This window comes from Phoxinus phoxinus, assembly GCF_949152265.1.
Source record: "Phoxinus phoxinus genome assembly, chromosome: 2".
Lineage (NCBI taxonomy): Eukaryota > Metazoa > Chordata > Actinopteri > Cypriniformes > Leuciscidae > Phoxinus > Phoxinus phoxinus.
In genome coordinates, this window is record NC_136877.1 from 12,314,437 (window position 1) to 12,458,615 (window position 144,179).

Genomic DNA, 144,179 nt, shown 5'->3' on the forward strand with positions numbered 1-144,179 from the left:
GAAAAGAGCATCCATGATATTATTCAACAGTTCTCCTTTTGTGTTGCAGAGAGGAACAAAGTCATACTGCTTTGGAACAACACAATTATTACGACTGAGTTAAACTGAATGTGTTGCTTAACCTTTTTCCCAATCCATGATGTTAAAAAGCAGAAAGGGAAAGTGAAACCAAGTGAGCATGTTGCCATGAACAAGAAAGCTTGCGGTGAAATGAAACTATTGCAGAATGTGAAAGTCACGGAACACACACAGGAAAAGGTAGATCCAATAGCAGTAATTTATTAGGATAATCCGTACTCACATCAGTCCAGGCAAAGGTCAAAATCCAATAAGGCAATCCGAAGGTACAAAGCAACAAACAGGAAACCGACAAACAACAAGTGTGGTGACGTATAGCAAGGACTCCGTGACATGAACTGAGACAGATAGGGTACTTATACACAGACACTAACAAGGAACAGCTGGGAACAATGAAGACAGGGAACAGCTGTGTGAAATTAACATCGATGGGTTACATACAAAGGATTATGGGAAATGTAGTATAATGTGGATGACACCGTGGGGAAGAGGACCTCTAGTGGACACCAGGAATACCCAAACCAGACACTGTGACAATCCCCCCTCTACGGAGCGGCTACCAGACGCTCCAAGACTCACAAAAAAAACAAACAAAACAAAGAGTCCAGGCAGGAGGTGGAATGGTGGAGGATCAGGAGGAAGAATGGAGGGCCAGGACCATGAAGGGGAACAGGAACAGGGGATGACGACTTAACCGGCGGCCGGGGCGAAGCAGACAGTCCATCGGGCGGCCAGGGCGGAGACGACAGTCCATCGGGCGGCCAGGGCGGAGACGACAGTCCATCGGGCGGCCAGGGCGGAGACGACAGTCCATCGGACGGCCAGGGCGGAGACGACAGTCCATCGGGCGGCCAGGGCGGAGACGACAGTCCATCGGGCGGCCAGGGCGGAGACGACAGTCCATCGGGCGGCCAGGGCGGAGACGACAGTCCATCGGGCGGCCAGGGCGGAGACGACAGTCCATCGGGCGGCCAGGGCGGAGACGACCCCTCGGGCGGCCAGGGCGGAGACGACCCCTCGGGCGGCCAGGGCGGAGACGACCCCTCGGGCGGCCACGGCGGTGAAGACCCCTCGGGCGGCCACGGCGGTGAAGACCCCTCGGGCGGCCACGGCGGTGAAGACCAGGGTGGAGACGACCCCTCGGGCGGCCACGGCGGTGAAGACCAAGGCGGAACAGCAACAGACACCACCGGCTCAGGAACTGGAACAGCAACAGACACCACCGGCTCAGGAACTGGAACAGCAACAGACACCACCGGCTCAGGAACTGGAACAGCAACAGACACCACCGGCTCAGGAACTGGAACAGCAACAGACACCACCGGCTCAGGAACTGCAACAGACACCACCGGCTCAGGAACTGCAACAGACACCACCGGCTCAGGAACTGGAACAGCAACAGACACCACCAGCTCAGGAACTGGAACAGCAACAGACACCACCGGCTCAGGAACTGGAACAGCAACAGACACCACCGGCTCAGGAACTGGAACAGCAACAGACACCACCGGCTCAGGAACTGGAACAGCAACAGACACCACCGGCTCAGGAACTGGAACTGCAACAGACACCACCGGCTCAGGAACTGCAACAGACACCACCGGCTCAGGAACTGCAACAGACACCACCGGCTCAGGAACAGCAACAGACACCACCGGCTACGGAACTGGAACAGCAACAGGCACCACCGGCTCAGGAACTGGAACTGCAACAGACACCACCGGCTCAGGAACAGGAACTGCAACAGACACCACCGGCTCAGGAACTGCAACAGACACCACCGGCTCAGGAACTGCAACAGACACCACCGGCTCAGGAACTGCAACAGACACCACCGGCTCAGGAACTGCAACAGACACCACCGGCTCAGGAACTGCAACAGACACCACCGGCTCAGGAACTGCAACAGACACCACCGGCTCAGGAACTGCAACAGACACCACCGGCTCAGGAACTGCAACAGACACCACCGGCTCAGGAACTGCAACAGACACCACCGGCTCAGGAACTGCAACAGACACCACCGGCTCAGGAACTGACACACACACCACCGGCTCAGGAACTGCAACAGACACCACCGGCTCAGGAACTGCAACAGACACCACCGGCTCAGGAACTGCAACAGACACCACCGGCTCAGGAACTGCAACAGACACCACCGGCTCAGGAACTGCAACAGACACCACCGGCTCAGGCTCGGCAGACGTGACGTGAGCAGACACTGGGTCAGCAGACGTGTGCTTCCTCCATGTATGCAGAACCGCCAATGTATAAAAAAGGAAGACCACCTTCTTGACCATGGCAGGACTGATGATGGGCAGTTCTGGGATGATAGCGGGCTCGACGGGCACGGCCTCCGGGATGACAGCGGGCTGCTCGTAGGGGACGGCCTCCGGGACGACAGCGGGCTGCTCGTAGGGGGCGGCCTCCGGGACGACAGCGGGCTGCTCGGAGGGGGCGCCCTCTGGGACGACAGCGGGCTGCTCGGAGGGGGCGGCCTCCGGGACGACAGCGGGCTGCTTCCTCCCCCTCCGCCGTCTTTGACGGCAAGGTGCAGGCTCCGGGCTGGAAAAAACCAACGGTGAAAGGAGCTCTGGGTTGGGCATCCCCGGCCCAGGGTCGAAGCGAGACCGGGGAGGAGAGTGGTGCCGGGATTCATCTCTAGCCCCTCCTCTCCTGCGACCTCCACGGGTCCCAGAAAACCTAGCCAGACGGGTTCCCTTAAAGGATTGTCCGTGTCCGATGGAAGGGGGTTCGGGAGATTCTACTGCCATGGTCTCCTCAGTCAGACGGGCCCACAATGCAAAGCATTGAAAGATGTTCATACGAGATGCCTCTCTAGCTTGCGAACTCTCGTAAGTTGCGGAAGAGCCACGGAAATCCATACCGCTGGATCTAAGTGTGACGGAGGCCTTCTGTCACGGAACACACACAGGAAAAGGTAGATCCAATAGCAGTAATTTATTAGGATAATCCGTACTCGTATCAGTCCAGGCAAAGGTCAAAATCCAATAAGGCAATCCGAAGGTACAAAGCAACAAACAGGAAACCGACAAACAACAAGTGTGGTGACATATAGCAAGGACTCCGTGACATGAACTGAGACAGACAGGGTACTTATACACAGACACTAACAAGGAACAGCTGGGAACAATGAAGACAGGGAACAGCTGTGTGAAATTAACATTGATGGGTAACAGACAAAGGATTATGGGAAATGTAGTATAATGTGGATGACACCGTGGGGAAGAGGACCTCTAGTGGACACCAGGAATACCCAAACCAGACACTGTGACAGAAAATGAGTGAGAAATAAAAAAAAGTGCACTGACATTAACAGTAACTAAAAAGGGAAATTGAATCTAAATAAATGTGAAATTTGAATGAAGGAAGGTTATGATGAGTAGTTCTCAATCTGATAATGTATCATGTTAATAGAAAAACGACTCCACGAGCCCTGGTCTTATGTAAAAGGTAATTTAGAAATAAATACAAAGGGTCTAAGACAGCCGAAGATAATTCGCTTTGGTTGGCGCTGAGCCAGAGACGGACGCGCTCAGTGCTTGTCATATATCACGACTATTCAGTGTTTTCAACCACATAAGGTTTATTTCAGGTTTCAGACATTTACATAAGTACTAGCAAAACAATACATTTGTAGTTTGTAAAATACATGTCTATGGAAGCGACAATGATAATACTTGTATTGAAATTTGACGCAGTGTTTTATTCATATCAGATACACATTGTAAAGGTAACGTTGCTCTCTGAGAACAGGGAACTCAAACTGCGTCCTGCGACACTTTAGGGAACGCCTCAGCGTTACAGTTTCTCAGGGAACAAGAGCTGTAACCAAAGAGATTACTTTCCAAAGAGAATTCCAATGAGAATTCTTTCCAAAGAGAATTCACACTGCTTTATGAGACACTTTGGGGAACGAAATACCCACGCTGCATTTTTTCCAGTAGCACCTGTTGTATTACAAATGTATTAAATGTTTAATTTAGGAAACTGCAAAAGTTAAGAGACTAAATGTTTAGATCAGCTGTGAAACAATTTTCCAGCAGGAGAGTCCGGCCAGTCCTGTTTTCTGTATTTGTCAGATTACTGAAACTCATCATGGCTCTTGGAGCTCCTGTTTCAGCAAGAGAATCCTGCCAGTCCTGTTCTCGCGTCTCAGCGTTTGAAGTAGTTATGATGATTGGATTAGGATTGGTAACACTCTCAGTCTAGGACAGGTTCCAAAACCTGTATACTTAATTTACATGCTTTGTTCTCATCACAATGTAAATCTCTGTCCCTAAATGTATATAAATTGCTAAGGGAACGTTCCCTTAGTTAGACTGTTGGACGACCTACAGCAACGCACAGCGAAGTCCTCAATAAAGAATAACTTCTGTTTGAACGCGATCCCAACGTCTCCTGGTCTCTGCTTTGACGAAGGAAAAAGTTTCCTACACACCTCACTGCAGTGCACGAGATCCAGGGAGCGGAGTTGTATCCAGATCTAAGGGGTGGAGATTGATAGGTTTAGGGGTGGGTTTAGGGATCAGGGGGTGGAGATGGGTAGGTTTAGGTATATGTAAGGTGGGAGGAGTTGGATCTGGATCCAACTCCTCCCCCTGGATTTCGTGTTCTGCAGTGAGGATCATCCCCTTTGATCTGGATTTGATCTGGATTTCCCCCTTGGGGTTAACGTGCAATCATGAACAAACAGACAAGATGGCAGGCCCTGCCTTTGTAAACAGTGAAAATGTAACATAAAATAAAGTGGGTGGATTGGGATTGGCTGGATATATATATAAAAAAAACTTGCATCACAATTATAAGTGTATTGTGATTGTCAAAACATTTGGTGACTAAACAGAATTTGATTAAGTGATTTAGTGACTGTATATGCTACTGTTTTTATTATTGCTTGACACAAATTTCACAATTTAAATTCAATTCTTGTGATTTGATTCTGATCTTGATTCAATATTGATTCATTTGGATAAATATTAGGTACAGTATACGTTAATGTGTTATGTAAATTTTTAGGCCAAAAAAACCCCCTCACCTAATGCTGTAAACATACAGAGCCAGTCAGCTGTTATTTTTATTAAAGGTTAAAAATAACATCTCAAATGAAATATAATGCGTTTTTTATTATAACAACGTTATAATATTTTAATGATATAGGTAAAAATATAATAAATATGAAATATAGTTATCATATTTAGCAAAATATTCCTCTCTATAGCAATTTTTTAAGTCCAACTAGCGTGCTATGGTCATTAAAGGTACAATATGCCATCTTTTCTGTCGCTAGAGGGCGCTACATTCCAAACAACAACAACGGCGTAGCTTGATGACGATGTGAAGGAGCGTGGAATGGTGGGAACTGTCGTTTTTAACTCCACCGTGGATGTAAATCAGTCAGACGGGAATCGAAAAATCATGTTCATGGATGAGGTAAAGTTCTATTTTTATAAATGTTGCGTTTAATGACATGCTTTTATTTCATTAAAATGAATTAACCGCAAGAAAAGTAAGGTTTAAAACTAAATTGGTTATCATGTTACTGTATTTGTCGAATTCATTGTTGTGATAACGCTGCGCAGTTTTACGTGTTCTAAACAATTGTTGTAAAAGTACATTCGAACATACCCACATAATTTGCCAAAAGACGGATTAATCTTTATGTATAACACATGCTATATTTTTTGTCAATTACAAATATGCAGTAGGCTATTGTATTGCTATTCAACTCCAATTATTTGCCATAGAGCTGCGCACATGCATCTAATGCTGGGCAGTCCAAATCATTGAGTAGCCTAGTTAATTTTGAGATGGTTCATCTAAATATGAGCAGAGGTGTCAAACTCAGTTCCTGGAGGGCCACAGTCCTGCAGAGTTTAACTTTAACCTTAAACACACCTGATCAGCTAATCCTTCAGGCTTATTTGAAAACTGCAGGTGTGTGTTGAAGGGTTTGAACTAAAATCTGTACAGGGAGTTTGACACCTGTGCTCTAGAGTTTATTTTTATTGTTCATGTTATTTTCTCAGATTGAGCTCCCTGACACTGACAACAATGTCTTGTGTGGCTCAAAAATGGGTTGAATACATGCTGTTCATTTAGGCCTATGTCTTCTTTAGTCTGTTGGCAATTTAGGTTTTTTCCTGGCACACGTCACTTACACATTTTGCACTTACTGTGGAGTCGTGTGTTGACCGTTTACATATTTGTGCCCACATGTACATTTTATGTACTGGTGTTATTGTTGAATACATATTTCTAAAATTTAATGAGTTATTTTTACACAATACTTTTTTCTGACCTTTTTGAATCTTGCCCCTGACAAATAACCCAAAAAAACAAAAAAACAAAAAAAAAACCACTAAAATTAACACTAAATAAAAACTAAACTAAAACTAAGCATTTTCAAAAAATAAAAAATAAACTAAACTAGCAAACCCACTTTAAAAAGTGAATTAAAACTAAACTGATGTCAAAACTAAATAAAAATAAAAATTAATGAAAAATGCAAAACTATAATAACCTTGGTCCACTTACAATCGAAATAAAATATTATTACTTATATGGTTCTCAAGGCTTCAAGTGCCAATGTGAACACGCCCACGGAGAGTGCGCGCTATTCAAACGCAAATGATCTGAGGCAATACATGCTAACATGTCCACGCCCACATGACATCAACTCGATAAAACACACCAAGTTTAAACAGATGAATGTACTATGTCATCTTGCGAGGCTCTGAGGAATAATCCTGGGAAATTTACCTCAGAAGTGCTGGTTTCACTTCGAGGAGCAACGGATCCAGCTGAGGATTAATAGTAGGCCTACTTGTATGCTTTGTTCTAATTGCGTCTGTAAACCGCAAAAAGACTGTTTAAATATGAATCGCGTGTCTGTGTGTGAATGAATGAATGGCACAGATGCGCTGTGTTGTTTACTACAGCTGGCAAAAATACTAAAGGTATACTGTGGGAGGAGACTGGCCAGCAATCAGTTTCAGGTGCAGGTGGCTAGTTCTATCATTAAGACCGCATAAAGGGTTCTTACAGCAACAGGTGGTGGTTTTTCTGCAGTTCTGGTGTGTGTTTGTTGTGCTCAACGTGCAGCCTCTGTACCCTTTCATATAGGTATGTTTTTAGTTGTGTGGTTTGTTTGCGGGGAGTGACTGCACCTTGATGGCACAATTCTATTTTTATGCAATATTTTCTTCTTTTAGGCTGATTATTTAAGAGGGTTTTTATTCTCTGTCGGTGAAGCGAGGCAGACAAACACTGCGGGACCTTCAATGGGCTGACGGCCGTGTTGGAATGCTGAATAATGTACCTTTTATCAATCATGTTTGGGGATTGAGAGCTGAGATTGGGTAACTGTGTTGCAGTTGTACTTTCGCTATAGGGCAGACCAGCCACTGTTTCTTGTATATTTTAAATTTATATTGTGGTTTATTGTTATTTGATACTGACTTTGATCTTAAATGTTGTTTGTCATTTGCTTTGTTTCTTTGGTACTGCTCTCCTCTTTTTGTGTGTTTCAGTGCTCAGACTTTGTACAGGACCGCCGCTGGAAAAACCAGCAATGCAAGTTTGAGAGGTGGCGTTCCATCCTACTGAACAGGTACCGGTATACAGGGGGAGGGGATCAGGCCATGAGTGCAGAGACGGCTCTGCGTGAGTGGTATTTACGACAACAAGTACTCCACAGCGACTCTACGGGTCGCTGTTTGACAAAAACGGAATTCCTACATAGTGGGCCTTTAAATATGAATCGCGTGTCTTGTGTGTGAGTGAATGAACGGCAGATGCGCACTGTTGTTTACTATGTTACAGACGAAATATGAAAGCCAACATTTCGTTGACTAGTTTTGGATGGATTATAAAGTTTTTACTGTAAAATAGACATCAACTAAGCTTTTGTTAGCCAGTTTCTGCTCATATGTTAAATACATATTATGTTTTGTCAAAAATAAACTCATCAACTAAGATGTTGTTATAGTGTTCCTGTTGTGAATCAGAAGTCCGAGGCAGATCCATTTGCAACAATTTAATGAACAGTCTCTTGCAAACATAAAGTTCCAATAATGAGCAAACATAAAGGCAGCAATGCTTGAATAGGTCCAGGGGAGGACGTCGAGCTGTAAGCGGGCAGAGAACAGGCTCGTGTACACAGCAGGCGAAGGATAACTGAGACAGGCTGGGGTCAGGACAGGCGGCGAGAATCAGAATCCAGGTACAGGCAATGGTCACAAGGAAGGCTGCAGACAATCAGATTAGTTAGCAACAGGGTCAGAGAAACGAACAGACATGAAACACGGGGTGAGACAATACTTCGCACAGGACGCCGAGTTAACAAGGCAGATATAGCTTAGGGGCCAAAGCTGATACAGAACAGGTGCGAAGCAATCAGAGCGCAACGATCCATATTAAGCTGAAGTATGAAAAAACCCTTAGTATTCAGGAGAGAGGGCTCGGGACTGAACACAGAGAGGATCACCAGGACTGGACACCGTAACAGAGCCCCCTCCCTGCGAGCGCCTCCTGGCGCGAGGGAACTGACGATGACGGGGTCTACCACGAGACCGAGGAGCAGGTCTGTCAGGGTGATCTCGATGGAACTGCTGGATAAGAGAGGGGTCCAGAATGTCATCCGAGTTTACCCAAGAACGCTCCTCCTGACTGAAACCCTCCCAATCCACCAAATACTGTAACCGTCTCCCCCGGCGTCTTGAATCCAGCACTTGGCGCACTTGATAGATTTCTTCTCCCTCAATGAGGATAGGTTGAGCCGAAGGCTCCCTAGTGGTCTCACTCTCCTCCTCGGGTGGAGACCCGGCTGGTTTAAGAAGAGACACATGAAAAGTGGGAGAGATGCGTAGGTGGCTAGGCAGGGCTAGGCGAAATGACACAGGAGTGATTTGGCGGATTATCTTGAAGGGTCCTAGATATCTTGGGCTGAGTTTCTTACAAGGGAGTCTGAGGCGGAGATCCCGTGTGGAAAGCCATACCCATTGACCCGGTTGGTATTCAGGATTAGGTCTGCGATGACGATCAGCTTGGTTCTTGCTGCGTCTAACGGCACGTTGGAGATGAATATGAGCCTGATTCCATGTCTCCTCACTCCGTCTCATCCAGTCATCCACGGCAGGAACAGAAGAGGGCTCTCCAGCCCAGGGGAACAAAGGCGGTTGGAACCCGAGGATGCACTGGAACGGGGTCATACCAGTAGAATGTTTCTGTATGGAGTTCTGTGCATATTCTGCCCACATAAGATATCTACTCCAGTCCTCCTGATGACTGTGACAGTAGGAGCGGAGGAAACGAGTGATCTCCTGGTTCAAGCGTTCAACTTGTCCGTTGGACTGGGGATGGTAACCTGAGGTTAAGCTCACATTGACTTGAAGTTTCTCAAAGAAAGCAGCCCAGACCCGAGAGGTGAATTGGGGACCTCTATCAGATACTACATCCTCGGGCAATCCGTAAAACCGGAACACAAGGTTGCAGAGATGTTCAGCTGTCTGCAGAGCCGTGGGCAGTTTGGTTAGTGGAATGAGCCGGCAGGCTTTTGAGAAGCGGTCAATGACAGTAAGAATGGTAGTGTAACCTTCTGAGGGCGGCAGGTCTGTGATAAAGTCTATGGCGATATGTGACCATGGGCGTTGAGGTATGGGAAGAGGTTGGAGCAGACCTGCGGGCAACAGCCGAGAGGATTTCTGAGTGTTGCAAATCTGACACAGCTGAACAAATTTGTTAGTGTCCTGGGGCAGTGTTGGCCACCAGTAGCGGTTCTGAAGAAGCTGAATAGTGCTCGTGATCCCGGGATGCCCTGAGCTGGGGAGGGCATGAACATGTTCGAGCACCTTGCCTCGGAGAGCTTCCGGAACATATATCTTCTCGGGGGGAACGTCTGATGGAATCTCTAAATTGGCATTGGCTTGAAGGAGTTCCGTTTCAATATCCCACTGAATGGGTCCAAGTACCAGGTCAGGGCAGATGATGGGCTCAGGAGCATGGGTTTCTGTGTCGGTGTCAAACTGACGTGACAAGGAGTCAGCTTTGGTGTTTCTAGAACCAGGTCGGAAAGTTACCGTGAACTGGAACCGAGAAAAGAACAGTGACCATCTGGCTTGGCGTGCGTTTAGTCTCTTGGCCGTGCGAAGATACTCCAGGTTCTTATGGTCAGTGAACACGTAAAAGGATGAAGAGCCCCTTCGAGCCAGTGCCGCCACTCTTCAAGTGCAGACTTCATGGCCAGTAACTCACGGTCTCCGACATCATAATTCCTCTCTGCAGAATTCAATTTCCTGGAGTAAAAGGCGCATGGATACAATTTAGAGGGAACTCCCTGTCGCTGTGAAAGAACCGCTCCCAAACCTGTGTTTGAGGCATTTGGATGGTGTAGAATAGGGGCAGTAGTGAAGCTATTCTTTAGCTGATTGAAAGCCCGGGTAGCACTCTCGTTCCAGGGAAGGCGTGTTGTGCCCCTTCGGACCAAATCCGTCAAAGGTCCAGCCACGGAACTGAAACCTCGGATGAAACGACGATAGAAATTCGCAAAGCCCAAGAAGCGCTGCAGTTCCTTTAATGTACTGGGCTGAGGCCAATCCACCACCGCTCTCACTTTACTCTCATCCATAGCCACACCCTCAGGACTGATCACATATCCCAGGAATGTCGTGGACGTCTGATGAAAGTCACATTTCTCTATCTTGGCGTAGAGTTGGAATTGTATGAGTCTCTGGAGCACCGCTCGGACATGTTGAATGTGGGCTGCGAGAGTATCGGAGTAGATCAAAATGTCATCTATGTAGACTATAACACTGCGGTGGAGCATATCCCGGAACACATCATTAACAAAGGATTGGAAAACCGCTGGACTGTTGGAAAGCCCGAATGGCATAACCAGATATTCATAGTGTCCTGTACTTGTCGAGAAAGCGGTCTTCCATTCATCTCCCTCGCGGATCCGTACCAGATTATAGGCGGAGCGGAGATCCAGCTTGGTGTAATACCTGGCCGTGCGAAGAAGCTCCAGAGCAGCGGGTACCAAGGGCAGCGGGTAGCGGAACTTGACAGTGCGTTCATTGAGTGCTCTATAATCGATGCAGGGTCGCAGACCTCCATCTTTCTTCTTTACGAAGAAGAAGCCAGCCGACACGGGGGAGGTGGATGGACGAATGAACCCTTTAGTGAGCTCCTCCTCGATGTACTTCAGCATAGCTTCATTCTCAGGCGTAGAGAGAGGGAATATGCGGCCTCTGGATGGTAGAGAACCAGGGATGAGCTCGATGGCACAGTCGTACTCACGATGAGGAGGTAACTTGGTAGCTTTGGTTTTGCTGAAGGCTTCGGCTAGGTCATGGTACTCGGCAGGCAGGCTTGATGGCAAGGAATCCTCCCGGGGTTCTGAGACAGTTCGGACCGGTAGAGGCTTGACTGTAGTAAGACACTTGGAGAAACAGTTCTCGCCCCAGCTGATTATCTGACCTGTGGTCCACTGCAGATGAGGATCGTGAGATCTTAACCAGGGTAAGCCCAGGATGACAGGGGTATGAGGAGCATGGATGACATAGAAGTGTATAGTCTCACAGTGAAGTAATCCAGTACGCATGTGGAGTTCCTGAGTAACGTGAGTAATGCGGCCAGTGCCTAGTGGCCGACCATCGACAGCCTCGACAGAAAGGGGAGAAGTGCAGGGAATTAGAGCAATCTTGTGCAACAACGCAAAGTCTCTTGACATGAAATTTCCAGCTGCCCCAGAATCGACTAAAGCTGATGCAGTGAAAAACGCCCCATTGTTAGTGAATTCTAATGGCACTGATATACAAGATATAGAATTTAAACAGTCAAGGTTCAGACTCACCGAGGTTTTATCCTTGAATGTGGATCGCTGTGGACAGTGCAGACGGAAATGTCCAGTGCCACCGCAATACATGCATAACTTCAAGGTCCTCCTGCGATCCCTCTCCTCCGGAGACAGACGCGAAGCGTTAATCTGCATGGGCTCGCTGTTCTCGGTGGGCGTGGCATATGTGGCGCGAGGCGCGAGGAAGCTGCGTGCTGTGGTCGCGGTGCGGTTGTCACTACGGCGAGAGCGCATCAAGTTGTCGATTTGAATGGAGAGGTGAACGAACTGGTCCAAATCCTTTCCCTCGTCACGACAGGCTAGCTCGGCTTGCAATTCGTGGTTAAGACCCCGTCGATAAACCACTTTGAGTGCGTTCTCCGTCCAATCGGTTTGAGCTGCCAGGGTACGGAACTTCAGTGCGTACTCCGCGGCGGGTGTTCTCCCCTGTGCAAGCTCCAGAAGAAGATCTTCCGCTCCTTTCCCCTCCTTGGCGTGCTCGAAGACGGCTTGGAAACGTTCCAGGAATTCCTCGTATGAAGCGAAGGCGGTTCCATCGTTCCTCCAGACCGCGGTGATCCATTCCAGCGCACGGCCGGTGAGTAGAGAACAAACAAAGGCGATTTTGCTGGAGCTCGTGGCGTGTTGGGAAGTCTGCTGGGCGAGATACAGGGAACATTGTAAAATGAAGCCTTTGCATTTACCGGGGTCTCCGTCGTATTTCTCGGGCATCGCGAGGCGAGGATTAGCGCTCGCGGACGTGAGTGAGTCCGGGAGAAGAACAGGTACAGCGGGTGTAGATGCGGGTGCCGTCTCGGTGTTTGACTTCTGCAAGGTTTGTACCGCTTTTATCAGTTCCTCCGTTAGCGTGGTCAGTCGAGACAACTGGTGGTGATGAGTGGCTAGCTGAGAGGCTTGGGCGGTGTAAGCTGCCGACAGGGCGGTCATTGTCGCTGGATCCTCGTGTGGCGAAGTATTCTGTTGTGAATCAGAAGTCCGAGGCAGATCCATTTGCAACAATTTAATGAACAGTCTCTTGCAAACATAAAGTTCCAATAATGAGCAAACATAAAGGCAGCAATGCTTGAATAGGTCCAGGGGAGGACGTCGAGCTGTAAGCGGGCAGAGAACAGGCTCGTGTACACAGCAGGCGAAGGATAACTGAGACAGGCTGGGGTCAGGACAGGCGGCGAGAATCAGAATCCAGGTACAGGCAATGGTCACAAGGAAGGCTGCAGACAATCAGATTAGTTAGCAACAGGGTCAGAGAAACGAACAGACATGAAACACGGGGTGAGACAATACTTCGCACAGGACGCCGAGTTAACAAGGCAGATATAGCTTAGGGGCCAAAGCTGATACAGAACAGGTGCGAAGCAATCAGAGCGCAACGATCCATATTAAGCTGAAGTATGAAAAAACCCTTAGTATTCAGGAGAGAGGGCTCGGGACTGAACACAGAGAGGATCACCAGGACTGGACACCGTAACAGTTCCAATGTAACGTTAGGCTATATCAAACTAATAAATCCTTAACTTTGAAATAAGTATGATAAAATGTATACTTTAAAAAAAAGTAAGATTACTCTTGAAATATTGTTAAAATTTCAAAACACGTTGGTCACAATTATTGGGACCCCTAGGATTTTTTACGAGTAAAATATCTGAAGTATATTCCTATTAAAGGGATGGTAAAATGCCATTTTCACAAGATGTAAAATAAATCTCTGATGTCCCCAGAGTGTGTGTGTGAAGTTTTAGCACAAAAAACCCCACAGATATTTTTATATAGCATGTTAAAGGGATAGTTCACTTTAAAATTAAAATTAACCGCAGCACCTGAGACTCGCCGTTGTTTCTTCTGTCAACAAAACCAACGGCGCGTCTCAGATGCTGCGGTTATCACTCCGCCCAAGTAGCAGTGCTTCACCTTCAGAGAATATAGTTCCCAGTATTTATACGGTTAAAATATGTCTGTGTCTCATGTGACTTTGTTTTTTGTACACTCTGTGACTATACAAATCACAACATGTAAATAGGAAAATGTTTGCGTTATTTTGTCAATTATTTGGATTAGTATGCTAGCTGCAACCATTTACATCCAGTCTTTGTGCTAAGCTAGGCTAGCGGTGGGTGCGTCAAACAGACTTATAGCACGCACGGAGATGAAAAAGGTATGTATGGACTTATCTAACTCTGGGGGATAAGGTGAATAGGCTAAAGTCCCAAAAAGTCGGAGTGTTCCTTTAACCCTTTAAGACCGACGGGAGCGTCGGCGCTCCCGTTTGCGTGTCTCTGTTTAAAAGCCGATAGAAACTGAAACCAAATGGCTAGCTCAATAATTATTTTTGCACACAAAACCAGAGACGTTACACGTTCCGATCGAGCCTCCAACATGCTCCTGTTGCGTTGTTTTCACCCTCTAATGAGTCTGCACAAATAGCATAATATGCGTTTTCAAATAAAAACACTAAAACGCATTGCATGTCCTTTGCACACGTTATATAGATCTGCGATCTACAGTCACGTCTTCCCATACGCTCATACACGTTCATGCACTATGACCCCAGAGTGTGTCGCATTTTGTGACGTCGCAAGATGCGACATTTGACTCCCATTGCTACCTGATAGCTACTCTGATGCGATTTACTTTCGTTATTGTCTTTTTTATCATTGCTTCGTCATTTTATCATTTATTACTCTTTTACACATACATACAAACGCACATTTACAAATGCAAGCACATTCTCACACACACGCACGCGCAACGTCATGCCTGCACGACTAGAGAAGTACACGGACGCGGAGGTTTTGGCACACTAGCTGCTACTTGCGCCCGATGAATGAGTGTAACTTACAAACTAATTTATGTAAACAGTTCAAATCAATTGTGTGTAGTTTTAAAGTGTTTTATGCTCATTTTTTACATTGACAAGTTTGAGGTTGACATTTGCGATATTTCTGTATTTAATAAAATATGTAGAAAAAAATAAACAATTTTAATAAATTTTTTTGGTTTATTGCACTTTTCAGCTTTTTATCTAGTTACTATTGATTTATTACAAAGATAGCCTTCAAATTGGGGGTGTAAGGATTGTTTTGATGTATGGCATATGAAAATGCTCTAAAGAATGACAGCACAGCATGTAAAAATACTAAGATATAATCTGGCGGAATTGTTCTATGTTAAAACGGAGTCAGACAAAGATGGAGAGACTCAAGAAGAAGTGACAACATGTAGAATGCAACAGGACGTCTCTGAATGGTTAGTTGATTAATTTATGTTGCTGATGTGGAGTTAACTATCTTCAATTAGGTTATTCTGTCAAGGTAATCTATAAATCGCTCGTATAGGAACTGTTGTGAGATGCACAGAGTGACTTTCTATTGCATGTGAAAAGATGGATGCTAAAGTTTGAGCGGACTCACAAATGTACAACAACTTTTCCTCTTCTCAACATGGACTGCGTGTTCCCGGGGGCGGGGTTTATGTACATTTTAGGCTTGCTGATGTCACTAACCCCGGAATAATGTCGTGTAGTCCCTACCAGCCGTTTGTTGTAGTCCTTTTCTTTAAAAGCAAATATCTTCCTTTGCTTTGATCTTTGAGTGTTGTAACTTTTCAGATGTTGTTTATGCTCAAACAGAAACATTTCACACTAACCAAAGTTAGAAAAGTGAAATCATACTTTACCACCCCTTTGATATTTACCTTTTTTTTAGTACTCCTGGGTGCCTAGGAACATGAAATTGTCTAGCTATGACTTCTTGTTCACAGTAGTTTAAACTAGGACCAGTAAAACCAGTCGGTTGTCATTTCATTTCACTATATTGTAGTGAGGGCATTCTTAATCAGTGACAAATTCTTCCCGTCTCTTCTTGTTGCATATATGTTGGACAAAAACAAATAAATTTGTTTTTTAATTTTTAATTTTATTTGAGCCATTCCAGATTATGGAAGGTTAGGATTTTCCAGTGAACATCCTTTTTTCTTCTCTAAAAAGTCAATAAAAATATCAAATTAGTTTTTACAAGGCTTTTCTATTGTTTAACAAACATATACTTCTTTAGCCAACACACATTATCATTAGATGTTACATGGGCAGAAAAACCGGTGCAATGATCCCCAAATACGTTTGTTTAGTTTTTTTTCCCTGAAGAATGAGTATATTGGTGCAGAGTAGTTGAACAAGACAAGACGAAATGTGTCTCAAGTCCACCAGACTGCAAGACAGAACAGCTCAGTTTGCGATGGCATGAATATGGAGAGATTGATGAGTTCTTAATGTCACAAACAGAAGTGATGCCTCAGATAGAGGTAAGAATTTATTAATCATCCTCATCTTCATCATCATCATCCTTGTCATCATCATCATCATCATTATCCTCATCTTCACCATCATCGTCATCATCATCATCATCATCGTCATTTTCATCACCAGGGTTGATTTTGCCAGTCATCACGTCTTCGATCCAGGCGTCGAGCTCTTCAGCGGTGGGCATGTCCTCTTCATCATCCATCTCCAGCCACACACTGTCAGCCTAAGAACCAGACAGACAAGATGAATCCGAGACAGTTACTGAGAAAGAGACAGACAGACCTTTTCCTTTCAAATCAGAGTGCTTTAATGTCAAGTACGTCCCTCTTTGTAATGATGGGAAACAATACATAATTATTAATTATATCACAGTGTTCTGTCGATTAGTGATATTTCTCTTGTAGCAAGGCAAAAATGGCACCAAAATTAATAAAATGCCCTCAAAATTGATTAGGGTGGGGAATGCCCTTTTCAAAATTGAAAAAGTGGGGGAACTTTTTTTATAGTTAAATAAATATAACATAGTTAAGTAATTCCAAATGTGTTTTATACAACAGTTCAATAAAGTTAATATTAAGTGACATTTTAGACTAGCCTAGAAATCTAGACGCACCCTAGCGGCAGCAAAATGTATTTTGCAGCCAGGGCAGTCTAGCAACTCTCCATAGACCTTCTTGCAGCAAAAACCTAAATTGGATCAGGCCAATCACGTTGTGTGTAGAGTAGGCGGGGGCGGGCTTAACATATGACGACAGAGTTGCGACGGCTGCCACTTGAAAACAAAGAATGACGGCTGCGGATGGAGAACAGCGGTCTTTCGAAACGGCTTTGGCCGCGACTCTGGAGGACTTGGAGTTAAGTTTTTCTTTAAGAAAAGAGCAAAGAACGACACTTAAGTCATTCTTAAAAAAGGAAGAAGTGTTCAGAGTTTTGCCGGACTGGATCTTTGCCGCTCTGACTACGTCACCTTCTTCGTTGCTCTGGTTGGTTGTAGCACTATCCTAATGCATGCAGAGGGATTTTGAGAGACAACCGTTTATCCCGCCCCTCGGATTAAGCCGCGTATATGGAGAGTTGCCAGACTAAACATCTTGATGTAAGTCTGGCTTGCCAGGCTAATTTTAGACATCATTTTGTCAGAATTGTCTGTTTTTGCTCTATTTCTCCAACTAAAATATTTCCAAACACAGCAAAAACGTTTGAGCAGAAAACAGTGGTGTTTCATACAGAAAAAAATCGGTTCAGTGATTCAATGACCCATTCGTGAACACAGTATTCCTTGATCTACAGTATTTTTCGTGAAGAGGTCAAATAAATAACTAGAATTCAAAAGTTCACCCTGTGTGAAAACATCCAGAATTTAAAAAAATAAAAGGATCTTTATTGGTTGGTTGGATGGTTCCCTGAAGAAACTTTAACATCCAAGGAACCTTTTCGTTGCACAAAAGATTCAAACGTTCTTTAGATTATAATTTTTTTTTTTTATTATTATTTTTTTTTAAGAACTATTCACTGAAAGGTTCTTTGGGGAAACAAAAATGGTTCTTCTATGACACTGCTGCAAAAACCCTCTTTTATAACCTTTATTTCCAAAACGTATAATCTAAATTGCACTTGCATGTTCACCGGTATTAGAGACATTAAAGAAAATTATGTTCTCACATCCTCAACGTCCACCACACCGATTTGAGGGGACGAGAGGTCAATGCCAAAGGTCTTCTCCCAGTACGGCACCATCTGCAGGGATAAAGAGGAGTCAAAGGTCAAACCTCGGTTCATAAGGTACAGTTCTGGTACAATAGTCCATTGTGAAATGTCATATTTTTAAACGAGAGTTCACTCTTGCTAAACTTTAACACCTTTTAAATTGTTATTGTGAGTGCCTTTTTTTCACAAGGGGGAATGGATTTTTTTTTTTTTTTTTTTGAAAATACACTGCTCCATAAAAATTCCACAAAGATAAATCTGACTTATTTGATTGGCATATCTTTTTGAAAAAAAAAAAAAAAAAACGGTAACACTTTACAATAAGGTTCATTTATTAAACATTATTTAATGTATTAACTAACATGAACAATACATTTGTTACAGTATTTATGAATCTTTGTTAATGTTAGTTAATATGAATAAAGCTGTTCATTGTTTGTTCATGTTAGTTCACAGTGCATTAACTCATGTTAACAAGATTTTAATAAAGTATTAGTAAATGTCGAAATTAACATTAACAAAGATGAATAAATGATGTATAAGTGCAGTTCATTATTAGTTAATGTTAACTAATGTAGTTAACTAATGTTAACTAATGAACCTTATTGTAAAGTGTTACCAAAAAAACTTTACTTGGAGGTTTTTAGAGCTGATGCATGCTACATACAGTAGCTTCCTCATTAAACTTATTCAGTGGTCACTTTTATCCTATAGAGGGCAGCAGAGTCAAACAAAGATCGGCAGAGTCCCGAAGTACCTGCTCTCAATGTCATTTATAAGAATTAATTACATTAGCATGAAATTAACAGGTGAACATATGTATATTTGATATAATGTATTGTGCATGCCAATACATTTATTTGAGGAATTATGAAAGTATGTATCCACTAAATCAACAATAGGACAGATGACAAATGTAAAAATGACATAAAAAATACAGCTCAGTTCAGACAGAAAAAAAGTGTCTGCATGTTATCCAAGGCATCTTATGGATGTATTGTAAAAGCTAAATCATTCAATAACATGTTCTTGGAGTTATCAAATGTATATTTAATGTTTCTGGATACAGCATTATAGTGGTTTGTAATACCAGTGGAAAGTCGTCAGGATCAATCCAGATGATGCTTAAATCTGGGTTCTCTGTGTTTTCTTGAGCCACTTCCTTCAGGATCTCCAGGAACTCATAACCATCTGGGTAAAGTCAACATTCAATCATTTGGAGTCATGAAAAGTCAGTCTATGAAATCCTTCAAAAGACTCTTAAAAATAGTGGCTTATTATACTCAAATCTGTGTTTACCAGGGTCAGACTCCTCAGCAAAAGCAACAATGTGCTGTCCATTAATATCATCTTCCTAAGGCCAACAGAAAACGGTAACGTTCATGATAATGATAATTACAGGTGTTAAAATAAATAAATTATAAGGCATCAACATTTTCTGAGCAATCACTGGATGATGCCATTATGACTCTCTACCCTTTTCTAATTAAAAACCATTATAAAAACCAGAAACATTTAGATGTAAGATTGTGCAAATAAGTGAAAATAATTGTTTTCAAACTAGTGTGCATTTTGAGAGACAAAATAAAAAAGAAGAAGAAAAAAAAAAAAAGGATTTTAGGACAGTCAAAGATAACATGACTTAATATATTAAATAACAAAAATAATGTAACATAACAGGTGTTACATTCACATTCATCAAATTTAACATATTATAATTTAATAATATTACAGTTTTGGTCTTTTTCCTAAAGACTGATCAGACACCATGAGCCTAACTGATATTATTTTACTATATTGTCATAACTAGTTTATAATGGTGAGAACAAATGCATATAGTTTCACGCACACGCACACGTACACGCACACGCACACACACACACACACACACTAATTAATTTATAAAACAAATATTCTTCATAGTATCACACTTATTTTTTTCTCTCACATTAAATGTGTTTTTACTGATGCATGATTGTTGTTAGGACCATGTGGTCAAAACCTTTTACAATGTCACTCCCTAAATATGATGTCAGTAAGATCAAAACATAATTTATGAGAAGGACTCATATTGCACATAAAGGCAAATAAGATCAAATAAACTATTTTGAATTCCCATATAGACTTATTTGAAGTTAGTTTTGGATAACAGATTGACTTTGTCTTACCCAGATCTCATACATGCTGTGGGGCTCCAATTTTCTCAGAGTTGGTCTAAAACAAATACAAAAATTGTTTTATTCAAGCATATTTCTGAGAGGACTTTTGAGGAAAAGTGTGATTTTATTTAGTTTTTCTCAGTTCACCTGTCGTGTTCCTCAATGTAGCTAATTATGTCCTCCTCCATGTAGGGTTTTCCAGGGATGGTGACAGGTTTGCTCATGAAGGGCTCATAGAAATCCACTTCATTCATCTGCAGTTTTAATTTCTTAGCAATCTGGAAACATTCAGAGATTACGCACACCAGACACAATGAATGAATAGGCTCATCAAAGTAGCCCTATGCTTTTAGGGATGTTTTGATAAAGCTATTTGTGAATGTAAAAGGTTTCAAAGATCAAAGTGCAGATAAATGGAGTTATTGTCTCGTGCAACAGACTCAAGTGACCTCAAGTGTCTAGGGTGCCATTTCGGACAGCACACTGTAAACCCAGATTTTGTTTCTAATTAAACTTACGAGTGATCATTACTTATTCTTTTATGTTTAGTAAAAACCTGCTATCATTACTAAACAACATTAGTTGATTGTACTATTTAGCTGAAAGATTCATTGCACTAATCAGGTTTAGCAGAGATAACTTAGTATGTTTAGTTTCATAAGGAAGGGGAGGGGGCTAAAACCTTCCTGGTCACGTGAAAAGACCCGCGTCTAACGTGCATCCAAGGCGGTACGAGCACAGGCCTTGGCAGCAGACGGTATTGAGAATTAACAGAGGTTTAGATGTTGATGAATTATTGTTTAATTTGTAGTCACCATAATGGTGACAAGTGTTGGCTTTAGTTGGGCCCTTGACATTTGAACATTAGTTTTTCTCTGGCTGCTTTACCTGTGTGTTTAAAAGGCACAATTGGTATAGCAAAAAAGCCAAGAGTAAGTGATCCAGTGACTATGACTGCGTATTGATGTTGTCATCAATAAAGATTATAAGTCAGAAGCACCTCATTTCATCTAGAGTTTAATCTATTATTGTCTGGATCTTTCCATATGATTGATATGAAAGACCTGTGATTTTTTTCACCAGGAAATCCAACAGAATTGTTATAATTTGAACAGTTGAAAAAAATTTTTTTTTAAATGCCATGTTATTTTGTCACACATAGACATCAACAATCAGCATATGAATCTCAACAATGGTGATACTCAAATGAAAAGTTTAGTTTCAGCTTGTGTAAAAAGTTAGGGTTCCATGTTAATACAACTCAACATGTTTAGTTTCAGTGGTATAAGGCAACGGGTTTCCACGCGATTTGCGAGTAAAGTCATCTAATTTGGGTTAAGAGTGGAAATTAACACTAAGTTAAGTGAACTTTATTGTCTAAGTACATTAAATAATCGTCAAGTTTGGTGAACTAAACAATTTAAGTCAAGTCTACATAAGCACCAAGTTAAGTGAACTTAAATATGCACGTTTTGGGAGACCCCATTACTCAATTAAATTGAGGGAACGAGTTTACTCCAATCAATTGAGTTCAATCAACTTATTAGGGTTTTCAGTGTACTTCCTGCTTAAACCTTTATACTTTGCATAAAGCCAGCCAATGGTCTCTACTAGCTGCCTGTGAACAGAGTCTACTTTGACTGCCGACCTACTTTGATCGATTTTGGTTCATGTTGTCGACATGTCGAGAAGATGCTTTCTGCGCTTCCAAAGCAAATCTACTTTGATGCACTTCCAAAGGATGAGAACTTGAGCTGGACTTGAGCTGCATGATTAGTAGTTAAAAGATCACATTCTCGTTTCAAACACCCAAACAATCTTATCCCTAAATGACAACAATTCGGCTATGACTATTTATGACTATGACTATTTAATCTTTGACCAGTATGATTACAGAGAACATACAAATCTGTGTTGGCGCTGCCGCTGACCTAATGAGAGCAGTTGTTATGTAGACTTCCCAGTCTTTTCAACCACACGTTATATTTCTGTTACAATAAATCAAACAATCACAGAACTACTGGAATAAAAGCTTATAGTTTGGATAGTTCGGATATAAACACTGATGTCTATGGCAGCAATCTAAAAAGATTAAATCACCTTTTGAAACTAACTTGACGCTTCACCGTGCAGCTCTACTCTGCATAAAAGTGCTGAGGAAGATCCGGAGCTGAAATTCAGATATGGGCATTTGGTTTCTGACTCACACTGTAAGCTGTAGGAACTTTTAAAATTGCAAAACTGGGACACTTTAAAGGTTTATAGTCTGCCTTCAAGGGTTTAGTTTCAAGGGTTTAGTTTCAAATGTTATGTTTTCCTACTTAATCCTAATAATAATTTGAATGTGTGTTGTGTTGAAGCAGACAGTCTTGTGGGAAGCTCTGACACAGCAGCATTTATTTACATTTTTTTTATATTTTGTAACATTATAAATATATTTACTGTCACTTTTGATCAATTTAAATTAAAATTGTAATAATTTAAATTTTAATTAATGGGATTTTTACTTGCTCTTTAATTACTTGTCCTTTAATAAATGGGGTGTACAGATACAGGTGTAGTAGTCAGTTTCCCTTTGTAAATGAATGAATGAATAAATTAAATGAATGAGTGTGTGAAAGCACCTACTTTTGGCTCAAAGGTGGCAAAGAACTTGATGAAGGGATGAAATTCCTCAGCTGCATCATCATACTCAATGTAGTCTGAGAAATAACAAATTTGGCATTAAGGAAATTGCTTGTTAAAAATAAATTTAGAATTAATTGATAAAATTGAACTTTTATCAGTGTTTGAACATGGCTAACACTCAGTGGCATACTAACGTGAAGACTTCTCGCTCTTGAAGTAGCCCATGAGTTTAATGTCCTCCTCGATGTTATGAAAGCCTTTGAGCTCTCTGTCATTACTGATGATCTCCACTGGTTCCTCAATCACCTGATAGAAGAACTACTGAATTACCAGTGGCATTTAGGTGTGTGATGTATAATCATGATGTATAAAGCACTCACATCATAGAGGAATTCAAGCAGCGTGTCGGCTGCCAACTCTCCATCATACTCTATGATCTCGTCATCAGCGAAGATGTAGATACTTTCCACCTCCAGCATGCCTGCAGAAAACAAGTGTCTGATAAATGTTTAAGAGGCGATAGATGGATAGGCTCATTCAACAGATAATAGGTGGTCTGGATACTATATACATATTTGTGCAAAATTATTTGCCCAAGATGGTCCTTTTTTATCAACCAATGATAGCCCTAATTTTACTTTTAAAATCAGAAGACAATGTTTTAATGCTTTAATGTTTAGGATAAGAGTGTTTTTCTATTGACAAAAATGAATATTGATCAAGGAACATGTTCTACTTGTGCAAATTGCATTTAAAAATAGATCCTTGAACTACGCGTGACCGGGAGGGGACGTGTTCGGCTCAATTCCTTTGTCGTTGCCACTATTAACTTATGCGGAACATGAGTGGCCATACGATATCAATTTGTGGGAACGTCATATTAACTTGTGGGAACAAGATATGTCGTTGCCACGAGATAATTTTGTCGAGGTAACGACATCCTTACACTCTAAAAAATGCTGGGTTGTTTTAACCCAATTTTGGGTCAAATATGGACAAACCCAGCCGTTGTGTTACATTTTTATAATGGATTTTTAATCCAAAGTTTGGGTTTGTCCATATTTGACCCAAAATTGGGTTAATACAACCCAGCATTTTTTAGAGTGTATGTCGAGGCCACGCGATGTAAAGTCGTGACCTCCATATTATGTTAAGGGAATGATATCATTTTTCTTGTGGCCACGACTTCTTTATGCTGAGGAAACGACATCTATTTCTCATGGCCACTAGTTAAATGCATAAACAACCTGTGTGATTAATGGCTCTGGATAGAGTCCTATATATCAATAAATTATGAAAGTATATGTAAGAACATAAAATAATATTGGCCAACAAGAAATCATTTTGTATCCTTCCGATCTCACAGCCTTTTAAATCCATTAACTGAAAATTTCTGTGCGCCTATAAAAAAGTCATATGCCTATAAAAAAGCTTTACTTGCATGACGTTGGGCATTTATAGTATATACAAAACATTGGTTATATGGTACTTTATTAAATGGTTAGTTCCAGTTCTACGATTTTAGTTCCAATGACACCACGATAAAGACCAGGTGGTGGATTGTGTAGAAAGCTACAAATATTTTGGAACAGTCATAGTTGACTTATGAAAATAATTGTGAGACTCTATGTAAAAAGGGTTTTGCCTCAGAAAGCTGTACTTTCACATTGTTAAATCTATGATGACCCTTTTCTATCAGGTTTATATTCAACCAGTCTTGTCATTCTCCCTTGTGTCGTGGTTTGGTAATTTGTCTTTGAAGGACAACAGTTATTTGAACCAATTTATTAAGTGGGCTAGTAAGATTATAAGTGAACCACAACTTAACCTAGCAGGTTTTTACTCCAACCATCTACAGCGTAAGGCGGGTTTTATTATTAGAGATTCGTTTCCACCATTTACATGCTGAGTTTCAAGTCCTCTGCTGATTTGTGGCCCCTAGGTGGATAACTAAACTATATAGGAATACTTTAGTACAGCCTTTCTCAAACTTTTTTCAGTCAGGGCACCTTTCAAAAGTGCATAAAATCTCAAGGCACCCCAGTGTAAAATATAATTTAAAAACACTGCATAACCCAAATGTAAATGCAAAAGTCCTGTTTCTTTAGACAGGACAGTAATGAACAGAGCATAATACAAACTGTAAATAACAATAATAATAAAAAAACTTTATAGCACCTTTAAAAACACAGGTTTGCAAAGTAATTCACAAAATAATTAATCAGAGACACAAATGCCATAAAACCGTAAGAGGTGGACCGCCCAATACAAGAACCCAACAACAAATCCAGACCAGGAGAACTAAAATAAAGTGCAGGATGCAGTTTAAATAAAATAAAAAGGGGCAGACATGACAAAAATAAATAAAATCAGATTAATATGATAAGAAAAAGATGCATGTTAAAAAATGCACCAGAGATAAGCAGGAATGTTTTTCCATATAGTACTTGTTTTCATCCGTGCCATATGCGCATGCACACACACCCACACACACAAACAATAATCCGCAACGAGAGAGGGAGAAAGATCTACGCATACACGCTCACACAAGCCGGGGTATTATCCCTATTATTAGGGATATTAATAGTATTAATTATTAATTCATTATTAATATAATTATTATTATAGGTATATCTGACTATACCTACATCCAAAAAAAGAAAATAGGGGAATGATATTACATGCGCTTCATGAGGCACACGCGCGCGGTCTCTTGCTCTCTCTCCCTCTCCGTGCACGCGCTATGCGGTTTGGAGCACAGTCTCTGTCTCGCGGGCGCGCTCGCTCGCTCTAGATTCCGGGAGATTTTAACTAATTCGCGGGCATCAGTGAGCCGCTATCAATATACGGGAGACTCCCGGGAGACTTGGGATGTCTGCATTTCTATACTGAAATGGTGGGAGCGGCGGCGCTGTCCTATAACGTTAGTTGTCACCCTGACATAACAGTGCGTAGAATTTGCCTATAATGTAAATTACTTGTTTTTTTATTCGAGGTTTCTACCTATTTGCTAAAAAATAAAGTGAAATAGGCATTCATTAGTAGTAGGCTAAATAGCAGCATGTTGAAATGGTGTGCCAAAATGCGTTTTCTATTAGGCTACAATGAAAATATTGTACAGTAGCAGATAAGGTCAGGTTTGCCGAAGTGCGTTTTTAGGCTATTTGTTTATTTTTGTCGCTGTGCGCCGATCGGAGACGGAGTTCACCGCTGATATTCTGAGGTAAGAGCTTTCTAGTCTCGCGGCTGTCATCAGCAGCGCCGTCCATCGCCCAATCAGCGGATGGCGGGCGGGTGCGGTTTTGAAAATTGGTCAAAAAAGCTGATGCGGACAGATGAGTTTTGTGCATAGACAGTATATAAACGGTTTTGTGATGCAAAACTTTGCTAAAATTTGCGGATGAAATAATAGCCCATTCGCGTATCTCTAGGGCGCGGGCTCCCTCTAGGGGGCTAGAGCGACCCCCAGTGGGGACGTCATGACAGTTACTGATGTGAGACGGATTTTTATGGTTAATTTTATATATATATATTTATCTAAAATGAATTTACAAATGTATTAATCCGTTCATATATGTTTAAAAAGAAGAAGAATGTATTTATATAAATTAAAATATATGAAATGTCAGATTTTTTTTTTTTTTTTTTTTTTTTTTTAGCCTACGTAATTTTTTGGCGGCACCCCTGACACAGTCAGGGGGCACCCCAGTGTGCCGTGGCACCCACTTTGAGAAAGGCTGCTTTAGTACCTGCAGCTATAGAATTAATAAATAAAAGAGCAGGAGATGAGACTATTTGCTATGCATAGCACTTTATTTTAGTTCCCTTTCGAAGGGAACTCAACAATACGTCATCGACGCTATGGGGAACGCCTCAGGCGTGACAGGTGTCTGAAATCACAATCAAATCACGGCAATCACATTGACCGGCGACAGCCCGTGAATCATTACGTGAATGATTAACGTGCGACCAGGAAGTATATAAGGGCGCCTTGCAAACATGACAAACCATCCTTTCGTCTTCAGGGACTGTATGTTTGAACGCAAATTCACGAACGGAGAAATGAAGCGTGCAGCAAAAGCCAGTTGCTTTCAGAAGTGTGCCGACCCGTGTCCTCGATATCTGACGCCGGAGGACACACACCAGCTGTGCGTTTTTTGCCTGGGTGAAGAGCACGCACGGGAGGTTCTCGAGGGAGCTTCCTGTGCAAACTGTGAGTGTTTTTCCTTGAAAACGCTCCGCTCTCGTCTGTCCCTCTTCTCGAGTGAAGGGGGGTCAGCATCTGGGAAGCCCCGTGGTTCAGGTCCCGCTCGTGCCGAGGCAGAGCGGCGACTTGCGTCATGGGGCTCCCAGATGGAGCTTGTCGATCACCTTGAGAGGGCTGTAAACCTCTCAGATGACTCGACAACTGACGAGGGTGAGCTGCAGGTGGATGATGATAGCCTTTCACCGACTATTCCTGCAGCTAGTGCTCTTCAGGACGCGCAGGAGATGGCTGAGGAGGTTGAGAGTCAGGTGGATTCTGAACCCCCTCAGCCATCCTGCCCCGTGTATGCAGAGCTGGTGGATGTGATGGAGCGCGCCGCCAGCAAGCTGCAGCTGCCATGGCAGCGCGCTAGAGGAGAAACCGCTCGTGGCAGGCTCGATGATCGGTTTCTCCCCGGCCATAGACCACCAGCTCAGGTGAGCCTTCCATTTCTCCCCGACCTCCACACTGAGGTCGAGAAGGCATGGAAGAATCCATATTCTGCCCGTATTCACCGGCATCAGCGGGCTAGTTTCGCTGATGTCGAGGGGATCGGAGAGTATGGATATGTGTCGATGCCGCCCATTGACGAGACGTTTGCGAACTATCTCGTCTCTGGACGGGCGTCGACACTGAGAGCTCCAACCCTACCATCCAAACCGCTGAAAACTACGGCCCGTTTGAATGGTAGAGCATACTCGGCAGCAGGTCAGGCTGGTGCTGCCCTGCACACCATGGCGGTCCTGCAGGCGTACCAGGCCGACCTGCTGAGGGATCTCGACCAGGGGGCAGGGTTGTCCCCTGAGGCGGTGGCTGAGCTGCGCCGCACCACAGATCTTGCTCTCCGGGCCACCAAACAAACCGCTGCTTCGATCGGCCGGTCGATGGCAGCAATGGTGGCCACGGAGAGACATCTGTGGTTGAATCTGGCCGACATCGGGGAGAAAGAGAAGTCCTTTCTCCTCGATTCGCCGGTTTCGCCCTCTGAACTCTTCGGCACCTCCGTAGAGGCGGTGGTGGGGAAGTTCAGAGAGGCGAAGGCGCGCTCAGCAGCATTTAAAACATGCATACCGCTGAGATCCGGGTCCGCGCCCAGGCAGGCGGGAGGACCTGGCCCATCCCGGTCTGAGGACCAGAGGCGGGGCCAGCGAGCCAGTGTCACCTCTCGTGCGCCCCCTCCAGGTAGGAGCAGGGCGCAGAAAAGGCGTGACTCCCGCAACAGGAGAGATTTGAGGGATGTTATCCAGCAGAAGCGTCAGCGCCGCTGAAGGATAACTCCTTCCGAGGGTCATCAAATCTGCCCTCTCCTGCTTCCGACTCCCCAGGCGTTCATCACATCAGGCCTGGGGCGGGGCCTATGATGAGAACGATGTTCTGATGGCCCGCCTAGGCTTGGCCTGTGAGAGCGCCTCTTTCAGGCATGTAAAGTGATGGACCCCAGGTTCCTAAGAAACTACCTGGCGAGTCTTCACTCCGCACGCCGCAGGTGAGCTGTCTGGTCTTCTTAAGAGTAATTTCTGAAGAATGTATACTAATATGTATCTCTCTACAGACCTCGTTCCCTGTATAGAGTTATGGGCATGTCAATGCAGAAAGAATAAGGTAAGGAGGAAAAATCTGGATTATTGGGGCCCTGAAGTTCCCCTTTAGGTGGCTGGCTCTTAGCCACCTCAGGGTAGAGAAGTTGGTCTCTCTCAATTAGGAACAGTTTTTTGTTCTGAGTTTGACTGACGCTTGAGCTTCAGATAGATCTATATGTCCGGCCCACGGGACCGTTTGACTTCCTTCCTGAGTACATCGCCCCCTTTGAGCTCTGTCTGACCAATTTTTTCATTGGGCTGAGCGAATCTGCAGCCATTTGTATGAAATTATAATAACTATTTTTCTGTAGGCTGTGGCTACTCCGAGCCCTCAGGTAGATCTATGCTTGCAGGTTGGCCCTCACCAGGGCCGCCTCTTTAGCTGGCCTAGGCTGTGCCAGGGATAGTAGAGGCGCTCTGCTTTAGCATTTCTGCCTCTGAACCTTCACTGTGTGAATTTAGGTTCCTAGCATCCCTGTATGACAGCCTCCTCCAATGGAGTCGTTAGGCCAAGGCCCGCCCCCTTCTCTGCATTCTGGGGCGACAAGAGTAATGCAGCGTGGTGCAGAGGTATGGTTTATAAAGATCCTGGGTTAGGCCTCTAATAGGCCTCCCCGGTACAATGTGTCTTTATTGAGTAGGGTGAGGCCGCCTTTCGCCTCACGAGGAGGCTGGGTCTGTTTGCCCGACCCTGCCGTGCAGAACTAGCATACGGAGTACTCCCCTGTGATACAGGGCAGTTCTGAGTCCTTCACTTTCAGTTCTGTATTATCCTACCTCGCACACTGTGGCTCGGGTTGAGCGGAAAGTTCTAGCCTTCACTTCTTTTTTGGTCGAAGTACGCTCCCCTGAAGCCAGAGCATTGCCATGAGCTGACGCCCATGCTTACAGTTGGTAGGCCCCTGACTTTGGGGCCTCCATTGAGGCAGAGTGGCGTATGTTGTACTCCCCTTGCTCAAAGGGTGCTAGCGCTCTCGCTGAGTACACTGCCATGGGCAATGTGATTAGGTACCAGAATGCTGTAGGCGCTGTCTAAACAGCTTATCTGCCAACGAAGGCTGCGCCATTAGGTAGTAGGCCTCAGCAGGCCTCCTGAATGGGCAGCTCCCATGAGGGCGCTGTAGGCCAGCTCACCTCATGTGGCTGGCCTTGGTGGTTCGGGCAGTTGACTCACTGATGGGTAGTAGGCCCTAAACAGGCCTCCTCGGAAGTGAGTCCCAACATTGTGGGACATACTTGTTGGTGTGGTATGATTCCCAACAGTGTACCTTTGGAGCAGATTGACTTGCTGTCAGCTAGTAGGCCCAACCAGGCCTCCCTGATAGGCGAGTCCCCAGTGGGCTGGCCTTAGCAGGCCACCTTCGAACCGTCACCCAGATTCAGGGCTCATAGCTACCAGTTGAGGCCTCCCTGAAGGTGATTTCAAACTTACGGTGGCTATCAGGTAGTAGGCCTTACCAGGCCTCCCTGTAGGCAAGCCCAAAGGACAGGCAACTGGACAGCTAGCCTGACCTACTATCAGGTAGTAGGCCTCACCGGGCCTCCCTGAAGGCATGTTCTCACATAATGTGATTATCAGGTGGTAGGCCGCTCCGGGCCTCCCTAAATGTGAGCTCCGAAGTATCGTGGCTGCCATGTAGTAGGCCTCACCAGGCCTCCCTGAAGGTAGTTCCCACATACTGTGGTTATCAGGTTACAGGCCTCACCAGGCCTTCCTGGTCATGAGCTCCCACATGCTGGGGTTATCAGGTAATAGGCCTCACCAGGCCTCCCTGAAGGTGAGTTCCCACATACTGTGGTTATCAGGTTACAGGCCTCACCAGGCCTTCCTGGTTATGAGTCTCCACATGTCAGGTTACAGGCCTCACCCAGCCTTCCTGAATGTGGGCTCCCACATATTGTGGTCATCAGGTTACAGGCCTCATCCGGCCTTCCTGGTTTTGAGCTCCCACACACTGTGGTCGCTAGGTTACAGGCCTCACCAGGCCTTCCTGGTCATGAGAGCTCCCACATACTGTGGTTATCCGGTTACAGGCCTCACCAGGCCTTCCTGGTCATAAGAGCTCCCACATACTGGGGTTATCAGGTTACAGGCCTCACCAGGCCTTCCTGGTTATGAGCTCCCACATACTGTGGTTATCAGGTTACAGGCCTCTCCAGGCCTTCCTGGTCATGGGCTCCCACATGCTGGGGTTATCAGGTTACAGGCCTCACCAGGCCTTCCTGGTTATGAGCTCCCACATACTGTGGTTATCAGGTTACAGGCCTCACCAGGCCTTCCTGGTTATGAGCTCCCACATACTGTGGTTATCAGGTTGCAGGCCTCACCAGGCCTTCCTGAATATGAGCTCCCACTTACTGTGGTTATCAGGTAGTAGGCTTTGTCAGGCCTCCCTGTGAGTGGTTCCCCAACGATGCTGGGTTCTGGAAGCTAGTGGCCGCCTGCTATCAGTTCAGCTGGCCTCATTTGGCCGCTGCTAAAAGCGAGCTCGCGCCCTGGCTCAACTAAAGTGTTCGTCCTCTGCTACTGGTTCCCTCCCGGAACTTCTCTGCCTACAGCCTGGTTTCCTACCAGTCAGTCCATTGCTCCCCTCACTGAGGGTCTCTATGAGTGTTTGGACTCCTGAGTCTGGTCAGACGGTCGTAGGCCTCTCGTGAGGCCTCCCAGTTAGATCAGCCCCTAGGCCTTCACAGGCCTCCTCAGTGTTTCAAACACAAACACTGGGTAGATCCGTGGATCGAGTAGAGAAACTCCCCTCTCTAGCAAGGGTTTAAAGCACTATGCTGAGTCATACTCTCCGGGATATCCCGTCTCTGAGATCCGGGCTGAGGTTTCACTGCCAGCTTCGCAGTCCCTCGGGTTGGATGCCTTACCTAAGGCAAATGTCCAGAGGCTCTGTCTCCAGACAGACAGGAATTTGGCCAGACTGAAGTGTCCGACGTAGTGACACCAGGTCAGGCCGTCCTGGTGGCATTTCGGGTGGTATATTCCCCCGTATAGTGACTGGCTGGGGTTCCCTCGGGTTCCCTAGCCACATTCCCTAGAAGGGACCCCTTCTAAATTGAAGTTGTGGTCCTAGGCCTTTGAGCAGGCCCAGGTAGGCCTTCGGATTACATATTTGGAGTTCCTCCTGCTAGGCTTATAGCTTGGGCTATGACCGTAGGGAATGCTGTCACTGACAGCCCAGTGTGACCTGAGGGTGAGTGGTTCTTGCATTTCATTTTGAATTTGCTGGTTCTGACAGTTGTCACTGCCTCCTGGCATGCACTCCCCTCAGCATGGCGGAGTGGGTATATCGTTCCCCATAGCGTCGATGACGTATTGTTGAGTTCCCTTCGAAAGGGAACGTCTCAGGTTACAACTGTAACCTATGTTCCCTGAGAACAGGGAACGAGACAATACGTCTCCCTGCCATGCCTCGGGGCCTGCCTACCAAACAGTCCCTTCAGACGAAGGATGATTTGTCATGTTTGCAAGGCGCCCTTATATACTTCCTGGTCGCACGTTAATCATTCACGTAATGATTCACGGGCTGTCGCCGGTCAATGTGATTGCCGTGATTTGATTGTGATTTCAGACACCTGTCACGCCTGAGGCGTTCCCCATAGCGTCGATGACGTATTGTCTCGTTCCCTGTTCTCAGGGAACATAGGTTACAGTTGTAACCTGAGACGTTTCTATACTTTTGGATATTTTTGTTTATTTTATGTTTAAATTTTGTATGGATTGTTTTAAGTATGGATTACTGAATCTCCTGTCTGCACAACAAATTTACCCTTTGGTACTAATAAAGACATCTTGACCTTGAGTTCTTGATTGTGATTGACTATTTAATTATTCACGATAAAGCACATCTATGACCACTTCACCCAACGGTTCTGTGTATCACTGCAACACCCTTACCAACCATCCTTAGTGACATAAACAATCAACATAGTTTCATGTATTATGTATTTCAGCCAAATTAACTGTTTATTATTTATGTAATGAATTATGAGTGACCCCTGCTGGCCTTATGTTGTGCTAATGTGAATGTAAAGTATTTGGCCATGGGCATGGGTTCCCTGTGTTCCCGAGCTGTGTCGAGACGCCGTGGGAACGCCCCTGCGTGTGAAACACGTGTATAATCAGTGCAATGGAAAGACAAGACGTCATAGGCGGGTGATGTCATCGACCAGGAAACTATAAAGCACACCTGAAAACAGACCACGCTAGCTTCTGTGCCTTCAGCAAGCGCTCTCTGTACACTGTCCCTGTCTATTTATTGTTTTCTGTCATTGTAAGCACAATATATATGCAGTGAGACCCTGCATCCAAGCAGAGGATGAGCAAGTGGGAATGCTTGCTTATGAAGCGGCTGGTCAGCCCTCACCTTTGGCTGTCTGGGCCCATTCTACCAGGACTATGGCTGCCTCTAAGGCTTTATTATCGTGAGTTTCCCTCCATGACATTTGTGATGCGGCAGGCTGATCCTCTCTGCATACATTTGTTCGATTTTATGACTTGGATCTTAGCTCCACTCCAGGGTATAGGGTGCTTGCTTCTTTGTGTGCGCAATGACTTAACACAGAACAGGCATTTTATGCCGTCGTAGGTATAGTGTTCCCACGGGGTCTCGACGCAGCTCGAGTTCCCTTGAAAGGGAACGTCTCAGGTTACGTATGTAACCCTGGTTCCCTGAAGAGGGAACGAGACGCTGTGTCGTCCTGCCATACTCCTTGCATGCCTGTGATCGACTTACTTCGGCTTTTCAGAAGCTAGCACGGTCTGTTTTCAGGTGTGCTTTATAGTTTCCTGCATGACGTCACCTGCTTATGACGTCTCGTCTTTCCATTGGACTGATTATAGGGAATGATATCATTTTTCTTGTGGCCACGACTTCTTTATGCTGAGGAAACTATACACGACTCAATCACGCAGGGGAGTTCCCTCTAGTCAGGGTTACATATGTAGCATGAGACGTTCTAACAAACATCACACTTGGATGTGGGCCGGGTGGGTTGGATGTCCACCGCAGGCTGCAGTGAGACGCTTCTCGTATGTTGATGTGTGCGAGTATCTGTGTGGAAGCCCACCGTTTCCGAAGTGTGGAGGGAATATTACTGTATTTAATAGTTTTCTGTTTCATTCATGATACCCATCAGTTCAGAGTAATATGGACTAAGGTCCCATTAGTTTTCTGTGATACAGAGCATTTATTAGCATTTGTTGTTCACTAACAGCAACAGACTGATACTGGAAACCGAAGGTAAGAATTGGTTTACAGGCTGTAAATGGAAGATTATGTATTTCAGATGCATTCATAGGATGGGATCAGAGATTAGCTTCTTAGCAACAGCTCTGTCTTTCTTTTTGTCTTTCTCTCTCTGTCTCTCTACAATGTAATGACACTTGCAAACTCGCTCTGTGCTGCAAATCGGTTGGCAAAGATGGAAAACAGATGTTTGCTCATGCTGAGAGATAAGCAGATATGTGAAAAAAATATCATAAGGTGTTACAAAACTATGACACATCATATGAGAACAGTTCTTATTCTCTTTTTTTATTTGAGCTCCACAAGATGAGGCATGTTTCACCTAGGACCATTTTCTTGCCATTTACTGTCACTGTCAGGAATTTTTTTTAGCGGAAGGATAGCATTTAATGAATTTACTTTAAAAAAAAGTTTTAACACTTATTTTGTGTGGTAACTGTTTTATAAAAGCAATATGGAACTCGAGGCGTTCAATTTTCTTTTAACATATAGACTATTAATAATAACAAATTATTCGAACTTCATTTGAATGCTGTCATGGGCACGAAGGTCTACAAATAAAGATAGACGCTCATTTATTGTCACAGAGGCTACTGATAGTCTACAGAAATACAGTCATAAAGTAAAAACTTAATTGGCATGATCGGGCAATTTGATATATAAACAAAATATATACTTCTTTAAGTAACATACATGTACTGTAATATAGAAAGTTAACTAGGTAAAGAGATCTGGGAAATGAAGGGGAAAATAAAGCAAATATATATTTTTATATAGAAATATTAAATAAATAAAAAAAGTGATCAGTGAATGGATTTAAAAGACTGTTGGATGGGATAGATAAAAATGTACAAGGAATATTATTTTAACATTTATTGATAAGAATCTTCATTCGAATGCTGTCTATAGGCACCATCACACGCAATACAATATAACAGGCAACATGTCAATATAATAATTTCTTAATTCTGCACTTATTCTTGATTAAAAATCTATATTATTATAATAGACCTATCCATTTCTAATAATTCCAGATTGCTATGGTCATACAGGTTGTTTACGCATTTAACTAGTGGCCATGAGAAATAGAAATAGATAGTTCCCTCAACATAAACACGACATAAGGATGTTGTTACCTCATCAAAATGATCTTGTGGCCACGGCTTATTATCGCGTTACCACAAGTTAATATGACGTTCCCACAAATTAATATCTTGTGGCCACGTCGTTTTATCACGTTCTCACGAGTTAATATGTCATGGCCGCAACAAAACTAAGTGAACTAAACAGGTCTCCTACTGGAAATTGAAGGTAATAATTGTATTACAGGCTGTAAATGGAAGATTATGCATTTCAGATGCATTCATAGGATGGGATCAGAGATTACCTAGCTTCTTAGCAACAGCTCTGTCTTTCTTTGAATCCACCAGGCCGAATCCAATGTCCTCATCCTCAAGATCATCAAGCACCTGGGCGGCAAGCTGCAGGAACAGCAAAGAGTTTATTGTAACGTATACAACTCTAAACCAGAAACATAGACTAAACACAGAGTGTTCAATCCTTTACTAATTGCAAAATCCTTTAACAGTAGGCCATTCAGCACTACAGCCATAAAACACAACCAACAACCTCTCTCACACTCAATATACTCAAAGCCTAAACGAGACACAAGGCCATCAATGCAAATGCCAGGAGTGCTGCCTTTGCACCTTCTAAAAATGTATGAAATAGGACCTAGAGGTGGACAAGAGATCTGACCAATGCAGAGTCTGATCAGGCATGTCAAAGACTGGACACACAGACACAGGTGCAAATGTATGTATGCTGTTGCTCAGGTCAACTGCATACATAAACATCAAGAGACAGACCAATGCATGATTCTCAACACAACATAAGAATGTGACCATTTTATAATTTCAGCTTGTATACACACGTTTGAAATAAGTGCATAAGTAAACATAATAGTAACATTCATTACATTTAAACATATTAATAAAAAAAACATAAATAACTATTTACCTTCAGACGGAGAACTTCAATCTCAGTCGCATTAAAATGTCCTTCACTAAACACTGCACTAATACAAACATCTGTGGTTGAAATCCTGATTATTAAATCTAATTCCTCCTCATGTCAGCTTGATCAAATATTTACATACTTACTCAAACACTTTTTGTACCTATCTGTCACATTTTACGTCCAATAAAAATGAAGATGAAGATGGGCGAGGTAGGCTAGTGCAAAATAACATCATAGTTTACTAAATAAAGTAAAACAGATATCCAAAATGGCGGAAACAAAACAAAACTGCATGGCAAAAACAACTGGACAATGAACTGTATGAACTAAGAAACTTAAATACTGGAGGAAAATGAACTCAAATATGAGCAGGTGTGCTAATCAATCAAAAATCTTAAAGGGGTGGTTGATTATGATTTCACTTTTCTAACTTTAGTTAGTGTGTAATTTTGCTGTTTGAGCATAAACAACATCTGCAAAGTTACAATGCTCAAAGTTCAAAGCAAAGGGAGATATTGCTTTTAAAGAAATTGCTTTTTAAAAGGACTACAACACAACACACTAACCCTAGAATTTACATAAACCCTGCCCCCGGGAACACGATTTATAGATTATCAAGACAGAATATGCTACTCAATGAGACAAGTCAACTACACATAAGCTACATAAATTCATCAACTAACCATTTAGAAATGTCCTGTTGCTTTACATGTTGTCAATTCTTGAGTCTTTCCATCTTTGTCTGACTCCGGTTTGAACATAAAAGGCTAAAAGTTTTTGAAATTTTCAGTGCATGTCTGTGTGAGTGCAAGCTCTTGAAGCTCTGCCCTCTGTGCTGGGAGCAGCTGCTCGTTTGCATTTAAAGGAACAGACACAAAACGGTGCGTTTTTGCTCACCCTCAAAAAATGACAATTTTAACATGCTATATAAAAATATATATGATTTTCTTTTAGCTAAAACTTCACATACACATTCTGGGGACATTCGAGACTTATTTTACATCTTGTGAAAAAAGCATTATACCACCCCTTTAAGCTACGTTTAGATTGTCAGTTCAAATACTATTTTTGTGCATATCCGATTGAAATCTGATCAGATTTAGCATGTGAATAGCAAAAAATCACATGAAAGGCAAAATCGTATTCAAATTGCATTTCTGGAAATCCGTTTCAGTCTGACTTCTCTGATCGGATTTCTCGTGGTTTATGTGACTTTCTCACGAGGGAGCCTGGTGGAGCCGGAAGGACAATGGTCACAGGTGAATTCGAGGGGGCGAGCAGCCAAGAGGACCCAACTTGTCGATGAGCCAAGGTAGAGCTGAGGGCTCGGAGGGATGAGTGAATCGCCACAATACTGAACAGATTATGGGTCAGGAAAGGCTTGGTGTTGGACTGAACCAGTGGCGACGAAGACAACTCTGTGTTGAACGGGACTAGTGGTGACGAAGATAACTCAGAGCAGGATGGGCCCACCAGAGGCAGAAGAGGTTCGTTAGCGGGAATCGATCAGCTACTCCCACTGGCACAGATGTTATTGCCGGCCCATGGAAACTCCCCATTGGGGCAAAGTCAATGGAAGCAATCCATATCTTTTGGGTCTGGTATTTTTTTGTCACGCTGTAGTGGATGTAGAAATCGCATGATGCACGAGGATCTAAATAAACACTACTTTATTAATCAACAAAGGAACATACAGGAGATCGCTGGAGCAAACTAACACAACCACATAACCATGAATGATACCGGACAATGAAACAAAGAAAACTGCGGGCTAAATACACAAGGGAGTAAACAAGGTAAATGTGCAAGGACTAATTAACTATTAGGGAGACTAATAATGATCAGGAACACAGGCAAAATGAGAACAGGGAAAGATGGGCGGGACCAGCGCGGACAAGAGTCTCAAGGGGTGCTTCTTGATACTCAAATGATGCTTCCTCATTTCCTTGTTCCTCCGTCCTCCAGGAAAAAAAAACCCAGAAACCGATCGAACTCAGCCATCTTGAAGGGCATGTCAATTCTACATTTGCACCCCAAGGAGGTGATGAACGAGGAGTGAGAAAGCTTCCTGAGGAGTCATGAGCAAGGATACACTTCCCTCGCATTCTAAGGGGGTGGAGCTAAGATGCAGGTAAAGAAATCGAGGAAAGGAAACAAGCAAGCACAAATTAGAAATGAGAAGTACCCAAAATATCCTCTTCCATTTCCTCAAAAAATTCAGTGGCCAGCTGCAGCTCACTCTCAGCAACGAAAGTGTGGGTGGGGCTTTCCTCCATAAGCAGTCCCACAGCAATGTATCTGTCAATGTATCTCACACTCCGTGTGAGCCATGGGATGCGGCTGGCTGGGCTCTAGGGCTGGTGACCTCTTCCTTGGGGCAGATGTTGAAAGCTGATAAATTGTTCACCCGCACCAACTCCACAAATGCAAATCTTTTCGAGGACTAACACCAGGCAGGTGTTCCTTGGATTGCTCGCTAAAGCTAGTATAATAAAACACACAAAGCGAGGCACACCAGATCGAAATAGTCCTTGTGTGGTTCTCTAATGATTGCTCATTCTGCTCTAGGCTGAGTTGGACGGCGGGTAAGTCCATAGTAAGGGAAGGGGGAAAGGAAAAGAATGCAGCAGTAAATCCTTTCTGTTAAGTCCAGTCACGTTTCTGTCAAGTCCAGTGAATATGAAGATATAGTTCAAAATAGCAGAGTGGTTTATTAAATAAAGCAAAACAGATATCTAACAGGGTGCAAACATAACTAAATAGTTAGAACATGCCACAAAAACATTACTTCAGACCGGGATTGACAGAACTCAAAATTCATTCATTTACATTAATGTTTTATTAACTTATTGTTTAATTTCATTTTCAGATCCTTACTTATTTTGATTATTGAAAATTAAATGATCATCTGACTGCCTTTTGTTGTATCCTCAGTGTACATCTGTATTATTTGTGTTATTTGTCAAAATTATGTAAAGTGTTCTTGGAATGTGTTCAATGAAAACTGTGTTGTTAATTACTCACCCTCATGTCGTTCCGAATACACACCCATATTCATTTTCGGAACACAAATGAAGATATTTTTGATGAAATCCGAGAGCTTTCCGTCCCTCCATTGGGAGCTACGCAACATTAAAAGACATCATTAATGTAATCCATGTGACTCCAGGGGTTTAACCTTAATTTTATGAAGTGACGCGAGTGCTTTGTTTGCACAATTTTTTTTTTTTTTACAAAAATATCAACCTGCAATCCAGTAGGGGGAGCACCATGACACGTGTTGTGTTGACTTAAGACCGGAAGTTGTTCTGTGAACATGCTTTGGATAATATTATTTGGTAAATATAGAGGCAAATTATGTTGTTTGTGCAAGCAAAGCACTTGAGTTGCTTCATAAAATTGAGGTTTAAACCACTGGAGTCACATGGATAACTTTAATGATGTCTTTCCTATCGTTCTGGACCTTGGATTTTTAAGTTGCGTTGCTCCCAATGGAGAGACTGAAAACTCTCGGACTTCATCAGAAATATCTTCATTTGTCTTCTGAAGATGAAAACAATAAGTCGGCACACAAATGTCAAAGTCACAGCACTCACAACAAGACACTTGAGCTTCATTCCGCCAAATTTTTGCTACATCAGAGTTTGTCCCCATCTTCCTGAATGACATCAACAAGGCTGTGTTTAACACAGCTCATGATGCAAAGGTTGGGACGTGGTGACAAGCTAGAGGGTCAGCGGCACATTCACATTGCATTAATGGCAGCAGCAGGTCACCTGTCTCTGCCTCACAGGAAGTGCTATCCTGTAAAAACTCACTGCGACATCTCTCACCGGCCACATCCAACACGTCTGAAGGAGCATCATTTGTTCTTTCCATGGTTCTTACAAACCGCTCATATGTCATAAAACACCTTTAGAGTGGCTCTAGTGAGGGGGGAAGGATGCTATTCAGATATTTTGGATGAAGCTTTAGTGATAAGCCAGACTTGAGAAACACAGAGAAAGAGAGAACAGAACAAAACAAAACACAATCATGTGAGGGCTTGAACATACCTGGTAGGTCAAGGCGGCAGGGCTTGTTAGCAACTGCAGAGAAAGGTCAGGTGACTTTAGATTGGAGCATAAATTAACTAACAGAGCAATAATACTATTAAATAAACTATTCTTGCTATTAGTCAAAGATTTATAAACTAATTTATTTTAGGGAAATTGCTTTGTACAAGCCTCTCTGGACTCCTGCACTTCTGTTCTGTTATTTTGTCTCAGCATGTTGCATCTGTTTGTCAACAGATGTTCAGAAACTAATTCAAACAAACAACCCCTGGCTGCTAAAACGTATAGGCCAACCTATACACACATGTCACTGCAGTTTACAGCTGAAATAAACACAAGTGGCAGTAAAAAAACAACCAATTGTATTTATTTTCTAACACAATTATGATTACAGGTACCGATTATTGATAAATACATTTTTAGCAAGGTTCCTTGCTCAATATGACATCAACATACTAAGTGCATGATTTGTAAACACAGTGAGTACCCACATTTCTCATAAAAGAGTAGGCAAAAAGAACCCAGATGACCTACTACTTCCGGGGAGATTCTGAAGTGTGCATTTGATGGACACTTTACTATCCCATGAGGCCACAGGAGATGATTTGTGAATGGCAGTGAAGCACACAACTAACGCTGGTAGGACACATGACAGTGGCAACATGGTATATGTAGTACATCGGTGTCACCATTGGTGCGCTTCTTTAGGGCACGCAAAGTAAGTACTTGTTCAGAATAAGCGTTTCACTTTTTTTTTTCTTGACACATTCTATTGACTATAAGTGATGTTGCACCTATATCTAACTCACATTAGAGTGTTAGTCGAGTATTAGTAGACTGGTGGGGTTAGGGTTAGAATAAGTTGACATACTGTATACTTGCAAAGTCAGTAGAATGTCTGTTGGAGGACCATCACAATAAAGAGCAAATATTAAGCAGACAGTCTACTAGTACTCTAATGAGAGTGAGTAGACATGTAGTTGCTTATAGTCAACAGAATGTTCAAAAGGGACCATCAAAATAAAGTGTTACCAAAATAAAGTACCTACTCAAGAGAGTGTTTGATTTCAGATGCAGCCAAGGTGGATAAGCCTGCATCTGCAATGGAGAGAAAAATTATATCGCCTATAGCCTTTATTGTGGACGTGTCACATGAAAAGTGCAGTGAAATATGTCAGAAAGCACCAAATTGTTCAATATTCAATAGAGAATGCATTTTTAAAGGAAAGGCATTTTTAATATTTTAATGGTATTAAAAGGAAATAAACAATAGTAAAACCAAATAGTAAAACCAAAAACAATTCTATTCTTGCTTCATAAAATAAATGTTTTGCTGTACTTCTAGCACCAGATTGTTGATGTGAAGTATCCTTTTTTGTGAGAATAATGACAGCTGAAATGACTCAGCTATGATTCATATCTGACAGCATGTTTTCAGACAGAGAAAGAATCTTATAAAACGAGAAAAAAGAAAAAGAAAAAAAAGAAACACATTTCTTTTACCCTTAGGTTGTGTTCAGATCATTTTGACCTGGAGAGGATTTCCCCGTACCCAAAAATACTAGTTAATGTTATTGCATTGGACTATAATTTACTGACTTTACTCACCTAGGGTTTAACAACTTCCCACAATTTTTTTAATACTTTTTTTTAAATTCTTTGTGTGGTTTCTTTCACATTGTAACAAAGATTGCTTTTAAATATCTCATTATGCTACATCATCACCAATTATTGTTACATAATCCACTGGAGGCGAGCTTGAAGAACCCAGTACATTTTTATTTACATCCAATGTAAACAAATAATAAATAAAACTTGACTCGGCAGAAACATAACTCACTGAACAATGAGTTACACGAACATTAGACAAAGTAACAAGGCAAACATAAGGTCTTAAAAACACAAGGACGGATGACTAAACAAGACCTGTAGACAATCAAGACAATAGGCTAGTTCGACTTGAACCGGCGCTGCACAGACCGATCGGTGAATGTCATCAAAGTACCGCGAGAGCTCATAGAAAGTAGACGGCTCCTTATGCTTTTGAATTGCTCTCCTTATGCTTTGAATTGAAATTTGTTTTGAAATACTTTTATTTTGTAGAAAATGGCGCAAAGTCACACTTGTGGTGTTCAGGCTAAAAAATTACCGGCCTACAATTTTTTTTCTTATACATCTCTTTTTATTCTTTTTTTTCACCAAATATTAGATTCAATCTTTTCATCAAGTTGTTTTCTTTAAATTAGCACAGGTTTTGTATCTATTTTTTAAATTGATTGATCGTAGGCCTCATTGTTTTGAGCTTATATTGGAGAAAAAAAAATGATCGGCCATTGAAAATGAACGGTGGAGTCGAAAATCAGAGAAACAATTAGTGTTCAGGAGCGTGTTCATCATGTTCATGTTTGCATATGTACATGGGCTTGCAAAAATACTTGCCTCAGACCTGTACATGTGTAGATACATGTGTACTTGTGCACCCCCGCTCGCGCACACACACACACACGCGCGCGCACAAGCACACATGCACTCTGTGGTGGAAGTTTTATGATATTCATTGATCTTTAGTAAAATATAGATGATTCAAAGAATGTCACATGTGTGTCTCTCACTTGTAGTGAGAGAAGATTCTGTTTATGTACCTGGGGAGGCAGAAGGGAGAGACACTCCAGAGAACAGACGAACAAGGACCTCTGACCATATTGTCAGAAGGCCATTTGGTGCAGGGGGGCTAGTGGGCCAACTAATGTTATGGCTTTCTTGTCTATGGAAAACTACTGGATGGAAAACTACTGGGGAAGAAGGCCTTGAATCTGAGATAAAAGCTAGTTGAGTCTGTCTGGGGGTGTGTCACTCTTCTGCACAGGGTAACAACTGTGTATTAGACTGCTCCTATTCTTGCAAGAATAAATACTTCTATTTTATAATTTGACTTTGAGTGTCTCTTACGCAGTGATGTTTGTTTGATGAATTTTTGCCACAACAACTCACATCCAACAGGTACACATACAAACTATTTTGAGTATTACAGGCTTTCTTTTTCACAGAGATGAACTTTATCTTCAAATCAGTGAGGCTCAGATCAATGACGCCTAAATGAAAGAAAACAAGTTGACAAAAAGATTGAATCCAATATTTGGTGATGAAATAGCATTATGAGTTATTTATAAGCTATATTTTGTAGGCCGGTCATTTTGGACAGTGTGACTTTGAGTCATTTTGTACAAAATAAAACCATTTCAAAACAAGTTTCCTGGTTAAACATTAAAGCACACTGACACTAGTGTGATGAACAGTACATTTTTATGTAAAATTGACAAAAATATCCAAAATGTTTTCTTTTTCTCTCAAAATCTGTACATAAGCTCAGATAAATAAGGCCTACGATTGACCAGTTCCACAATAAATACAAAACCTGGCCTAATGGAAAGAAAACAAGCTGACAAAAAAAATGTAATCCAATATCTGGTGATAAGGTAGCACAACTAGATTTATACGCCTTTTTTTTTGCAGGCCGGTAATTTTTCACTATAAACATTACAAGTGCTATAGGGTTTTCAACACAGCAAAAGGGTTAAGCTGATGTAACACCAAAATATCTTGTGACACAACCATGGATGTGTGAAAGAATTGTAAGGTCGAATTCAAATTACTGTGTTTTTTGATGCTGAAGAGAAACTGAATTGCCCATGCTAATTTTATCACCGTTTTATTCCTCTTGTTTGTAATGTTTAACATGCTTAGAGATGTCTGACCTTCACTTCAGAAGTCAATGAGTTCAGGAAATCAACTATGAGGAAAATAGTTCATTTAAATATCTAAACCTGCACCAGAAAAAGCGAATTACATATTTGACCTTTGGGTTCAGACGCGAGTTGACTTTAACAAATAACAAAAAAGTTGCATGGTGTTTTTTTTAAGTTATTTTTCTCCTTTAGTACATGGCAAAATTGAGCAGTAGTCCTTAATTAACTGGCTTTGCTTAGTGACCATTAAAAACAGTACTACATTTTTGTTCAATCTATTGTTCTTTTTGTCTGTAAGGCATATAAACATTCAAACGTCAAGGCATTTTAAATGTTTTATCAAAACTTTAAAAAAAGACTTTGTCAAGTCACCTATAGCGCTTTATACAATACTGATTGTTTCAAATAAGCTTCAATGATGAAACTATATCATAATATGAGACAAAATAAAATTCTGCTGAAAAGTGGCTATAAAACAAAATAGTGAGCAAGTCAAGTCACCTTTATTTATATAGCGCTTTTTACAATACAGATTGTTTTAAACCAGCTTTACAGTGATAACAGGAAAATAATGTTTGTTTTGGCTGTTCAGTTAAGTGTTGATTCATTTCTGTTGTAAAAAGTTAGTCATTTAGTACATGTATCTTTACAGCCGCTCTGGAGAAAACAGTGATGTCATCGTCCAGCTCAGCTCAGTTCACACACAATGGTGTCAATGCAGGCAGATCAATAATATTGTTGAATATTAAGTGTTCCCAACGAAGCAAGCCGGACAGGCTGCATTAAAGGTCAGATTGAATCGGAACATTCCAAATATTTATATTCCAGTTCATGGTTCAAGATCAAGCTGGTATGGAGACGGGTTTGTTGAGGATCTGTGCCACTGGCTGTTGTGTCGATGAGACCTTTACAGGGGAGAATCTAGTTGACACAATCTCTGCTGGCACTTCAGGGCTGTCATTATTCAGTTGAATGTTGGTTTAATATTACTGAATATTAACATTAACTTCATCAATCCAACATTCAAAATGTATATTGGCTAACATTACTTTTCTAGTATGAATTACATACATCTACATCTACATTTATGTGAATTTCTTTGAATTCAAAATAAATAATTTTTAAATGGCTAATGAGAGCTAAAATGTGCAGCTACTGTTAGTCATTTCTTCTGTTGCGATGCACAATACATTATCTTGGTTTGGGCTGGTGGCTCAGCGAGTGGCACATTCACCACTGACTCATCACCACTGAGCTCGCAGACGCTTTCATCACACTAAACGACAGCGCCTGTTTCTGTCCCCTCTACACATCAAATAATCCAGCGTCTTCCACCATCCAAAACCTGCACAAACCACAATGGGACGTTCTGACTGCAGCTTGCTGTTTATGTGGACAGCAAAAGGCCATAGAAAAGAATGATGCTTTTCATTTGATGAACCCAAAATTTAGTATCAACATTTTAGTGAAGCCTATCTATCTTGCCATTTAAAATCACAAGGGAAATATGAAACCGCTATGCTTACAGAGCAAGATTATTAAAATCATAACTAATCCTTAAGGGACTAAGACAATATCTGAAACATGACCATAAATAATTTTCTCTTTCTTATTCTCCAACCACTAATGTCTTTGTTTTACATGGTAATTACATTATCATACCAGATGGTCCTATTCAAACATTCCCTAATAGTGATCATTGCTGAAATTCAATATATATTCAGCACTAGTAGGCTATACTAGTGCTGGGCAAAGATTAATCGCGATTAATCACATCCAAAATAAAAGTTTGTGTTTACATAATATATGTGTGTGTACTGTGTATAATTATTTTGTATATATAAATGCACACATATGCATGTAGGCTATATTTTTAAGAAATATTTGCATATACACTGTATAGTATATTTATACATACATTATATTATATATAAATATACATATTTTAGATATATAACACATTTTTCTTAAATATATTCATGCATGTCTGTGTATTTATATATACAAAATAATTATACACAGTACACACACATATATTATGTAAACACAAACGTTTATTTTGGATGCGATTAATCGCGATTAATCTTTGCCCAGCACTAATATATACACAAGATATGTAAAACATATTTAAATGATATTAGTTTGGGACACTTTGTAAACTTTCTATGTGCCAGTTTTGTTTTGTTTCATCCCAGCAAACAAAAATATGTTCTAAAAAAATTTGGCTAATGTTCTCATTAAATTATGAAAACGTTATTTCTGACCTTACAGTTATTACAACGTTGTTGTAAGTAATTTATAAGTGGTTAGTTAATGATGAACTAATCATTTACAAAACATCCATAAATTATTAGCAAGTGATATGCTAACATTTTATATAGGCTATGTTTTGTAAATTCCGTTACAAGTAATTTACAAGAGATTAGTCAATTATTAACTAATCATTTACGAAACATGACTATGCGTTAATAAATTATTAATAAGTGATATGTTAATTATTTTATGTATGTTTTGTAGATTCTGTTATAAGTCATTTACAATTGATTAGTTAATAATTTACTAATCATTTACAAAACATGAATATGCGTTTCATAAATGTTTAATAAATTGTTAATTTTTTTAATGTTTTGCTAACATCAGGTGCACAGTGGTTAAAGACTCCATGTGTTTCAGAGAAGACAGCTGTCTATACCCTCACCAGTCAGCACTTACACTACAGTACACACTACAGTGTTCAGCACCTGTTATAGATGATGTGTAACACATGATTAAATCATTTACAACACTTTCTGCATCCTCTAATCTAAAGTGTAAATTCATCACTTGTAAATGTGTTACACATCATTCGTAGATTACCACTTCAAGAATCAATAAGGCATAAGGTCAACGAATCGTATCTACGAATGATAACACATTTACAAGTGATGAATAGTTGACACTTTGGAATAGGGGATGCAGAAAGTGTTATAAATGATTTATTAATGCGTTTACACATCATCTATAACAGGTGTTGAACACTGTTGCTTACCTGTTACAAATTATATGTACGTGTATTCAAGGCACTTTCTGCATCCCCTAATCTAAAGTGTAAACTATTCATCACTTGTAAATTTGTTACACATCATTCGTGTGGAGTGTCTTGATAAAACAAGGACACACACACACACACACACACACACACACACACACACACACACACACCCACACACACACACACATTTCAGATTTGAGTAGCCTATTTATTTATTTATTTATTTATTTGGCCACATTTAACTTTGATGGACTTTCACAAACAATGTTGGAATTTAAATGTCAAAGTATTATTATTATTTTTTTCACTTTGTAGGCTATGGAATTTATTTACTATTTTGATCACTTGTTTATTTATTAAAATATAGCATTTTTTCATGCAATAAACCCTTTAAAATGTGATTTTAAGCTTGTTTTTATTAATATTATTATTATTGTTAATGTTATTATTAAATAATTGTAAATGCAGCTGCCACACAAAAATTTAATTCAATTGCAATTACTATATTTGATGATTTTATTTATGTATTGCAAAACTGTGGCCCTTTCATATCTCTATCCATGATATTGATCCATAATAGAAGGATGATTGGATGAGGGATGGATGTATGGATATCTATCTATATAGATGCACAAACAATGTCAAACTATACAGATAAAATTTTACTGAAATATGTGTGTTACAGTGTTACAAGTGTTACAACGAACCCCTCTGTCTGTTACAATTAACCCCACATATGGGGTAAGTTGTAAGTTGTAAATTGTAAGTTCTCTTACGAGAGTTCTCTCGTACTGCGTCGAAGACGCTACGGGAAAGATTCTTTCTCGAGATATTGAAGCCTAAAAATTAATCCTTAATTTTGTTATTAATGTAAAACGCTTTCAGCAGCATACAGCCTTAGGCGGAACAGCTTGCGCGCCCATTGGCTGTTCTGCTGGAAAAGCAGCAGCCTATACGAGGCCCCCAGTGACGCTTGACCCAATGAGGACGCTTCGCGCCCTCTGCGTCACGTCCCGCCGAAACGGGCGTGGCCTAGGCCTATAAATTCTCGAGCGGGCTGCTTCCACACTGATTTTCTTTACTTCAGCGAAGCTCCCGCATCATTGGAATCTGGATACAAGCCGCCACAGCCGTCGAGAAAGCACCTCTGCAGGACGCGCCCTTCTCTGAAGCCGCTGGTCATCGCCGCCTTCAGTTGCCGTTCCCTGCGACGCTATTCGGCGTGGATTTATATCCTTTTCATTGTGTGTGTGTTTTGTGTGTGTTCGCCGTCGCGTCACACATTTTTTTCCACTCACAAAAGAGCACGAGCGTCTTTTTAAAGATGCCTCGTACCTCCTGCGGCTCGTGCAGAGCCCCACTCGTCGACGGGGACCACCACGTGCTGTGTGTTTCCTGCATGGGTGAAGAGCATGCAGCTATCGCACTCGGTGATGGTGGCTGACATCACTGCGACATGACGCCTATGGCGACTCTGCGGACTCGCCTAGCATCGTTCGCCGAAGCTGCACTTCCACCCGCCACGGTGCCACGCCGTAAAAAGCGCCGCGCTCAGCGGGTCCCAGAACCTCCCTCCACCGCGAGAAGCTCGCCGCCGCCACAAGCTTCTCCATCTGCTTCCCTGGAGTCGCTCACCGACGGACAACGGCCGCTGTCTGCCGCCGCGTCTGTGGGGGAAGACGACTGCTATTCTCTCCTTGCTTCGGGAAGCAAGGGATGGGCGAGCTCCGTGGACCTCCCCTCCCCCGCCGTTCCGGAACGCCGAGGAGGGAAAGTTAGCATCGAGGCAGAGCTGATGCGTCTGCTCTCACAGGCCGTCGCGAGCCTCAGCCTCGATTGGTCGACGCCCGAAGAGCCTGCACTCAACCGGCTGGATGGCTGCTTTCTAGCCGGAGACCGCGCTTCGCCGCCCTCTAGACACGCCCCCTTTCTTCCTGAGCTTCACGAAGAAGTGGCGAAGTCCTGGAAAGCCCCTTTCTCAGCCAGAGTGCGCACTTCTGCCTCGGCAGCATTCTCCGCGGTGGACGGTGCTCGAGACAGAGGCTACCACTCTCTTCCTCCGGTGGAAGAGGCCATAGCGACTCACCTTTCCCCACCCTCTGCTGGACGGCGGGCTAAGGGAGTGTTACCGTCGAGATCCTGCCGCACGTCGTCAGCTTTGAACGGCCGCGTTTACTCCGCCTCCAGACAAGCTGCATCGGCGCTGCACACCATGGCGGTACTTCAAATCCACCAGGCTAACCTTCTCCGCAAGCTGGACGAGGAAGGCCCGGGAGCGATCAACGTGCCGGATCTACGTAGCGCCACGGACCTCGCCCTTCGCGCTACAAAGTCCGCTGCACATGCCATTGGGAGGATTATGGCCTCCGCGACAGTAGCAGAGAGACATCTGTGGCTGACGCTCTCCGAGATGGCGGAGTTAGAGCGTTCTGCGTTCCTCGACGCTCCCGTCTCGACGACTGGCCTCTTCGGATCATCCGTCAAGGATTTTGCGGACCGATTCGCTGAGGTACAGAAAACGTCGCAAGCCATGAGACAATTCCTGCCCAAGCGCTCCAGCTCCGCGACAGGCCGCCCTAAACAGCCGCCTGTTCGAGCTCAGCAGCGCCCCGCGCCCGCCGCGGCAACCCAGCAGCAGAAGGCCCGAGACCAGAGACCACGCTCTCGCTCAGCCGGACGCCGCCCCCCGCCGCGTGGGCCTCGGCCAAAGATCCCGATCAAGCCCGAGGCCTCTGCGCCTTCCTAGCCCGGCTAGGAAAAAGACGGTGTTCAGGTCCCGCTGCTGCCGGACTTCCACCCAAGATTCCCGCTCGTACAGCCCCAGCGCTCGCGTTTGTACAAGTGTATACTGCAGCCAACAAACCGGCAGTAAAGCCCGTTTGCCTGCACACAAACGCCGTTTTCACGACCCAGATAAGTCTGAAAAAGAGTTTAATTTCTGGTGTTCCGGCCACGGCCGATGGTGTAATGTGTGTAACTGTAATGCCCACCCAGTGCCCATTCGTACACACAAGCACAGCCCCGTACAACACAGGGTCTGCACACATAAAATCGACTCACGTCGATTGTGCATCACACGTGGTGAGCGTGCCCACTATTCAGTGCCCACAACCACTACACACTGCACGTCCCGCGGTTTCTGTAAAAACGAAACCAACGCACGGTCAGTCAGTTCTAACATACAGTACCCCCAGTGTAATAAATGTGCCCGCTGTCACGCACCCACATTTATCCACGAACATAACGAGCCCTATGGGGCTCGCCCCGCGCGCTCTCTCTCAACTGACAGAGTTGAGCGCGCGCGGGATGCCCGCTCGATTAAGCGCGCACCCCGCCTCAAACGCTGCAAACACGGCGTCCATGTTACAGCACACGGTTGCTCTCGCGTCGCCGCCATTTCGCGACCAGGGCCCGGAATTCATTCGACCCCTAGCTACTCGTGCAGATGCATAGGGGGAAACTTCCCGGGGTTTCAGAATGGGTGTTGAACATCATAAAAAGAGGCTATTCGCTACAGTTCGCTCGACGCCCTCGCCGTCACACGGCGAGAGTCAAGACTACGGTGAAAACAGAAGTAGCACACCTACTTCGGGCCGAAATAGCGAAGCTATTGAGCAAAGGGGCCATAGAGCCTTTATCACAAGCTCAGAGCGAAGGGGGTTTGTACAGCAGATATTTCCTGGTGCCAAAGAAAGACGGGGGTCTCAGACCCATTTTAGATCTGCGGCAGCTGAACGAAACGCTTATGAAGCGAAAGTTCAGAATGCTCACGACCAGAAAAATACTCGCGCAGATTCGCAGAGGAGACTGGTTTATGACAATAGATCTGAAAGACACGTATTTTCAATTACAAATTGCGTCACGTCACAGGCAGTTCTTGAGATTCGCCTTCGAGGGCCAGGCATATCAGTACACAGTCCTGCCATTCAGCCTGTCTCTAGCACCTCGTACATTTACAGTGTGCATGGACGCGGCGCTGGCAGCCCTGAGACTCCGAGGCATACGAATTCTGAATTATTTGGACGACTGGCTGATTCTAGCCCAGTCGCGTTCAGAACTCGTATGGCACAAGACTTTACTACTCGATCACCTCGAGTGTTTAGGTCTCAGAGTCAACTGGGAGAAGAGTTCACTGTTTCCCGGTCAAAAGGTTTCTTTTCTGGGAGTGGTACTGGACTCGCTGTCTATGACGGCACAGCTGTCATCACAGCGCAGACTGAGTATTCTGCATATGATAGCATCCTTCCGCTGCGGTCACATAGTCCCGCTCAGGAAGTTTCAGAGAACGCTGGGCCTTATGGCCTCGGCGTCATCAGTGCTACAGCTGGGTCTGCTGCGCATGGGTTTCCGGTCTGTGTCGCCTCAGGGTCGATCAGGAATGCATGTCAGCCCTGACACTATGGAGAGCGTCAGACTGGTACCGATCAGGTGTAAGCCTGGGGACTTCCTCGGGCGTGAGGGTGGCGTCCACGGACGCGTCCACCTCAGGCTGGGGAGCGCTGCTCGAGGGCAGACCGCCCTTTGGCCAATGGTCAGAACGGGACAGGCTACCACACATAAACTGCCTGGAAATGTTGGCAGTGGACCTAGCGCTGAGGCGTTTTTGTCCCCGGATAAAAGGACACCACGTCCTGGTCCGTTCGGACAACATGTCGGTAGTGGCCTACATAAACCGCCAGGGGGGCGTAAGATCCCGAAACCTATACAGGTTGACGGAACGCCTCTTGGTCTGGGCCCAGCACAACCTGCGCTCGCTGAGAGCAGTACACGTGCCAGGGCACTTAAACGTAGGCCCGGACAGACTCTCACGGAACAACGTTCCTACGGGAGAGTGGTCTCTACACCCACAGACAGTGCGGCTGCTGTGGAAAACGTTCGGCAGAGCAGAAATAGACCTGTTTGCATCTCAGGAGAATGCTCAGTGCCCGAAATTCTTTTCAAAGAGCATGAACGCGCTGGCCAGTGTCTGGCCCCGCTGTCCGCTCTCTGCTTTTCCTCCTGTCTCACTCCTACCTCAGGTGTTGGAGCGAATTAGAGAAAGCGGATGCTCAGTGCTACTCGTTGCTCCGCACGAACCAAGCGTGGTTTCCAGTATTGATGCAGCTGACGAGCACTGCCCCATGGCCGATACCGGTGAGGAGGGACCTCCTCTCTCAGGCCAAGGGCTCGATTTTGCATCCTCGCCCAGAACTATGGTCCCTACATGCGTGGGCTATAAACGGGTACCCGCTAACCTCCCGAAGGGAGTACTAGACACGATCGAGCAGGCTAGAGCCCCGTCCACTAGGCGGCTCTATGCCTCTAAATGGTTTCGGGTTGGTGTTCAGCCCGGGGTCTATCACCCCTACATTGCGGGGAGATGGAAATTCTCTCCTTTTTGCAAGAGCTACTGGATAAGGGTAGAACCCCATCCACGCTCAAAGTCTATGTGGCGGCTATATCAGCGGTCGTTAATCCGACGCTTGGCCGTTCACTGGGCAGGAACGACCTGGTGGTTTGTTTCCTCAAAGGAGCTAGGAGGCTGAATCCTCCCAGACCTCCTTCAGTCCCCGTCTGGGACCTTTCTACGGTACTGAATGCCATGAAGGGTGCCCCATTTGAGCCTGTACACTCAGTTGAGATGAAGCACTTGTCTTTCAAGACTGTGTTTCTTCTGGCTCTTGCTTCAGTGAAGCGCGTGGGGGATTTGCAGGCACTCTCAGTGAGAGCGTCATGTATGGAGTTCGGGCCTAACGACTCTAAAGTCGTACTAAAACCGAAACATGGGTACGTGCCTAAGTCCCTCAACACACCGTTCAGGGCTCAGGTCATCTCCCTGTTGGCTCTGCCGGCCTCCGAGGACGGTAGACTTGTAGTCAAGACCGCTTAAACCGAGACCAAGACACTACCAAGACCAGAGGGTATCGAGACCAAGACAAGACCAAGACCAAGACAGACCAAGTCGAGACCAAGACCGAGACCAAGTCGAGACCGGAGGGGAAAAAAACAGACTAGTGTTGAAGCTAAGCAATAACCTGTATGAACTCAAGAACAGCAGCATACTAGGGTTCAGCCGCAGTTTACCTTCAATACGTATTAGACGGTATTACTTCAACTACACATGCAGAACAACAGAGACAGACCATGTCGTGTGTGTGACTGTGAGCTCACTGTAAATGTTTTTTGCAGACTGGGTGAGATCAACTGTGTAGCAATTGCATGACGGCTGTTACTGCACTATTAGAGGATTGAGACTCCCTTAACTTTTGTGTACTGTTGAGGACTGACATGACTGGTTCATCTGACAAAACATCAAACACCATCTTGCTCCAACAACTGTCTAAAGAATGAGAAATATGTAACCAATCGAAATTATACTTAATGTGTTGATGAAATAGTAACATCAAAATAAAGATACACAATTATAAATTTGGATTAGGCCTAATGTTTAGTCAACACAACAGAGATATGCAGATGATATTTAAGATCATTTATTTAGTCTAACACCATCTTAAATACAATAGTGCAATAAAACAACACACACACACACACACACACACACACAAACCGTTGGCGGTGCGCTCAAAGTCATCTGTCAGTTGTGCAGTTACCCAAAATCTCCTGAATGAAGTTAAAACCCATCATGTCACTGATATGTAGTGATCAAAGTGCTCGTTGCGCTGCGATCAGTGGCGCGGATAGAGTGTTTTCTCGTGTGGCTCGCGCACACGCCGCACTGTCTTCACTCGGATGCGCGCTTCAATCCGTTGCGGATACTCTCTATTCGTTCTGGTGAAATCACAAAACATAATGCACAAAAACGTGTCCCTCCTTGATATACAACCACTGATAAACATAATCGGTTTTGATGAGAGAAAAAAACTATACGAGAAAAAAAAAGACCTATACGAGTGCGGATTAGAACCGAGAACCTCTGACACGGTCAGCGAAAGTTTTACCACTGGACCATTAAGATATACATTGTTCTAAAAAGGCGAAACAGCTCTGTAACAAAAAATACATGCATGTGATTGGTTGCATTTGAAGGGCGCGAAATAATTAATAATGCTGCATTATCGAACGTTGTGTCGTTGTGGATATTGCAGTATTGTATTGCTAAATCCCCCGACCACTATGTCGGTCTGAGACAGCGAGACCTAGACAAGACCGAGAGGTCCGAGACCAAGACAAGACCGAGACCAAAGACCGTCAAGGCCGTGACAAGACCGAGACCACGTAAAAGTGGTCTCGAGACCGGTCTAGATGGGTGGTGGATGCCATAGCGCTGGCCTACGCATTGGAAGGTCTAACATGCCCTCTGGGCATCAGAGCACTCTCTACGAGGGGCATGGCCTCCTTGTGGGCTTGGTATAGTGGAATCTCGTTGCATGATATCTGTATGGCGGCAGGCTGGGCCTCCCCGTCTACATTTTTTAAGGTTCTATAACCTAGAGGTTCCCGCGTTGCAGGCCAAACTACTCTCGGTCTAGATGACCCAAAACGGTGTTCCTGCCCCGCCTTGCGGCCCAGACCACCTAACGTTCTAAGCATCACTCACTGACAAACTGCGTCCTATGAGCATGCTATGACCCACCATATATATTTATTCATTTACATATATATAATATTATGTCCTTCGGGGCACTATTATAAAGGGATGATGCTATTCTAGCCGCTCTCCCTATAAACTCCCTGTGAGTCTTTGCGTTCAGGCACTTATATGCCCCGGGCGCGCGTGCCCTGGGGTGTCTGTGTCGGATCAGAGCACGCACGGAGTTTTACACGGGGTTCCCGTAGCGTCTTCGACGCAGTACGAGAGAACTCTCGTAAGAGAGTTCTCTCTAGAAGAGGAACGAGTACTGCGTCTCCGTGCCGTGCATGCCCACTCTGCACCGCTTCATTGGCGAAAATCAGTGTGGAAGCAGCCCGCTCGAGAATTTATAGGCCTAGGCCACGCCCGTTTCGGCGGGACGTGACGCAGAGGGCACGAAGCAAGCACTTGGGGCCTCGCAAAGGCTGCTGCTTTTCCAGCAGAACAGCCAATGGGCGCGCAAGCTGTTCCACCTAAGGCTGTATGCTGCTGAAAGCGTTTTACATTAATAACAAAATTAAGGATTAATTTTTAGGCTTCAATATCTCGAGAAAGAATCTTTCCCGTAGCGTCTTCGACGCAGTACTCTTTCCACTTCTAGAGAGAACCGAGGTTACGTTAGTAACCGAGTACGTTTTCATTTGTAGCAGAGATGTGTAAGTTGCTTGTGTAGAAAAGATATTAATCTAACTTAATTTTTTTTTTTTTATATATAATTGAGCCAAGACCAAAATGTGTTAGGTTGTGCCCTGCTCTCCCCTAATTGATAGCTTGTACCTCATGAAACTGATTTTGGACAGACTTCTGAGGCAGCATAACTGTTATAATCTTCAGAAAAATAGAGTGGGCTTTGGTGATAATAACTAAGCAAATATTTAATTACAACAATAGTAATTTCTCGCTAGAAATTAGATTGGTCAAAAAATATAGTCATCAGTGTCCCAATGTGTAGTGAGCCAGCGTCCTTGACGGTCCTTTACCAGTGCCCGAACAGGATATACTGATTCACAAACTCAGCAGCTAGGGAGCTGATTGAGAACTGTTTAAGAGATGTTATGTTTGAGAGATGCAAGGGCTTTTATGAGTGTGATTCAGCTTTAATATGAACACTGAAGTCTCAGGGTTCTCATTTCACTGTGCAAATCTCGCTCTCCAGCAGCAATGATGAGAAACGTAGAGAGAAAGTTAATGAAGCACGTGAAGCTGTGCTTCATAAGTGATTACTCATTCATAAAGCCTCTTTATGAGTCCAGATGCTTACAATTCATCTGGTTTGCAGTTATAGTTTGGATGAATATGAAGACTCACATACACATGTGAACAGGAAAAATATTGGCAGGTAAGAGCATGCGGTTAAAATAAAATATATTATATAATTGACAGGAGAATTAATGATGTGCTGGTGGGAACCGAGTGATGGGATAAGTGTAGAGGATGGTGACTAGGTTGATATTTCACACACAATGATAAAACACTTATTTTGCAGCAAACAAGAAAGGACTTAGACTTCAAAGGCCACACCTTCGAAGGCCCCGAAGTTCGGACTGAGCGTTGTTAAACGGGATGGTCTAGCCTACAGAGGACCGTTCTTGTCACCTAGCAACTGTGACAGCTGCTGTTGATGATGAGTGACAGTAACGATTGTACTAGACTTTTTCGAAAGTTATATTAAACTGTCTGAAAACAAAACAGGATTCACAAACTGTCTAAATATGTCCACGATGATCGATTTCTGTATATATAATGGGTATGTACTATATATAATTGCATCTTAGTAAGATATAAGTCAACATTTTAACCTCTTTAAAGTTTATTTAATTTTTAAATTTGTATCAGATATTTGAGTGAGTTGAAGCCCAATTCTTATGTTTAAAAGTGTAATTCGGATTACACTTTTAAACATAAGAATCCATCTGTTGTATCCATCTGTTGGATACAAGGATCCATCTGTTGTATCCTTAATTTAACGAATGACTTTGAAGGATCCTTCGATTTGGGACAGCCTTCGTTGAGCCTTTTGATCAGCCAAACAAATCTGTTTCTATAGAAACAGTAATTAGCATATGAGCACATGGCTGACGGGCAATTTACACCAACTGCGGAACGGCTGCTGATCCGCTACGGAACGGCGGGTGAGTCAATAGGTTTCCATTAAAGTCAATGTGTGTATTTTCACTGACTGTGGAACGGCTGCGTTCCTCCGTCCCAGCTCCGGCGAACTGCAGCCCTCCGGAGCAGATACGCAGAGCTTCTATTTTTGTCGGATTCCAGAGATCTCCGCAGCAATTCAGCACAGGGCAGATTGTGCGGGACAGGTTATATTGCGCGATCATACGTAAATTTGCAAGATCTCGTGGGTCCTCGTGATTTCAGCTGTCAGTCATGGCCGCAGCCGTTCCGCAATAAATCCGGACCTGGTGGGTATTGAAGGACAGCGGAGCATGGAGCCGACACGCAAGCGGAACCGATCCGCAGCCGTTCCGCAGTTGGTGGAAATCCGGGGTAACAAATTTGGCCACCCACATGAGTTCACTCACAAGATACAGAAAAATAAGATAAAGATCATCTTTTCCTCTGAAGTGTTTGTTGTGTGTCCTTACCATAGAGCTTAGTAATTGTGTATTTTGCACTACATTTTAAAAATCTATCTGATGCATATTAGTTGGCAAAAGTCAAAACCAATTACTTTTAATGACGTTGCTAGCTGCCAGTTATCTGCAATATTAGCAAAAATGTAATTCACACAACATGTCTTTACCACAGTTGTTACAGTTAAGACTTTGTGTTGTGGTAGAGACAAATTCATGCTTTATGTATATTACACTGATCGGCCACAACATTAAAACCACTGACAGGTGTAGTGCATATCATTTTTGTATCATTACAATGGTACCTGTCAAGATATGGAATATATTAGGCACCAAATGAACAGTCAGTTATTGAATTTCTTGTGTTGGAACTGAACCGGCATCAGGTTCATAGGCGCACAAGGCTCACTGAGAAGGCTAGCCTGTCTGGTCCAATCACACAGAAGAGCTACTACCTTTAGAAAATCTGCTGAAAAACGTAATGCTGCCCTTGATAGAATCAGAAAAAATTTCAGACCACTCAGCAGTTTGCTGCATAGCCGCAGACCGGACAGAGTGCCCATGAAGACCCCTGTCCAAAGTGCCTTCAATGGGCACGTAAGTGTCCAAACTCAACCACTAAACCAAGAGATGGCAGCAGGATGCACAATGGGAAGATGGAGGACCTGCGCCTGGACACATCCACAACGCATCCCTGAAGTGCCAGCCTCATCTGCCCTGACGGCCTCATCAACACGACAGCCATCGGCACTGATCCTCAACAAAACTGATTACTCCGACTTCCAACCAGATGGAGCTGGATAAATACTCTGAATGTTCTGATCCAATCTGAGTTGTAATACTGCCTGAATCCTAATCATACACTGGTCATTTGTTGGCCAGAGGAGAACTGGCCCCCAACTGAGCCTGATTTCTCTCAAGGTTTTTTTCTCCTTTCTGTCACCTGATGTTGTTTTGGTTCCTTGCCACTGTTGCCTTGGCTTTTGGCTTGCTTAGTTGGGTACATTTAATATTCAACAATATTATTGATCTGCCTTACTTAAAGGTAGGGTAGGTAGGATTTATATAAAAACTTTTTACCAAATTTGATTAAACTTTCTATATATATCAATGCATAATTAAAATGTAAGTACTCTGATAAAAAGAGTATAAAAATCGAGTGACTCTAGACCGTTTAATCTTCATTAAACACAGCTCATTATTTCCATTCGGGACGAATCACAGGATTGGCTTGCACGACTGTCACTCGACGTCGCCATGACTACCGCCGTTATTACTGGCTCTGCCCACGTGCGCGCAGTCGCGCACCCGTTTTTAGGTGGGAGTGAATGGAATTAATGAGCTGTGTTTAATGAAGATTAAACGGTCTAGAGTCACTCGATTTTTATACTCTTTTTATCAGAGTACTTACATTTTAATTATGCATTGGTATATAAAGACAGTTTAAACAAATTTGAATAAAAGTTTTTTTTAGACAATTCTGACCTACCCTACCTTTAATGTGGACGATGACACAATTTTAAATTGTATTGTAAAAAGGGCTATACAGTATAAATAAAGGTGACTTGACTTGATGACGTGTGCTTGAATAAAAAATCCATGGTGATCCATGGAGGCCCCACCTCGCAACCTGATACCTCAGGACACATTCAGAGGTCTTGTGGAGTCCATACCTTGACAGGGGGACCTGCATGATATTAAACAGTTGGTTTTAATGCTGTGGCTGATCAAGTGTATATTGCAAATATTAAGTCTGTTGAAAAAAAAAAAGTGTATCACCACTGAAAAATCTGAAAAGACGTAAGTGAAAAAAAAAAACTAAATACAAAAACAATAGAAATTTATAAATGTGTTCATTTATGAAACATGAAAATCAGTTTGACCCAGTCTCTACTGCAATATCTCTACTATATTTTACACAGTACCTTCTGTTTTTGTCTTTTACTGTTTTTCTCTACAGTAGCCTATTGTTAAGGTTACATTAACATGTGCTATTAACATTGTGTCATTAACTAAATGGCATTACCGCAGTAATGTTTTATTGTATTTATTAATCAGATTTTTATTTGCAAAAATTATTTGAACATTTAATGATTTAATCAGTAAACTTACAATATCCTTCATGAAAAGCAAAATACTTTATCTTTTGTGTGTATGGAAACAATTGATATCCAAGTTTACTGTCTAAATTTCCCATAGCATAAAGAAAATCATAAAATCGCCTAATTAAAAATTATTTGCAATATCAGTATTTGGAAAAATGCAAACATTTGTCTCAGGTTACGACTAGATCCCTGAGAAGGGAACGAGACGATGTGTCGATGACGCTTTGGGAACGCTCCTGCGTGATTGCGTCTGAAGCACGCATGTCAACTAGTCCAATGGCGAGAGTTAGAGTCATGGGCGGATGACGTCACCACCAGGAAATGATAAAAGCACATCCGGTCTGACCGGCATTAGCTTCAAAGTAGCCGAAGCAAGTCGATCACAGGGATCGTATGGCAGGGAGGCGCATCATCTCAGGGAACTAGGGTTAGAGTCGTAACCTGAGACGTTCCCTTTCGAGGGAACTCGCGATGCGTCGATGACACTTTGGGAACAAGAATACCCAATATGCCATACTTACAATTGCCTGATGTAAAAACTGTCAGCAACTTAAGTAAGAAGCACCTGAGACCCTGGGGCAGCATCCAGGTTCAGGCTATAAAACCTCACAAATGTGAGCGGCAAGGACCATCCTGACGCATCACAAATCTCTTGAAGGGAAACCCCTGATAATAAGGCTTTAGAGGCCGCCATACTCCAAGTAGAATGAGCTCTTACCACTAAAGGGCACGGCTGACCAGAGGACTCATAGGCAAGAGATATAGCCTCAACTATCTACTTTCTAGAGGCCGCCATACTCCTAGTAGAATGAGCTCTGACCACCAAAGCGCATGGCTGGCCAGAGGACTCATAGGCAAGATATATAGCCTCAACTATCCACTTGCTGATTGTCTGCTTAGAGGCTGGAATACCCTTCTTAGGTGATCCAAAGCAAACAAATAACTGATCTGATTTTCTCCACGGGGCAGCCCTGTGGACATAAGTATCCAGTGCTTGCACTGGACACGAGATTCAGTCTGTCCTGGTCCGAAAAAGCAAACGGAGGAGGGCAGAAAGCCTGCAGCACAATAGGCCTCGGAATATTAGTCGGCACCTTAGGGACGTATCCCTGTTTAGGGTATAAGAATGCCTTGACCATCCCGGGTGCAAACTCAAGGCAGGTGGGAGAAACCGAAAGGGCCTGAAGGTCTCCGACTCTTTTGAGGGACGAAATAGCTAGAAGAAAGATAGTCTTGAATGTCAGAAATTTCTCTGAAACTGAACCTAAGGGCTCGAATGGAACCCCTGACAGGCCTTCCAAAACTATTGCCAGGTCCCAAGCCGGTACCCTAGTGTGAGATGCAGGCCTCAGCCTCAATATGCCACAAAGGAAACGTAGGATCAGGGGGTCTCGACATAATGACGTACTACCCACAGTGGCGTGGAAAGTCGCAATGGCCGTTGCACCTGATGCAACGCGATCTCAAGCACCTGATGCAACGCGATCTTGCAGAAACTCAAGTACTGTACTAACTGAACAGTTAACCGGATCCCACTGGTGCTGGTGACACCAAGAAGTGAAAACTCTCCACTTCAGTGCATATAATTTCCTCGTAGCTGGAGCTCTGGAGCCCTGGGATATACACTGCCCTCAGGGAGAGTATTTTCCCTAGGGAACACAGGAGGATCTGGTGCGCCAGTTTGCAGAGTGGACGCGAACGCAGACCCCCCTGATGATTTATGTAAGAGACCACCATTGTGTTTCTCTGTACGGACAAGCACATGTTGGCCCCTCAGGTCTGAGAGAAAATGTCTCAATGCATTGAAGACTGCCATCATCTCCAGGCAGTTTATGGGCCAAGAAAGATGATGACTCCTCCACAGACCCTGAGCTGAGCGGCCTTCCATTACCGCTCCCTAGCCGGTGAGGGAAGCATCTGTCGAGATAGCAACTCGATGTCAAAAAGCACCCAACACCGGACCCTGGGACAGGAACCAATGTTTCCTCCATATAACCAAGGCGCGGAGACACCACCACATGATCTTGATCATACGGAGTGGGTTTCCCCTCTGGGAGAACCCTCTGGTCCTGAGCCACTACTGCAAAAGTCCCATGTACAGCAGGCCAAAGGGTATCACATTGGACGCTGTTACCATGAGGCCTAACAGACTCTCGAACTGTTTCACAGTGCGTGACTGGCCTAGCTTTAGTTCTTTCGTGTCTGTGAGGATAGCAGCTACACGAGCGGGCGATAGGAAGGCTCGTATTGTGACCGAATCCCAGACCACACCAAGAAAAGTGGTCCTCTGTAATGGAGAAAGCACATTCTTCTTTGCATTGAGCCTCAACCCCAATTTCTGCATATGAGCAAGGACGACATCTCGATGCCAAACCGCCAACTGTTCTGATTCCGCTAGAATCAGCCAGTCGTCTATGTAATTCAGAATGCGTATGTCCTGCAGCCTGAGCGGGGCCAGAGCTCCATCTACGCACTTCGTGAATGTGCGGGGTGATAGAGCTAGACCGAATGGAAGCACCCGATACTGGTATTCTTTGCCCCGAAAAAAACCCCTCAGGAACCTCCTGTGCTGAGGGAGGATGGAGACATGGAAGTATGCATCTTTCAGATCTATCGTGACAAACCAGTCCTCGGATCTGATTTGAGTCACGATCTGTTTGAGAGTCAGCATCTTGAACTTGAGTTTCTGAACTGTACGATTCAAACGACGAAGATCTAGAATGGGATGCAACCCTCCATCCTTTTTTGGAACAATGAAATACTGGCTGTAAAAACCTGATTCTCTGTCGTGTGAGTACACCTGCTCTATAGCCTCTTTTGCTAAGAGAGCTTTCACCTCTTGCTCCATTACCAGAGCCTGCTCGGGATGCACTAACGTGAGCAACACCCCGTTGTAGTGGCGGGGTTGGCAGCACCCAACACCAAGGGTGGCGGGGTTGGCAGATTGGCCCCCTGAGGGCACCGAGATGGAACGGGCACTGTATACTGAGGTGTACACCGCTCCACCCCAGTTGGGGCTGCCCTCAGCGGTCTGAGGCCCGTGGATCCTCAGATCCTTTGGCTTTGGCTGAGAGTGTCGGCCCAGCCCCAATTATTTTTGAGGAGGAGCACGGGACGCGACACTTTCTCTTTGTTGAGCCATTGGGCTCTCTTGCTGGGCGGATGAAGCCGCTGGACGGGCTTCCGACACTAGCGAGAGAGCGCTGGATCCCCCGGGTAAAGGAAGAGAAAAGACAGAGCTTGTTTCTAACCTTGTCGAGAGATCCATTTGCGATCCCCAGGAATGCCTTTTCCGTGCTGCCTCAGCAACAGTGGGTCCGGATCCCTGATGATCGCGAGCCTGGACACTTTTCTCAAAAAGTGACAGGCCAGAACGGAGCGTGCGAAGCGGAAGCCTCTCACAATGCTGACAGTCAGCCCCCTCGAAGGCTGAAATAGCATGCTCCACTCCCAAACATAAGACACATAAATCGTGTGTATCCCCACCCGTTAAATAGCACAGGCAGGGAGAAGCACACAACTTAAACATCTCTTTCGCCATAATATACTTGAATATGCTTGTGAACAGACAACAGTATATAGACAGACAGTTTTGACATAGAGCGCTTGCTGATGCACAGAAGCTAATTCCGGTCAGACCAGATGTGCTTTTATCCTTTCGTGGTCGTGACGTCATCCGCCCATGACTCTCACTCTTTTGCCATTGGACTAGTTGACATATGTGCTTCAGAAGCAATCACGCAGGAGCGTTCCCATTGCGTCATCAACACATTGCGAGTTCCTCGAAAGGAACAACTTAAACGTCTTAAAATTGTATAGAAATTTAAAAAGAAAAGTGTATGAAATGTATGTTATTGTAATGTTTGTCTAAGGACATTTAGTAAGAAGAGATGAAAACCATGACATACTCCCGCTTAAAATCTTAACGACTACTGTACATGCAATTTTGTGTACATTTTTATACTTATTACAGTCTGTGATAGTTAAAATTCACAGGGGTTGATTTTTTTATTAAATTATTTTTTATTTGGGAGAGTCAAAGGTGACTGTAGTTGCAGAAACACCCATACAGTAGAAAAATATTGTTGTATACTAAAATACAGTATATTGATATATTAGTGTATATAATGAAAAAAATATGATTTTAGTTTGTGTTCATTTAGCTAAAATGTTAGTTCTTTGAAACCAATTGGTTACATATTTGATACATCTGATTGAAAAATATTAAGATACAATAATATTGTTTATTGCCCATCTCTACCCATGAATCCTCTTCAAATCTACAACAAATTAGGAATAAAACAGCCATGATTCTCTGAAATGAGGTACAAGACTGTCTCGGAAAACAGCCTATGGTGTGAGCCTGTACTTTCCGCATTAATAAGTTAGATGTTCCATGAAGCACACAAATATTATTATGCAAGACTCCACTGGGCGGCCATAAAAAATTCACACGGCTAGTCTATATATGCAATCTACAAGAGAACAACACACTCTCAGAAAAAAAGGTACTAAAGCTGTCACAGGGGTGGTCCCTTTTCAAAAGGTACACTTTTGTACCTTATTTACCCGTAAAGGTTCCATATATTTGTTCCTTAAAGGTATGTAGTAGTAGCTAAATGGTACATAATAGTACCTTTTGAATGGGTAGAGGCGCACAAGTCTTTCTTTACAAAGTGACATCGACAACGACTAACCTGGCATGCATAATTTATAGCGTTTTTAGTCTTTTCCGCGGATCCGCTTGAATGGGGATCGTTTTGATTATGTTGTCATCTGTACAAAGAATTTTTTTTTCCATTTTAGTACATTGTTGTTGTGTAAACGTACCCATAGTCTGTGTAAAAATATCCCTCGGTTTCAGTTGATCTTTGTCCCTCACCAGAATTGATTCTCATCTGTACAGGAATGTGGTGGATTGCCCTCTAGAGCCGGCTAACATTCAATTCAGGGGAAAACTGCATAGATTAAAGGTGGCGGTTAACTCTCACCTTACACATCCGCTGATTTTGGGAATGGACAGGCCTGCTTTAAAACAATTATTGGGAATTCTTTGTGTAAATGTTGCTAGTGACGGTAGTTTCAGTAGAGGATGATCTCGGACCAGAAGCAACTGTCCCAATCAATCCGCTCGCTCTGGTCCCAGGGGGAGATCACCACTCGCCAGTGCAGCTTCGCCAATGTGACCAAATTGCAGGCAAATTTGGCATATGTGTTCTCACCCCTGCCCGGTCACAAATACCTTATACTGCACCATATCAAAACGGTCTCATGGGTGGGGGTGCTGCCTACCTGGATGATATCAATATCAATAGTTATGATTGGCAGCGGCATCTGCAACATCTGCACACTGTCCTGAGACTGTTGAGGGTGGCGGGACTCACAGCGAACCCAAGGAAGTGTGCTGTTGGGCGTGTGGAAGTACGGTATCTGGGCTTCCACTTGGAGTGGTCCCAAATTGACAAGACCGCCGCAATTGCTGCCTGCCCACGTCTTAAGACTAAAAAGGAAGTGAAACAGTTTCTAGTGATGGCGGGACATTATAGGAGGTTTAATATTCGGAGCTCACCAGCCCGCTGACTGATCTCACTAAAAAGGAAGCTCCAGATACAGCCCAGTGGTCGGAACTGTGCCAATAGGCTTTAACCAAAGTGAAGGCTGCTCTGTGTGTTGGGCTGCTCTTGCATTCTCCTAACTTTGATCTTCCCTTTTTATTGCAGACAGATGTGTCAGACAGGGGTCTGAGGTCCGTCCTGTACCAGGTGGTCAGAGAAGAGGGAGGGCTGGTGCTGTATCTAAGCCGTAAGCTTTCTAGAGAGGCTAGATACAGCACCATTGAGGCCGTTCTCACCCTCCGTTATTTCCTCCTTGTATGGGAGTTCACTCTCTGTTCGGACTATGCCCCCCTCGAATGGCTCCACCGTATAAAGGATACAGATGCGCGGATCCCAGATTAGTATCTCCCTTTTAAATTCAAGGCATGTAAACCGGGGGCCCAGATGGTTGTGGCCGACTTACTCTCTAGAAATTGGGCTGCAGGCCAGACAAAAAAAGACATTGAAAACTCGCTGACATGACTTTTTCGTCCTTTTTATTTTTGAACCTTGTTACACTATGGTAAACTGTAGTAAATTGTAGTATACTCTAGCATATTATAGTACTACACTTTGTTCATTTATACTACAGCATGCTGTATTATAAACTGTACTAAATACTGCAGTATACTTTAGTATTTACTATATTGTATTGTAGTATCCTTTATTATATTATAGAATATTATAGTATTTACTACACTTTGTTAATATATACTACATCATAGTATAATATTAACTAATGTAAATAAACTGTTCAAGCAAAAGGATAAATAAATATATTAATAAAAAATGAAATAAACCATTTTCACGAAGGTCTTTATAGTATACTACAGAAATAGCCTACTACAGACATTTAATAAAGTAAATGTACAAAATTAAACTGCATAATCTAAACTGCATTAAATATAAATTATTATTAAAGTTACTCAGTGTTGTGTCTGGTACGGATCACACCGACACAGAGTAGCATCAACTTATCGTATCATTTACTTCATCTCACTGTCCTTAAGACCCAAGTAAACAAACGCATACATTTGTCAGGTATAACATAATGCTTCCAGCACAATAAAACTCTATGCATCACTTAACACTAACTCAATGCATTATTAAACCCCAATTGAGAGAAGACAACATTTTCCCCCCTTCTATGGATTTTCAAACATGAAATGTTGACACAAAGTACTGTAAGTGCCCCGGGCGAGAACGAGTGCGAACAGGCCACGTTGAAATACGAGGATGAGGCTATGATGGGCTAGCACAAATGTCTGGAACCTGTGCTATCTGAGGTGACAGCACTTTGCGGAGGCGGCATGCATGCCACCGCGTGCCAACACTGACGAGAAGGTGACTAGGCCCAGTTGATGAATAACTTGGAGAGGTGAACACCAACACGAAGCAAGTTTGTTGTCTCTGTAGGGCCTGCAAACCATGATCCAATCTGCGGCATGTATGTCAGGGTCCTTAGCGCGTGCTGAGAGATTGAATTTATCCGTTTCCATCTCTGCTGGTGAACAACAGAGGCCCTGACCCTCGGTAGTGGTCCCTGAGGCAGTGGGCTGAGCCTTTCGAGGGGAAGGTTGAGCTCACGGCCAAGCATGAGGAAAGCTGGAGAGACTCCCGTCATAGGGTGTTGGGTGGTCCTGTAGTGCAGCAGTGTGTGACGGATGGCCTGTGAGAAGGCCCATCCCTGGAACAAGTACGTTCTCAGACTGTTTTTTAGTGACTGGTGGAAGCGTTCGACGACTGGGGGGGGATTGGGGGGGGGGGGGGGGGATAGTATGCCGTGCGGATGTGGCGAATACCCTTGTTTTTGAGGTATGTGGTGAACTTAGCCGAGATCAGCTGCAGGACATTGTCAGTAATGATAGTATTTGGGAGGCCCCACCCAGCGGGAAAACAGAGAGTCCAGAAAGTTAATTATGACCTGAGAGGTCACAGAGCCGGTGGCAATGAGCTCGGGACATTTCGAGTGCAGGTCATAGACAACGACTAGGAAACATTGGTGATGAGGAACTCCCTGTATCTCACCACATATGTCCAGCTATAGGTGGTCCCAGGGCTGCGATGACCAAGCAAGAGGTTGTAAGGGTAGGTGGGCCTGGTGATCCGTCTTACCGTTCAAGAGACATTTGACTGAAGTGGTGCTACTCTTTGCAGAGAAAACACATTTTTCAGAATTGACGGTTAGTTTGTGTTTAGCTAGTGCTGCAAAGACTCTGCTGAGGCATTCATCGTGACTCTCGGGAGTGGGCCCGTGGATAACCACATCATCCAGGTAAATGACCACCCCCGGTATACCAGCCAACACCGACACCATGATTTTTTGGAAACAGCTGGGGGCAGAGCTAAGTTCGAACGGCATGCGCTTATAACGAAGTTTAGAGTCCAGTTTAGAGAACACGGTTGAGTCATGGAACTGAGCCGTGAACTCTAGGGCTGTAGTCAAGACCACCTTTGTCGAGTCCAAGACAAGTCCAAGACCAGGACTAGTCGAGTCCAAGTCAAGACCAAGTCCAAAGAGGTTTGAGTCCAAGACAAGACAGAGTCCAAAAAGGTTCGAGTCCGAGTCAAGACCGAGTCCAGGACAGGGAAAAAAAAGTATTATGCATGATGTTATCAAGACATTTGGGGTAATTATTTGTTGATCTAAAAGCAAAAACATTGTCACAACACCCAGGATTTTTAAGTATAGACATTCCCCTTGATATCATATAATCTTCTAAGAAAACAGAATGATGACATTTGATGATACCTCATAATAGCAGTGTTAGAACTGATGTACAAACACCAATCCACTACTATTACCACTGCTATGTACTAGTACTGAGCATTTGAGCAACTAAATGACTATATAGCTTCACTCCAATAAAATATATCAGTGATAATTTCTTCACGTTAAACCAACATTTTATTTTGACGGGTTTCTGAGCGTATCTGACGATGACATGCTGAAGATGAACGTGTAAATGAGTAGGCCTATGTGAAGTACATGAACCTGCGCACACATTTGCAGAGACTAGCTGAACAATCAGACTTTGAGAGCAGTCTTTAATATTCACTGTCACTGGTCCGTATAGCAATTTGATATTATGATCGGCAGTGAATAGACGGATCTTATATTTCAGCTATGTGCCGGTATTGCAGTAGCAAATAGTAGAAAATTAATCACACACGTGCAGGCCGTACTTGTCAATGACGGGCACTGCAATCTGCAGAGGTTTCTGCGGGAAGCATACTACAATAATACGTTACTGGGAAATTAATAAAGACACCTGGACTCGGTCGAGACCAAAAGCCATATTTGACCGAGACAAGTCCGAGTCCGAATACCAGCGAGTCCGAGACAAGTCCGAGACCATAGAAAACAGTCTCGAGTCCGGACTCGAGTCTAAGACCTGACTTGAGTACTACAGCCCTGGTGAGCTCTTCCGAGGTAGACAGTGGGAACCTGTGTGGGATCACTGCCTTATTCACTGATTGCAGGTCGACACACACCCATAGGGCCCCTGATTTCTTCTGAGCTCCCACCAGGTTCGAGACCCAGGGTTATGCATCCACAGGTTCGATAATGTCAGCGTCCAGCAGCTGCTTAAGCTCAGCTGAGACACCATCATGTAAAGTCAGGGGAATGTGGTGGAGTGGTTGGATGACTGGTTTAAGGGTGGTGTTCAGGAGAGGTTGGTGAGCAAAGGCGGTAAGGCAACCCAAGCCTTCAAACAGGGACGGCCATTTTTGCTGCCAAGGCGTGAAGACTGTCAGGACCGCAGCTCCCTCCATGTCCACTAGAGAAAATCCCGTTAGCCGAGAACAAATCCAAACTCATCAGGTTGGCCCTGCGACGGGCAACATGGAAGGTGAAGCTGGGTACCAACTTGTTGCCATACCCAACAGTCACTTTTAGGGAACCCACTAGGTCAATCTTTGAGTCATCATAGCCACAGAGTGAAGCAGAGGATGGCGAAAGTAGCAGTGCTCTGAAAAAAAAAAAACTGTATGTGTGCATGTTCAGGAGAGACACACTGGCACCAGTGTCCAAAAGCAGTGGGATACACACATAATTTAGGCGCACTGAGCATGCTTTAAATCAGGGGTGGGGAACGTCGGTCCTGGAGAGCCACAGCCCTGCAGAGTTTAGTTTCAACCCTAATCAAACACACATAGGGTGACCACCATCAAACAAACCAAAGGTGGGACGATTACTAAGTTTGTGTGGGACAATGTGGGACATGTTGCCAACACTAAAAAATAACTTGAAACTGTTATATAATGTAAAGATTATATAATATAATCTAACTTAATAAAAACATTTGTATTCTGCCTTTCAGCTGATTAAAATATTTTGTTCGTTAGTCCCTTCTAGAAAAAAACATTACATTACAATGTAACAACATGTCTTTATTTTACATGTCATTTAAGTTCAACATCACTGAGCCCAAAGGCAGCAGCATCATGCAGATAACTATTTTTGAAACAGTTCTGACCAAGTCCAACTAAAATCCAACAAAATAAATAAAGATCAAATAAAATAAAAAAACAACATAAAATTAGTTAATTGACAGTCTTATATATTAAGAATCTATTAAACCAAAAACTTTTATATTTTTAGAAAGGATGTGAATTAGAACAACCACAGCAGGCAATAAGTTCTAACTCTGTTAAATTCACATTTTAATTGACCGAATTATCCATTTGTTTTCTGACAGGGAACACATGGAACGAATCACCGCTCCACATTTTGATTGACAGCCGCCACAACCTACCAGTGACCGTGTTTACTCCTTTCATTTCAACCATTGGATATGATTTTAAAAACGGCTGTTGTATTTGCACTTCTGACGAAGCGCTGTTAAATATAGGTGAAAAACTACTCCACAAAAACAATAAATAAAATGCTTTCTTAAAAAGGCAAAAGATCGCATGCACGTTTTCTTAATATGATCATTAAAAACCAACAGACTGATGGAAATGCGGGACATTTTCTCAATATGCGACGTGCGGGACAAGGGGTGAAAATGCTGTGCGGTACAACGCAAACCGGGACGGGTGGTCACCCTAAACACACATGAACCAGCTAATCAATGTCTTTAGGATCATTAAGGCTACAATCAGGTGAGTTTTTTTTTCAGGGTTGGAGCTAAACTCTGCAGGGCAATGGCTCTCCAGGACTGACGTTCCCCACCCCTGCTTTAAATGAAACTGGTCCAGAGTAAACATGGTGAATGATAGTGGGTGACTCAGCTGGAGCAGAGCGGCAGACTGAACCAAAATGGTTGCGTTAAACACTGTCGCGACATGTTTGGATTACCTTGTGGTGCTGTGACGATGCCAAAACACTGCTTACAGATTATGGGCCCTATTTTAACGATCTGAAACGTAAGTATCAAACACAAAACGCAAGTAACTTTGTGGGCGGATCTCTGGCGCTATTGCTATTATACCGGCGGAATAAACGACTGTTGCGCAAATCTAAAATTGGTTAGTCTGAAGAATCTACATTACTCATAGGTGTGGTTTGGGCGTAACGTGCAATAAACCAATCAGAGTGTCATCTCACATTCCCTTTAAAAGCAGGCGTGCTTGTTCCATGGTGGATTGCTATTATAATTGTGGATTTGCCAGGCGCACACAACTTACATGATGGTAAAGGTGATTTCGCAGTCTTCAGACTTTTGTTTCCTGGTTCTTGACGGACAACCCACTTGTGTCATATATATATATATATATATATATATATATATATATATATATATATATATATATATATATATATATATATATATGTGTCTTGCCACTATTGGTCAAACAGGTTTTGGGTAAATGTGTAAGCTAGATTTGTGCGCACGCTATGGCCAAGTATGTGCCCTAATTATCAAGTGCCCCCCTTTTTTTTAATAGACGTGAAAATGCACATTCCAAACTTAAATGGTTGTAATTCAAGAAAGCTTTGGAATATAGATCTTGTTTTTAAGAAGACATTTGGCAGATTTTTGTAGAAGTGAAATAACTTTAGAAAGTTAAACAGAAAAAAGGTTATAGAAGGTTGAGTTTATGAAAATGTACAACGTTAAAATTTTTATTATTCATATTTTATATAAAATATATATTTTCAAAACCTGGTGGACTCTAAAACTGCAAAAAAAATCAAAGGCAAAAATCTGAACAAGTTGTGTTTCACATTTTAGGTTGATATCTCAAAAAATAAGCTTTCAGTGAGATTTTGTTTGGGCGCAGTACCAAACTTTTTCACTAGTTGACATTACTGCCCATATAAGGGCACCTCCATTTCCAAATGTTGTTTGAGTGATCTGAATCATTATTTTTATAAGTTTCATACAATTTATGAAGTAGACATCCTATTCAGAAGTAGTATTGGAAGTTTGGCAGATTTTGAAATGAATTCAACCTCTAAGAAACACAAAAAGAACATGTAGGTGCATTATAGCTCGCTGCCACGAATGGTGAATTACAAATGGTGAATCTATAATTTTTTTCTTTATATTTAAAACATTTTCAGACCTTTTTTTCTAAAACAATTGAATGGATGCTATCTTTTGAACTCTTGGCATGAAAACAAACTGATGTTTCTACCATTCTTTCATGATTTTTCATGCTCATCACTATTTCAAAATAAAGGTCTGAACACGCCTTAGGAGTATGAAAATATTCTTGTTGCAAATTGATAAATTACGGCTCCTATGTAATGTATTTTAAAAACCAGTCACCAAAAATGAAAATTAGAGATTTTGTAAGCTTTCAAATGATGTATAGTTTGTCAAGATTGGTTTAGGTTTAGTAGGATATTACTGTTTTAAATATATAATGGCCGTGGGGCCCGTGCCAATATAAAGGGTTAAAATAGCATCTGAATAACGTGTCACTGACTTTAGACTAGGTTTATCCTGGTCTGTGGCGGAATTGTTTTCTGAAACTGCAAAATAGCACCGGGGAACGTTTGCGCCGGAACACGCCTCCTCTTTTCGCTGAACCACCCCCTGAAGGCTAGCTTAGCTTAGCATAATTAATGGAATCCTTTGTTGCCGGATAGCATGTCATGAGTAAAAGTGATAAAAAAACAAAAACGAATTACTTCTTGTGGCCTGCGTATTCACAACGAGTACAAATAGCAATGCAGATAAGGCCTAGGTGATTTCTTAGGCAGATATTGACTTGGGACTATATTGGGGTGAAGCACAGGCGAAGCACTGCTACTTGGGCGCAGAGATATCATGCAACACCTGAGCGGTACGGTCCCATATATGGGATTTTTATTTCTGTGCCCCTGAGTGTACGGTCCCACACATGGGATTTATAATGTACAGTGACGTGACATCCCTGCCAGATTCAAACTGTGCTTTCGCAACGGACAAGCTCAGCGCTGTCATATATCACAACTATGCAGTGTTTTTAAGTTCATAATTTTTTTTTTTTAAGTTTCAGACATTGAAATACACATAAGCACCAGTAAAGCAATACATTTTGAGTTTGTAAAGTTACCATGTTTGCTGTAACTGGAGCTTTAACTTCTCAAACTCAACACAATCCAAAAGCGAAGATACTGATGGAAGTTTGGGGGATTTCAGGTGTTGCGTGATATCTCTGCGCCAAAGTAGCAGTGCTTTGCCTGTGCTTCACCCCAATATAGTCCCAATATAGGGGAGACGGTAAATATTCCCTATTTAAAAAATTAGTGGCGTGTTCCTTTGAAAATACATAACCATTGGACAGTTACTCAGGGTCGAAATGGACCGTGAATCACTTTGAGACTCCCTATAGGAAACCTGGTGTTTCCTGCTTTAGAACAGGACAGAAAATGCAGGCACTTTCCCAGCCAATCTCAGTCATTTAATTTGCCTGTACAGTCAGATTTGGAAAGCACTTGCCTCACTTCCACTGCTATAGTTTTACTGCTATCTCATAAGAAATCCAAATTACGACACTAATGCCTTTTCAGTGAATGAGTATTAGCAGGTAGTGTCTCAGATGGTAACCATGACAGATCTGCATGTGATATCTTAAGAGATTAAACACGCAGTGTTTTCAGATGTCACATCCTGACGAAGAGGCAAATCAGGAATAACACAATGAAGCACTGCAAGCGGTAAGATAATTGGGGGTCAAGGGGAATAAGGGGGCTGTAAAATAAGTACTGTTTCCTTATTTCTGAAGGCTGTGCCTTTTATATTGACATCACAAGGGTTATCAAAAGGTTTAACTCGCTTGCTGTAGTCCTCAGTTGTAAGTCGCTTTGGATAAAAGCGTCTGCTAAATGACTAAATGTAAAATGTGAATGGTTTAAGGTAAGAAACAATCCAAAAATTTGAGGGTAAATTCTCAAAAAATATTCTCAATCTCTATGGCAACCAGGTCCATGACAAATATTAACTAATATACCTTACTAATAGACTTTAGTCAGGTAATACAACCTACATTTTTTGCTATCTTAAATGACAATGCAATTGATGAAGTACAGCCCATTACATTTTGTAGCATTTTGATGCCAATAAAACTAAGCCAATTAAGCATTTAAATAGCTAGTTACAAATTTTGGTTACGATGCGGGCACAACTGTCGCCTGCATGGATCGAGCCCACCCTGGCCACGGTGACCAGGGTAAAGCTAGGCCAGGCCATCACTGTAAAACATTTTCAAAAAACAGAAGTGTTACGGCTCATGGCAGCAGCGTCCAACATGATTCCATTCGGCCTGCTGCACATGAAGGCCCTGCAGTGGTGGTTGAAAACCAATGGGTTTCCCAGGAAGGGGAACCCATTCCACATTCCGACATTCATTATCTATGTGGAAGAAACCTTGGTTCCAGTCCCAAGGTCCCATGCTGGGAGCGTCATGTCGCCAGAAAGCCGTGACAGACGCCTGTTGAAATCTAGAGAGGGTCCGTCGAGACGTGGTCTGTCTACTGCTAGTAGCCCCATTGTGGCCGGCCCGAGTATTGTTCTCAGACATAATATTACTCCTAGAGTGCCCTCCATGGGAGATCCCCGTCAGGAGGGACCTGCTGTTGCTGGCAGTGGGTTCAATATTTCACCATCGGCCAGAGTTATGGAAACTGTGGGTATGGCCCCTGAGGGGGCACAGTAAAGAGAGGCTGGTCTGTCTGCAGGCGTAATCAAGACCATACTCTGCTCTAGAGCTCCATCCACTAGGAAATTGTATGGCCTAAAATGGTATGTTTTCACCACTTGGTGTAGAGAGTGTGAAGTGGACCCAGTTAACTTCCCGGTGGCTTCAGTGCTGCAGTACCTCCACAATCGCTTCTCGGCTGGTCTTACCCTGTTACATCAGCTGGTTTAGTTTCCTCCGTGAGGCTCGGAGGATGAGACCTGCAGCTCGTACCAGAATTCCCACATGGGACCTGGCAGTGGTTCTCGAAGGGCTGGTTGAGGCCTCCTTCAAACTTCTGGAGTCAGCTGAGGCCAAGAACCTTTCCTTCTAGGTAGCTTTTTTTTATTAGCCATTACTTCTCTGTGGAGAGTAGGAGATCTTCAGGCCCTTTCTATATCTCACAGGGGATGGAGTTGGCTCCAGGCAATATTAAGGCTATCTGTGGCACGGCCTACGGTTCTGCAGGCTTTTCATCCCCCACCTTACATGATGGCAGATGAAGAAAGACTTAATTTGCTCTGCCCTGTCAGAGCTCTCAAGATTTTTGTCCAGAGGTCTTCTTCATGGTGGAAGTCAGATCAGTTGCTTGTGTGCATCGGGTCGACCAAGAAGGGGCTTCCCACATCCAAACAGACCATCAGTAACTGGATCGTTCAGACTATCTCTATGGCTTTTCAGGTGTGCAGCTTGCTGTAAGGGCTCATTCAACCAGAGACATGGCGTCCTCTAGAGCCCTCCTTTTAGGAGCCTTGATTCAAGAAGTGTGTGATAAGCAGCAGGATGGGCCACCCCTCATACTTTTAAAAGATTCTATAGCCTGGACATTCCTTCTATGACATGCACTCTAGTGCTCATCATCCTAAGTGTGCCTGTGTGCAGCTTTAAACTGGGACAGGCAGGGCTCATTGTGGCATAGTGAGTACTCGTTCCCCAAACGAGTTTCGGGTTACAACTGTAACCCTTGTTCCCTGAGAAGGTCAAGTCACTTGCTTCATCGCAAAAGCTAATTCTGTTGTGTGCCGGCTTCCTTTTGTAGCTACCGTGTATGCCAACACATGTTACATAATGACACAACGCCAATCAGGATTGGAATAGTTTTATTCATGCTTCAGACGTGCTACGCTGGGGGCATTCCCCAAAGTGTCGTCATCGACGCAGTGTCTCGTTCCCTTCTCAGGGAACAAGGGTTAAAGTCGTAACCGAGGCAATTTTTATGTATTAAGGTTAATTAAGGATAACTGGGCCATTTGTTTGCCAGTCATCTCAATGGCGAAAAATCTCAATTTGAGCAGAATTCACCCTATATTGGAGAGGTAATGTAGATATATCAACATATTTTACTGTATTGACAGCCTTAGTTTCTGGCAGTTCAAAGTTTTACCTCTATCATAATTTCAAAAGGAAATGTCAAATCCTTCACAAGAAAGAATTTGAATGTTATTTTGCATAAGGATGGGAAACCTCGGAGTTAAAAAGACTGAAAACCAAAATGAAAAAAAATGAATGAGAGAATCATAAAAGCACTCAACCCTTGATAGATTTTTCTTTTTGGTGGGTGCACCACAGTTCAGTATTGAGTATGGTGTCCCAGTAGTGCACAACACAACACAATTTCAAAAGCAAACATAAGTTCACAACAGAACAAAATTAATCCACAACACAACGGAAATGAGCCACAACACAACGGAAAATGTACACCACAACTGAATTGAGCTACAACACAACGGAAAATGTACAACACATCGAAATAAAGCCGCAACACAACGGAAATGCTCCCGATCACTAGAGGGCTCTCGGAGCACAGTAAAGTTAGTTTTCCTTGCCAATGTTCTATAGAGTCAGCAGTCTTAATATATCAATACCACGATTAGTTTTATGTAACCATTGTATATTGACATAAAATATACTTTAAAATAACCTACATGAATTATAGCTGTGAATTTATACTCGAGAATGCTTTGACCCGCTTCCACAGATCCCTAAGGGAACGTCTGCCAATTCAACCAAGTGGATAAAACATATAATTTATTATAACATAATTTAATAAATAAAAATAAAAACCCATTGGTGAATTGCAGAATTGTGTTGTAACTCATTTCCGTTGTATTGTGGCTAATTTCCGTTGTGTTGTGGATTACTTTTGTTGTGTTGTGGATTAATTTTGTTTGGTTGTGAACTTATGTTTGCTTTTTAAATTCCGTTGTGTTGTGCACTACTGGGCCACCGTAACTGAGGGACTAACAGTAGCTCAGCTGAACTGTAAGAGGACACTTACAGCAGTGATCTAAAAACGTCAACACCGACAACAGCTGAGAAGAGCTAGCTGATCTTCAGTTAGCATTCTCACGTCTATCAAAAAATCACAGCAGGAAACACGTTTGTAAGTATATTAATAATATTTCATAGACCATATCAGAGAGACATCAGGTATAAATGACAGAGCTTTCATCATTCCAGTACAGAGCCTCATTCATAAAACGCATGTACAAAATACCATGGATATTATCAAAAAAGAGGAACATTCTGGTATTTATAAAGGCAGAAACTGACATGTAAATGTTCTTATGTGTACATAAGATCATGTTTTTTTGTTGTTGTTTAAATACTTTTTTACATTACTTATTAAAATGTAAAAATCTTATTTGACACTGATACAATGTTCACACAATTTTTTTGGTGCTTTTATACCGGTAATTCAATTAATTCAACAAAGTTTATGAAAATATAGATAAATGTGTAAAAATAAATAGGTGATCACAATATGCATTCATACAATTATATGCATAAATGATATAGTGAGTGCCGTACTTCTGAACCAAAAAGATAATTTTGGGCGTCTGTAGCTGATGCACTTGTACAGATTGCGCTTGAATTTAAGAACTGTGTTATATAAAAAGAGATTCATTTAGAAACATTTCACAGACGTTATCACAACTTAAAATGTTGTGTTAGAATAACTTTCCTGGATTTAACTTAAGATAACTAAAATAGCTGTCACTTAATACAACTTAATTTTAATACAACTCAATTTTCAGGCAGCGCAAACACTTACTTTTTATTGATTTGTTTATTTGTTTGCTATTTATTGTCATTTGACATTTCGAAAACTGTCATACATTCATATTTAGGATGATTGTTTGCACATCTTTATAAATGAGGCCCCAGAACCCCACTCGCCTCTCTGTGATTCAACCCTATCACCCAATGGTTCACTGAAGGTCACTACATTCCTTGAATATTTCCCAATTTCATTCCTTTCTTATTATTCTCCACGCACCTCCAAAGCAAGTTCTTCCACTTCAAACTGCTTTCTGGACATGCGGTCCTCGCCAACAGGTTTGTGGTAGTAGATCACCATGACATCATATTTCTTCATCACAGACTTGTAATTCTTGCTGGTCAGTTGATGGACACGGTCCTTCCCGTCATATTCAGGGAACTCCAGGCCCTTTTCGCTCCAACACAGATAAGCAAAAGATAGTAGAACGCATAAAAGCACCCAACCCCACTTCATGTCACTGTTATGTCTCACTTGAAAAGGTTAAAAATTTGTTGCTTGTTTTTACTTTGTTCCTAACTAAAGTCAGACTATTAGGAACAAGGTCCAATCCATGCGCTCACCACCCAGAAAAGAGCAGGTCTCAGTCCCTACACTCCCTTTTAAAAAGGCACATGCTGACTAGCGTATGGGGAGGGTGGGGATGTCACTCAGAACACGGGTATGATATGGGTTGGAACAACTATGAAACTCGAATTACATCCAGACCAGTCAAGCAATCCGCTTGTTAAGTCATGACGTAAGGAATGTTGTTTCCGGTACCAAGCCTCAACTCATTTCACTTGGGAAAACTATCTCAACAGCCATTTATGAGCACTCACTCCTGCTTATTTTTTACTTTTTCAACTTGTACACTTTTCAAAAAAGCTGATACCATTATGACTTAAAGTTTTCTAAGAAGTATTTCCTTTGAAAGCTTATCCCAAATATAAAAACTCAAAATATAACACTACCATACCTAAAATACATATTTTACAGTCCCTGTAATGCAAATTGAAAAATGGGCTTTCAATAAAACTTGACTGCTTATACAGTAGAAGGGAGGAGTTATATTTCCTATATATTATAAAGCCTGTTGTTTACCTTTTGCCGAATAGATAGGAAAACTTCAACGCCAATAATGCACTGGGCATGTTGCCGTCCAAAGCCACTCCCAACAGTCTGCTATGGATATGCTTTCCAGAGTCAAAAATGTTCTTGCAGGGTTTCCAAGTTCATTGTTTTTCAGTGGAATTGGGATAATTTTAAACTGTTGCTTGATCTGAAATACTTGCTACACTTAGGGTGCTTTCGTTGAAAGACGACAGGTATTAAATTGGGCAACAGGATTCCATTGCCATATTAAGTTTTGCAGGGCTTTGACCCTTTCTAAAAATAAGTTGATGCTTGGACACTGAGAACAAGATGGCGTTGAGCCATTACATGGTCAAGCTGGCACAACTGAAATGAAGTGTCTAGTTTCACTCTGATTTTGTTGGCCAAGGCAAACACTCTGAAAGCTTGTGTTCTTCATGGTGACATGAATCCATAAAGGAATATGGGAGGAATTGTCTGAAAACACAAACAAATTGGCTTTTTATGACGTAAGAAGTATTATAAATTTAGCATAGCATACAAATAAAATGTACTTTAATGCATTGTAAGTGTCTGCCAAGTCCATTAATATAAAAGTAATGACAAATTAATGAACAAAAATCATACACATTTTTGCATATTGTAAAGATACTTATTATTTTGATTTGATTTCTTTTTCATTTTGATTTCTTTTGGATTTATGTTAATCTGCCTAGAATGAGATTCATAAAAAGCAGCAGATGGATAGAAAAAGAGATGGAGGAATTTAAACAGTCCCTCGAATATTCATTTACAAAGTAACATCATTCAGTTGGGATATTACTTACTGTAAGTTTGACACTTGACCTCAGTTCTTACATTTCATGTGCTACCAGCTAAAACAGATTGAGGCATTTGAAGGGAGTTATGTTTAGGTAAGTGAAGTGTATGGACTGTAAAGATTTTTTTTTTTTTAATAATTATTTAAATAAATGATTTACATTTATTTTACAAAAAAGAAAAACTATATCAGCTGCCAGTTATTTGGATTGCAGTGCTTTGTAGAGCAGTTCCGGTAGAGATTAAGATGACACACACCTCATATCTCGCTGTCGCTGTAAGTTACTGAAAGCAAAACCCCACACGAAAACCGACAACACAAGATAGACGTGTTTGTGCATCGCAGAGCACTCCCTCACACTGTATGCGTCTCAGACAACTAGTTGACTAGTCTGGTACTGTTCATACAGCGCAGGTTTTTTCCGTGAATGCGGTTGTGAGTTCTGAAAATGATAGGGTGTGAGTTTGAATGTTATAGAATGCAGATACTCCAGTACGTACTGAACGTGTGTGAACGTAACCATATTAAGAACTCAAATACAGGAGTGACAACCGTATTCTGCTGCTGTGTGAACATGGCCAATAGCAATTCAAAATCAGTCCGTTGGGGATGTCATTATGACTCTATAGTTTAACTCTAGCAAGAGAAAGAAATATAGGACATGATATATCCAAACTTTATGACAGCACCCTCTTGTGGCATGGTCATTAATAAGCATTTACATTTGTACATCAATTTACAGTACATATATGCATCTGACAAACATTTTTATAAAGCCACTTGCATTGGATCACTGGAAACGCATCTTAATACCAAGTTGACTTAGGGCCATTTCTGTTATTTGACTAGATCACAGTAATTCCTTCATTTTCATTTTTTTTCTTCATTTTCAGTCTTTGTTTGGTGTGATTTGATTTTGTTAATGTTAAATAAATCATCCGGTTATTATTATATCATTATTATATCATGAAAACATGTAGGCAGAGTGACCGAGGAAGATATTATTGCACATGTAAACATAACAAAACATGACACATATTCACAAAAAAAATCTGACTTACAAGATCCAGTCTTCCGTCTGCTATGGAACAGCCTATTTATTTTCACATTTTGCAATCAAGTATCGTACAGTAATGTCAGTCAAATGTACATAAAGATACAAAAGACCTGCAATGCTTTTATACTCTCAAAAATCCTTTTATGGTGAATTTTGTTGCTTGGCAACTACAAACCTGACAGACTGTTACCTGAATATTGCTTTTGCTGTTGGTTATTGGTTTGAATCTCTTTCAGGATTAAAAATGATTCATTGTTTGAGGTGAGGGTCATACAAACGTTTTCACATTTCAGTAGAGTGCATATGAGTATTCAACTGACCATTGGAAAGCCCAGACCCTTTTGACCCCTATTTAGAAAAATGTAGGAAGCAAAGTGTTGCTGCAATCAAGTCCAACATACTAATGCCCTCCCTGTGACTGCTTCTCCTCTGCCAGTCTTTAGTGCACTGTTGTTGAGTCATGCTTGCCCATTCCTGCTTCTTCTGCAGATAATGCTGTTGCTCCAGTTCCTGTTGATGATGTGGATGTGGATGAAGAGTTCGCTGCTTTTCTCTCTGCTGCCTGTAATTATCTGCCTGCTGCTGATGTTGATGTTGCATGTGATTCTGCACTAACCCAACTTCGTACACAGATGTCCAATGATTGACCTCCTTCACCCAAGGGACTGGACATTGGAACTGTTAAGGACAGCGTCTTCCGTGGATCACGGCTGATTGTACCTGCTGCTCTTCGATCTGTGCTGGTCTCCATAGCACACAAAGGACATCAGGTATAGGTGAGAAGCAAAACACACCTTTGTTATCTCTATTGGTGGATGGATTCTCAGGTTCATGTCTGTTCCTACATGTGTCAGTGTAGTACCCTGACCGCCTGGTTAGGGGAGATATAGAGTCAATAAAAGACACAGGACGCGGAGCTGCTGCAATATCTTCTGAGTCTCTGTATTGTCTGACATGAATGCAAACATTTCTGCATTATCATATCAATCAAACGTATAACAACATATCTCTTTAGAGAAAAACACTATACAGAAAAAGATATAAATTTACTCACATACAGCTTCTCAACAGGTACTGTTTCCACCAATTAAACAAATAATTTCAATAGAAACTTGAATTACAAAGCACATTAATAATACTACGTACTGTATATTACATACAATATTCACATATGATACTCTACATTTTAAACATATGTGCCGTTTACCATATCTTCAACTCTTTTAAACTTCTTAAATTAGCTCAGGAATTATAGGATGTCAGCCAAACTACTTATCTCTTTACACACCATTAGCATGAACACATATCACATTTTCTCTTATGAACCAACAGATTCCTTTTCTTTAAGCATTGTCACCTGTAACTTAACTGTTAAATTAGTTCTCAAAAACACCAATATAATTCACTCCGTTTTCACATTTCTATGACCGCATGGTCTCTGCCATCAGTTTAACATTCACCCATTACACACGTGATACACACGCGGTCAACTTGAACTGAACTTTTAGACATATATTACAATGAATACACTTCAAACAATGACACTTGCCATTTTTCACAGCCCTGACTTATATAAAGTGTATTTCCGCTACAATTTACTAATATCATACCTGGTTAGGGGAGATATAGAGTCAATAAAAGACACAGGACACGGAGTTGCTGCAATATCTTCTGAGTCTCTGTATTGTCTGAGCAGCGCGCCCCCTCCACCAGCAGGTGAAAGTCCCAAGACAAAAATAATCAAATGATCGATCATCCATGCTAGGCAAGGAATATCAATCGCCATCATCCAATATTATACACTATGCATTAATGACATTCAGTTTATTTTTCAATGACAACAACATATTCTGATGAGACTAATTATTATTAGTTTTATTTTCTCTTTTCCTTTATATATTTTTGTAACCACCACATCAGCTCAATGACAATACTGTCTAACACTTGATGGCTGCTCTGTTAAGTCTTCGTCGTCGGTTAGGAACCTGGGTGTGCTCTTTGATACCAATCTTTCATTTGAAAGTCACGTGTCTGGTATCTGTAAAACCGCATTTTTCCATCTTAAAAATATATCTAAATTACGCCATATGCTCTCATTGACAAATGCGGAACAATTAGTTCATGCGTTCATGACCTCAAGGCTAGATTATTGTATAATGCTCTACTAGGTGGTTGCCCTGCACGCTTAAAGGGGTGGTAAAGTATGATTTCACTTTTCCAACTTTAGTTAGTGTGTAATGTTGCTGTTTGAGCATAAACAACATCTGCAAAGTTACAACGCTCAAAGTTCAAAGCAAAGGGAGATATTTGCTTTTAAAGAAATCGTTTTTTTAAGGACTACAACAAACGGCTGGTAGGGACTACACGACATTCCTCCGGGTTTAGTGACATCAGCAAGTCTAAAATGTACATAAACCCCGCCCCCGGGAACACGCAGTTGAGGGAACAAGTCAAATATTTGTATTTGTAATATTTGTATAGTATTTTGTCACAGAAGTGAGTCAGCTCAAACTTTAGCATCCATCTTTTCACATGCAATCGAAAGTCACTCTGTGTGCATCTCACAACAGTTCCTATACGAGCGATTTATAGATTACCATGACAGAATATGCTAATTGAAGATAGTTAACGCCACATCAGCAACATAAATTCATCAACTAACCTTTCAGAGACGTCCTGTTGCATTCTACATGATGTCTCTCCATCTTTGTCTGACTCCGTTTTGACATTAAAGACAGAACAGTTTCTGTCATTTTAGTGTGTCTGCATGAAGTAATAGCAGCTGTTAACACACACATGAGCTCTTGAAACCCCGCCCTCTGCAGCAGCTCATTTGCATTTAAAGGGCCAGACACAAAACGGTGCGTTTTTGCAAATCCTCAAAAAGTGACAACTTTAACATGCTATATAAAAATATCTGTGGGGTATTTTGTGCTAAAACTTCACATACACACTTCTGGGGACATCAGAAATTTATTTTACATCTTGTGAAAATGGCATTTTACCACCCCTTTAATAAACAAACTACAGCTAGGTCAAAACGCAGCAGCTCAAGTTCTTACCAGAACTAGGAAGTATGACCATATTAGCCGTTCTGTCAACACTACATTGGCTCCCTATTAATTAAACATTGTATATATTTTAAAATATTGCTTACAAAGCACTAAATGGTTTAGCTCCGCAGTACTTGAGCGAGCTCTTAACGCATTATAGTCCTTCGCGTATATTGCGATCTCAAAATTCCGGCTATATAATACCTAGAATATTAAAATCGACTGCTGGCGGTATATCCTTTTCCTATTTTTCACCAAAACTTGCTGCATAGATTAGGTCAGCCAGAACTGGGAACACTTCCCATAAATCCTGATGTACTCATTACATCATAAGAAGAATGGCATCTACGCTAATTTTAGTGTCTTTGTTTATCCCAAGGATCCATGCCGTATCCAGATCTGACGAAGGACCTTCGCCTGGACCCGATGACAACGCAGTGCTGAAGTGCCTTCTAGTCTCTCCCCTGTGAAGGATCCCTTTACCACTCTACAGATAAAGCGTTGTTGGGATAATTTCGGTTTTGCGTTTCTACCCCGAAGTGATACAATTCTGTTTCATAATTTTAAGGCCATGAATTAAAATAATTTTAAGGCCAGACAAGTAGTTTAAGGCTTGGTTTGTAGGGAATTACAAACCTGCGCACATATATTCAAATGCGCATAACTATAGAATTAATTATTAATGCGCATCAGCGCCATCAGAGTTTCTCACAGGTTCACGTTTAATGTTTGTGTAGAGAGAACGATGTTGTCTTAGCAGCCTCTAATTTAATAACTAATGATCCTTGCGACGGAAGTGAATCAATCAAAACTAACTTTAGCTGGAAAATATCTTTATTCAAGAACCGCTATAAAGACAAAACAATATCTGTTAACTTAAATTATCCGTTTACCACTGTAAAGCCGCTTTGAAACAATCTACATTGTTAAAAGCGCTATATAAATGAAGATGGAAAAATCACATTATTCCACAATATTCAACACGATTTTACTGAAAAAAAATAAAAATAATAATAATTATTTGAAAAGAATATAAATTTGAGAGGGCCCCCTGCTGGCCCAGTGCGTTAATCCGTGCCTGTTCGGGGCTCCTCCTGAGGACAGGATGTTGATCACTGCATCGGAAGGGGAGCTGGAAGGGGAGATGATGACTTGGCTGCGTTACCTCCCTCTGGGAGTGTAGCGTTGCCTGAGCTGGATCCAGAAATGTCAGCTATGCTGAAACAGGCCACCAAGACGGTCACCGTGTCCTGAACCGTCTCGGTTGGATGATTGGTATCTCGGGGCGGGCCGTCGTGGACGGCACCTTTTTCTGCCCGAAACCGGCTTAGTACCTCCTCCCCCCTCACTACCCTTGATGGAGGAACGACTAAGGGGTACGTGGCTATCCCTCCAGTGGAGTGGTGCAGTTGTGTCCGGCGACCGCTACCTCTAGGAAGGGTGATCCGCATCTCCCCGTTCTCACAGGCAAGGCTTACAAAGCCTGTGGGCAAGCCGCTTCCTCTCTGCATGCCATGGCATTGCTGCAGGTCCACCAGGCCAAGGCCCTCATGGTCATGCACGAGGGTAGTCCAGACCGTGAGCTCATGAGTCACCTCGCCCTCCAGGGAACGAAGGTTGCGGCTCATGCAGTCGGTCTGGCGATGTCCACCGTAGTGGTCCAGGAGTGCCACCTCTGGCTCAACCTGGCCGATATGAGGGAGAACGATAAGTCTCGGTTCCTGGACTCCTCAATTTCACAGGTTAGGCTCTTCGGCGAAGTACTTCGCCTAACAGTTCTCCGCCGCCCAGAAGTAGACCGAGGCGATCCGGCACATCATGCCATGGCGATGCGCTGCTGCCTCCACCCGTCCGCCGTTAGCAGATCCTCCTGCTCGTCGCCGAGAGCATACCCCTACCACTGCCTCCGCTCCTGCTAGGCCACAGCAGCAGCCTCCACCCAGGCTTAAGCGTGGAGCCGCAAGCGTCCCTGAGACAGGCCACTCAGGGATGGAGGAACGAGCTCTTCGGTAGATGGTGACCGTACCACTCCCTACCCCGGAGGAGGGCCGGGTGAAGAATCTTTGTTTTGTTTCTGTTCCGCTGACATTTTCAAAAAAGGAGCAAATTCCTCTGTTCCTGGGTCCCATGAGGGCCAGACTGGCAGTGTACGACCCTGCAAAGACTTGCCACCCTCAGCCCCCTCTTGTATCTCAAGCCAGCAGCCAGGTGCTGTTCGATGACCGGACTACGCCTTCTCACGTACCCCCTGGCGAGCTGTGGAGACAGGTAAGTGTTGCACCGCACCCTCAGACCCCACTTTGGGTCACCACCGGGCCTTCCGAGTCGGGTCCCTGTCATGCACTTTGCATTGCCCCATCCCGAGTACATCTGTGGATTTTACTGAACTCCTCACACTAGCCTCATCTCTCTCCCCATGTCTCCTGCTACTCTGTGACGTAAACATCCATATAGACTCCCCCACATGCAAGCTGTCTTCAGAATTCACCATCTTATTGGATAACTTCACTCTCACCCAACATGTCACATTCCCCGCCCATAATAAAGGACACATCCTCGACCTGGTCTGCTCCACAAACCAACCGGTGCTCAACCTCCATCCATGTCTCTTTCCTCTCTCTGATCACAAACTGATACGGTTCACTATCCCTTCTCCAACCCCACGTCCCTGTCTACTCAGAGAAGTCACCTTCCGCAGCCTTAAATCTACAGATCCCCACCATCCCTGTGACCTGCTTTCCACCACTCTTCATCTGGACTCAACCCTCACCTCACCTGATGATCTCACACACCACCTTAACTCCACCTTGTCTACCTCCCTTAACACTCTGGCCCCCCTCAAAATCACTTTTAACACCTCTTCACCCTGGTACACACTGACACTCCAGAAAATGAAACAAACTGGGCGCCAACTTGAACATTTGACAAAAAAAACATCTCTCACAGTCCACTATGAAGCCTGTAAACTCCATCTCACTGCCTACAAAGATGCCCTCATTGCTGCCAAATCTGCCTAACCCACCATCCTGACCAACCCCTGTCAAACCCCAAGAACCCTCTTCTCCACAATAAACAACCTAATCAAGCCTCGGATTAACACCCTCCCGGCTTCTACTCCGGAACTCTGCAACTCATTCCTCCACTTTTTTGCTGACAAAATCAACAACATCTACCACTCTCTATCCCCTGTATCTGGCCTCCCAGTATCTATTCCAGCACCTACCATGACCCCTCTTCTCCCCACCCCTCCTGACCTATCTCCCCCTCATCCACACTCCCTCCTGTCCCAGTTTGATTCGGTAACCCCTCCTGAAGTCTCTAAACTCATCAGCTCTTCCAAACCCACTACCTGCTCCCTTGATTCCCTCCCTACTCCACTCCTGAAGTCCTGCCTCCCCATCCTGTGCCCCTACCTCACTAACCTCTTCAACTCCTCGTTGTCACTTGGAATTGTCCCCTCTGCCTTCAAAACTGCCGCTATCACCCCAATCCTTAAAAAAACCTGGTCTGGACCCCTCTTCCCTCAACAATTACCACCCAATATCTAACCTCTCCTTTCTGTCTAAAACCCTGGAGCGCATAGTTGCCTCACAACTACAAACCCATCTTCATGCCAATAACCAATTTAAACACAGCACAGAAACCGCTCTCCTCAAAGTCCTTAACGACCTCCTCACCTCCGCAACCTGAGTGCAGCCTTCGATACCTACCGTGAGCCACAACATTCTGCTCACCAGACTCAAAGACCCCTGTATTGAAGGTACTGCACTCAGCTGGCTCTGCTCCTACCTTTCAAACAGATCCCACTTCATCTCTCTCAATAATTACTCCTCTGCCACAGCCACAGTCACCCAAGGTGTTCCCCAAGGCTCTGTACTCGGCCCCCTCCTCTTCGTCATCTACATCCTCCCCCTTGGTCAGATACTCCGCCACTTCGACCTGAACTTCCATTGCTACGCCGATGACACCCAGATCTCCCTCAGCACCAAATCCCCCCACAATCCTCCCCTCTCCCACATCAACTCCTGTCTGTCAGCTATTAAAACCTGGATGCAACACAACTTTCTCAAACTCAACAGTGATAAAACAGAATTCCTCCTCATAGGCTCCAAACCTACACTCAGCAAAATCAATAACCCCACTCTTACCATCAACGGCACCATTATCTCCCCATCATACCTCATTCTTTCACCTCTGCAATATTGCCAAACTCAGATCCTCTCTCACACCCCCCACTGCTGAAAGAATCCTTCACACCTTCATTTCCTCCCGGCTCGACTACTGCAACTCACTCCTCCTTGGCATCAGCTCTACCTACATTAAACGACTCCAACTGGTCCAGAACGCAGCTGCCCGACTCATCGCACGCTCCAAATCCTGGCACCACATCACTAATGTCTTAAAACAACTTCAATGGCTTCCTATCTCCCATCGGATCACCTACAAAATCCTGGTTCTCACCTACAAAGCCCTCAAACATCTGGCCCCCACATACTCACTGACCTCCTCTCACCCTGCCAACCATCACAGTCCATCACGTTCCGTCAGATCCACCTCAGCCGGTCTTCTCTGCATCCACAAATCCAACCTTCGCAGTTTTGGGGACAGGGCCTTCTCCAGGGCAGCTCCCAGGCTCTGGAACTCCCTCCCCCAGGAGATCCGCCCCTATGAGACCCTCACCATCTTCCAGTCCCGCCTCAAGACTCATCTTTTCACCTCTGCCTATCAGTAGCCTCACGCCCCCTCCATTTTTCTGTGTCTGAATCTTGTTTTGTTTTATTTTTATATTTTAGTTTTTTGGGGAATATTGTTATTACCTACCTGCCTTGTAGCGACTTTGAGCTTGTGAAAAGCGCTATATAATTCAATTTATTATTATTATTATAATGATCAATTCATTTGTAACAGTATTTATTCATCTTTAATGATGTTAGTTAATAAAAAATATAACTGTTCATTGTTGGTTCAGGTTAGCTCAGGTCCATTAAATAATATTAAGATATAAAAATGTTGTATATTAATAATAATGTTAGTAACTGTTGAAATAAACATGAACTAAGATTAATTTAAGCTATGTATTGTTCATTCTTAGTTTATGTTATCTAATGTAGTTATCTAATGTTAACCTTATGTAAAGTGTTACCAAAACAACATACACTCACCGGCCACTTCATTGGGTAAACCTTGCTAGTACCAAGTTGGATCCCCTTTTGCCTTCAGAACTGCCTTAATTTATTTGTGGCATAGATTCAACAAGGTGCTAGAATCATTCCTCAGAGGTTTTGGTCCATATTGCTGCAGATTTTTGTTAGCTGCACATCTATGATGTGAATCTCCAATTTCACCACATCCCATATATTGGATTGAGATCTGGTGACTGTGTGGAGGCTTTTTAAGTATTGTGAACTATTGTGAACATTTATTATCATGTTCAATAAACCAGTTTCTGATTATTTGAGCTTTGTGACATTATCCTGATATTGTGAGTTATCCTGCTGGAAGTAGCCATCAGAAGATGGGTACACTGTGGTCATAAAGGGATGGACTTGGTAAGGATAATACTCAGGTATGCTGTGGCATTTAAACGATATTCAATTCACGAGTTCACACTTACATATAATTTGAAGGGGTAAAGTTTAATGCGTATTTGGCGTGCTGTCCGGAGGGAGGGCTCCGAGCTCGGAGTTCGGCCCGAACCCAGAGTACTCCCCCCGTATGTAAGTGTTTAGGACTAGAAGCGTGGAGAAGGGGTGGTGGAGGGATGCTGCAAAAACTGTCAATGGGATGAGGTGAGACTGCTGAGTCTATATATACCTATTACCATTGATTGCTGAGTGCTCTCCACTTGTGTTAATTATCTGTGTTAATTATCTGAACGTGCTCCTCCCGAACCTTGTTAATAAAACATAATTTCACGAGTTCACACTTACATATAATTTGAAGGGGTAAAGTTTAATGCGTATTTGGCGTGCTGTCCGGAGGGAGGGCTCCGAGCTCGGAGTTCGGCCCGAACCCAGAGTACTCCCCCCAAAGGCTAAAGAGCAGAGGACAGCCGCCAGACTAAAGACCCCCCAAATGAGTGCCGAGTTTGGCGGCCTGGATGCTTGATCGGGGAGGCCCGTAATGGTGGCTCACTGCCTGAACTGACGGCCCCTGTAGGTCTGTGAACAGGGAGCGGTTGTAGTTTTACACTGACCGATCAGGAGAATTTGCGGTTTTCCGCTGAGCCCAAATGCTCGCTGGACAGAGAGAGGAAGGAGAAAAAATTAGTGCTTGCCCGGGAGATTTTCTCACACTGCATACGCTGTGAGACCAATTGCTCGCTGAATGAAAGAGAAAACTTTAGTGCTCTACCGGGAAGGTTCTCGCTCCGTCCGCAGGGAGACCAATGCTCACTGGATAGAAAGAGGAAACTGAAAGAGGAAAAAATTAGTGTTTGCCCGGGAGATTCTCACACTGCATCCGTTGTGAGACCAAATGCTCGCTGGATGAAAGAGAAAACGTAAGCGCTCTACTGGGAAAGTTCTCACTGCGCCCGCTATGAGACCAATGCTCGCTGGACAGAAAGAGGAAACTGAAAGAGGAAAAATGAGTGCTTGCCCAGGAGATTTTCTCACACTGGATCCGCTGTGAGACCAAATGCTCGCTGGATGAAAGAGAAAACGTAAGCGCTCTACTGGGAAAGTTCTCGCTCTGTCCGCTGTGAGACCAATGCTCGCTGGACGGAAGAGGAAACTGAAAGAGGAAAAATGAGTGCTTGCCCAGGAGATTTTCTCACACTGCATCCGCTGTGAGACCAAATGCTCGCTGGATGAAAGAGAAAACGTAAGTGCTCTACTGGGAAAGTTCTCACTCCGTCCGCTGTGAGACCAATGCTCGCTGGACAGAAAGAGGAAACTGAAAGAGGAAAAATGAGTACTTGCCCAGGAGATTTTCTCACACTGCATCCGCTGTGAGACCAAATGCTCGCTGGATGAAAGAGAAAACGTAAGTGCTCTACTGGGAAAGTTTTCACTTCGTCCGCTGTGAGACCAATGCTCGCTGGACGGAAAAGGAAACGGGAAAATGAGTGCTTGCCCAGGAGATTTTCTCACACTGCATCCGCTGTGAGACCAAATGCTCGCTGGATGAAAGAGAAAACGTAAGTGCTCTACTGGGAAAGTTCTCACTCCGTCCGCTGTGAGACCAATGCTCGCTGGACAGAAAGAGGAGACAGGAAAGAGGAGATTGGGATTGAAAACTGGATGCCGCTCAAATAACCTTTAATAGACCCGACTTGTAGACCCTTAATGGTTTTAAGGTAGGAGATAAAAGAGGTGATTGAAAGAAGAAAAAATCAGAGAAAGGCAAGTTATAAGAGACATGGAATGTTTAAAACATCTCCAAGCAGTAACGTAGGATTGAAGAGTCCTGGGGGATACTGCTTGGAGGATAGTGTCGAGTGATGCGTCAAGCAAGGGTTTTAACGGGTGGGTTACGGGAATATTAGTTCTGAATAGCGAAGACCTGGAGTTGGGAATTGATCCGCTTCTGGAGCCAGCATCCTGAATTTCTGAAACTGAAAACGAGACAGAGAGTCAGCGATTTGGTTTTTTGACCCGGGGATGTGTTTAGCGATGATAATGAATTGGTCGCAAGCTGAAATCCAGATGAGACGGCTTAAAAGTGGCATCAGAGCGGGTGAATGGGAACGGCCTTTGTTAATGCAATGCACTGTTGCGTCATTGTCGCAATGCACTAAAACGCTACTAGCGCTGACAGGTCGATTATTAGACGTTTTTTTACCTGAGAATTTTCTTGTAGCCACTCCAATGGGGCTGATACGAAACAGATTAAATGGAGGATTGTCGAACGGACCGATCATAAAGCCTGACTCAACTTCTTTGTTTGATCAGTTTGTCTACAACTTCAGGTTCTATAAGGGCGGATTGGAGATTATTACATATGATGTTTTGGGAAAGCGGGCATTCCAAGCCGGGTTTAAAGCCGTTTTTTAAGCCAGACAGCAGATAATCAGTAAATTCGGCATCCGGGTGATGGGCTAGTTCGAAGTGCATGCGCGAAATATTCACAGGAGTCTCCAAATAATTTTTAGATTTTTTATTCACCGACTTGAAGACTGGACATACAATGCGAGCATGGGCGCCGCCACAAAAGCTGCAGATGTGCAAAAACCAGCAGCGCGATCTTTGACATTTGCCCGCGTTGAAGTGATTACAAGGCTGCCTGCTTTCATCAAAAGCAGAGTCCTGTATTGCGCTGGTGGTTGCTGCACGCGGCAGATAGCTGGCGGATTTAGCATTGCTTATTCCCATGTAGGAAAGAGAGGAAGGATTAACCTGTGGGCATGATGCGGTTGGGTGCGCCACTGACCTGCAAACTGCGCAGGTAATGTTTTTGCAGCCTAAAAATACCCTGCTGTGGAGATCCGAGTCGAGTGCACCCCTGTATGTGCACTGATTCCATTGTGCGACTCGCACGGCACTTTTGGCTGAAAAGAGTTTATGGTACGTGTAGAAATGCCCACCCCCATAGGACAGCGCGAGTTCGGCAATGATTGCTTGATAATCGTTCAGTTCGCGCCGCCTGTGGGGGAAGGCTGAACAGATGATTTCAGTGAAACGTGAAAAAGCGATCGTGAATTCGGGAAATGAAAGGACGCGAGATGAGTGTGTGTTTGTGTTTTTCAGGGAAACTGAGAAATCACCGCAAACCACTTGGCGCTCTGATTCAGCTGCGGGGAGGAGAGACAGCAGAGAAGATAGGTCTACGTCCGCACCTGAGAGGATCTGAGCGCGGATGGAATGGGAAACTGGTGGGGGTTCCATAGCGACTGCGTTGGACGGCACGGGCATCGGAGTGGCTGTGAAGAGAGAATATGGTGATTTAGTTTGTATAAAAGAGCTGGGAAGGGTATAATCCTGGGGCTGCGAAAGACAGCGGTGCCCTTGCAATTGGATGACCTGCTGAAGATGAAAAAGGAAAATTAATTAGAGGATGTGAGGGATGATAGAAACCACTGTGAGCTTGAGCTGCAAGCGGAGGCGGGCCCGCGCTCGTTTGAGTTACTGGAGCTGCAGGCCACTGGAAATGGGCGGGGTTGTAACCTGTTAGGTAGAACTGTTGACATTGTTGAGTCTGTGATGCTAGCGGCGCTAGCTTCGCACTAGTGTCTTCAACGGGAGCTGGAGGCCACTGAAAAGGAAAAGGGTTATGAACAGCGGGAGAATAAAACTGAGCGGCTTTGGGGAGGCCGCTGGGCCCGACTGCATGCGGCGCTGCGGCGGCGGAAGCAGAGGTGGAGGGCTGTGCCTCATCGAAAGGTGGCAGTGGACCTGCCATGGCGAAATCTGGAGCTTGGCCCAGGCTCGCTGAGGGCCTGTTGCTGCGTCAACTCGATGGCCGAAGCGAGCCGCGTCCTGTGCGGGACGACGACGGTGGTGACTGACAGACGGACAGGCGAATTTTGAGCCCTGCGGGCTTTGCTCTGCCTGTGGGTTGTCTTGGGAGTTGACTGAAGGGAGACATACAGAGCATACAGCTCCGCTTTACTCATTTTCCTCGAAGCTTGTAAGTCTGAGTTTGCCAGCGCTTACCTCAGTCCAGCTACGGTCCATTTCCCGATGGGTGGGATCGTCGGGACGGCCGAGCGGTAGAAGGAAGCTGGGGAAGAAGATGGGAGTCTTGCCGGGGGCGGTGAAGACTGGTCTCGGCGTCTTGTTGAGCGCCGGGATGTTCGGGCCAGTGTGCGGCCGCGAGGAGAAGCCGGGGGCTCAAGTGCGACGACCGGCGTAGGAGGGATGACCGTGGGATCGGCGGAGTGCGAAGGTGCATCCGTGGTGATGGTTACGTTTTCGTTGGAAGAGGAGCTTGATCGAGACATAGCTGCTAGTATGCTGCAAAAACTGTCAATGGGATGAGGTGAGACTGCTGAGTCTATATATACCTATTACCATTGATTGCTGAGTGCTCTCCACTTGTGTTAATTATCTGTGTTAATTATATGAACGTGCTCCTCCCGAACCTTGTTAATAAAACATCATTTGGTACTAAGGGGCCCAAAGTATGCCTAGAAAATATCCCCCACACCATTACATCACCAGCAGCCTGAACTGTTCATAAGGCAGAATGGAGTCATGTTTTCATGTTGTTTACGCCAAATGTTGACCCTACCATCTGAATGTCACAGAAGAAATTGAGACTCATCATACAATGTGTTTCCAATCTTCTGTTTTCCAATTTTGGTGAGCCATTGAGCTCGTACAAATTGTAGTCTCAATTTCCTGTTCTTTGTTGAAAGGATTGCCACCCAGTGTGGTCTTCTGCTGCTGTAGGCCATCTTCTTCAAGGTTTAATGTGTGTATTGAGAGATGTTCTTCTGCACACCTTGGTTAATAATAGTAATAATTCAATTAGGGCTGAACGATACATCGAATTTTCATCGTCATCGCGATATGAACTCCCGCGATGAACACATCGCAACAGACAGCCTGACACGATGAATAATGCCTGGTTCAGATTAGCACTAATTTACACGTTTTTGACTCCTAAAATCGTGGACAAGAAACATGTCAGACAACACGTTGCTTTCCGACCAGTCATCGCGTGCCGTCACACACACACATTCACTCGCAAACATTCACTCACACGCACAGACACACAAACACACACACTCACTGTCCCTCGCTCACTCACTCACTCACGCACGCACGCACACACACACACACACACGCGCGCGCTCACTGGCGCACACACACACTCACTGTCCCTCGCTCACTCACTCACTCACGCACGCACGCACACACACACACACACACACACACACGCGCGCGCGCTCACTGGCGCACACACACTCACTGTTGCACTCACTCACGTCTCGCCTCGCTCACATATTCAACCCGTCGTGGAGGACCGTTAAAGAATTAAACATGCTATAGTCTTTCTGTCGTGAAGCATCGCAGACGCGACGTAGGTTGTCGCCCACTGTGACACACTATACGAGATGAAACGATCGAATCTTGCGTCCGGACGCCCGTTGTCGTTATTATGAATCTCCACGACACCCCCATACGTCAAACGGATCGTGCCAAAATCGTGTATTCTGAACCAGGCAGGTAATAAACGTTTGACCTATCACGCAAAGAACCTATTAAACCACTAAGACATGGGAACAGTGTAGTTAACAATCACATTTATCGCAAGTCATATCGTCATCGCAATATTAAACAATGTTATCGCACATCGCAGCTTTTCCTCATATCGTGCAGCCCTAAATTCAATACATTTATATAGCACTTTTCTCTGCACTCAAAGTGCTTTACATGGAAGGGGGAATCTCCTCCAACCTCCACCAATGTGTAGCATCCACCTGGATGATGCGACGGCAGCCATATTGCGCCAGAACGCCCACCACACACCAGCTTATTGGTGGAGAGGAGACAAGGTGATGAAGCCAATTAGTGTGTGTGTATACATATATATATATATGGGGGATGATTAGGAGGCCATGATGATGGATAGAGGTCACTGGGCAAATTTGGTCAGGATGCCGAGTTTCACCCCTACTCGTTGTGACCACAGTTTTAACTGGGGACCTCGGTTTAACGTCCGAAGGACAGATGCCTGGTTGGAACAAGTGTTTAAGTTACTGTAGCTATTCTATCAGCTGGTCCAATCTGGCCATTCTCTTACCTCTGCAATCAACAAGGCATTTTTTCCCACAGAACTGCCGCACATTGGATATTTTCTCCTTTTCGGATCATTCTTGATAAACCCTAGAGATGGTTCTGCATGAAAATCACTCAGACCAGCCCGTCTGGTGGCACGTTTAAATCTAATTTAAATCATTTAAATCTAATTTTTTCCTCATTCTGATGCTCAATGTAAACTTCAGCAGATCTTCTTTGAACGGGTGTACCTATAAAGTTGTCATTGTGTATAAAACTTTATAAAACTTTTTGGTTCAAATCTATCATCATCATATAGTTGACTCTTGTCTGCCTTCACTTTTTTTTTTAACCAACAGCTACTACAAAAAATTTATATGAATAATAACGGAATAATAATTTGAATCCTCAAAAATTTGAGATTTAAAATCAATGTTAGACCTAAACCTCCCTTATTTTACAAGTGAATGGATGAGATGAGAAGCCATGAATGTAATTTCAAGTGGGAAACTCTGGATTTCCAACTTTCTGTGTTTGGGACGTGTCAGTTAAAGAACCATGTCAGAAGCTAATTAGTATTGACTATAATAATTAAAGTTGTCATTATGAATGTTGACGGTATAACTATTTTTGTGCACTGTTGATGAAGAATAGTGATAGAGTTTGCAGGCCTTTTTTTAGAGAAACATACTTCTGCATGTTGGACTAAAGTAAAATATTTATTTGTTGGACAGTTGTGATTACCATACTGCAACATTAGTTTGAGTTGCGGTAGTTTTATTGAAAATCTTTTACAGAGAAGCAAGGGAGTGAGAGAGAAACAGAGCGAGAGAGGTAAAATGACTCCGCATTTTCTTTGTTTCTTTGTTGATTCACCCTCCATTCACACGCGCACGCACGCACACACTCACTCACACACACTCTCTCTCTCACACACACACACATACACACACACACAAACAACAACCAGTTCCTTTCAGCGACATCACAGCATGAGTCCAGCGGAACAGAGCTTTCCAGAACCATCAGATGACACACAGGCATGTGGTGCTTTCCACAAATAGTGCACAAAACAGGGTCTCTTAAAAAGTGTATTCTTTCTGGACTATTTCTTAACACACTTAAGTACACTACTGGATCTATTTTCACAAGTAAGGTGTACATTTTAAAAACTTTTATTACAAAAATCCAAACTGATGATCACACTTACACAGCTAGTCATTCTTTCAAAACCTGATCTCATTTCATTCAGTTATTGACATTTTCAGTTAACATAATCATGGTTTCAAGCACAATATTATTGTAATATGTAATGAGAACATTTGGTTTAATCAGCGAAACACAACAGTATGATATTTAAATTTAATAATTTTAACAATCAATTGATTTAATAGCAAACACCGCAAGATACAAGTTTCAAATCACCCTTGTTGCTAAAATAATTACAATAATACAGGCCACAGATACCACATTAGAAAATACACTTTATCTAATACATTATCTAATTTATGTAATTGAATCCATATTGTTTGCAATAGTATATATCCAGTGTGTTATCGAAAGCTGTGATGAAGTGTGACACAGCCATGAAGTTTTAGGTATACAGAGATGGCTGCCAATACAGCAAATGTTCTCACTGTACCATATGACTGAATTAATACTGTATTATTAGAGTGAGTTCCAGTAATATGGAAGTCTCTACCATGGTAATCTGTTTACAATATCACATGGCATACTGTAATGTAAAATGCTGTATTTGATGCCATCTGTCTCCCTTCTTCTGATGCATCTCTGATGTGTAATACCAGTGTAATACGCATGTTATTATACAAATGTCCTCATAAATCACATAAACAAGCACACACACACACACACACACACACACACACACACACACACACACACACACACACACACACACACACACACACACACACACACACACACACACACACACACACACACACACACACACACACACTATGTCTAGAATCAGTATCACTAGAAATCTATAGGGGTACAAAATTATTAATTGATTAACTTTATGAAAGACATGTTACTGTGAATGAAACGTTTATATAGATTAAACACTTATTTCGCTGTGAAAAGGTTACTTTGTGATTGTGTGTTTTTTACTAAAGCACACTTTTGATGATCTGTTGTGATGTTAGTACTTTGAGTTTAAAAAAAGTTAATGTTAATATGTCATTTTAATTATCCAGAAGATCAAGACCTCAGCTGAGATGTAACAGCCTAAAATTCTCATTATAAGGGGAAATGCAGATTTCCATGTGAAATTAAGTGACCTATATTTATGTTACATAATAAGCATATCTAATAAATACATGGGATTTGAGCCTTTAAAGGGATAGTTCACCCAAAAATGAACATTTTGTCATCATTTACATCACCCTCATTTTGTTCCAAATCTGTATGAGTTTGAAGTCAATGGGTGCCGTCAACTGACTGGTTACTGACTCTTTTTTTTTTTTTTTGATATATCTTCTTTTGTGTTCAACAGAGGAAGAAAAACTAATACAGGTTTGGAACAACATGAGGGTGAGTAGATAAGGACAACATTTTCATTTTTGGGTGAAAATCCCTTTAATGCTCTTAATGGGACCCTGTGGAAAGTGCCTAACAAATTGACAAGATCCAAAAACTTGTTTTGTTTCTTCTCCAGTTTCCCTCCCTCCCTCTCTGCTTTCTCTTTGTCTCTGTGTTTCCTCAGGATGTTTTTAGAAGTTCTTCTATGAGTCTCTTTCTTCTCGGTTTCGTGAACGAGTCGGTCTTGTGATGGTGAGAAAGAACTTCCCCATGAGAGCGTTTCCCAGGGTACAAATACGCTGCTTTGATATGTCAGGTTTATGGATGTCAGGGTCTTGCTCTCATTTGCATGAATGTGTTTTTCTGTCTATGCACTTTAATTGTTGCATGTTCAAGACAAACTGAGCATGCACACATATGCATATATGCCTGAGGCTATGATAAATCATGAATATTATTACGTAGTCTACATATGACAAAGCAACTATATTGTGCATATGAGGATCAGACCTCATACAGAAATATCCTGTGCATGAGATGCAGAGCAGAATCTGGTTGGCTTTTCATTCCACGGCAGCCGCACGTGTGTGATGTAAGTCAAAGCAAACTGGGTCATGGCGGCATGGCGGAATGCCACCATCAGCAAAGCGACTAAATCCTCTTCTTCTGCACTTACAAATCCCTTTCAAAAAGCAAATTAAAAGCTAACTTTGTTTAACACCACACTGATACCATTGAACTTCACTCTCAACAGCAGGAATTTACATTTTAATATGTTGGCTGCGAATTAAATTTCCATAAAACTGCCTCCCGCTGAAATATGCAAATATTAGGACAGATGCACTGCACTGTGATTATTTGGCTGAGTTATATCTCTCAGTTCAATTCATATTGTTTTATTGGTATGACAAAAGTACATTCTTTATATTGCCAAAGCATTATAACAAGAAAATTGAAAATTGCTTATAACAACTGAAATAGGAGAAATGCAATCATGTTCTTTATTAAACTTCAATGCTTTACTTTATTCTCTTTAGATTTGCTGTGTATTCAATTTTAATGAATGTAAAGTCGATATTTTGATGCGTATTAAATTTTGATATTTTTGGTGCGTGGTAGACATAGTTTAATCATGTCCATACATCGCAAGATTGTCCATATAACATCGCATAGATAGATAGATAGATAAATAGATAGATAGATAGATAGATAGATAGATAGATAGATAGATAGATAGATAGATAGATAGATAGATAGATAGATAGATAGATAGATAGATAGATAGATATGTCACGGTTACAATCGCACATGTGTTTTGTTGACATTGTGCGCGAAAAAATATACTACCCCTTGTGGGCAGATGCAGTTAGGCTAGGGCGCAGAACATTCCATTCTACTCCCAAATGGAATTCTCTTTAAATTTGTTTAAATTTTGTTGTCATATTATACTGTAATTCTTTTTATTTTAAAGATCGACAAGGTGGCTCTTGTCAGCGGATTTATCGCAGCGAGAGAAAGAGCGAGCATGACGATGTGGGATTGTGTGGAATAAAAAGGAGGAGGGATTATCTGACCGGATAGCAAAGTGACATCAGGCCCGAAAAATGTGTGTATGTGTGTGTGTTTAAGGGCTGCAGATTCAGACAGTGTGACTGGTAATGAGAGAGAGAGAGGGAAGGAGGAGGGGGTTATAGGGAGAAAAAGGCGTTTCCATTCTCAACCGGCGAGACGGTAAGAAACGCGCGAGCACGATCGAGTGAACGGACGCTTAAAGTTTCCGTGGCATCTTCGTTTATAACCACGCCAACTTCATCATATTCGCACTCTAGTTTTGATGCTTTTCGCTGATGTTCTGACTGAACTGTGTTTGTGGTAAACTGGACTTTGTATTTGGGTGGCCAAAGCGCACAGCGGATCTCATCCATCACCACACCGAGATCATCACCACCATCATCGCTGGATCCCCGAGCGCCCGGAGTAAGTCACTCATCTATTTGCCAAAACATTCGTAACATGGCATTCTTTGAAGTGCCTATATTGAAACACATCCCTTGGCCATCATTCATAGGCTACGCGTGCCATCTTAGCCTACCACAGTATGAGGCTGTTATCTTGTGCTGTGTGTTAATTAATTTGGTCACATTTTAATACGCGTTTTCCCCCCACTTTCATGGGCTTGATTCCTCGGCGGAATTGAATATGTGCGTCTTTTAATAATGTATTTACAGTTGTGTTGATTAAACAGAATCCGACGCCGAATGTTTTAGAATAATGACCCAATTCCTGATTTTTAACCAAGACGTTGTTTGGTTTTTCAGTGTGTCATGTTGAGAAATCATTTTTTTTTTTTAAATTATTATTTTTTATTTTTCAGCCATGGGGTTGTTGCATAATGTATAACAATTTCGTGAATTAATTGAAATTCCTGTAGATTGTCTGCTTTAACCACCGTACCTTAATTATTTCCACTAACAAAATATGGCAGTCATTAAACACTTTTGGTTTTTGTTAGCTTAAGGAGCTCAGTAAAACTGCTGTGGAAGCAGTCTGGACCTACTCATAATGCAACCTCAGTCATGACAGAAACTCTCTTCCTCTTGGAGTCTAGTGCTTCCCTGTTCCTTTCACAGCCCGTTTTTTCTTCTAGCTTGAACAAAGTAAAACCAGACCCAAGTGTGCAAGTGCATGGCCAGATGCATTATCTGGCAGTCACACAGGTGTGTGCGTTTCCTGCACCTGGAGAATGGTTTCTGCTCTCCTATCTCATATATTGATTTGTGTTTTGCCTGTGGTAAGGGAAGGAGGCAGCTCAGCAGAAATACACTTCCCTCATTGTCCTTTTGTGTGTGTGTGTGTGTGTGTGTGTGTGTGTGTGTGTGTGTGTGTGTGTGTGTGTGTGTGTGTGTGTGTGTGTGTGTGTGTGTGTGGAGCTTTTCAGGCTGGGATTGTTTGCTGGCCAAAGATGCTGGAAACCTTGTTTAACAGAAACTTTAGACCAACAACATAAGCCAAACCCCAGCTATGTGTTTTCTTCCGGCAGTCTTCACTGCTGTCTCTGGTCAGAAAAAGTTTGATATTTGACAGGAATAACTGGAATTTGCTCATGTCCGGTCTTCATTTACATTTATACATTTGTCAGATGTTTTTATCCAAAGCTTTGAACTTGCTTTCAAGTTGTACATTTTTTCAGTTCATGAATTGCCTTGGAATCAAACTTATGATGATCTTGGCATTGCTCATGCCAGACTCTTGAGCTTGTTTGAGCTACAGGAATGTAATTTCCCTCCTATAAGTTGTAAATTTTGTTCCAGCATTTTTCATAAATAAAATTAACATGGAACACTTTTTAGAATTTGAAATATACCGGTCTGAGTCAGGACCAAGTTAATTCAATTCACCAAAATCAAACTTTCTATGTAGGCTTTCACAGTAAAGTTTTTAGAAAGGCTGTCACTTGCTTTTGTTCCTGTCAGGTTTTGTTGAATTCTGGAAATGTTATTTTGGCATAATACTGAATGACACTGGATTGCAAACAAAAGCATTTGATGAGGAGTGTTCTAGTGCCATGCAAGTCTCTCTTTGAGTACTGTTACATAAGATCCATTTGGGGTTTCAGGTTTACTGTAAAAGTGTGTGTGTGTGTGTGTGTGTGTGTGTGTGTGTGTGTGTGTGTGTGTGTGTGTGTGTGTGTGTGCGCGTGTGTGTGTGTGTGTGTGTGTGTGTGTATGTGTGTGTTCTCTCTGGTAAATCTTAGTCCTGCTGTTCAATCTCCTGAGTAATAGAATGACCGTGCAATTTTACATCCGGTCCAGTCTCACTCACAAGGTCGAGCTGTATCTATCCTCTGTCGAGTGATTTAAACAGTCAAAGGTTCACAGCACATCTGATCTATAGCAATGTTTAGTTTTTTCAACTGACTGGTGGGGATGCTCCAACCAGCATTTTTGCAGTCGATACCACCGATTTCTTGTCATCATGATCTGCCGATTGACCAGATGACTTGTTTGGATTGTTTTTTGGACTTTTGATAAAAAGGCTACCATGGTTCCAAATGCCATAACTTGTGATTGCTTTGAGATTGTTTGGCCCAGATGCAGTTGACATCATGTCAAGCATGAATACTAACAAAATAAATAAATTAATTCCATTACATTTTCTGGGATTTTCTCAGCAGTGTTGTAATAATGATAACCTCCAAACATGATCAAAATGATTTTTTTTTCTTCAAAATTAGAAAGGTTTTCTGTTAAATAAGAGTATGTACTTGCTGATACTTTTTTGGTTACTTTTAAGTATGCCACTTGAAATCACGTGAAATCATTAAGAATGCCTTCAGGGGGTAAGGGGTTAATAGTGTATTATCGTTAAAGTTATCATTCATGGTTTGTATGGCCTTTACAAAAACCCAAACATAATTTTTGTTTTATATACAACAAATAAAATTAGAAGCATGATGCAATTTTTGACAACATTAACAATGACAGCTGGACTTTAAATTAACAAATTATTTTGGTTGGGTGATTTATGGTATAACATATCAACTAACATGAACATACCTACACGTTCAAATACATTTATGAAAAATAAAGCTTTATGAAATAAAGCTCACATTTCAGCCATTCATATCAAAATGATACATTATTAAAAATTTGCTCCATGAATAATTCTATACCTTATTATCCAAAATGTTTCGATTGTTAGAATGAACATTAGTTTCACGAGTTTACATGTTAATGAAATCTGATGTAATATTATAATGCATATTTGGCTTGCTGTCCGGGGGGAGGGCTCCGAGCTCAGAATTCGGCCCGACCCCAGAGTACTCCCCCCATAACTTAGAGATCCTAGGTATCTATGAACGGACCCAGCCGAATGTGGGGTGAAGGGGTGGAGGTGGGATGCTGAGAAATTAGTCATGAGACAGGAGGTAAGGAAAGGCTTTATTTATACTGGCTCCTTCTCGTGCTGATTGGATGATTACCTGAACATGCTCCTCCCGAACTTTGTTACATAAAACTTCATTTATTCTTCATCAACAGGTTAAAATTTACAACAGTGCATAACAAATTCCTTCAGATTTTCGCATTGGTCTGAACAAAAAAGCAGACAGGTAAATCCACTCTCTTACTGTCACGAATAGATCCAATGAAGATTGAAAGGTAACAAGTTTGTTTAATAAGTAACTCAAAGTAATAATCCACATACGAGACAGTGTGCAACACACAAACAGTGTGCACTTAATGGGTCATGAAACCCCGAACCAAATTTTCTGAGATTTTAAGAGAGGTATGTGTGTTGAACACCATTGAAGACAATGTTAGTATCTGTTAGATTTAATAGTTGGGGGATTAAGAAATCTTAATCTTATTTTCATCTTCCAGTTTTAAAATCTTAATCGTATCCACTTCACAGGCTGTGAAGTTTGATGACTCATCTGTGTCTCATAATTATTAATGAGACTTGAGTTTTCATATCCTATGAGAAGACACTGTCTCTTAATTATTCAAGACATGTCAGACATGTCAAACTGTGATATAGCGTAATATATCTCTATATATATTTTTTTATAAATAGAATAGAAGAGAAAGTGTTAGTATTACTGGATCAAGTGCTGCCGAAAAAGACGCGTCTTCAGCTGTTTCTTGAAAATGGCTACGGACTAAGCAGCTCTGGTTGAGTTCTCATCTCAAATGTTGGTTTGGTCATTCTGAAATGCCGGAAACCAAAGTCTGTCATCAAAATGAAATGGTTCAATTCCCACCCAGAACCATCTCACATGATTGCGTTCCCAAATACCAGGCTTTTTCAGGTAAGATAACCTGAAAGCTTTTATTGGGTTTCGCCTGTTTCGCCATAACTCTTTTATGGTGGCGGAAAAAAGTGAAAATGTCTTCCCATATTGCAGCAACATCCATTTTTATTACAGATATTTATGCCAGTTCCCCAGGAAGTAATTTTTTTTGTTGTTCTTATGAATATGGAAACTGGCTTTATTCACAAATGTTTTAAATGCAATATTCATATTTTTTACGCATAGGCTAAGTTAAATTCTAACTTCTGATGGAAACATAGCTATGGTACTGTAAATGTGTGTTGTAGAACATCTTTAGGAAGTTGTTCAGAGTGCAAACAACACATCAAAGGATTCTAAACAAAAAAAAATCTGTGAACTAACGGTTGCTGAGTGGCCGACCAATCTGCCTTCTGCAATTTCTCTCACATTCACATACTGAGATGCTCACAGGTACACACTCACAAACACATGCACACAGCACCCTCATTATTCACTCCCTCTTCAGCCAAATGAAATGTCTCGCTGGGAATAATTGGATTTGATAAGACCTGATTCAGTTCAGACTTCTGCCCTCAAAATTGTGGTGCTACTGAAAGCATCTGCCAAGGACCGAAGCACAGTATGTGTGTTTGTGTTTGAGTGATGGTGGGTGTTGAAGTGGGAGTTATTAAGTAAAGGCAACAATGCACTGCCTGCTGTTTTATTTGGAAACAAATAAATAAATAAGCATATCATCTCATATAACAGTGTGAGCTTAACTTGTTTACAGCACACTGTGAGCTAATCTTTCCATTTGTTAATTTAGGGAAAACTGAACCAATCTTTCTGATAAAATCGTTTACAGAATACTTTGAACTGAACTTTCATTTGTTCAACTTTCAACTAGTTGCCAAAGCAACATTTCATTTAGTTTAACTTAATGTAGTAAAATACTAAAAACTAAACATTTAAAATTTGAAATATTAAAATAAAACTATAGTAGATTCTCATTGATACTAAAATAACACACATTTTTAATACAAAATATGCAATTGAACAAATGGATAAAGTAATATTTTTTTTGAACAAACTACTCTTAATTGAAGAATAATTATGAAATTGATATTTCAGCCATAAATGAAAATCATCATTTACTATCCCACGTGTCGTTCCACACTTGTAGATCTATGAGTTTATTTCTCCTGTTGAACACTAAAGTATTTTTTGCAAAATGTCTTATGTTTTTTTATCCATACTATGAAAATCAATGAGGTCCCGATGAACATTCTATTGGATAGACCAAAACAAATAATATCTTTTTTGTTCCACATGATTTTTTCATTTCTATGTGTGAATTCTCCCTTTAGGCTTTGATCAAATTACCTGATACTAGCTAGTGTAACTCACAGCAGATTTCATTTTCACAACACAGTTTAGATGAAGCGGATGGGAGTTGTCATGGCAATGGCTTTCCTATACCCTCAATGATGTCATGTTTGATGATGTGTGGATGAATTGATCTTTAGTCTGACTCTGAAGGCACAGCATCTCTTTTGAAATGACAAAACCATGTTAATCCTGACTGGGAATGAGTTACTAAAGATACCGATCTATGAAATAACAATGAGCAATACATTTTTTAAAGCATTTATTAATCTTTGTTAACGTTAGTTAGTAAAAATCAAATTGTTCATTGTTCATGTTAGTTTACTGTGCATTAACTAATGTTAACAAATACAACATTTGTTTTTAGTAAATGTTGTATACTTTTGACCAAGATTAATAGATGCTATATACGTTTTCATTGTTAACTATGAAAATATTTTTCTAATTTATTTGTCTTCTATGCTATTATTATTCTATCTAATAATAATAATATGGTAATAGCTGTCAGAGCAAATTTACACTCCTTATACAAATGAAAGCCTTTGATGGACAGTGAAACAAAATAAACTCATGCACAAATTAACTAGAAGATTATGAATGACACATTCATATTGTTTGTGTAGGTGCGTCATCCTCTGCTGTAAGTGTTTGTAGATTATAATAATTCATGGTTGTGTAATAACTGTCGTGTCAGTGCTCTGACATACACTCTCTAAACTGTCTAACCTATAAAGCAGTATGACATCTCACTCTCTGATATCTCAGCACGGACCCTGAGCTGTGTGAAACTGACAGCCTACAAACCATCTGACTGAACGGCACACGACTCCCACTCAAACTACATTAACCACAATCCCCTGTGTGGCACTGAGTCAGAGAGAGAGACCCATCAGGACACACAGTAGTGTCCTCTACAGGATCTGGCCTGAAATCATTCAGATTTCACACTTCATATTGGCAGAATTACTCTGAAACTAAAACAGTTGAGACGCATCATGCACGTCATGAGAAAGCCAACATACTTTTCTTTCATTTAAAGCCACCATGAAATCAAAATGGACAATTATTATTTTTTATAAAATAATATTGCAGTATTTATTATGATTTATCATCTGTGTACGTATTATTATATATATTTGTTTAATTCATATGCCTCATAATATTGAATGAAAATAACTTCCCCTCCCTCTTGCAATGAAATCTCTTGTTCTCTCTGATGACGTGATTACATTTACATAATTTAGCAGATGCTTTTATCAAAAGCAACTTACAAATGAGAACAATAGAAGCAGTTAAACTAACAGTAGGACAACAAAATGCAAGGACTATGACCCTTCTCAGTTGAATCTAACGCAGTACACATAAGTATTATTTATATACAGTATATATATATATATATATATATAGTATTAGTATTACTGGATCAAGTGCTGCCGAAAAAGATGCGTCTTCAGCTGTTTCTTGAAAATGGCTACGGACTAAGCAGCTCTGGTTGAGTTAGGCAGATCATTCCACCAGCAGGGAACAGTCATGGTAAAGGTCAGAGAAAGAGATTTTGTGCCTCTTTGAGATGGCACCACAAGACGACGTTCGCTTGCAGAACGCAAGTTTCTGCATGGCACATAAGTCTGATGTGATGTTTACTGGAACAACCTGTCCGATAGCGAACCACAACCACCCAATTAAATCCCCATTGACAAAATCAAGCCCCGCCCTACATTTGTTCTTGTTCCAGAAGCCATTTCACTTAGGATAAACGTCACATTAGGGGAAAAAGGACCATCAGAACTTCTGTTTCTGTCTGCCTATCTTTTAAAACAACTTTAAACATTTACACTGTTCTCAAGCAAACATCAAAATGTATCTAGCTCCAAAATTTATTGCAAAGTTTCAAACAAACCCCCCCCCCCCCCCCCCCCCCCCAAAAAAAAAAAAACTCCAGATTTGGCAGTACAATGCTTTATATCTGTGTCTGATATTAAATTATATCGAATTTTAGCTTTGATTTCAGGAAATTCTGGTCCTAATTCTAAACGTGATTCAATTTGTTATTAAAACTAAATGAATATCTCAGTCATATAAACGACTCATGGGCAAATATTGTTGTGTGCAGCCAGAGTTTGGACAAAATTTTAATTTTAAGAATTAGCTCCCAATGCCTATTTCATCACTATTTGCGGTTTCTGTGAAGCTGTGACTTTGTGTGCAAGTTTAACTTTGTATGCCGTGGGTAGGTGTAATAGGCTGAAGACACAATATGTACCATCAGATAAAATGCAGCAGCATCCTAATGAGGAAAAAAATCAATCATAAAATTGACTTCTGTATGTGTGCGGGAGTGTGTGGGAGTTTGTGTGAGAATACAGCGAAACTGCAACAGCCTCCAAAATATCTGCTAACAGTGTGGAGGAGGGACAGAGAGAGAGAGATTGAGAAAGGAACAGAATATGAAGGGCCAGACTGGAGAAAAATCCAGAGATGAGTCAAAATAGACAATGAGGCAATTTGTCTTTCTTTGTCTTTGTCTGAAAGTTTAAAAGATTATGACAATCTGGAATGAAATGCTTGCACACTATAGCACAGTAGTTACTGCATACTGCCTTCAATATAAAAAAAAGTGAATGTATGTAATATAATAATAATAAATACTGACAAACATTTATGGTAAACTAAAATACACTTATGTAATTTCTATTTTGTACATTTAAAATAAAACTTTAAATGTAATACTGAATAATGGTACACTACAGTTAAATTTATAATCAAGTACTTTACATTTGTCACAATATGTTCAGTGTGTTTAGTGTTCAAGGACTTTTCAGTTTTGTTTGTTGTCATGTGTCTTCTTTGTTCAGATTCCCGCCACTCGTTTGTTGCCATGGTTACCGTTATCATTAGTTCATATGTTTCAGCTGTGATCAGTTATCCTCGTTTGTGTTCTCAAAGGCTGTTTACACTTGGCATTAACATGCGATCACGTGATCCAATCAAGCAGATAGGATCAGTAGCCAATCAGGATATGCTCCTTGTCTGGTATTGTTGAGGGCAGTTAATTCGGAAGTCACTAAATGAAGCACATTTTAGGTCATCTAAGTTTTTTTTTTTTTTTTTTTAGTGCTGCGTTAACTGTGAAAATAATTTATTTGTAAAGACAAAGATCTTGAAGGGGGGAGAGGTCCTCGCACGGGGACTGGCTCGCGCCTTCCGCTGCTGATCCAATATATCCAAAACATCTGATATATTTGCCATTAGAACAGAACAGATAAACAGTGAGAAAAGTGTAAACAAGACACATGATAGCCAGGAACATGCTAGAGATGCTAACAGGCTAAAGCTGGTAGCAGATGTTAGGAAATTGGATAAAACTAACGATAAAGCGGAACGATTGTTTTTGATATAGAATACTATCGGAGATATGGTCACCATTTGTAAAAAATAACATATTGTAGGTTTTAAAATAGATGTTAAGAAGAAAACAGAGGAATAAGAATCATCTTGATGGATTATCTTGATGCAAAGATAATTAAAACATTATTATTTAAAATGTATGTTGAAGTAAATCTTTTAATTTGACTGTTACAAAGGGCACTTTTACAAGTAATAAACATAGTCATGAACGTATACTCTAAAGCAGGGATAGGCAACTTTGGTCCTAGAGGGCCACTGTCCTGCAGAGTTTAGCTTCAGCCCTGATAACAACTCACCTGCCTGTATCTATCTAGTAATCCGGAAAACATTGATGGCCTTGTTCAGGTGTGTTTAATTAGGGTTGGAGCTAAACTCTGCAGGACAGTGGCCCTCAAGGACCGGAGTTGCCTATCCCTGCTCTAAAGGGATAGTTCACCCAAAAATGAGATTCATTTATTCACCCTCAAGTTGTTCCAATCCTGTATTGATTTCTTCTGCTTTTTGTTAGAACAGCTATTCTGTGTGGTCAGGCGTGTTTTTTGTAGAACAAACAAACAAACAAACACGAAATATTAGAGAAACTAGGCCCCACTAATCGACTAGATGGTTGTTGCATAATTAGTCGACCATCTTAAACTATTCTTACTTCTGTTGAAGTAACATGTTATGTGCATACTTACTGGATACCTGAGATGAGATGATCTCACTGTTTAAACAAAGATGCAAATGTGCTCTTGTTAAGTCTCTTTATAACCCAGGGTGTGTAATTGCTGCACACTCACATTCACTTGCTCTAGTTTCTCATTTCTTTGTCTTTTGAACTATCTTTCTCTCTCCCATACACATCGAGCGAACGTCTGTCTTGTTCTCCCTGAGGCGGTGATATTTTCAGTGTTAATGAAGTAAAAGCTTTCTCCTCAAATATGCCGTATTTCTCTGTCACATGGACAGAAATGGCTCGATGAATAACTTCACAAAACAACAAGACATAAGTAATGACATTCATAAAACAACCACAGCTAAGGATATACGGTAAGTTTATTTATTTCTGCTTTCCTTATGAAACCCAGCTGCCACAATTTACTTTTCTGAAGAAGAAAAAAAGAAGGAATATAAAGAAGACATCTGTTCGATGACTCATCAGAAGCAGAGCTTTGAATGAGTCGATGCCTGTGATCTAAGCTAGGTTTTTCTGGCAATGTAACTGATGTTTGCCTTTAAAAAATAAAAATAAAACTCACCAGGAGAAGAGTGCTTAATTCTATTAAATGTGCACTTATGTACTTCAAATATTAAAAGTATATTTTTTTAAAGAAAAATGATAAGATAAGATATCCATGAAATAAAAGGCAACTTAAGTATACATAAATATAGTAATATTCAAAGACTTAATTCTTAATGAATACTTAATTCTTAACACACTTAAGTGCACTTTGTAATAATGCCAAATGTAAAATATATTCCAATCTTAATTGGCTACTGTTGTCGGGTGACATCACAGGTCTGTCCACAGGGTATATAAGGGCGCCTAGAGAAGACATCATGAGCTTTGTCTTAAGGAAGCCATTTGTGTGTAAAGCTGAGTGTGTAAACGTTCTGTTTGTTTGTAGCTAGGTGTAAAAAATATGTCTAGCAAAGCAATCAGGAAGTGTGTGCAGCCGTATCAAAGCTGGTTGCCCTCATTGTGACAGCTTTACAGTGAGCAAGCTCCGGCCAGGTGTCTGCGCACCACGGATAGGGTCCTGTAGCTGCCGAGGCACCCCGGTGATTATGAACATGGGGGTATGATCATTATGATAGAATTAGCAGATGAGCTTGAGATGGCTTTCTCTGGCATTACCTGCTAGCTCCTTAGCTCTCATGCCAGACCGCTTAGAAGGTTCTTCCGATCTGGCTGAGAGCATGTTATTGGTTATTGGTTCTGAGGAACTAGACGTGATGGGAGTCGAGACAAATGTGCTGAGTAGTCTGCTTCCTCCCTTACCACCCCACAATGAGAAGCTGGTCAACGTAATGATCTGTGACTTCCGCACGCACATAAACCAAACCAAACCAGAACATAACATAAATGTCCAGGCCTGGTCCTCTCTCATCCTTCACTATAGACGCTCCCCCTTTAATTCTTCCAAAGCTCCTCTTTGAGAGATTCGAGACCGATGCAGCGCACAGGTGATGCTCCTTATCAATCACGCCACCATCCTCGCACCGTTCTCTCACTGCTCTCGGCCCCGCCCTGCTTGCCACACACACTTGCTTATTTAGCACACTGATCTAAATATGGATACTGATCTGTCACATGTTTGAATGTATATACAAGTAAACCATACCTGGCATTTCTGAGGTGTTTTCTGCTTCTTTTGCCATGCTTGAAGAGACTTGTGTGAAAGTTTGAGTCTGTATGACTCATCAGTGTTATCTGATAATAAATAAACAAAGAAAAAGCACATTAGATGCAATGAGAGTTTGCCTATATTTCATATTAGCCCATCTAGGAAAATATGTACAAGTTTATGTAAAAATAACATGCTAAATAATATAAGAATGAACCACTTACTCATCAGAAATGATATCCTCAGCTGGATCAAGCCGTGTAATGCATCACATTCTTCTTCTGAGGGAAATTCAAGGATTCCTCACAGCACGTCTTCTTCCAGATTCGTAGAGTAACCCAAAGCTTGATGCTTTGTTTATCGAGGTAATGGGGGCGTTTACAAGTTTGCATGGTTCACATGGGAGATTACCATATTTATCACCTGTACTGTGAGTGGGTGTGACCACAATATAGATAATGAGGGTTAAGTCAGTGGAGTTCGAGCAGCACATTCCTCGCCACAGCCGAGGTCGTACATCCTGTGGGGGTGGGGGGACTGCATTAACCCTATTAAACCAGCTATGTTGTCGCAGATATATCAAAGCAAGCTGTATTCATGTTACCTTAAATTCAACCGTTTGCTCTATTAAACCAATTAGAATTGCTCCTGACAGTAGACAACATGTGATTTTTCTTGCTTTCCGTCAGCAAATGATGGCAGCTTTCTGGGAGAGTGGAAAGGAAGGATTTGAACGGAGAGATACGGAGCGGGGCAGGTTAGAGAGTCTTGGATTGCATAAAATAATAAAAGAAATTGACAAAAACATGGTGAAGAAGGATTACATCGCACAAGATGCGATTTGGGTGATTTTTGATGAGATTTGGGAGGAGGCTGAGCGAGACTCTTTCGCATGTGGTGTGTATATGATTCTATACTTGCAGACCTTTTTTAGTTTCAGGTTCTAAATCATATGGGTTAATGAGCTGATGAGTTGAATCAGGTGTGTTTGATTAAGGAGATAAAGAAAATGTGCAGTGTTGGGGGTCCTTTTGGAGCAGGGTTGAGAAACACTGTTCTAAAGGGTCAATCTGGGAATAAAGGAGAATTTGCTTGATTAAAAAAGGAGTGAGGCGGTGGTTGAGGTCGTGTTTACTCCCTCCCGTATGAATATTTCGCCCCTGCAGACATTAATGACGAAATTTAGTAAGTCTGTTGCAGGGCATCATTTGAAATACATCATACAAATTTAATAAAAAAGTGAAGCATGAGCTCTCTCCAGCATTTAACAAGGAGAATAAGAGATAATATATGACTGTTCACTTATCGAATAAATCAGACAAGTGCAGTATTGGTTCAGATAAAAAAAATTATAATTAACTGTTCAAATCTGACATTTTTGTTTTTATAAGAATGGTACCTTTTGAGAGAAGTCGTAGTGTCTGTAAAATTAAAGATGTGAATGTTGTAAACTCGTAGTTACAGAGATCAAATGAATGCGTCACATAATTCACAGTATAAAACCTGCAAGTCATTTGTTTTCCTTTTGTCTGACACACACATTTGAACTCACTGTCTGTCCTCTTAGAAAGGCCTGTCACTAGCATCACACACACACACACACACACACACACACACACACACACACACACACACACACACACACACACACACACACACACACACACACACACACACACACTAAACAATACCAGACAAAAGCAGGCTGTGTGTGTGTGTGTGTGTGTGTGTGTGTGTGTCTGTGTTAAACAGAGGCTGTCTATGCACAGAGTGTGAGGATCCTATGTGTCTGGGCAGTTTCTTCACATGTGTTTTGTCTCCTCTCCGTGACTAAACTCTTAACACCCCTTCACAGGGCCCCAATCCACATGCGCGCGCACACACACACACACACACACACACACACACACACACACACACACACACACACACACACACAGACACAAATTTTGTGTTTCTGTGTTTTATGGCTACTTTCCATATACATTATTTAATGATTTTTATACTGTACCAACTGTATATCCTATCCTCTAACCCTACCCCTAAATAACCTTACTGCATTTTCAAAAAACATCATTCTGTATAATCTATAAGCTGTTTTCCTCATGGGGACCAAAAATGTCCTGGTCCTGGTAAATACTGGTATTACTATCGTTTCTCACAACATTTCTCACTTTTATTTAGTTTAACTGTATGTACTAAAACTAAAAAACTATTTAAAGATAAAAAATAAAAAACTAATAAAAATGACAAAACACAACAAAATAACTAAAACTTTCAAATGAAAACAGAAAATATAAAAATAAAAACTCAATTTAAAATGGTGTCTTACTCTCATTCATCTCACACATTCCCACAGTCTCTTTTTTTGCAGCCGCTTGTCACGTATCGTCATGGCAACGCTACCTTTAGCCAGCAATGACATGTTCTTCAAGGACAGAGAGCTGTGTGTATGCGTGTGTGTGTGTGTGTGTGTGTGCATGCGTGTGTGTGTGTCCAAAATTCATTCACCCTCCACATGGCTGATGTCCCCATAACAACCGTTCCCGCTTGCCTTTCAGCCTGGAGACTGTAACCTAGCAACAAGCAGGAGTTTTACCCCACCCCCACATTGATGCTTCCACCAATGAGATCTCTTTAATAAGTCTGTTGTTTCTCTTAGACACCAATAAGACTGAATGGAGAGAAATTCTGCTTCTCAGATGTTTCTTGTGAGGCAAAAGACCCCAGTTATCTCAGATTTAGGGTTTCAGATAACAATGCAACAATAATGGTTATTATATATGGTATTTTCTTGTGATAAATTAATTATAATTATTAAAGTAGACATTTTTCTTTCAGTGTCATCATCAGTGGATGTTGAATTATTCTACCAAGGTTTACTGTCTTTAAAATATCATTAATAACTGTAAGGAGGAGCCAGAGGCAGTATTAGAATCCATGTGCTGAAGTTTATTAAGTGTAGGCAGCAGACTGAGTGGGAATAAGCAATGTGAAGGCAGGCGAGAGGGTCAAACTCCAGAAACAATCCAACAGGCAGTCAACAATCCAAAGGGGTAATCCTAGAGACAGATATCAGTGAAGGCAGGCAAAGGTCATACACAAAGTAATCAGACAATGAATAGAGAATGCTTGGTAAGGCAGTAGGACTGGCAATACTTCGCAAGGCTTGTTTGGTCATGCCATGCTTTAATGGCCGCCAAACAGGAAGTAACCATAGAGTGAGAACAGGGAGTTGCACCCAGTCAGAATTCAGGAGAGGGCTCCCTCTGTTGGCGTGGCATTACAGAATCCCTTCCCCTAGAAGCGCCTCCTGGCGCTCTACGTGGACGTCCCAGTGGTCGGTGGGCTGGACGATCGGGTCTGGCTCGATGAAAGTCTTTAATGAGAGAGGGATCTAGGATATCGTGGGTGGCTACCCATGATCTCTCTTCAGGTCCATAGCCTTCCCAGTCCACCAAGTATTCGATCTGACCCCCTCTGCGTCTTGAATCTAGTAGCTCTTTCACCTTGTAGGCAGGTACTCCGTCTACATCCAGTGGTGGTGGTGGCTCCTGGTTCTCGGCGTTGGGGTCATCATTCAGGTGGACCGGTTTGAGGAGTGAGACATGGAAGGATGGGGAGATGCGGTAGTTAAGGGGAAGCTAAATCTTGTACGTAACCTCATTAATTTGTCTGAGAATCCTGAAGGGACCGACATATTTGGGACTGAGCTTCCTGCTTGGCAGCCGCAACTTGAGGTCCCTTGTGGAGAGCCAGACCCGCTGTCCAGGTTGGTAGGAGGGATGTGGGCGACGTCGTCTATTGGCCTGGAATTCCTGTTTTCTGACTGCTCTCTGTAGACGGACATGAGCGCTGTCCCATACCCTCTCACTTCGTCTGATCCAGTCGTCCACAGCCGGGACTAACGAGGGTTCACCAGACCACGGGAATAACGGAGGTTGATACCCCAAGACACATTGGAAAGGTGTCATGTTAGTGGAGGAGTGAGTCAAGGAATTTTGGGCGTACTCAGCCCATGGAAGGAAATCTGCCCAACGGTGTTGTTCGTGACTGCAGTAGCTTCTGAGGTACCTACCAATCTCTTGGTTAAGACGTTCTACTTGTCCATTCGACTGGGGGTGGTAACCTGACGTGAGGCTCACATTGATATCAAGGTGTTTGCAAAAGGCTTTCCAGACTTGAGATGTGAACTGGGTTCCTCTGTCAGTGACAATATCATCTGGGATGCCATAGACCCGAAATACATGATGGAAGAGGGTCTGTGCCGTCTCCATAGCCGTGGGGAGGACCTTTAAGGGAACCAGGCGACGGGACTTAGAGAAGCGATCAATGATTACGAGTATAGTCGTGAAACCGTTCGATAGTGGTAGATCTGTGAGGAAGTCTATGGATAAGTGTGACCATGGACGTTAAGGAATGGGTAGAGGTTGGAGGAGGCCTGAGGGTAATTCCTTGGGGGTCTTGGATTGTGTGCAGATTTATAAATGAGACTACCAATGTGTTGTCTGAGTGGACAAGGACATGGTAGTCTCTGATATCAGTGCTAGAAATACAGCCATCATCTCCAGGCAATTCATTTGCCATGAAGGATGGTGACCTCTCCACAGACCTCAAGTCAAGCAGCCATGTAGGACTGCACCTCAGGCCTTAACACTCTTAGAATAAAAGGTTCTATATAGAACCTTAAAAGGTTCTATAGGCGCTACGTATTTGGAACCCCTAAAAGGTTCTACACTCTAAGAAAAAAAGGGTTCATTGGGGTTCTATATAGAACCATAGGGTTCTTTACTCAACTCCAAGGAACCTTTTTATGCTAAAAAGGTTCTATAATGACAAGAAAAAACCCTTTTGGTTCTTAAAAACCCTTAAAAAGGGCTTTTAGGGGTTCCAAATACGAAGCGCCTATAGAACCTTTTAAGGTTCTATATAGAACCTTTTCTTCTAAGAGTGTAAGGGAAGTGTCTGTTGTTAGCATCTTGCGAAAGGAGGCCCCCAGCGCATAAACCTGGGCCAAGAACCAAGGCTTCTTCCACATCACTAGGGTACGAAGGCATCTGCGCGTTACTCTGATGATGCGAAAGGGGTTGCCCCTCCAGGAAACCCCCTCAGTCTTGAGTCACTACTCTTCTTGGCAAGAGAGACAAGTTATATTGCCTCTTTCACCAAAGAGACTGTACTTCATGCTCCAACACCTGAGCCTGCTCTGCACTGACCACTTTGGACAGTACTCAAAATTCACTGGACGCACAGAGACAAATTTGTCAGAAAGTAATGGTTTTGAGTCACTTCTGCAATGTTCTCATGTTTAGACCCAAAATAATCACATTGGACACGACTGCCATGAGTCCCAACAGTCTCTTTTTTTTACAATGTGGCTTAGCCTAACCTGGCAAGATGGCTGAGATAATCGATACGAGTATGAGTACTGTTGCCTTTGGCTTGCTCAGTTGGGGATATTCAATTTAATGAATCAATCAATATTACTATTGATTAGCATTACCAAACATGGACGTTTTATTATTATTTTAATTTAATACTGTGAAGCTGCTTTGATACAATCTGTATTGTGAAAAGCGCTATACAAATATTCTTGACTTGACTTGACTTGACTTATGAGTAGGAGATAGACATGCCTGCATCATAGTCGTGTCCTATATCACTCATAGAAAAGTTTATCTTTTTAATGGAAAAAGCACATTCTTCTTAGAGTTTAATCTTAACCCCAAGCATGTGCTTGGACTAAGCAAGAATAAACCAGTCATAAATGTAATTCAGAACACACACAAATCCCCATGCACTTTGAACGGAATTGGTAAGCTTTGCCCCCGACAGCGAACCTATGGAACTGGAAGGATGAATTGAGAAAGCAAGCATCTTCTATTGTAACAAACCCCTCCTCTGACTTGATTTGAAACACAATGATCTGGTTTTACAGACAGGACTTAGACTAAGCCAGGGGTAGGCCTTAAATTAGGACATTTAAGTATATTTTCTAAACGTCCCTTAGAAAAAAAGAAAAAAAAACATTACTTGTGGCCATCTTGAGACAAAACAATGACACTGACACATTTTACATTGAATTACACCCTGGGCGAGACCCCCTCATCTCGCTGCCCCAGGAAAAAATGAGCGCGTCGCTTCAATTATGAGCGCGCTTCCCGAACTCGGGCAAAAACAAGCTTTATTGGCGAGATACCTCCAATCAGCTAACGTTACTGGTGGCTCGCGAGCGACGTGTTGGAGACCCCCTTGACATAGCTTCTGTGCACCGCAGACGGCACCTTATTAGCAAGCAGGGGCAGGACCGCCCGGTTCGCCCGTGCCTAAAACCGCTACTGCTGCAAGTTGCATTCAGTGAAGACAGCTCAAACATACATTTAATCTGGGACTAGTAAATCTTGTCTGTGAAACCGGGCAAATAAGTTTCAACGTTAGCATATTGAACCTTTAACTCCACAGAGTACCGGTTATAAAAACCAGAGTCTCTCTTGGGAAGAGGGACATGTTCTGTGGCCTCTTTTGCCAAAATAGACTGTATGTCTTGCTCTAACACCTGGGCCTGCTCTTGCACTGACCACTTTGGACAGTACTCAAAATTGTCAGGACCTACGGAGACATATTTGGAAAAAAGTTGCCATGCTGCAAGTGCCACCTTGACCCTCTGTCTCTCTGGGGAGGGCCTCGAGTAGCAACACTCTGCTTCTATAATTTGCAAAACCCACAGAGTCACATTTGGCAGAAATTGTCATGCTGCCAAATAGTCTAAAAAAGATACCAGCCTACACCAGAGGTCAGTCTCGAAAAACCTGCTTGCCTGCAGGGTACAACCAGTCATACTTATCCAACACCCTTCTTGGAGGGTGTGAGCCTCCCAGTTCTGCAATATTTCTGGGGATGAAGACTGGGCCAAAAGCTTATGAGGTTGTGGGGTTGGCAGACAGGCCTCCCAAGGGCACAGAAGAGAAGTGGGCACATTAAAACGTGTAGCAGCAAATTAGCTTAAAGGGAAATATGAATAATAAATAATCAAATTATAACTAATTATAATTAATTTATTAATGTTTGGATTAGTTAATACAATTATTTTGATGTAGCATAATTAATATTCAATCAATTAACATGTTTGTCCAGCGAACACTCAGTATTAATCATCTATCAACTCTCAGAAAGGGATATTTTTCGTGGCCAACTCTTTCTCACGGAGTACAGTGCTACTCATAACATGTAGCTGTGTTAAATTGGCTTTGTTTTGCAAGCAGTGATGACAGAATTAATACTGTGAATGTGCACAAAAGTTTTATTTTATGAAACCACAAACATAAGTAGTCTAAATAAACACATACACACAAGTCACACATACATGGGTAAAATGGAAAGTGAAAGTAAATGAATGAAACAGAAACAGGGGAATAGGCGTATGAGACATTTAAACATCTGAACAGAGCCATCAGCAACTTGATAATAAGGGGTTATAAAAGCTTATACTAAACTCTGTTTAGTTAGTTAAATTTACGATATACTTGCAATGTCATAGTTATTGAACAAGCGTTCGGATGCAGTCTCAGATTAAAGTCTTGATGGGTCACTTTGATGGTGGTGAAGTTTGGGCAAATGCTGGTGTCTTTGCTGCCATTGTAACCAGAGGGCTGGTAGCTTTGTTTCAAAGCAGCTTTATAGTGATAACAGGAAAATGATTCAATGATGCAAACGGTTCATTGTTTTTATTCAGTTATGTTGTAAATGTAGCGTAGACAGGGAGACGCACAGATCTTAAATTACTGCTTATTCGTTTCTTTTTAGTTAAATAATAATGGGACAAGCAACACCAAAAAAGACAAACGATTCACACAGAACACTTACTGAAGACACATAGGCTGACCATGTTTGGTCTGGGTGTACTTTATAGCTTCCGGGTGCGCCATGCCTGACAACGGGACTACGTTTCGCCAATGAGATTAGAGTGATTTTGACAAAGCATTGAGTTCCCTCGAAAGGGAACAGAAATGTTTCTTAAAGCAAATCTGCATATTAGAATTTCTGAAGGAGCCTGTGACACTGAAGACTTGAGTAATGATGCTGAAAATGCAGCTTTGTTTCACAGGAATAAATTACTATTGCAAGTTTGTTAAGACTGTCAAAATACAAAAAAAATGTTTTCAGATTTGTTTAACAACACGAGTCAGATGCTGTTGAAGTTGTATTTGGTATGTGTTGTTTTCACACTTAGAGCTCTTGGTGTATAATGGATAAAGCCATAATGAAGTTAGAAGGTGGTGACACACACACATGCACACACACACACGCACACACACGAATGAATGCACAACGATTATTGAAAAAAAAATTCTCATGCAAATTCCACTTGCTTCTATTTTTGCTCTCAACTTTTCCTGTCACACACATGCAATAAAGACACAGCCTTTTCATTCAAACGCTGTAAAGGTCAACGGGTCACTTCCTGTCAACATCAAGTTAAATGCTCCATTAGCCGATGAGAAACCTAAATATGATAATATTACACACACACACACACACACACACACACACACACACACACACACACACACACACACACACCAGTTTAGTGAACATTTGTTCATGAGTTTTGCCTGCAGACAAACCACAGGAAGACACATAAAGTGCACATGCGTGTGCAGGTTTTGCCCAAATTTTCATCACTAGCCAAAAATGTTAAATGCTCATAAATAAACCAAATCGAGCTTCAAATTATGTCATCAGGGTTTTGTTAAGGTACTGAGGGGAAGAGCAAACATCATTTAGAAAATTTAAATTAGTTTAGTTAGTAGGGTTCTATGACATTTTTTTTTCCCCAAATACCATTTTATATTCCCCAAATTCCATTTTTTTTCCCCCACATTGAATTATTTTCTGGTTTCCATTTTAATAGTTTAATTAGATTTTAGTAATAAAACAGTCTAATTAATTGAAATTAAATTGTAATTCAATTTACATATTCAAATGTTTACAATGATAAGGCCCCTTGAAATGTTACATTTTTTTCTGGATTTATGATTGACAAATGGATTAGCAAAAAATGCTGGTAATCAAATGAAGGCATAAAACATTAAAATGCAATCAATTGAAGTGGAACAATTCGTTTGTTAAAAAAATGTTTCACAACAGAAGTTTACTGATTAAACTAAAACATGGAAGAAAAAAATATTATTCCTCAAATAATTGTATTGATTTATTATTATTATTACCAGTACTAGTACTACTACTACTTTGATAGTACATTCTACTGTATAATACTAATTTATTTCTGTCATCATTTAATCAAGTTAAATTTTGTTTGGTGGGCTGTAGTGAAGAGCTTTGATTTTCTTAGTGTGTGTCTGATGATAGTTGTCTTAATGAAATGGTGAAATGCTAGTAAAGTGACTCAGGGCAGCTCTGGTGAAGTTCATGTGTACATGTCCTCATATAGCGAGACTCTGAAAACACCATGACTGTGAAAACACAACTCATACTTGAGTTTGTGTAGTAGACCAAACTGAGACAACATGCAGACTTCAATAGCAGAATTTAATATTTACAGACACTAGTCCATTTCGCCATTTGATTAAGTGTAGAGCCCTACTTTTGATTGATTCATCTAAAATATTCCACGTATTTTCCAAACTGTTTGCAATCAGAAATCCTGAGTCATGACCCACACACATCCGTGTCTCGTCCTCGCTCTCTGGCATCTCTATGCATCACACATCTGCCATTCTTCGCATTCCTGTGCTCTGCATCGGCGTGATGCCAGACTGTAGGACGAAGCAGAATTTATTCACTGCCTACTGAACGCATGCATGCACATGGGGCTTGCATTACTCAAAGAGGTCAAAGGTCAAATACGTAAACCGAACACTGTATCCCAGTGACAAAGAGGAGGATATCCTCTGTTCACAAACACAGCGCGCCACTCATCCTCCTGTCCCTCGCCACTCTGCCTATTCACTGCAACTGGAAATAGTATGGTTGCCATGGAGACGCAGCTGTGAGTGGCCAGCCGGCCTTCACTTCCTGCTGTTACTGTGGTTTCACTTCCTCGCTGGGCTCAGAGGGCAGCGGAAAAAACAGCAGCTGGATACGGAAGCAAGACGTAAATTACTCCTTTTCCCCTCTTTCTTCTACCAACAATCACTATTCCTGCTCTTTACCAGTGATTTTCATTCCAGTGATTTTGTCCCTATTTATTATAGATATTCCTCTATACGTATGTGTCTCATGATCACGACTCAGGTGTTTGTGTAGAAAAACGTGTGTATTAATAGGCACGTTGTTTTTGCATAAATGACAAATGGCTGCCAACGGCTTCAGGAGCGCAGTAGATGGCTGGACACAAAATTGAACTTATGTTAAAATTGTTTAGAGGCATAGTCTTTTATTTCTCTCATTCTTCTTTTTCTCCTTTCCATCTCGCTGTCTGTTTAACTCGTTCTCTTCAGCTTGATGGGGCTGTTTCTGGGAAAACATCACGCTCGCTTATAAACACGTCGATACATTTGCACACACATTGCACTGGCCCTGACCATCACTAGGACTGGACAATATAGTTTACTACAATATATCTCCATATGGCAGCATTTTGATGATGAATCTCAATAATAATAAAAAAATGTGAACACTTATTTTATTAATTTTTAAGGAACAATTGAACCTTTTTACATTGTTTGGAACATATGATCATTCATATGCACCAATATAACAATATGTAATAATAAAGAGCAATTTTTGCCTACATATATGTTTTACTAAATCACTGTATTATGAAAAAAAAAACATGGAGACTTCGATGAACATTTTTTAAATGATGACACTAACAGATAGAAACAGATTATTTGAACTGATTAATGAAAAGAATCAAATTGATAATCAAGGTTCAATTAGATTTTGTGTTCTGTCGTTGACTGTCTTTACGCTCTCATACTCGTGAGACAGCCATGGACTATGAAACCAAATCTAAAGGCTGAAAATGATTAGCCAAAGTTTGACAATATCATGGAAATATTCACTATATCTTCCCCTCATTTAAAACGCTCAAACAGAGATTTCTCTTACACATGATTAGGATGAAAACATTTCACTGGCGCTGATCTAACATCATCAAATGAGGAGAAAAATGCTTACGGCTGAATTCACAGACACGCACACACGCATGCTTTAAAAAAAAAGCTAATAGTTACTACGCAACCATTCTATAGCAACAAGATATGTAACAAGGTCATATTAATGAGTTTCCATCTGTTTGTGAGTGATGGATCTGTGTTGGAGAGATGTGATAATGTATTAGAAGCTGTTTACATAATCTTAGTGTCATTATTTTTATTTTACATTTAACATTTTATTTGGAAAGGAGGCATTTCTTTGTGGTGTGTGTATGTTTAAACATCTACCATCAACATCTATCAAGGTTTGTTCTACACTGAAATTGTGTTTGAGATGTGCTTGGTGCAATTGCTGTTTCTTTAATTTGTAATAACTTTATATATACATACTGTACTGTATATACAGATATATGTGTGCTGCTGCTGTGAATTTCCCACTTTGAGGACTCTTAAAAATGGCCAATTACAGTTCATACAGATTTTTATTTTATTTTATTTTGTATATGTGCTTGTTATCTGACTCTTATTATTGATTTAGTTTTCTTTTTCCATCCGTTGGGATGCCAGCACACCTTGAATTTACCCGTTTACTTTTTACATTATTAGCAAAAATATCTAAATCCATGTTTGATCTGTATTGAATTTATATCACAAAGAATGTAACATTCATTTCCCAGACTTCCTCTTGGAAAACTAGTTCAATCTGAATGATTTAAGAATTTGTTTTTGTTTTTGTTTTGCATTGTCTGAAATTATACCTGCTTTTTAATAGCTTGATTAATACTAATCTGTCGTCTTTCTTTCTCTCTTTCATTAAAAAAGAGGATAGAAAGTGATCGATTTAGTTATTCGTGCTCTCAGAGTGCTTACCTGGAAACAAGCTTCTATTAACACCGCTGTGTTTTGATGCTATTGAAAGCAATTACCCGGTCTCAGTGTGGAGGACAGAGTGCTTTAACTGCATTAATGTCCTCTATCATTAAGCATAACCCTTTAAACATTTCCCACAATACAGCCAAGCTTCTAACTTCAGCAAAAAGCAGACGGCGTACACATATCAAACAAAGAAACAAATTTACAACATACAGTGAAGCCAGCACATGTAACTTGTAGCACAATTTAGTTTTCAACTTATTTTCTATTATTGATTAGTTCAGTATGTAAATGAAATGATAAATGCAACTAAACCTTCAGATTTATCTTCAATAAAAGATGGAGACTTTTCAAAAAAATAATAATTCAACATCACTTCTAATTGGAAAGTGATTAGTTTTAATCCCTCAATAAATTTGGATGATTCAAACAAATGTCTCCACAGCAACTTGTAAATCGTTAATTCCATGCAGTGTTAAATACTAGCACAGTATTATAAATACATCGAGTTTGGGTTAGGTTTGAACGTATAATGCAAATCCTGTCATTGTATTTTTTTTTAATAGTCACCTTAATTATTTTGAAAATCAAATCATATCTCGACCAAATTTATAACTGATGTATGATATACACAGATCTTAGCACAGCATAATTTTCATGGAAGTCTCTCTCTATTGTGTGTTTTTTTTTTCCATTATATTTAAACAAATAATACCAAGTTCTGGAATGTAGGCTCAATGTTGAATTCATGTTTTGTGCTTTCTGTTGAGAAATACACCTGCACCCATGTGCCCGCTCAATCTGTGTTTTTCTAGTTATCTTTCATTTCGGATTGGTTATTGGTGCCAGTTTTCCATCTATTAAGGGTGAAGTACATTTCTTGTTTGGGGATTCGGTGAGTGCTGTCCAATAATAAGTGTATTTTTCTTGTGTTATAATTTGTTTGATTGTCGGGGTTTGAACATCTTTTGGCTGTTTTATTTTATTTTATTTTTGGTGGGTTCAACTTCTGACTAAGTGAGTTTCCCTCTGGACTGGATGAGTTTGCTAATGGGCTTCATTCAAGGTTCATCTCTTGGCAGTTTTATGCTTGATAAAAGGAGAGGAGATCACTTATTCTGATTTGCCTCAAGAAATGTATGGCTCATTTTTGTATATGTAATGATAGTAGGGATACTGTGTGTCCAAGTTTTACTAACTAAAACAGCTTGGTTTGTTACCAATCAAGATGCTGAACCAGTTTGATGGTTTGATACACAAGTTTGATACACAAGTGTTTTGTAAACAAAAATCTGGGAAATGAAAAGTGTGGTAAACATGGTATTTAGCATGATTGTTTCATACACCTTGTGATGCACTCTTGGACACATCATCAGTGATAGTACCTGGGGTCATAGGGGGTTTCGGGTCATTCAACTTCAGACCCCCTCACCCAGGCGATCCGACCGGGAGTGATCAGTTCCCGGCCTGTGTCCAAGAAGCGTTCACCCACTGTTTGTCCCTTCTGATCCACCATCGTGAGGCTTTTTCCGCAGCCTCTGAAGCTGCACTGATGGCTCTTCTCTTGCATGCTCCTGTGATTCGCAGTAGGCTGTAAGCCCCGCAGAGTAACTTTCCTCCAAAGCCCCTTCCCCCAACATCGATAGGCAAGCGCTGTGCATGCCACCCCCTTCCCGACACTCCTCCACCAGCTCCGCATATTTCTCCCTTTTCCTTTCCCTCGCTTCCCCCATCCTCTCCTCCCAGGGCACTGTTAGTTCCAACAAGATAACCTGCTTCGATGTTACTGAGAACAGAACCATGTTGGGTCTAAGGCTGGTCTCCACAATGTCTCGGGGGAACTTGACTTGCATTCCCAGGTCCACCCTTAGCTGCCAGTCATTCGCTGTTCCCAGCAGGCCTGTCTGAACTGTTGGTCGGGAAGGCGGGGGTTCTCCTGCTCTTAAGAATGAAATTTTGTGCCTTGGTGGTTGTAAACGCTTGCTCTGATTGATGGCAGTAGTGATGGACTCAGCAACCACCTTCAGCACTTGGTCATGGCGCCAGCGGTAGCTGCCTTCCCCAAGTGCATTAGCACAGCTTCTGAGGTTGTGTTCCAGCGATCCTCTTCCCTGGCACAAGGTACATGCCGGAGTCTCAACCTTGCCCCAACAAAAGAGATTGGATAGACTGGGCAGGGTGTCATAGACAAACTGAATGAGAAATGTCATGCGATAGGGCTCAGCCCTCCACAGCTCTGCCCATGAAATCTTTCTCTCCATGGCATCTTCCCATCTGGTCCATGCGCCCTATTGCCTCAATCCCACCATCTGGCTTGCACGCTGCTCCTCGATCCCAGCCCTCACTTCTTTTTGGACCAGGTCCCGCCTTTCCTTACCCTTCAGTTTGTTGTAATGGGTTGTTTGAGTACTTCCCAGTCCTTCACGGCCAATCGCCACGGGACTAACCAGTTCCTTATGACGCAGCCGAGATTCTGCCTGGCCCACCGCCTCATGTGCCCTCCACTTTCTGCCAGTCCTGACCTCAATGCCAGCTTGAGATACTCTTGGGTCCTTGGAATCCCTGTACTGAAGCACCTCCCTTGCTCTGGTAAGCATGAACTCCTCGCTAAGGCTGTTGATCGGCAGCGTTAGCTTGTTCTTTTTGCCATAGAGGGCAATGCTGCTCAGACTTCTTGGCAAGCCCAACCACCGTCAAAGGTAATTACTCACCCTCCTCACAAATCCTTCCACGGTGGAAATTGGAAATTCGTACACCAACAATGGCCACAATATCCTAGGTAGGATTCCATGTTGGTATAATCAAGCTTTGAATTTCCCCGGTAGGCCTGACTTGTCAACTGTAGTCAGCCAGCTTTCCAGTTGTTCATTTGTTGTCCTGATGGAAGCGGCATCCTTTAGAGAGCAGTCAAAGGTTTTCCCAAGGCTCTTCACAGGCTTATCTGTGACTGATGGGATTTGGGTACTTCCTAGGGAGAAGTGGAACTGGTCTGTTACCTTCCCTCTCTTCAGTACCATGGATCTGTATTTTTCTGGCTTGAAACACATCCTCGCCCAGGTGGTTAACCTCTCTAAGCCCTGAACAATCTATCTGCATCCTGGGACTGTTACAGTTGTCACTGTCAGATGGTCCATGAAGGCCCTGATGGGGGGCTGACGGATTCCGGACTTGGTTTTGGGGCCTCTGCATTCCAGCTCAGCGGATTTGACCAGCATGTTCATGGCAAGGGAAAAGAGAATCACTGAAACAGTGCATCCAGTGATAATCCCCTTTTCCAGATGATGCCGCTCAGATGTAACTTTGCCGGAAGTGAACCTCAGATTAAAGTTCTGCGGGAACCGCGGGAACCGTGGGACCCGACCAGATATTTTGTGCTGCGGGATTAAATTTCCGACTAAAACACGGTAGCGGTCGGTAACTCTGGTGTAATTTGAACGGGAGCGGTCGGTCATTCAATATCACGTTCCTTAAATAACAATAACACGTTCAATATCACGTCCTTTCAGAACAGCATATATTCGCTTTACTTAATCTTAATCTTATCGACCACCCGGTATACAGCCTGCCCTGCACTCAGGACCGTTATGCACGCTCTGCACGCATCGCATGGACCAGTTCTTTCTGCGTCATGCATTGTATTTGCGGGATCTGTGCACGCAGCATGTGCATAACTGTCCTCAGACTGTACCGGTGGTAAATATAGCCTACGGCCCTCAAAAAGGACTCTGCTGTGTTGACAGCAAAATGTTACGAATTTTGTATTTTGACATTAAGAATAAAAATAACAAATGGCTTCATTTTTATTTATTTTTGCTCTCTGACATTTTTTCCACTAGCTACTTTGTTGGCAGCAAAATGTTAAATTTTGTATCTTGACAAGACGAATAAAATAATAAATAAAAATTTTGTGCAGACTACATTTTTATTTTCTCCGTGGAAATGTAAATTTGAAATTCTGGAAACGAGATCTAAATTTAGCGGGATGGTCGGGTCTGGAAGAAAATGATTCTAAGCAGACAGCGGGTGAACGAGTGTAGTATATATATCGGGAACGGGTGGGTGCGGAAATAACCCCAGCGAGAGCTGGCTGGCTCTACTACATCCATCCTGCCTGCCGTCTGCGGGCATTCGCGGGCGGGAGCGGGACATAATATCACAGATCGCGGGCGGGAGAAGGACTAAAAATTACAAATCTTTGCGGGAACGGGCGGGATAGAGTATAGAGCCATACGCATTGGCTAAGTCCAGCCATAGTACAGCCAGGTTTCCTTTCCCTTCAAGAGCCTCTCTAATCAGTTGTGTCACTACTCCACTGTGTTCTAGGCACCCTGGGACTTTTGCACAGAGGGGGGTCAATGTACTGGTTCTTTAGGTGGTAGTCTGACAGCCGTTGGGAAAGGATACTGAAGAATATCTTTCCCTCGACGTTTAGCTGCGAGATGGTCCTAAACTGCTCTATGGTGATTGACTTTTCTTCCTTCGGAACCCACACCCCTTTTGCAGATCTCCATTGTTGGGAAACTTTCCCCCTCCTCCAGATGACCCTCAGGATCTTCCACAGACGATGCAGGAGCTTGGGGCACCTCTTATACAGCAGATATGGCACACCATTCGGTCCTGGTGCTGAGCTGGTTCTTGGCAGCCTTAACAACAGCTTGAATTTCTTTCTAACTGGGTACTTTAATGTTGAAGTCACTGGTTGGTATAGGTGGATTAATGAGGTGTCTGCATTCGCCAAGGTCCTCTTCCCGGGCTGCATCGCTATAGGTGTCATGCAAATAGGCATCTATATCCTCTTTTGAGCAAGTAAGTTGGCCACTGCGCTTCTTGCCTAGCAGCTGTTTGGTAAACTCTGCCCTGCAGTACTTGGAGTACTGGTTTGTAGCAGCATGCTTCTCCGCTAAGCCAAACCTTTTGGTGGCGATGCTGATTATCATGGTTGTTGTCATTGTTTGGAGTTTCCTGTCTGCCATTCCCTTCATCGTAGCTTCCAGGATACCATCCACATCATCATCAAATTGCTGCCAATCACTCCCTTTGCTGGCTGTAGGCCACTTAACCCACCGTTGGTGTTGTGGGATGCCTGGTGCTCAGGCTTACGGAACATGGAGATTCTGAGCGCTGTGTGGTGACTCCGGGCTTGGCTCCTCCTGCGTCTCACCAAGGTCCTCTGGATTGTGGAGGTTCTGGGCACTTTGGGATGTCTCCCGGCATAGTTCCTCCTGCGTCACAATGAGGTAATTTCTTGAGCGCTGCTCTGGCTGTATTTTCACCAAACATCCAAATTTGGTCTGGTGGATCTTCAGACCTTGTGGGTTTTTGCAGCTATTTCCACATATACAAATGGTATTCGTCGTCGATTGTCCATTTGCGTGGTTCGTTGCCTGGTTGACTGTCCGTTCGGGGTGCTCATTCTCCCCCCCTCTCGGGCTCCCCTGGGGGTATTTTTCTCTGAGACTCTTCGTAGCTGTGTTTGGGTTTTTCCTCACAGAAGATGCGGGTTGGGTTGCTGGCCCTTCCCACCCCAGTTGCATCTCTCCAAGCTGTCAGCTGTCACCCTTAGCTGCCTTTCAAAATGTACAGGCTGTGATGATGTACCCTTACTAAAAAAATAAAGTGGCCTTTGGGTCGTATTGCAGTGCCCCCCGGAATGCAATTTCAACTGAGGGGGTTCCCCTCATCTGGAATGCAATTCACTGGGCACGCCACTGCCCCCAAAGCTTGCACTGTCCTGTCTATAGCTCTTCCTGGGATGACATTTCATTCAGTTACGCAGTTATCATTTATATTTCATGCTGTTTAATGTTTGATGAGCACATTAGCTGACATGTGCGTAGGCGATGCTTATAATGCTTGTTTCTGTGTATCCTTTGTTTTGATCTGGAGATTCTGTGCCCTTTCAGAAAATGCTTTATAGCGCCCCCTACCGTATAACATTGAAAACATTCCGTCAATGGCCAGGAAGCATTGTGTTATAAATGAAGGAAAATTCCATCAATGGTGGGGAGAGTTTTAGTTTTTAAATTTGAAGTAAATTCCTATGTACACTACCAGTGACCTATACAAAAATTCCCTTACTCAGAATTAGGAAAACTCTGTAGTCTTTATAAATCAATATTTTCAAAAAATCAGTTTTATCGGATGCCAAAACATAAGTTTAAGGCAGTATGTAAAACTATGTGAAAAAAATAATAGGATACTCAATAAAAATAGTAAACTAGGGATGATCTGATTGATCTTTTGGAGAGCGGTATCGGCCTATAATCACATTCTATGATCGGTTGTCACTAAGGCCCTGTCCCAAATGGCACACTTCATATGTACTTTCGGCAGTGGAATTTTTTTAAAAGCTGTTGTGTTGCGTGCATGTGTCCGTTAAGTCCATGAGACCGTAAGGTGTCCCATTTGGCATTTTAATAATAATAATAATTCATTACATTTATATAGCGCTTTTCTCGACACTCAAATCGCTTTACATAAGGGGGGAATCTCCTCAACCACCACCAATGTGCAGCATCCACCTGGATGATGCGACGGCAGCCATATTGCGCCAGAACGCCAACCACACACCAGCTTACTGGTGGAGAGGAGACCAAGCCAATTAGTATATATAAGAGGATGATTAGGAGGCCATGATGGACAGAGGTCACTGGGCAAATTTGGCCTGCAGGCCGGGGTTACATCCCTACTCTTTCGAAAGACATCCTGGGATTTTTAATGACCACAGAGAGTCAGGACCTCGGTTTAAGTCTCATCCGAAGGACGGTGCTCTTTGTCAGTTTAGTGTCCCCGTCACTACACTGGGGCGTTAGGACCCACACAGACCACAGGGTGAGCACCCCCTGCTGGCCTCACTAACACCTCTTCCAGCAGCAACCTGGTTTTCTCAGGAGGTCTCCCATCCAAGTACTAACCAGGCTCAGCCCTGCTTAGCTTCAGTGGGCAACCAGTCTTGGGCTACAGGGTGATATGGTTGCTGCACAGGGTGATATGGCTGTTGCAATTTTAGGTTTCAGTAGGGTGCTTGCATCGATATGCACCCTCGAACAGTGACATTCAACAGAGAGCTTATATATTACTCATATAAAGCTTGAATGATCGGTACCGGTATCTGTGTCGGGCGATCATGATGACAAGAAATTGGTTGTCGTATCAACTGCAAAAATCTTGAATGATATCTTATGATCAGTCTTCTTTCCTAGATCTATTTGGATACTGAATTTTGATTGTTCTTGTCTTTCTATTATTTATGTGCTGCACATACATTTTTATTTGTGTACAGTGCTAACAAAAGCAAGAGGCATGTTGAGTGTCATGATAACAGCTAAACCTAAACCCGTGCACTAACCTAAATCTCTAACACTATTATTTGCATTGCTCTGATGTTGGATGTGACATGAGATGTATGGACCTTATACTCTCTCTCTCTCTCTCTCTCTCTCTCTCTCTCTCTCTCTCTCTCTCTCTCTCTCTCTCTCTCTCTCTCTCTCTCTCTCTCTCTCTCTCTCTCTCTCTTTTCTTATCTCCCTCTGCTGGTGGATTACGTAACTGCAGCGCTGTATTTAGGTCACCAGCAGATCAGTGCAGTTTACAGATACTGTCACAGACGGTAGCAAATAAATAGCAGCATGCCAACAGTGTTTGTACGTATATGAAATTTACGCTTCTATATGAAATTTTTATAAAGCGTGGGGGGGGGGTACCTTTGTATGTTTCCCACTCTTTATATTTCTTCAATCACTCACACACTGTATTATACCAGTGACATTGAGGTTGATGAATGTAGAATGTCTGCACTGTTAAACCGGCTGTCACACAGCACAAACAATACATTGTAAAATAACAGAGGCGTCCATCTTGGCTTTGGATCCTGCACAGTTTCCTCAGACCTCTGTCCTCATGTGGGCTGCCAACAGCAAACGCGTTCAGATTTATTTGTTTGCCATCACAGTAAATGTGGCCACATGGAGCCCGCAGTATACTGTACCACGTCTTGGTATTTTGACAACATGAAGGTGCTGATGATAACAGCACTGTTTTGTGAGGCAGGAATTTCTGAGAAAGTGGGAAGATCTTGCTTTTGTTATTTGTCATGGTCATGAGCTCCACTAGAGGGGGACAGAGAGCTGTGACAAGGGAATCTTTGATCTATAACCCTCAGGGTCTGTCCCATAGACTGTAAAAAATAATAATATATATATATTATTAAATATATTATTTATATATAAATTAAATATATGATCTGCTTCAGCACAATGCTGAAACAGAGCTATATACGTTTTTGTGCTAATCTGTTCATTCTGTCCGTCTTTTCCAGAGAATGTCTGAATACAGCTCGTTGTTGAGTGATCTGTCCGAGAACATCACTAATGAAGACGTGGAGCAGCTGAAGTCAGCATGTAAGGAGGACATCCCTGAAGAACAGAGTAACTCCATCATCTCCTCCAAAGAGTGGTTCAGCTACCTGGAGAAGAATGACAAACTGGCACAAGGTGAGACAGAGAGCAAAATACACTGGCCTCTTCAGTTTCAATCAGAGTGAATGAAGTAATCAAACCTTAAGTTTCATTCACTAAAATTAAAATGCATCTTTACTCGCCCTTAGGCTGTGTGGACGTGGTAAGCATAGCACTGATAATCTCCCTCTCTACCATGCCTCTCAAATGCCGTGATTGAAAGGAAGAACAATCGATGTTTGACATAACCGCCCTTGTGAAAAAGAAGTACACTTTAACATACTTTTAATAAAAGTATTTAATACACTTTAAAAGAAAATACTTAAATGTGAGTAATGTGTCCAGTTTTACACTTAATCGCATGTTAATTGTAATTAAATGAAAATGTATTATAGGTGAGTGCTTTGAGTGCTTTTTTTCCATAATTCTATTGTCTTTTAAATATGGCTAAACATATTGAATTAAAATGTACGGTAAAGTAAAACTTTTAATTTAACATTATCAAAAAATTAACTTTTTAAAAGTGTACTTAAATGATGGAATGATATTCCGGACAATATCCAAAGGGAATTGCAAATTGTATTTGCAATTGCATTTTCAATTTGTGCACACATATGTTGTGACATGCAAACACACATGCGTGATTTGCAATTGTGTTTGGATTTTCTTTTCCGTGTATGTAGTAACATGTTTGCCAAATTTCCAATGGAAATGCAAAGTCCATTTGCAATTGCATTTCCAATGCCTTACAAGTTATGACCCTGCTATTTTGGAAAAGAAAATCACCCATTTACTGTCACTTCCTCTGCGTGCTGCCCCAACCCTCAGGGGAGGAAGCGGAGGAAGTGAAATATAATAAGATATTTTCTATTGCTATTCCAAAATGGCAGGATCATAACTGGTAAGACATTGGAAATGCCAATGGACTTTGCGTTTTTATTTGAAATTTGGTAGACATATAAAAAAATAAAATCCAAAACGCAATTGCAAATCACACATTTGTGTATGCATGTACAAATTTAAAATGCAATTGCAAATACAATTTACAATTCCTTTTGAATATTGTCTGGAAAATCATTCCATATAAGTGTGTTAAGAAACATAGTTATGTAAGTTTACTTTCTTTAAGTTTACTTAATTGGCCTTTTATTTAATTAATTTTATATTATCTACAAGTGCAGCTTTAAAAAATAAAATATACATTTTAAGATTTGAAGTCCACTGCCAGTGTACATTCAATATAATTTAGTGCACTTCTTTTTCACAAGGGTGTGACACATTTTGAGGCACCAAAACAACAAAGGAAGTTGAATGCGTTAAAAACAGCATGTGTCCGAGAGATTTATGACAAGCATTTCAATTCCATTAAATAACAGTTTAATTTATTGTACAGTTATGTTTTTATGCTTTTGTTCTGTTTTATATGACATCTCTGTGATTTGTCTGTCTTGAATAGATGACCTATCCTACATAGAGCACATCTTTGAGATCTCACGGCGACCTGACCTTTTAACCCGGGTCATTGAGTACCGCACAACCGTGCTAAAGATCTCTGAAGACGACGAGATTGACACCAAACTCACTCGCATCCCCTCTGCAAAGAAATATAAGGGTACAGATCAGTTCTCTTTAAAAGTCTCTGTGTCTTTTACTTCATAAAAATAAACACAATCAACAGATCATCGCATTATTTCTGACATTGCTCCCCTGTTTCATCCTATTTACTTCTGAAGGAGTGTGTCTTACTGTCAGTCTTGCTGTCTACATAGGCAGTAATTTAGTCAAAAGGAACCTCAGATTACATTAACCATATAAAGCCTACTGTACTATATTTAATACACAAATTTATTTAATACATCTTCAGCTTGTGACATGTCTTTTTGCTGTGAAATCTTTACAGATTGTTATAACACACCGTAAACACAAGAGTAACTTTTATATTAGCAATATATCAAGATGAACACTTACTGGACTAAAGCAATTTAGGTTTACTAGATTATCCATACATTTGAGTAGCATTTATTTGATCATCTCTCAATCATCATTGTATTGCATGGCATTATATGTTTTAAAACTATAGAGCTTTGATCATACAACTAAGCATTTTAATAACATCCCACTAAGACATATTTTTGGGAGATATAGAGTGACAACTGATATTTTTATCCATTTTTTGAAAGTATTCTGCTATATATTGTTATAAAGATCTCATTGTTTTACATTACAAGCTATCAGAATTTCATCTTAATTTTTGACCATACAAATATCATCATCTGCACCAAATTGCATTATCCTTTGGAAGTCGAACTTCGATGCTTTGTCTGGTATTGACACTATGGGTAACACCATCAGTGTGACCAGTGTCTGAGATACATGTAAACAAAAGCCAATAATCATTGGCAGACGACAGTCCTTGGCCTCACACACAGAGCACCCGTGAGTATAAAAGGGTGCCTGAGTTAAGGCCCTTTCACACTGAGCACAATTAAATGGCACGAATGTACGACCCAATGACGCGCTTCAATCAAAACAATATCCCTATCACCCTCCGAATGACGACATTGTGTTAATTTCCTCAGAAACGTTTCTACAGGGGAAACATGAAGCCAAATAAATATATGATTACGACTATAAATGTTCTGTATGTGTTTTTCATGTGGATTACTGCAACTCCCTCTAAGGCATATCAAAGACTCAAATCTCCCACCTACAAGTAGTTCAAAATGCCGCAGCTTGATTTCTGAAGGGACATAAAAAATATATATATATATATGATGTCACACCCCTTCTGAAATCCCTACATTGGCTGCCGATTCACTGTAGAATCGAGTATAAAATCCTGCTACTCATCTACAAATTATTAAATAATCATGCACCTACCTATTTGACAAATTTGCTCCACCCCTACACTCCTGCAAGAGGTCTAAGATCGGAGGGTAACTTCCTCCTCTAGATCGCTAGAATCCGCTCAAAGACCAGAGAAAACAGAGCTTTTGAAGTGGCTGGCCCCAGTCTTTGGAATAATAACCTAATCACACTGAGGCTTCCACTTTATCTGAGTTCAAATCTTGTCTTAAAACTCATATTTTAAAGGTTGTATCAGCGATTTCAGGCCCAAAAATAAATTATCACATTCATCGAATCTCTCCTAACGATCCGCTAGCTGCCCGCCCCATAAGCAGACTGTCAAAAAAACGCGTCTCTGTAGGCAGCCTTGGCTCTGAGATCTGGACACAAAAACAAATGGTTTCACCAACCACTCAAAACCAAAATAAACAGTGTTCCAACCAATCACCGACAGGGGCTGGGTGTTGTGAGGTTTTGCGCTCATGCACGGCTGCACGCGAAGTCGGAGCTGAAGAAGAAGCCAGCGTCTATCAATGAACAAGAGAAATTGAACATGGCTAATCCCCAAGAGGAGGAGGGCGAGGGAATACCATCGTGTTTATTCAAAGACACAGCTTCTTCTTCAGCTCCGACTTCACGTGCAGCCGTGCATGAGTGCAAAACCTCACAACACCCAGCCCCTGTCGGTGGTTGGTAACTTGGAACACTATTTATTTTGGTTTTGAGTGGTTGGTGAAACCATGCTTATAAGGACGGGCAGATAGCGGATCGTTAGGAAAGATTACATGAATGTGATCATTTATTTTTGGGCCTGAAATCGCTGATTTCAGGCAGTTCTATTGGTTCTATTGGTTCTATTGCAGTTCTATTGGTTCTTATGGTGATTCTTACTGTATGTTTCTCATTTATTGTGTTCCTTTATGTTTTTATTGTTCAGCACATTGTTCGGCCTGTGGCTGTTTTTAAATGTCCTTTAGAATTAAACCGAACTTGAAATGGAATTTACTGTTGTATGCTGTGCAGCGGACGAGGTTAAAGCCAAATGGGAAAACCTTAGAGATGCTTACAAAAATGTATTCTCAGTCAGCACCACCTACTGTATCGTGCAAATGTGAATTAGCTGAAGGCAATCAATAATTTCACGTTCAGTTGGAAAGCTTCGTTCGTTGGCGATTCGCTTAGCTTTATCGCGTCACGCTCAGTGTGAAAGGGCCTTTACACATCATCAGTTTTTTGTCTTCAGGAGCCACTTGTTTGTATGTGCAATATAAAAGTATGTTGGAGTGTTGGACTCCATAGGGAGCTGGATGCACTCATTATGTTGCATTTGCAGTAAGAACTCTGGTCTTGCTTGATTTTCTCCCGAGGGATACAAATCTAGCATTTGCGCAGAGCACTTTCGGTTCTCAAGGGAGTTGAAGGCACTCATGGTGATGCATTCGCAGTAAGAGGCTGTGTTATTGCTTGATTCTTCTTTAAGAATCTAGCGCTTGCAAGGAGTGTGCTCTGCTCTCAAGGGAGCTGAATGCATTCATTGTGATGTGTTTGCTGTGGGTAGCTACACCCATGCTTGACTCTCTCTTGAGGGATGAGAGTCGAGCGAAGGCACCTCACAGTTTGAGACTTGTGGCTGCCAAGGTGGCAGGGCAGGATAAATAGCGGCGATTGTAAGTGGAGGATAGAGAGGAGCCTGACTGAAGTTTTACTCTTTTGGGCTTCTCTTGCTATGTTTTTTTTTTTCATCTCATTTCAGGAAGCCCCTCTGTGGCCGCCTACGATCTTACTGATTAATGTGTGTCTAATTCTGAGACTGTGTGAGCAACGAAATGTGAAGATGCCCCAGTTGAAGAGCAGCTTGCTAGCTATCTCCCTGGTTCTGCGTCCTCTTTGAAGGCTCCAGCCTTTCCAAAGGAGCAAACATGTTCAGCTCTTGAGGATGACCCGTAGTAAGGAAACTCCCGCCTGGCTTGGCTTTTTTCACGTGGGATGAAAGTCTGGGCCGCGTTCACAAAAATGTTCTTAAGAAAACCGCCCAATTTCCACACAGTGCTGCCGAAGGATGGTGCCCTGCCTGTTAAGACTCAGGTGTTGCAGAAACTCCAAGCCCCGCCCATTGAGTGGTACTATCTCCTGAGGCAGTCCAAAAAAAAAGAATGTGCAAGCCACAGATCTATCCATCCGTGCTACAAAGCACACGGCCAGTGCATTGGTCGTTCTATGGTTGTTATAGTTACCAAGAGGCGCATCTGTAATAAGGAAAAAGGTAAAATATTGATCCTCAATGCTTTGATCTAACACTCTGATGTCTTAGGTCGGACAATGAGGCAGTTGTAGAGAAGTTTACAGAGCTGGGGTCTCAGTCAGCAGCTTTCATGATATATATTCCTCTCTGGAGGTTCATGAGGTTTTATGCAGGGTGAACGGAGTTGTGTAGGACAGTATAGATTCCCTCTACTTTGTTTACCTCCCTCCCTAACTACTGTTGGGTTTTGAAGTAGGGATGTATGCTCCCCTTTGGATGGGTGCTCTACTATAGCCCTGGTTCGACGATGCTAATAAGTAGGGGAAGTTTACTTGTGGGGCATCCCTCCATATTATCTGTTGCTTAATATGATTAAGTGCTAAAGAAAAAGATGAATCGCTAACTATAGCGGGTCTTAGGTAAAGTGCATTGACTCAAGTCAGGGTATGGGCTGGCCTGCCCCAGTTACTTTTGGGTCTTTAGGTAGGGTTTAAAATGGAGTAGAAGCTCCCCTGTGATAGGCTGCTCCCTATGTTATCAAATACTGGTGAGATATACCTGACATGCTGAACCCTGTCTCTCAAAGGAGGGATGAAGGTGTAACATGGGGGTGCCCAATCCTGCTCCTGGCGATCGACTGTCCTGCACAGTTCATCTCCAACCCTAATCAAACACACCTGAAGCAACCAATTAAGGTCTTCAGAGCACGTCAGGATCACTTGAAAATTAAAGGCAGGTGTGTTTGATTAGGGTTGGAGATGAACTGTGCAGGACAGTTGATCGCCAGGAGCAGGATTGGGCACCCCTGCTGTAGAGCATAAATCATTCCTAGTATATTGGCTTAGGGAATAGCGCCACTTTTATGAGTCACATGGGATGCGACCATGGGGTTGACACGGCCCTGACTTCGACTGGGTAATTTATGCTATGGCCACTATTTTTGTGCATTTTCACAGCCTATTGAGGCAGTCATTCCCACAGTATGATGTAGTGGGTATTGATTCCCCATAGCATCAATACCAGGAGCAGCATCTGCATATGCAACTCGGTTTCCTGAGAAGGGGAAAGAGACGCTGTGTCTCGTTGACAAACCTCAGGCCTGCCTACATGTCTCCCTCAGACACAAGAGTTGATGTGCACTCTTTTATACTCACTTGCGCTCCATGACGCAAGTGACGTCATGGAGTCAAGTCAAGTCATCTTCATTTATATACTGTAGCACTTTTAACAATGTAGATTGTCTCAAAGCAGCTTTACAGAGATAAACGTTTAATGTTTTGGCTTTATAGCGGTTCTTGAATAAAGATATTTTCCAGCTAAAGTTAGTTTTGATTGATTCAATTCCGTCGAAGTGATCATTTGTTATTAAATTAGGGGCTGCTAAGACGACACCGTTTTTCTCTAAACAGACTTTAAACGCAAACCTGTGAGAAACGCTGATGGCGCTCACGTGTGCATAAATAATTAATTATATAGTTGTATGCGTGGAATATACATGCACAGGTTTGTAATTCCCTGCAAACCAAGCCTTAACAAACTACTTGTCTTAAATTTTGATACAGAATTTTATTTGATCACTTCGGGGTAGGTACGCAAGCCGAATTTCCCCACAACGCTTTATCTGTAGAGTGGTAAAGGGATCCTTCACAGGGGAGAGACTAGAAGGCACTTCAGCACTGTGTTGTCATCGGGTCCAGGCAAAGGTCCTTCGTCAGATCTGGATACGGCAGGCTGCGGGAAAACATCGGGATAAACAAAGACACTAAAATTAGCGTAGATGCCATTCTTCTGATGATGTAACGAGTACATCAGGATATAAGGGAAGTGTTCCCAGTTCCGGCTGACCTAATCTATGCAGCCTAACATTGAGTTATAGAAGTCTATAATGTATTATGTGAATGCTAGGTCAAAGAGATGCATCTTTAATCTAGCTTTGAACTGACATAGTGTGTATGCTTCCCGGACAATGGTAGAAAGACTGTTCCAAAGTTTTGGTGCTAAATAGAAAAGGATCTACCGCCAGCAGTCGATTTTGATATTCTGTACTGCCGTTTCCCAATGATTATTGGCTTTTGTTTACATGTGCCTCAGACACTGGTCACGCTGATGACATTCCCAATAGCATCAATACCAGACGCAGCATCTCATTCCCCTTCTGAAGAAATTGGGTTGCATATGCAAACAAAGATTATTTGTGGGGCTCTGCATAAAATTGAGATCTTTTTGTTTCTTTGTTTTTCTTACTATATCATACAATATGATGCATAAAAGCCTGGTGTTTCAAATTTGATACTCAACAAAAACACACATATGCCATTTTTTTTAAAATCTATAAATAATTTTTAAATAAAAAATGTATACAGCATGACCATTAACTGACATCAGATAACCGTGAACTAATAATAAAAAACATTTTATTGTTATTTATTATTATTATTATTGGCTTAATTTTGTTTTTGGCCTAACTTATTAACATAAAATCTCAAAGGGTACTTCAAGTAAGTATATTAGGGCAAAAGGGTTCAGCTGACTAAAAAGTTGAAGAATCCCTGCATTGCATGTCAATATTAAATTAAATTACGTGATTTTTTTTTACATTTTAATGTGTTTGAAAGAGAAAAGCCTTCCAGAGACAGTGATACGTTGTCAAAGTATTCAATTAGTAATTATTCAAATGATAATTCATGTGTTTGTCAGGAGCTGATTAAATATGCAATGTTTAGAAAACACTTCTTAAAAGTGAAATGATTTCCGTAAATGCAGTGATCAAATGCGGCGTGGATCTCAGTTTTCGGTGATAAATCGCGTTTCTACCGAAATTACCCAGATCAATTTGTCCCAGAAACTTTTTTCCCCCAGACCTGTTGTCTGCGTTTCCATCGCAGTGCAAAGTACCGTGAATATTAGGCAAATAACTAAGTCCGGTGATGTAGGACTGCACACGACTTTCCAGCTTCCGCTGGATTCCGTCCTCCGCAAATAAGCATAATAAAGCCTGAACCTCGTCATGAGTCATATTTTTTTTAAACTCCATTGTTGATTCGAAAAGCAAACAACTTTTACACAAATACACTTAATAAACCCCGAACTTCCAGCTGTGCTTTTAAAAAAAAATTAAATTCCATATTTGCAGACAGACAACTCTTACTGCATGAAGCCACGAACCACAATAGATTTTTAAAAATGCCGGTTAAAATCATAGACAGTATATACACGGTTAAAATAGAATGCTGCGTGGAGTCATCCAATTAAAATGCGGCGTGAACACAACCAATCACCATGTTCAGCGCACAAGTCCCACCCCCGAAAGTGTTTCGCAGCTTTACTGTACAAAATACAACAGACTTTTAAAATGGTGGTTGAAATAAAATGCTGTGTGGAGTCAACCAATCAAAATGCTGCATGAACGTAACTAATCAGCATGTTCAGCGCCCAAGGTCCACCCCGAAAGTTCCTGGACTTTGAAAAAGTACTACCTCACGAGCATGGACTTTCTGAGGGAGAAATTTTTACCCAAAACTTCATTTAGACCCTGGCCCCTGCGGTTGAAAAACACACCGAGTACCACCCCAAAGTCCCTAGTTCCTAGGGAAAGTTCCTGTGGTGGAAATGAGGCTATAGACATTTGTGACTGGTCTGTGTGTGCAATTAAACAAACCTGAACATAATATATAAGCAGTAGATTATAATTATAAATTATTATAAAAGATTATAAATATAGAAAATAAGTAGAATCAATGATTTATGAATAATTAGTTAAATAGTTACTGCCATTGTGTGAATAACATGTAATGTAAACAATAGAAAAGTTACTGTAGTCTGATTACGAGTTTGTTAAAACATAGGCCTAATATAATCTAATTACAAGTACTTTATTTTTTAAATCTCATTATGTAATCCAGATTACATGTAATCAGTGACTACCCAGCACTCTGTGTAATGTTGTCTGTAACAGAGTTCTCTTTGTGTCTCTCTTCTATGTTGTAGATATCATTCGCCAACCGTCAGAAGATGAAATTATCAAACTGGCCCCTCCCCCCAAAAAAGCATGAGGTCAAAGTTCATGACCTCTGCTCCTCATCCCCGGCACTTCATCTTGCCCATCATAATCACCAAACCACTCCCACCACCCCACCCACATCACCTCCCAATGAACAGAAGCCAAGCAGCAAATCAGATTGCCAAGATGCTTTACAGCCACGCCCATGCCACGGAGGCATGGAACACACGAAGAACTAGAACGGAAGACAAAGAAATGGACAAAAAGACAGCGACCAAAAGACTTATAGTCTGGTTACAATTGTATAGTGAATGGGTCATAGGTCAAGTTGTGTGTCGGAATGAAAAACAATCATTCTGTGTTCGCTGACACTTGTGTTGAATATTGTATGTGTGAGAGAGAGTTTATTTGGACCCTTGTTAGAATTAAGTGGGATTGTCAGAAGTTGGTCAGACCAATGTAATAGGGAGTTTGCAGTTGATGTCTTAATGTGCCACTGGCCTAAGGTGTGAATCTAGTTGTGAAACAGGTTTAACCACTGGATCACTGTTCCTTTAGACACATTTATTCCCTAATGTGGGTAGACTTGAGGTTGGTACATTCCCTTTAAAAAAGCTCATATCAGCATTTAAAAGTGTTACAGAGAATTCATCTCTGAATTTGTGTGATTGCCACTTAGAAAGCCAATATTTGCCTTCTTTAGAAATTAAATGCATTGTTGCAGGGTATGCAATTACCTAGTAGAGAGTTAATACTGCTTTTTATATTTCTGCATCATACTTATATGAATTGTAGTTTATCAAATTATCAGTTATATTATAACAATTGTTTATTATCAAACAACAGCAGTCTTATATATCATTATAATAGTGTTCTAGTACATATGGGAGAAAAAATAAAATATTTATATCCTATATTAGATGTATAACGGGCCTAAAAACACGAAGAGTCCATCAAAACAGAGCATGGTGGAACACAAAACTGATGAAAATATATATACATATATACATATATACATATCTATATCTATATATAGATATAGATCTATATATATATAGATATCATGTGTGTTTAGTAACATTTTAACTCAATTTCTGCAGTATTTGCATCAGGAAATAGAAGGCATATATTTTTGTTAAAACTTTAAATTTGACTACTTCTACTGTGAATTGTTTATTCAGATGCCTCAGTATACAATTATGTGAAACATTAGGATGATATCACATATATTTTCTGTTTATAATTTGTATACTCATAGAGGGTAAGAAACAGCTGCGACTAAAACAGAGATATTTACGTCAAGGATGTGGTAAAAAAATTAAATAACTAATTATGTTAATGAAATGGTAAATAAATATCCATAAATTGCAGCACTCTGTGGCCAAAAGTCTGTATGGATCACATTGTGCATCCAAACAGCGCATCATTTTTTAGGTGTTTTCTTCTATTTGTACTCTAACTTTTCTTGTTTCACAAAAGTAGACTATATTTTAATAAGTATGACATTGATTTGAAAAACACACATATTTGCCAATCGTTCTAACACAGAATATTAATATCATGCTGCGTTTACAAATATTAATATCATGATTATGATTGTGATATTCTTTGTGTTGGTAAGATTGCACCTTTTATTGACACCATCTGCTGAAAGACTGTTCAAACACGACTCTAAATTTGCTTGGTCACTGTGTTGTTGCTTAGCCCCTGCAGACTGTTGTTTTCATATTATAAAGCCAGAACGGTTATTGAGGACATGCCATGCGTGTTTTTATGCGTCTGCATTTCCACCCACGCATGAGGGCAGGATGCATCGTTCAGTTAAAGGCTGTTTCTGCAACTCTCTATTTATTATTCTGTTGTGTGATTTCATTGAATCAAGAAAACAAGTTCTAAGACCTTAGCAAAATCCAATCTAGAACTACACATTTGTTAAAGTCTGGAACATTTTGAAAAGATAGACTGCAACTGGCTGTGAACATTCGTGGCCCTTTTCATTTGAAATAGTTTCTGTGGATTTCTGAGGACTGTAAATAATGTCCTGTCACGTTTTAGATCAGTGAAATGTAAACTTTATTTCTGCTGTTGCCACCCAAAAACAGGACAATTCGTTATCATTTACATTCCGGGCCTGTATATTTGTTCCAAATATACTCAAAACGAGATATTTAGTAGAATGTTCATACAATGAAAGGGGGACAGGTCAAGGCCCCAAATGGACAAACAAGTGTATATACTTCTTTGTCCATTTGGGGGCTTGACCTGTCCCCATTCACTTTCATGGTATTTGTGCAAGAACCAATAGCATTTAGTATCAATGACTTCAAACCTGGCATGATGCCTCGTAACATCGTACTGTAACACATTTGAATGCACGCAAATCCCCTTGCATTGTATGCAACAGTTCTCCTTTTTCGTTCCAAGAAATAATAAAAGTCATACAGATTTGAGGGCGAGTGAATTACAGAATGTTAATTTTTGTCATTTTCCAAAGTGTAAGATCCACATATATGCGACGAGTCACAAAAGAATCCTGTCAAAAACAGATTGTACATGATTATATTTATTAGATTTTTTTTATGTTGTTGTTGTTGTTGTTGTATTGATGTTTCTCAATTGTGTACAAATGTCATCTTGTGAATTTTGCGGTATGTGACATGTGGTGATGTTCCCTGTAGTGTCTCTCTGGACACACGGCCAAACGCTCAAATCAGTCTCATCGGACACACCATGCTCAGTCTTTGAATTGATTTGTTTTTCTGTTTGTTTTATTCAGTTGTTCAGTAGTGTTGTGATTGTTATTTCTTTAATATTTTTTTTGCATCCACGGTCCTGTCATCCGTGGACTGAGTTCTCTGTGATATCTGATTCTAGATCAGCTCTCTATATGCTTATGCTAGTTTTACCAACCAATCATAGACTTTCACAACGTCCCCAGAACAGCAACCAAGGGCTTCAGATGTCCTCACGTCATTTACAGTGGTTTTCATTTCACACCTGATGTGGTTCTGCCGCTCACATATTGTGTGCATGAGCACCTGTAGGTTGTCCTTTGTTGAATGATAGCTTTGTCTCTATCAAGGGCATCTGTTAAGCACTGTGCTTTGCGCTTGAAATAATTTTACCAAGTGTATTTTCAAAACAGCGCCTCAACTGGAGAACATTGGAAAAGCCATATTGCTATCGCTCTCCCTTTTCCATGTTACCTTTTTGAACAATAGAGGCGTATTGAGATAATTTTCCTCTGCCAGCCGGAAATAATGCAGAGCTCAATGGAATAAGCAGCGTCTTTCTCTAGTTTAATGCCACTTCCTTTCCTCTATGCAGAGAATATATTCGGTACTGTGCACACGCGTCAACTCTAGACACATTTTCGATGTTGTTAATGACCACTACATGCAGTTCTCTAGAGTATTATGTGTTCGGCCAAATTATACGATACTGTAAGAACTAAGAGACCACTGAAGCCATATACATATAATTCATGTCATTTGATTGTCCGATTGGATGTCACGGGAATTACAACATATCAGCCTTGATAATGCTGCAAAAGCTTTGTAATGCTGAATAATTATATTGGCATAACAGAAATCACTGAAATAGCCAAACAAAAAATTAAAATAAATTGAAAACCTTTTGGGTGAATTGTCAAGAAAACTACTCGTCAAAATAAATGTAATGACAATATAATTTGCATAAGCACACAATATGTATTGATATAATTATTTCTCACTACTGTAATAGAGGTGTTTATTTTAATGTATTTTTCCATTACAATAATGAAAATGGGGGTGGTGTGCTTATTTGTCAAAATAATGCCACAATGCAAAAAAAAGTTTTGTTATCTTTAGAAAAATATAATTTTCTTTCTTCTTCCTTTTTTTCTTTCTGACTGATGTTTTGTTCTTAAGTTGTACATACAAAAATATTGTGGATTTATAAAAGTGTTTTATTATTAATTTATTTAATGCAGTTGTATCTTGTTTTGGTTGTACTGATGTATGTTTACTAATTGGACAAAATTGGAACGTCTATTCATAATTGTAAATGTGCGTGTGATGGCTCAGATTAGGTCTGTTATGTTGGTTTTAACATAGGGCACTGGGCTCAAGATCCTTTTCTATAATATTCTGTTTTAATAACTTTACAGCATCATTTAAATGTGTGTTTTTTTATTTTTTTTTATTGTAGTGTTGTTTCAAATGCTTGTTCTCTTTCTTAGTTATGCTTATCAGCATAATATGACAATTTTGACTGTGTGTAGTACCCATGCTTGTGTCATGTTGTGAAATGTTTGTATGAGAGGCCACTGGCTGTAAATGCAAAAACACCTTTACGGTTAATTAATTTACGTACGTATCAAATTCCCAGTCGGAATGTTAGAATGAGGTCTTGAGAAATGTGGAATCGGTTTGCGTTGAGATTGCAACACTTATTATTTACGTGATGCTGTTACTGAGATTGTCAAAAGATTGTGAGAGTGATTTTGACGGTGTTGAAATATGGTGTAGTTTGAGGGAGTGGATTGTGCTTTAATGAATACAGGAACATTGATCCTCACAGAACTGAGAAAAGAGAAATATGATGATATAACTTCTGTACGGTCAATCTCACAGAGAAATGTTAGGGCCAGTTTTAACCCCAAATTAAAACAATATTTTATTTTATATGAAGAACATGAAATGTATTTTAGGACCATTAAGACTTATTTTACATTGTCACATTTTGTCAGGTAACCATAATCTGAATTAAATCAGCATTAATAATAATAATAGTTACTATTATTTATTTTTATTATTGTAGGGTGAAATAT

The 144,179-nt window shown here is 41.9% G+C and overlaps 2 protein-coding genes across 4 annotated transcripts in view; one reads left to right on the plus strand and one right to left on the minus strand.

The window, feature by feature from the left end:
* Positions 1–15,955: 15,955 nt before the first annotated feature.
* casq1b (calsequestrin 1b) lies at positions 15,956–77,337 on the minus strand. 2 transcript variants are annotated; one of them, XM_079597703.1, is made up of 12 exons: positions 76,934–77,337; positions 39,903–39,935; positions 35,216–35,309; positions 23,128–23,228; positions 22,942–23,053; positions 22,748–22,821; positions 20,267–20,397; positions 20,129–20,174; positions 19,260–19,314; positions 19,051–19,151; positions 17,916–17,990; positions 15,956–16,476 (listed from the first exon to the last, which is right to left on the minus strand). In XM_079597703.1, exons 1-12 carry the CDS (start codon positions 77,168–77,170, stop codon positions 16,264–16,266), a joined length of 1,272 nt encoding a protein of 423 aa, XP_079453829.1. In that variant the 5' UTR covers positions 77,171–77,337; the 3' UTR covers positions 15,956–16,263. The 2 variants fall into 2 exon arrangements, with proteins under 2 accessions (XP_079453829.1, XP_079453830.1); XM_079597704.1 differs by lacking the exon at positions 39,903–39,935 and having other exon boundaries at positions 76,934–77,302.
* Positions 77,338–97,091: 19,754 nt separating this feature from the next.
* Positions 97,092–144,179, plus strand: part of pea15 (proliferation and apoptosis adaptor protein 15) — a 48,100-nt gene continuing 1,012 nt past the window's right edge. The window contains exons 1-5 of one of the 2 annotated variants that reach the window (XM_079600831.1): positions 98,443–98,662; positions 98,836–98,908; positions 130,139–130,313; positions 131,734–131,889; positions 139,354–144,179. The exon at positions 139,354–144,179 is cut by the window's right edge and continues 1,012 nt beyond it. In XM_079600831.1, the coding sequence (XP_079456957.1) occupies positions 98,544–98,662; positions 98,836–98,908; positions 130,139–130,313; positions 131,734–131,889; positions 139,354–139,418 (588 nt within the window). In that variant the 5' untranslated portion in view covers positions 98,443–98,543 and the 3' untranslated portion in view covers positions 139,419–144,179. Of the gene's footprint in view, positions 97,184–98,442; positions 98,663–98,835; positions 98,909–130,138; positions 130,314–131,733; positions 131,890–139,353 lie in introns of those variants that run through there. The other variant, XM_079600832.1, reaches the window with a different exon arrangement.

Coding starts and splice junctions, on each gene's coding strand:
- casq1b (XM_079597703.1), bottom strand. CDS start 77,170: ATGAAGTGGGGTTGGGTGCTTTTATGCGTTCTACTATCTTTTGCTTAT. Junction 23,229..35,215: donor AGCTGTTGCTAAGAAGCTAG/GTAATCTCTGAT, acceptor TGTTTTCTGCAG/GCATGCTGGAGGTGGAAAGT. Junction 19,152..19,259: donor TGCTGAGGAGTCTGACCCTG/GTAAACACAGAT, acceptor GACTTTACCCAG/ATGGTTATGAGTTCCTGGAG.